Source organism: Blennius ocellaris (assembly GCF_963422515.1).
Source record: "Blennius ocellaris genome assembly, chromosome: 22".
Taxonomy (NCBI): Eukaryota; Metazoa; Chordata; class Actinopteri; order Blenniiformes; family Blenniidae; genus Blennius; species Blennius ocellaris.
This window is the reverse complement of record NC_137671.1, coordinates 7,430,185-7,574,363: the sequence shown is the minus strand read 5'-3', so window position 1 is coordinate 7,574,363 and position 144,179 is coordinate 7,430,185. Positions and strand designations below refer to the sequence as shown.

The following is a 144,179-nucleotide window of genomic DNA, read 5'->3' as shown; positions in this document are numbered from 1 at the left end:
ACTTTACCTCCTCTGACCACTGTGCTTTACTTTAGTCATGACTGGTGCTGCTTTGTTGCTCAGTCTTCTGCAGCCCACTGGCTCCATGCAGCCTGAAGGCAACCTTTCAATCGTCACAAAACTCTGAGAAGTGATTTCTGGCACGAATATGATTAGACTGTCGGTCTAGTCAAGGGAACAGCATGGAGCCACTTGGATAAAGGGCAGCACATACTTACCCACAACAGATTCACACTGAAAGCTCGGGAGTACTTCTCACCTTAATGCATCATGAGTGGAGAAGGTAGAAATGGAGGCTGCTGCTGTCCTTACAATTATTTTAAGCTTCTTGTGTTATCGCCTGACCTGTCGTGACCCTTTGGTAAGATTGTTTTGTCTTTCATGTGCCACTCAAGCAGTCAAAACTTCTTTATTGATGTCAGGTTTTTATGAAAAATAGACAGAATTGTAGATATCAAACAAGCTTTTTTCAGCAAGTAAACAGTAAATATTGGAAGATATGTTTCACAGGATAAACTACTGTTTCAAGGAATGTCTATATTTGCTCAAGAGCAAAACAATTACAACTAAAAAATACTGAATGTTTTAATGATACTTTCTGGTGCAAAATACAATGAATACTAATATAAGATAAGTTGCTTGGTAGTTTAGCAGGATTGGAACCTTCAGCAACCTGTTTTTTGGGCACAGGACTTATTTTTGCCACACCAGGTCTAATGTGAACAATATATTTCCCCGAGTCATCCAAAGAATTGTGTTACCTAAATGTAAGTACTCATCTATGAAAAAGTAGTATTCATGCATCCCTATTCATCGATATTGAGTATGTCATTACCGTAATTTCTGGATTATAATCATTTTTTTTTCTTTTTTTTGCACACTTTGAACCCTGTGGCTTAAACAATCATGCAGTAAATGTATGGATTTTTATGGATTAATGAGCTTCATGGCAGATACATGGATGATGCATTCAGGTGCATCATCCATGTAAATCTGAAAAAAAAAATGTCCTTTTTAAATTTGGTTCTTATGTTCAGGTGCACTTCATAGTCTGTAAATTGCGGTAATTATATTATAATTATTTCCCTTCACTCATTGCCCACCAGTGATATTTATACTACTATGTATACTACTACCGTACTTATAATCAGTAATTGAATAACTCGGTATCACTGCAACACAGTTCTAACGGCACTTAAAAAAACTCCACAAAAACCTAGAATGCGCCTGAAATTCACATTTCCAAGAAAATATCATCTCAGAATTGTTCTTTGCTGTCAACTCATATCCTATGCAAACGTTGTTTATGCAAGCAGGATGTGGTTTTGAATGATAAGTCGCTCCTTTAATCAATCTCTCTGTAAACCATCAGTGAGTTGTTTACCCCGCCTTTTAAACTCTCACTACTAAATCACCAGCTGTTTTTTTTTTTTTTCTTCCCTCTGCGACGCCTGCAAATGCTCCATCTCTGTTCATCAGTCTTGTCACTGCAAACTATAGCCCGAGCGTGCACAGCATCCCTCCATGACTCACATGAGCAAACGGACTCATACATACCTTGAGATAACCTGAACGGTTCAAGCTGCTCAAAATCCTGCTGCCGCCATCATTTTCTCATCGCATATCAAAGCCGATCTTCACAAAGCCCTGACAGCCTTCCTGGAAATTATTACTCGGTCTGTTTACATTGCAGTTTTCTCATTTTCAGCAAATTTCACTGTGTTTTATGCCTGCAGTTATGAGACGACGGTAAAGAATAAAGTGAAAGGGACTGTGAGAAAACAGCAAACATTACATTCAAATAAGTTTTATTTTCTCCCTCATTTCCCCTGCCGTGTCCCGCTGACCCCTGTACTTTTGGCAGGCAGGCTGGTGTTGATTTTAGCCCACAATCAATTCATTTTAATCACAATGGGCAGCGCAGGGAGCGGTGGGAGCGGCGCGCTAATTGATTGGCAGGTATTTGCATATACAGTATGCAACAAAATGTCACGACCGGCCTTGGTGGTGACCTGTGTGGGCTGTTGGCAAAACAAACTGATGAGGGTAATTTATCATGCAGCCCGTGCTCTACTGAGCAGGGCCGGCCGCACCCACCATTGTTAGCGTCGTCAGTCACCTGTCACGTAGCGTCGGGGGGGGGGGCGGGGGTGAGATGGGGGAGGGGGCGAGAGAGACGATGCACAGGCTGAAATGATAGACAGTCACTGGCATTGATCAGTCAATGGTAAGAAAGAGCTGACGGATGGTGAAGTGTCGCGGCATCGTGAACGTTATACCTCAGTCCTCGGCAATATTTTTTTTTTGATCAAGACCAGAGAAAGTACATCATATTCATTAGTTTTTCTATTAATAATCCGTATTTGTGATCACACTGAAAACAATTCTTTCAACAGAGGATGGAGATCGAGCTTTCATTCTATGAATAGCGGGGACGTAATGTATTCATGCATGCAGAACAAGAAAAATCGGCCTATTATGAATAATGTACAGCCAATAATAATCCAGTCAGTGCCTTTTTTTGGTGATATTTTTGTATTTGCTAACTATGTCTAGATATGCAGTTGTCAGATTTGATCAATTTAGAATGAATGCTGAGGTATAAATACTGCTATCTGAAACCTGCTACCTATCAACTGAGTCTTTTGTAAAGTGACTCTCTGTTTCCGAACGAGCTTGGGTGTGAATCCATTAGGTCTTTGTTTTAAAACCTTCTGGATGATGGTAATCAGGATGTGGCCGCCGTCAGAATAGTTGTGTATGCGATAGAGGAATTTGTGGCGTTGGTTTAACACTGTAAGCTCTTGGTGAGCTCCCATCTCCAAGCTTTAACACCAAAGTCATTTAACAAGTCGACACCTTGTCAAACGGATGGCTTCAGTATGAATTTGACCAAAATTATTGTTATTTTTATTTGTTTTTTTTCAGCCAGACCACCTCTTGGACCACTTCTGCTTAAATAACATTTGTCTGTACTTGAATGGGTTATGACGTTTTATCCATCATAAGCAGGTTATTTTTAAGATGTCCTATTTTCTAAATTGACATGTATCAACTGCTTCTGCAGCCTTCAAGCGTCACCTGACGTGCGATGACGTGCCCGTCTTTATCAGGTGACCAGCCTGACAGATCTCTCAGATTCCGTCAGGCAGGCCACGTCCCCCGCCAGATGCAATCCCAGGTGTGTGGGATGATGTAGGCCCCTTCGTCCCGGTTTATGGTCGCCCGCGAGCTTGTTTTCCTCCGATGTAATGACCGTTCCTAATTCCAGTTTATGATATGGTTGTTTCTTTTGCAGTGGTTGGTGATGGATGATTTTGCATTTTGTTGTTCTGCCATGTCTTTTTTTGATCTTGTGAGTCGTCCTGCTGTTTCTTTTTCACATTATGTTTGATGTTCTTTCTTTCTTGTATTAAAGGATCTGCCCGTTACGCCAATGTACATTTTGCTGCATGATTTGCATGGGATTTCATATATTACATTACATTTGTTCTCCGGGTCTATTTTGTCTTTAGGGTGAATGAGTCAGACCTGCTGCTGTGGAATAACCTCGAACAAAACTGTCACTTTAAATGTGCATATACGCATACTATTTAATTTAACTGATCATTTTTGTACACTCTAACCTAAATACTGAAAGTTAACTAACTCATTTAAATTATTCTAACAATTTATTTCTTGACATAGCACTATTTGGACAAAGTGTCCTGTTCACACAATCATCTTGGTTTATTTCTAATTCTGCTTTTCTGACACATTGTTTTCAATTCATTAACAAAGTTTGTATTTCTCAAACATTCCACATGTGTACACTCTTCTCCTCGTTTTTCTTTTTTTTTTTTTTTTTTTTTTTTGTTAACATTACATAATGCTCAGGAAGAAACCGCTCGCTCTTGGTTCAATGTAATGTGGATGTCTGAAAATGCAAACAGATGTTAACACCATTAATTTGTGCACCTCTAATCAGGGTGCGCCACTTTAGCTTGACATGTAAAGCGACACGACAGGGCGGAGGCTGCCACTTGTTTTAAAACACCATGTATTTGATATATCCGTTGTCCCACTGAACTGAAAACCAAAGGGCTGAGGTTATTTCATCTGCTTGGATTTTTTTTTTTTTTAAAACACCTCTATTGGTTCAGGTGGATGTGAATCGATAAAAAATGTTGGATGGTCTGCTGTGAATTAAGTGAGCAGCTGAGGTTGTGTGCCTGCATCATTACTCTCACAGTTATTACCACTGTACGGCGTCTGCAGAAATCCTCCTGTGTACAGACTGTGCTTATAAGGTAAACATTTGGTCATCATCACCATAATTATGCCCAAATACAAGTCCCCGTGCAGCACATGAGCAGAAATATAGTTAGGGGGCTAAAGGGAGCCAATACAACTCATTAATAGTGTGCCAGACTCACTGTGATAACATTGAATCCAATTCCTGAGAGAGGTTTTATTTTTTGACCAATTAGCTGCCTGAACAACCTATTGGCCATGAAGTGATCTCTGCAGGGACTTTATCAGACCATGCTCTATTAAATCAGCTCTCTGGCTGAGCAGCTATGTACCATCACAGTGCTTAGAATGGCTGGCTCTGATTGATGTCACTGCCAAATGCCAAGTAATAACGGCTGTTATTGTACATCTCCATGCTGCCGTTCCCTTGCAGAAACACCCATTGCTTTCGGAATACATTTGCACATTTAGGTGCAGATACATTTATTTTGTCTGTTTTGCTGAAATTTCTGTGCATCCATTGTTGTTTGGGGAGGTCATAATTCTGGAGAGTAATAGTTCTGTTTGAGGTTAGACGACTGACTTTGCAGGAAATGATTGCAAATGCCCAGTATGGGGCTTTGCTCTTTGATACAAGTTGGGATGCAAACCTGATTGCGTACTATCCTGTGGGGAATACTCTTACCAAAACTCTCCAAATAAATGAGCAAAAGCATACATACCCCATATAAATCCAGTAATGGGAATTGATGCATTGATACATTATGTATTTGAAGGTCAAAATATGGTTAGTTTAGAGGAAGTCTGCAAGAAATTAATGGAAATTGATCCAATATTCCCAAAAAGCATAGAAATTGTGAAAAGATGACACCTGAGGGCCCACACCTACTTTGAGAACTAAAATGAAAGGCCTCAAACCGTACATGTGCTTGAGTATTAAGATGCAGTTCTGTAACTCGGGATAAGGTGACACTCAGTTTGCTTTAACAGCTAGGAAATGCATTGCATCAATGGGAAGTTCCCACTGAAATGATGCGGTGTGTGTGTGTGTGTGTGTGTGTGTGTGTGTGTGTGTGTGTGTGTGTGTGTGTGTGTGTGTGTGTGTGTGTGTGTGTGTGTGTGTGTGTGTGTGTGTGTGTGTGTGTGTGTGTGTGTGTGTGTGTGTGTGTGTGTGTGTGTGTGTGTGCGTGTGTGTGTGTGCGTGTCTCAGCAATAGGGTTAGTTGAACAATTATCATAATGCTCAAGGGTGGAAGCTGTTCGGAATCCAAAATACAGTGTTAAAGTATTCACAGTGTGTCTCCTGGCGGGTCAAAAGGCCTGGCAGTAGGTGCTGTATAATTCAGGCATGTGGAAAGTAATCGTAATGACTTTGTAAGCTCACGGTGTGCATGCATTCACCAACATGTTTGAGTAAGTGCAGGTTTGGGGAATTATTTCATGAAGCATAATGATCGTGGAGTGTATGTGAGCGGCCTAGATTCAGGTTGCGTGCACAGCTTTAATTTTCTGTGGAGCTCATTTAGCTCATTCAGTCTTGGTTTGGGTTGGATCATTTGCATTTGGAATGAAAACAGTTATTTTCTTTAAAAAAAAAAAAAAAGCAAAAAATATGATTATTATGTGGCTACCTTTCCACCTGTCTCTAATTCCTATAAAAACAGTGTTTTGGAAACTTTTGGATTTCACTGACAATCCGGTCTGATATGTTGGTCTTATGTATTTTGCATTTTTGGATCAACACGCAGAACAGGTTTGGGATTTCTTTAAGTGTCTTGCACACACATATTCGTGCTCATTCATGGTTCTTGTGATTTGCTCCTGGTGCCGCAAAGTCAAAGGTTAAGACCACTGCCAACTTGTGTTCATTTGATTCTGTGACTCTCAGACCTCAAAAGACCCTCTTCAAATGTATTGCATGATCTAATAATAGGTGACTAAGCATGGTGCTCAAAAATAGTCCAATGTTATCAGAATTTAAGGTATTGTACTGTAATGACTCTAAAGTTACTGTAATTTCACATCACTCAGGGTGAAGTTCTAGAAGTATCACAGTTTTACATTCGTGTTGAGAGTATTTGTTCACATTGACTTTGATTGTTTTCCTTCTTACAATTATGTTGGAATTATAGATGTTGAAACATATCCACTTGTAACCAATAATTACAGAATCATAACATCCTTTTAGTTTAAAAATGCACTTAGTTTCCATTACATTTCATAACAGACATAGCTGCAAAGATCTTTTTTTGTCAGATCCAGCTTTGCTTTTTCATTTATTTTTGTCATGTTTGACTTTTTGTCCAGTCTTGCAATGTCTTTCTCACCACAGTGGCAAAAGCCAACAAATGTAGTTTTAGCCATTCAAAACTCTGTTATGACTCTATTAAAATACCTAATTCAAAGTTTTTGCAGGCTGGTATATATTATGTCATTCATCTTAAGGTAGCTCGATAAGACAATTCACAAATTTGCCCCAAGGATCTATCTGCTCCTCTTGTGAGTCTTTACATATTAAACATAGAGGGCATGGTCTAAGTGAACCAAGCTCCAGGGCAGTGTTCATCATGTCTCTGACACGTTAGTTTAGTTCTTCTGCTTCTTTCATGCACCATGAACTGAGCACCAGGCCGACTGCCACAGGGAAAAGTTATCATCTGAAATCAATGAATTTAGCTTTAAAATAACTGTGTGCACATCTTTTTAATGACAGAATATAAAATGTATACACTTAAATCCATTGAAACATTTATAATGATGTGGCCTTGAAATGTAGTGAAACAGTCTTACTATTTTTTTGGTCCAGATTAGATTTTGCCAGTCAGAGCACATAACATAAGGCTGCCGTCTTCTCATTTTATGTACCTGTTGTGATATTTTGGTCATCCTGGTCCTTTGTGGCATTACTGGGTTTATGTCCCTCTGTCTGACTCACCTCGACTCTTTGGTCAAAAGCCAAATTCAACCACAAAGCCATCCCTTCTGGCTATAAAAGACAAGCCAGCCTTGATCCTTCCATTTGAAACACGATGTGAGGTAGCCAGGAATTGAGCAGGGGGGGGTAGCGGGGTAAACATGTTAACAAGACACCGGAGAGAGTTGCGTCCCTGTGACACGTCTCGACTGTCGTCTGCATTTTCATTACCGGCGGTTCGTGTCATGTCTAAGGTTCGACTTGGCACTCAAAAGGTCCAGACATAGTTCTGAACTGCTGTCATTGTTGTGTTGGCAGTGCGAAGGCACGCTGATCCCTCTGAGCAGGATGATAAAAATCTGTCACAGTTCCCTGCATGGAGGAGCCCATTGTTTTGAGGATTAAGGAGGATTAAGGGCGGATGCTGGCGACCGAGGGGTTTGAGCTGCGTGACCCTTTCACTAATCATTATGAGACAGATACAGAGCACTCAAACTCTTAAAGCTCGCGATCGCATTGGATTATCAATTATTCATGGCTGGCAAGAGCAGAGTTAGCAGTGGTAGAGTAGGGGATAGTATGGGAATGCGGCGACAATTAGAAAAGTCTCAGAACAAAAGGGCAGTGAGTGACCGGAAACACATTGCATGAAATCTATCAATGACTGATAAATGGGGCACTTAGTTTCCTCGTATTAGCAGCCAGTGTGTGTCATCATTTTAAGCTTTTAATCTGATCAACATGCTGAGTTATAAAACAAATTCTCATCGCAGAGACCTCATGAAAGGTCGCCGTGGTTCAGTTGTGAAGCTGAAGAATGGATGAAGTGAATGAGCAGGAAGCATCTTCAAAGTAATAAGGACAACTTATTTTCAAAAGATGTCATGATCAGTGTATCTGGCATGAGGAATGGCGAAAATTATGTATGCATGCTCGAGCCTGAAGAGCATTTTTCGCCATTTTTGGCTTAATTTGGCCATCAACATGAATTGTTTGCTCTCCTGTCAGAACTAATCAACCTTGTACAAAGAACATTGTAATGTACCCACTGCAGCCTGAAACATTTAGAAACTGAAAAATTAAAGTCTTTTGCTGCTTGTATTCTTTAGGGGATCGGAAATATAAATTACTATAATGCATATCTGTTGAATAAATTCAAAAGTTTGCTATCACAAAGTGATGTTGTGATAATGTGCTGCCTCCAGTTGGTTTTACCCGGACATCGATATCGAACAATCTGCTTGACTATTCCTTGTCTTTTCATCGCCAGCGTGACTTTGCAAGGCATGCATTGCAACTTGATTATTTACTACCTTTTAATATGTGGTCGAAAAACATGGATCATGGAGTAAATAAAAAGTCTCTCAGTCAAACACGTCAGCCATGCAGTCTCTAAAAATTGATGTGCTGTACTTCATTTCCTCCCTCAGGGGAAGCAAGGTTACACGCATAACCTCCAAATCTTGCTTTTCCCGGAGAACTGATTATGTGGAATAAACATGCCTCATGCAGAATGGGAGAAAAACATCATAAAATACATGAAATGTTTCCGAACATAAAATATAAATCATGGTTTAAGTTTTTTTTCAACTGTCTATCTGGGGGATGACAGAGATTTATAACTCCCAATATCATTGAAAAAAACCCTCCCAAAACTTGATTTGATGGGCACATGCTGCAGGATTTGAAGGTATTTCTAGAAAAAGAGATGAAACGGACCACGATGGTGGTTAGTATGGTACATTACCAGCTAGCCAAGTGTCTCGGGAGAGCTGTTTCAGAGGTTAGCAGACTTTGAGCTTCACTGGAGTGTTACTTTGTGTGGAGCCAGCAGGGAGTCACAGGGTAGAGGACACATGGCCAATCAAAGCTCCATCTGACTGCTTCCCTCTGAGAAACCCATTAGTAGCTACAAGCTGCAGTACACTTCTTAAAACTGCAACCAGGACAGAAGCTGGATCCCCATCTCTCCGCAGTTTGAGATCCTCTCAAGGTCCAGTTGTTATCACATATTCAATTCTTAATCTTATTGAAAGTTACGGGTCAATATAAAAGTCATCAGGAGATGAGCAGAAGTCAACTCAAAGTCACGGACACAAAAAGAAAAAAAAAAAATCTTGTTTATCCTAAAGGTGTTCGGAAGTGTAATTGCACACATTAGCTAACTTTAGAGTAATAAAATTGAGCTTCATGAAAAAGAAATGACCATTTCATGGAATTGTGGAGTTAAGGCTAGGGCAATATCAGGTTACGCAGCAAACCAAGTAGTCGTTTTTTTTTGTTTTTTTTTTGCAGGCCCTTTCCATTCTTCTGGCTGTAACATGGATTTATGATGGAGAATGGTATGACATGGAGGGCAGGCAATATAGAATTGTAGTGATCTTGTGAAGCTCAGAAACACTTTCAAAAATCATGTTATGAGAACACAAGTCAGGTTTTACAAAAACATCAGCACCCATCCAAAACATCAATTTTTTTTCTTTCATAGAAAAACGTCTATTTCAATCAACCAAAGCTAGACTTATACTGGCTTTTAAAAATGTGAAACTCTGTGAGTCTGATCGTTTTATTAGCCGTATTGTGGATTTTATAAACTTGGGTACGACAGCATTGTCACTCTACAATGTCACTCTCCATTGAATCAGAAGTGACGTCCCTTGTTGTCACCACATTGACTTTTATCATGTATGTATGTCATCCAAGGCCAACAGTGCCTCTAAGAATCAAGGTGATAATATTGTTGACAGAGAATGTGGGTGTGGTCTTGTGCGCCACCCATTCTGGATTCTGTCAATTTTTTATTTTTGTGAAGCACTGGTTTCATTTCCTGATGTACTTCTATTGGTAGAAGGACATTTCTGACAATACAAAAGATTATACAATGCTGGCTGTCGTTGCAGGATCATAACAACAGCTGCCTGTGAACCAATGTCAGATTTTATCGCATGGTCAAAGAAATTGCTGTGATCACTTGTGTTTTGTCTGCATTATGGATTTTTCAGGCTGTACAATTTCATCAGTCTCAGAAGTTAAGTTGACACAATGTGGATTGTAAAAAATATTCTACATCAATATGCACAGATAATATATTATACACTGAAATTATGTGACAATGAGCAAATACTATGGACAGATTTTCACTAAAGTACATGCCACTGTTTAAAAAAAAAAAAAAGTTTCTGGGCTGCTTTAAAAAAAGGCACAACTCAAGAGTACACCCTCTTCTGTAGGGAACAAAACACCGCCGGTCAAACCACAAAAGTAATGCTGTCAATTTGCATGAAAAAGCAAAAAAAAAAAAGCATGTGGGACGGATATTGCCAAAGCACTTGTGGCTTGGCCACAATGTGATGGCAATTCTGCAAAGGGAGTCTTTGATGTAAAATATGACATTGATCATTGTCATATTTTGTTGTATTTCGATTGATTTGGAATTTGCTGTAATTGTAGCTGTGCAGGAACGTTTCTCACTTATACTGCACAAGACCAGAAAATGAAAACATATTGACAGATTTCATCAATATGGCCTTTCATCAATCTGAGAATCTGTGACGGTGAGAGTGTGTAGCATTAAAAAGAATACATGTGAACTTCAGCTAATGAATCCCCAGATGTGGATTTTTGAACTAAAATGTCCCCCCCCCCCAAAAAAAATGGACATTAACCTGCAGTTTGAGGGCACAGAGTCCTTCAATAGGTGTCAGGGTGCTTGTCACTCGCAGCAGTCTTGCTGTAAATTGTGTTTTTGCCCTCCTTTTCATCTCCCAGTGTCATCCCAGAGCGAATCACCTCCACCCCCCCAGACAACGTCTTGTGTGAAGCTGTTAGTGTGCTAATCGCTCCAGCCGCACTCTATTATCAGAGTGCAGTTCGCCTCCAGTGAGTGAAGACCCTCACTTCTCACATGGTCTTTTGGGGACAGTTTAAATAAGTTGATGAAGGCTGGAGGAAAGTATGAAAGAGTTGTTATCACAATAGCACAAAAGACACCGAGTTGCTGAATCACTCCTGCTGTGCATTAAAATGGCAAAAGGCTACCAATCATTTCAATATAAATAAAGACTTTTAAGTCTCTAGGTGCCCAAACATCTGTCAGTAGGAATAATAAATGTGAGTGAGGGAAAACGAGATCTGTTTAGAAAAATAACATCTTAATGTAAGACACAACTCTAGTCTTGGATGAATAAAAATAACTAGTAATATAGTTTTGGATATCTTTTTTGGCTATCAAGTAATAAAACATACTTGTTGTAAAACCTTCCAAATATTTTAAATCTTACATTGTGTTGCTCGAACCGACTTGAGATTTTGAATGTGTATGAAGGCACGTGCCTGGAAATATGACCTCACTTTCTTCACTACGGTTTCTTGAAGAAAACATCAGGCGTTCACCTGGTGATCTTTTTTTTTTTTTTCATTCCAAGGCTTCAGGTATTCAAGGTGATCCATTCAAGTCACTGAAAACATGTTTGAAAGTGTTAATAGAACAGGATCTGAATGAACACAGAATGCAGACTCCTGGAGCTTTATTCCCCCACTACACATAAAAGAGCTGTACTGACCTTCCTGCTTTTGCTGCAATATGAAAACATCAGTGAAACACTCATGCGAAGCTCGTGCTTCATCCCTTTAGATAGTCATGTGACTACAAAAGCAGCATGTGAATTAACTTAAAAGTTAACTTGTGGTTTGTCTGTACTGCTGCCTGTCTCCAGCTGAGATGGATATGATGAGGAGGAGAATTATCATGATAATAATGATGTTGGATGTCTGTGCTCTGATATCAATCAGCATTAGCAGTTAACTGATATACCAAAGGTCCAGAGGTCGGAGAGCTTCTGCTTTTACTCCAACGCTCACGAAAACTGAGTGAATAAGGTCTAATATGAAATCACCCACCCAGAAATGCAATATGAAGAAACATATATGGAATTGCTGAGGCAAAGAGGAACATGATCGTCCTGTCACCCTCGCCAGAAGATCAAAAAACAACCATGAAAGTCTGCTTGATGGACTGTTTCTTTCAATATCCCATTAAAGACACAATGCAGCGATTCATTTCGGAGCGGCGGCGTAACGCCCGCAATGGAAATGATGGGATGACGTGCGTTTGATGTAATTATGGCAGTTTGACAATGGTGAAATAGAGTTGTCAAGCTCCTGACCCCATTATTGCTTCACATTTCTTAACAAACTTTAATCCCCTTCGAAACACTGAAGAATGACAATGTGATTTAAAGTGCTTTGCCCTTGCTCATGGGGACTATTGACAGCGGCGGAAGCTTAAATTTACAGACTTCTATTGAGCCAAAGAGATCATTTTGTAGCTTCAGCCCTGTTTTTATTGAGCAACTCCTTCCATTTTTCCATTCGTGCTGTCCTCTTGTGTAAAGTAACGTTTGATCGTGAAAAACTGTGTGTGTGTGTGTGTGTGCGCGCCAACGTCAGCAGCTATGCATACGATCATCTCCAAGTCTCTATTTGCAAATATATAAAAAGCTTCGTCTCTTATTATGTGCAATTGTACTATTACATATCTAAGGTGTATTACTCAAAGAAAATTAATACGTGTTGCAAGGAAATTAGCTGCAGAGGTGAGACGTACAGCTTGAACTGATTCATGAATGGAGTCATCTCATCAAATCCAATTAGAACAATACTTAATCAGGTCACCTATAAATAAATAAGAATATGTTTATTCAATGATTGCATGAATGATAATACATTTGATTAGGCTTTTCACAATTGCTACAAATGATTTATTGTTGAAAATGTGAAGAATATCGATATATTCTGTGCATGTTGTTGGCATCGATGCATTTTAAGGGTTTTTCCTCATTGCTGGAGATTAGTATAGCATTGAAATAGCTCATTGATCACCAGTACAGAAGCTTTAATAAAGCTATTATGGTGTTGGGATGTACTTATTCAATGAACTAAAAAAAAAAATCAATGAAATGATAGAGGACCTTGAATACAATCGTTAAAGTTTCGGTCTGAAAGTTGCATTCAAGTGCATTTTCTTTATTACTGCAGATCCCAGAAGTCCAAACACTGCTTTTATGATCATTTTCATAACACTGATTCTGTATACAAGCATTTGGAGTGATTTGATTAACAGTATTGTTTTTTTTTTGCAAAGCTAATTATGTCATTGAAGACACAGCACACCTAATTTACAAATTCATGACAAAACTGATTAGCCTGCAAATGAGCTGTTGTTTATTTTTTCCGAGGGAAGGATGTCATCATTGCACAGAGAAACGGCATTGAACATGACAGACCTTTTGTTCCAGAATTAAGTTGAAATGTGTCAACTTTCGGACAAAACGCCAGGACAATGTTTCTGTTGCCGTGTTGATGTTCTCTCCACCGTCGAGTGGAGATTTCTCTCCCACTGCATTTGTCTGCAGAGTGCGCAGACACAATCTTTGCATGTTAATGGCTGAAGTGTCATTAATTCATTGTATAAATGCAGCTTTAAAGGATCAACTGAGGATTCGCTAATTAATACATGTCACATTAATTACAATAATAAAAGCAGTGGTAATAACATTAGTGATGATAATAGGACCGGGCCGTAATTATTCTCTCTTCTGACGGCCACATTCATTCATTATCAAACAAATACAAACCTATGACGAAAAAGAAAAGAAAACATCCCATTTACAATCTACAAGACAATATTCTGGGGATGTTTGCTGACAGTGTGAGGCCTGCTGTCAGAAACTACTTGTTTATTACCCCCACCATGTTTCTGCTCAGGTTTCTTTATCTTCTTCGCCTTTTCAGTCTTCTCTTCCTCTTGTGGGACGTCAACATGAAGCTCGTCGTGACTGGCTTCATTCTCCATTTGTTGTATGTGATGTTATGGAACCTCATTAACAGTGTTGTTCAAGATTCTGACGACTCAGATCAGTTCAACTTTTTGAGCTTGTTCCTGTGCGCACACAATAACAAATAGTTTTTCAAAAATAAACAGTGCCGCTGTGGCGGCAGGACTAACACTTGATTTTTCTTGTAACTTTTCGTTCAGCTATTTACACCTGCGGGCTTGTTCTCAGCAGCACGCAGTAATCCGACACCCACTTCCTATTAAGCATGTTTATTGTGGTACATGTTGTCACAGTAAAATATTAACAACACAACTTCAAGGCTGAAAAAAATGTATAACTCGCAAGTTAAAAACATCTTTGAGATTATACATATGAAAAATGCATATTATTGCTAACATATGTTCATATTATTGTGTGCTGAGTTTGCATGTTGTACACAGACAGAACACAAACATATGCAAACTTGACATTACTTGCACATGCTTTATATTGTATGCATTTGTCTCCATGAATATGGAATATCACATAAAAAGAACATGGTTTTTAATGTATTTGGTGGTTCAAATTGACAGATCATCCTCCATTAAGTGTTTTTCCTTTCTTTATTTTTCTTTTTTTCCCCCAAATGCCTCAGCAGTCTGTAGCGTGCTTGTTGTGATGGTCTCTGGTCTCATATCATATTCAAAGTCATGCTTTCTGAACCTGAAATTTTTCATAATGAAGATGACGAGCGATGCCTTTAGATGCATTACAGACATTTTTTATTTGGTTCTTTAGTGACTTTTTAGGCATTCTGACGGTGTACCGATTCAAATGTAGTTAATTTTGTGATAAACCTGTAACACACCAGCAGTAGAGACTGTGGTGAAGCATTCATGAAAACCTTTAATAAGGAGCGACCAGCAGCTTTACTGACAATATGATCTGCACTAATAGTGTGTATCCTTGAGTGAAGTCGGCAGTGCTGTTTAAGTCAAAATGCTGTTTTCTTTAAGCAAGAAAACGCACTATAAACACACTTTGAATGTATTGGCTGAACTCTACTCACAGTGGCGTCTATGGTTTTAGGCCTGCAGTCTCCTTGGAGAGCTGCCAGGCAGCTTGTATTGCATAACTTTTATATTTATTGTTCTGTTTTCCAAATAGTGTCTTGTATTCCTGATATTTATGCAATGACAGCCCAGCAATGGCTTTTCTGCTACCTCCTCCCATTAGTGAATCTTGCATTTCTATTCTGCGGCAGCATGTATTGTATTGACAATTGATTACAGTTGAAAGATCAAATGAAGAAGCCACACTCATCACAAAATTTAATACTGTGTATATTGAAAAGCTGTAGGTGATTTTACCGAGTTCAAAGTGGTGATAAATCCTCTGCTGGAGCAGAGAAAACAATCCAAATTTGTTTATATCGCTGACTTTGAGTAATAGGGCTTCTATTGGTAGCATTTTTGCAGTGATCAGTTATACAACGAAGGCATTTTCAAAGAATTTTGAGAACAAATGTTTTCTCCCTACAAGAAAAGTGAGACATCTCAACGTTATTTACGATGGAGGTGCACCTCATTGTGCCATGCTCCATGTTTTAAATAACTGGACAACCGAATGACTCTAATAACCAAATAAAAAGCAGAGTGTTATCTTGAGTTATGCTGAAGGATGGGACTCATGCACCTCCACCATTATGCCTGAGCTCTGTGTCATCAATCGTGACTATAGCACTAAATCCTGGGCAGGATCTATGAACCCCTATTGGTATTGGATTTCAGGACAGCTATGAAACCCTCAGTCAAAGCTTTAAAACATCATCTTTGTCTTAATCCACTGATCGATAGGTCTGACAGGTCGAAATAACACAATAAAGTAGATTTAGTGGTCTAGCAATGTGGGGACTTTTCATACTACTGATTAAAGGCTGCTGCATTGTGTTGTGATAGTGGGAGTAAAACACCCTCTGCGATTGAGAGCATCCTCAGTCCACACATTTATTACAAACTCAAACATTGAGCTTTGGAAAAACACAGAGCAGTGTGGTGCTATGTATTTCTTAAGGCAATTATCCACATTTTTAACTCTTCTGAGGTATGATGTAAGACAGGAAAATTGGAATGGTAATAATGGCATCTGATGCAACCCAACTAGTTTTTTTTTTACTTCCAGTAATGCTTCCTTATTAGTTCAGAGTAGTACTTTGTGAATTTATTTATAGAGCAGATGCCTCATCATTCATTAGGGTTCATGTACAATTAAAGATTATGTATTTTAGAAGGAACGTTAAACTTTAATTGCAATTTGTGTGTCTGTATACACACAATAAATTAACTGAAAACTTCTCGAAAACGGCTTCCAAGGTGGAACTTTTTGAAAACACACAGCATCCATGTATACGGTAGGAAAACACAACTTTTGTCTGAGATTTTCATACTATCTCCTTTGAGAGATGAGAATCGCCTATCATAACAATCCCACCCCGTAATTTTTCTATATGAAAGTCTGTGTGCTCGCCATTCCAGGTAAATGGACATCGTTTTCAAAACATTTCTGTGTATACTTTTCTGCAACGTAAAAGCTTTAAACATGATCATGTAAATGAGACCCAAGGCTCTTTTTTTCTTTAGTTAATTAATGTCTGCACAGTTTTAGTAGTCAGCAAACATTGTTCTCTAAAATGTCTCACAACTACCCTCGCCCGAACCCTATCCTCTTTTCCACATGTATAAGAGCTGATCCAGTGGCTGGCTTTGTGCAAGTTTTGTGTGACAGCAGCTCTATTTTTGCCCTGAGGTGGCACCAGAGTGGCACTTGGGCTCATGAGTGGTGAAACTGGACCAACGATTTGTGGGCATTTGGACCATTCAAGAGTCCATCTGGTGTGACATTCAGAAAATGAAGTGTGGAAGTTTTCCATTTGGTTTTGCCGTGCCCCCCCCCCCCCCCACAAAAAAAAAAGAGAGCCATCTTGGCTCTCTGAGTGAAAAGCGACGACCGCTCTGATGTGTCCTTTTGCCTCCTCCACGTAAAGTTGGCGCTGCCCAGGGTCAGTCTCACCGGCAGTGTGACCAACCAGCACAAGACTGGCACAATCAAATGTGATAGAAGCAGCTTCAAGGCAGCACCTTGCAACGCAGCTCATAGGTTACATCACGCCGTGCCGCTGAGGGCAATTGAAGCCTTCTACGAAAGTGCACTTGGCGAAATGATGTTTGATTTCTACCCCAATGCACCTGCTGCTCCCGTGCTGGTGGACATATGAGACACATTTTCAAAAAAATTATAGTCCCATTTCTCACCTTGTGAGTGGAGTCGAAAATATGTGAGCTATTTCTTTCAGTGTCAGTGTAATTTATTTATTTTATTTTTTTATGTGATTCTCTTGTTTTCCATCAGGACTGTTCCATACAGGATAAAAACATCACATCTGAGACTGTTTTTAGCACAGTATTGTTTGGATTTCCACAGGTACCATTTTTTTTTTTTTTTTTTAAGAATGATGAGGCATTCAACTGTAAGGCTGTTTGCTTTGTCATTAAGCAAACAAACGTTGCGTTGGGCAGTACGGTGAGTTCAGAAAATGCCCTAAGTTCACAATGCAGCTTTTAAAAGCAGCACATAGACCGTTGGACTACCATAAGAATAAATTAAGATACTTTTTTTTGTCGCAGTATTGTAGATTGATACATTTCCCCAGCTATTACCAACAGAGAACCTCTATTTTTCCTCCCATTGTAGCGACATTTGAGTGTCTGAATGTCTGTAAAGCCTCAGGAGAATGATAAAGTGTTATCTGTCGGAGCCAGGGGCATACTGCTGCCTCACTCATGATAAGTAAAAAACTAATAATCATTAAAATGATAGAAATCTCTGCATGCTGATATGCGCTACAAACAAAATGATTCCAGTCTTTTCAATGATTTTTATCATTAAACTTGCTTAATTCATAGTCAAATAGCAAGGACACAAACGAGCTGAGCTCTCATTCAGATGGTGCAATCCTGAATAAACTGGCTCTTTGTGATGAGCCTCTTGCTTTATCCAATTTAATGTTAGATCCTTTTATTACATGTCCTGATTTTCCAATGTTAGGTAGCATATTTCATATGTTTATGTCAATAAGATATTTGGTCTCACTGCAATGAAAAAGGCAAACCAGAGAAACAAAAGCCTACATGTGCTTCATTCAATAATATGCACTTTAATTTCTTACTACTCCAGTCCCTTAGTAGTTATACAAAAATAGAATTTAGTCAGAACAATCTTTGGAGGACGAAGTAATACAATTGATTTGATTTTCAAATGTTTCTTTTTTGAAATTTTCAGCAACCAGTTGAATACAAGAATTACTTAAAAAAAATAATTACATGTTATTGAAAACTTTTCTTGCAGATAGAAAAACAAAACCCTGATAGAACTTGATCCGTCAAGTGACATATACTTAGAAATTGACTTTTTCATGACTATAAAATTCATACCATTTAGGTGTTCTTGTGTTATTTGGAGATTGGGATTCTGTGTCTCGTATCAGGACGTTTGGCTTCCTCTCATTGTCTTGCTTGATCATTGATCCTCACCCTGATGTGTTTCATCTGAGCCTGAGCGTGTCATTGTCTTCACCTGGTGGCTTTAGTACATCGTCTGTGTCGTCGTCTGTGTGTTCTGGTTGTTGGCCTAGCTTTGTTTCTGTGTGAATCGGTACTCTTTGTGTTTATATAGAATAGAAAAATGTTATTAATTCCAGAGGGAAATTATTTCATTCTTTACTTTTGTACCTAATATTTTGTATCCAATGTACTTAAATAGTATATATCATATTTTGGAAATGGAAATATTGTTATTAATAATTCCAGAGTTAAAACATTTCACCACAGTATCTTATTGTACCTTTAAAATACAGCAAATCCAGAGTACCAAAAAAAAAAGAAAATGAATTGCCCTGCTTCTTGTATAGCTCACAAAGGGCTCCCATCTCATTGCCATGAAAAGGATTTGTCTCATGTGAACCTGGCAACATTTACATCTGCAACACAAGTGTTTTTTTTTCTTTTTCTTTATCGCTCCTTTCAACATTGTTGCTTAACTCGCTTTAAAGAACATGGGATTTGAGCTGCAGTGCCAGAGAAAAGTCAACTTAATCCTCAGCAATCCCACAAACAATATTGTGGAGTGTCACACTTGACAAAGTCTTTCCCCCTCTGACAGAAAAACCAAAGCGACAATCTGAGCAGCATCTCTGCTGCTATTAGCAACACGCTGCCTGTCGTATGTGTATTTGATCAATTCAACATATACGTCCGTGGCAACATTAGCTTGACACATAATCTCCCATCGATGTGCCACTCAGGAAGACCGATCGAGATCAGAACCCTTTCTTTTGTAAGAATCAGGCTACGTGACAACCTGTCAGGGTTGATAAAAGCCGATCTAAATGTATAGAGGAGCATCGTGTAAGAAACGTGTCACCGGGAGCTTGGTAAACGTACTCTATCACAAGGGTTCCCCTGAGGCCAGGGAGAAGCTGAACCACTGAGCGCTCACTCCATGAAGCCCATTGTTAGTCTAATGAACAGACCGAATTTGATTAAAACATTTCAAACATCATTTGGCCCACAATGCGGTGCCGGGAGGCCCCCCCGCCGAGCACACTTAACACCCTGATGATCTGAGGGGGGACGCCTCTTACCCTCACTCAAAGGTGAGCCCACAAATCACTGTAATGCATTCAGCAGGGGTCTCTCTCACCGTCTCGGCTTCTCGCTTGTCTTCTCTCCGCCGCTCGCGAGGCTCGTCGTTAAAAATTCATTAGACACTGTTTGTATCGCCTCCTTGAGGATGTCACCCCCGATGGCCGACTGTGTCGGAAAAGGCAGCTTCCGTAGGCCGGAGGGGATTGATGGAGCTCCTAGTGTGTGCCGAGGTACTCGCCGTGGCTTTGATGTATGCGTCGGATCACAGTGTTACACACATGCTCGGAGTTTGAATGAGACAAGCGAGAGGTTTATGCGTGCGACCGCAGACTGTGACCCCTGTTAGTTTAACTGAGGTTAGAGCTTTTACACCCAAAGAGCGTTTGTAGAGGCACGAACAGCTGCCGTTTTTGATTTAGACACTTGCTGCTGTTTGTCAGGCTGTATGTATTATTAACATGGGAACAGGGGGAAAAAAGCCAATTGTAATGTTTGATTTTGCACAATGATGGTAGAAGCAAATCAATAAGAGTAGCAGCAAGTAACAAACTGACAACAAATTGAATGAAATAGCTCTCAAAATATTATATTAAACTGCAACAATTATGTAAATTAATCACCTCAAGTAATACTTGAAAAAGCTTATATGATACAAAATATTCATGCTCAATCTATATATTTCTTTTTTTTTTTTTTTTTACTTTTAGATCAATATCTTTGCCAAAAACATGGTAAGGGTAAAAATGTATTTAAATCAAAAAATTGTTTTACACGTGATTAGCTCTGAACTTCATCTCTATATACTTCATTATAGTTTACACGAGACTGTTGTTTCATGTGAACATATTGTTTTTGGCCGATCACTCACATGGCGCAGCGGTGTTGTTGTTTTGTTTAACACTGGTCCCTGAATGGCGGACTACATGCTCCAGGTTGTGCTGTTGGAAGCTGCTGGTACTAGTATATATTTCGAGTATGAAGAGGAGCAGGAGTATTCTCTGTGTCTTCTCCTTTGTTGGTGTATTTGGTGAGTCACAGTGCCCCCTAAATAATCTGGCATATGTACTACATCGTGTTGAGCCTTGCTTATATTGACATGTAGACAGAAGAATTATTTTGAGAATGGCGGGAGAACAAAGATCATTTTGGCTCATGTGGACGCGGCCTAAGAGTCTTACAGACTGAGGTTGTTAATGGATTTTGATTCTTGTCTTACCAGAAGCTGTGTTTTTCCTCCTCATAAGAGGCCCCATGTCAACTTGACATTTGGTGGATGTAAAAAAGTTATCCCACCGAAGATGTCGTTGTTCATCAGCAATCCTCTTCACACTCATGCCACAGCTGTAAAATAAATAAATAAACAGAAATTATGTTCCTTTTAAATCTAACTACTCATATTCTCTGATCCATGGTTTTGCGGGTATAGTTGCTTTTAAGACAGTGTGCTTTGCTATATTTAATTTGCATTTTGGCAAACGTGTGAAAGTAGATTTGTAATCCAGCTGAAACTGACCATGCTCACAGTTGAAGCTGAATTCACTCACTGTGCGCCTTCCTTTCCACATTTTCCTGCTCTCTTTCATTGCTGCCCCCCAGCACATAATTTATTCAAGGCTCAGCATTTAGCAGGCCTAATCCTCTCGACTGATGCTTTTAGGAGCACATACAGTACAGTAATTGTATAAAAGAGCAAAAGTGGGGTTTCAGGCTGTTTGATAATCACCTGCTCTAAGCCAAGACTGCACAAAGGTAAAAATAAATAAATAAATGCATTTTTTTTTTTTTTTTTAAAGGGAAAGATGGAAGAAAGGGAGCGGGGAAGCCAAAAAACCTTGACACAGGAGAATCAGCTGTCTATTGGACCGGTGAGCCGGGTCAGGCTGATAGGAGCTTGGCCTGCACGGTCGGTGCACTTCAAGCTCAGTCCTGTCCTGCAGCTCCGATGCAGGTCCCCGACCATAATGGAATCTGACAGGATGTAAATGAGTTTTTAAAAGAGCTGGTGAAAGCTGGTCATTTTTCTCATTTAGTGGTCCAGTGTGTTGGCCGGCGTCCCCAGCTGTCACCCTGCATCCCTGCCTCTCCGTGGATGCGGAGCGGCGCTCATCGTACACCAGCAACCTTTGATTACTAATGCCACAGAAGCTGGCAAATACGTTTCACCCCCCCCCCCCCCCCCCCCCCCCCCGATCCCTAGCCATTCGTTATTTAATTTATTATTCTCTTCTGTATTGTTAATTGTGCCTTTTATCTTTAACTTTGGTTTTCAAATGTCAATAATGACCCAGGAATGTGTAGTATAATAATAAATGTGATATTCAATAAATCAGCTTTGCGAACAGAAGGTTTAGACTGACAAAGAAACGGTTTACAGCAGGAGAGAAATAAACAATACAGCCAAGCAACAATAAGTCTGATCAAGCTAAATTATAGTTGCAACAAAGATTTTTAGTATTTTTTTTTTAAGAAAAAGGATAATAAATGGAAAGTTAAAACAAAGTTCATGAAATTAAAACTGAAGTAAATGTGAGGAAATTATAAACATAACTCCAATAAACATCTGATGAACTCATTAGAGTCAATAACATTACATAAACCAACTGATAAAATAGGACATCTTAGGAGAAAAGTAAACTATTGACTTTTGTCATGATCCACCTTTATTGTTATTTGTCTTACTTTGAGATTCTAACTATCTTTTATTTTTTGTTTGCTCCTTGACTTCCCCTCCTGATGTCTTTCACCTGTGCCTGAGCGTGTGATTGTGTTCACCTGGTGACAGCGGCGTATATATAGGGCTTGAGTTCTGTTTCTTTCTGGTTGGTCTGTCTTGTGATTCTGGGTTCCTGTGTGGGCAGCGTCTCAGTCTGTGTTCCTGTGTTTTGACTTTCCTCCATCTCGCAGGGATTCTCCCATGATCTCATGGACTTTGTTTTGTTTTTGTTTTTTGGTGTTTTGGATTTTTATTTTGTGTTGTGGGAATAAATATGAGCTTATGTTCCACCTACGGTGGTGTCTGGCTCCTTGAGTCCTCCCCAGAGCCAGACACATTTCATTTCCATCCCCCATATCTCTGCTATCACTTTGAAAGTGGCACCAACGGTCTTGAACACATCAGAGTATGATCCAAACGTATGTCTTTTGTTTTTAATTCAAAACAAATTAACGAACGCTACTTCATTAAAAATTAATAAATTAAAAAAAATTATATATAGTTAAAATGGAAAACTTTTTGTCAAATTTCACCTATAGAAATGACTGTATGAGGGATGCACTGATACAACTATTTTAAGGGACGAGTGCAGATACGAGCACCAACCGTGAGCTACTTCCCGATAGTGTGTACCGGTAGCAGTACTTATTAAGTGCCTAAATGCATAATTCTTACTCCATATGCAACAGATGGGCAAAATATGTAGTGTCTATTTCCGCACCGCTGTATGCATACTGTAGACCGAGCTCGCTGTGTGCTGCCACACGCTCCAGCTCGCTGTTAATTAAGTGTATCAGTCATACTTTAATCACGTTTAACATGTAGCATCGCTGGCATGGGAGCCCTGAAACTCTTTGGCTTGAAGCATGGCTCAGAGTTATCCGCTGCGCAGTTAAACTAATAAACGACATTGGGCAAACTCTGCTGGTCCCAATGTCTCTGGTGATTATGTTGCTGGTGTTGTACAAATTGTCTTTCACCTCCTCTTTGTATTTTGGCAGAATATACTTTACAGTCTGCCTCATGTTTGTCATTTGAATTAATTTTAAAGAATGTCCAAACTGTGGACATGGCTCATGCTTTCTTGCGTTCCTGCGGGCGACATTGCAATGCATGACGTTGTGTAATACTTGTCGGGTTGTATCAGGAATCTTTTTCCAAAAGAGCAGTATTGGACCTGACACTAGTAATGGTATCAGCTGTAAAAATACTTTTATTTTTGCTTAATTTTTTACCTACCTATCTTAAAATTGTATTTGATTTTCTGCTTTTTTTACAATTTCTTTTTAATTCTGACATCTTGTAAAACATCTGTTAAATACAACTGGATTATATTTTCTGTCTTGACAACAGTATTGATATGTAATTTGGAGAAATACAATTTGAAATGACTCGTTTTATTCAGCGAGTAATAGTTCCCAGCAATGCACAAGTCCCCCAGTAGCCCTGGTTAGGAGGCATTAGGGAACTTTGTTGCGAAGCTTCAAAGATTTGTTTATGCCCCATTTAGAAAAAAATTAAGATTAGCTCTTAAGGTGATTACAGGTGTCTGCGATTTAATAAAGGTTTACTTTCGCAAATAGCCTCACAATAACATGCTATTAGGATTATGTTTGTGCCATTCATTGTGTAACAATAAAACTGCCAATTGCAAATGTGCAGCTCGTGCACGGCTTTAACAGTTATATATGGTGCAGTCACCTCACCCAGATGCTCTCAGGGCTGCTCGGCAGCACCACTGCAGCATTAATGAGCAGCCATAATGACTAAAGGCAGTTAGTTAGAGTTAAATGGAGCTTGAACACCCAGCTGACAATGAACCATCCACCACGGAGAGGTTGAGCGGGGGGAGCAAAGGCAGAGCTCAGGCCCGTAGCTCCGGAGCTTAACCTCAGACTTCACATGTCAAACTCCACACAGCATTAAGCCAGTCAATGCAGCAAAAAGGACAGGGTGCTTCTACTGCTTGGATAGTTGCACTAATTAGGGTTGCTGAATATGTCGGTGCTCCTGCTAGTCGGCTATAGGGATGTGCCATGAAATGCCATGTACAATAACAGTGATTAAAAACAACAAAGATGTATCATAATAGCGGGAAGGATCGAACTCGTTGGCATCAGGGCTGAGAGATTGTGACGTCAGCCTCGAGCCTTAAATGCATGCATACATATTATATGAACTAATGCCATCTCGATTATAACTGTTAGAAATTATATTTTGCCCCCTAAAAAATGAACAGATGAGGAGATCTCAATTTGAGGCCTTGGGAAGATATATTAGATGCAAGGCTTTTTGTAGAGGAATTGATTGACTTACTCAAATGCCTTATTCCTTGTACATTTTTTGAGAAGAAAGTGAAAAAAAAAGTGAAAACTTCAGTGTTGAATCATTAATTTCCTAATAGTAGGCATCATATTTAACATGAAACAGGAAATTCACATTCAGCTGATAACTGCAGCCAGATGTTCACAAAGGCATGTGTGGTGTCTGTTTAGAGTCTGTTAATACGCGAGAGTTGGCAGTCCTCGGACTTCACACTGTTTGGCAAAATGTGGTTAAATTGTGCAGATTTTACTCAATTTTACTCAAACATTTTTTATTCCCTAAACTCAATGAACACTTCATTTTTTAACATCAGATGTTATTGCAGAGCAGCCTGTTGGGAAAAAAATGTTTTCGAGGACTTTAGGTACTATTATTTCTTATTACAATGATTGAATTTATTTATTTATTTTTTCAACTATCAATTTACTGAAATGTTCATGTGAACAATCAGACAGACAGTCTTTTGTTTGGAAGGTTTGGAACAATGATCAATGACAAGCACACAGTCTTGTGGTAGTTGGTAGCTCCTTAGTGTCTTTGTCAATAGATCTCAGGTCCTCAAGACTCTTTCAGAGCTCTTTTACGACTATACTTTCTCATGGTCTAACCTATCATCGGTTTAAATCACTCAAAGCGGAATAATTTCCAACGTTGTTTCACCTTCCTGCTCATGATAAGGAGAAACAAAGGCACAGCAAGGGAGAGATTGGCTGTGGGAACAGGTGAATCACCACATACACTAATGAGACAAACAAGAGGATGAATAGATGGCTTAAATGAGAACTGGAGAAGGCGGAGAATGGAGAACCCGTTGCACCCTGTCGTCTGGTCACTTTAAAGTGTGTTCGTCTATGGTCCCAGAACAAAAATTTACATAAAACCTGCAGTTACTGTTGACAGTGGTGCTATTATTACCCAACCCGGCCTAAATCTTCTTATTCTGCAGACATCTAGGATTATTGCCAACAGTTTGGGCTCATCAATCCATGTTGTTTCAATCTTATTAGTTGTTGACAATAAAGAGACTGCACTTTTCTTTTCAGCCAAGCACAATAATGCTTGTATGTTAATATTAGTTTTTCCTGTTTTTATCAGGTCTGGGCTTGTTTTGTTATCACAGGCATTCATTTATTATGGCATTGTAATAATGATGATGTTGAGGAAAAGAATCTAATCTCAATCTGCTGCATTTGTGGTTCTGGTTCATGTCTGATTGTTTGTCCTTTAGTTGCAGGTCCTCTCTCACCTTGTCCAGCTGTTTGTGAAGCATATCTTCTCATCTTATCTTTGTAATTTAATTTAAATGTTTTAATCTCACCTGTTCAAGTCTTGTTTTTGCCTTTTTGTGCAATCACTGACTCACCTGATCAATGTACTTACCTGTTTGTCCTTTGATGAAAAACTGGAAATTATTCAATTCAATTGTTTGACATTTCTAGTTCTAGATCTGTCGCTGTATGTCTCTTGCGTGGCCACCTGGTCACGTGTCATCCGTACACGATGTCGATCAAATCTCTCTGACTGAGATCAGCTGCTTGTTGCCACAGGAAATGAAGCTGATAAAGAGAGACGCAAAAGTAAAAAAAAATAAATAGGTGGAAGCTGAGAAACCAATCGATAATCTAAAAGTGGTTGAAAGACTCTGCAACAAAGTTGGGAAACAATTTTGCGATTGAACGACACTCCCAGACATCACATTGCTCATATTGTTTTTAGTTTGTTAATAAAATATTGATTATAGCAGTTGTTTTAAAGCAGTAACAGCAGTTATTGCTGATTGGCATTCATTCCCTATTAGTAAAGTAATTACAAAAGGAGTGAAATATCCATAAACTGGCAGTGAAAGGAAAAGAAATATCAGATAAAACCACAGGGATTCAGTTTAATCTTTTTTTTTTCTTTCTGCATGTAACAAACATGTCGCCCACTGAGGTAATGTTTTGTCTCTCGTTGCCCTAACCTTGACAGATTATTGGCCCCACCGAGAAAAACCCAAACTGTTTTATAGGTTAAAAATATTGGCAGGAGAAGGCATCCTTGTGAGGTAAGCAGCTGCGCTGGCCATATTGCATATCGATCCACCTTGTGCTGTGATGGCCGCACTTAATTAGATTTATATTGTAAACAAAGACTCACAGTATGAAATCTGAATTAGCGGGTAAATGTTATCCATCAAAGCAAATAATAATATTTTGTGCTGTGTGAGGCAGTATTGGTATTTTCAGAGATTTATCTGTGCTGTAAATGGAAGAGAGAATCTTCTATCCTGGAGGTTTACTGCAGGCTGCAGAACAATGTGCAGCGAGCGCATCCTCCACTCTGCGGGCGACGCTCACTGAGAGACACATTAACCGACAAATTAAGACAGAAAGGTGCAGGATTTCAATGTTCTCCTGTTTCATCTAGAAGAGAGCAAAGTGTCGATACATTAAGCTTTGAAGCTAGGAAATAAGAAGGGGAGCTTGCTTGGTTTATTATATTTGCCTTAATTATTCACCCTCATGGCGCTTCCATGCTCTGCAATGGCTTTTTGTGGCTGCATCTGCCTCACACCACCGTCTCCCAATCAAATTAAAACATGTAGAGGCATGACTCGTAAAGACGTCAGACAAACCTCAAGGATACGGCACGGATTATTGGAATTCAATCTGATGTAATTAAACACCCGTCTCCCACTTAGCAGTCACTTGTGCATTGCCAAAGGAGATCTGTTAGGTCTCATTTCCAGATACTGATATTTCTCCGTAGGCTGGATCCTAGTGGGTGGTACAGAGAGATGATCCAGCTGGATCACTGTGTTAGCTCGCAGAATAAAAGTCAAGTGTGGGGAAGCATAATGGTTCAAACCAGGATTTACCAAGCGAAGCCGGGGTTAAGACCCTGTGCTTCTCTGTGTTTATCTTGGAATCAAAAGACTTTGTTTGCTGCAATGGATCCAGATGGATTTCAGCTGCTTGCATTGCGGGGTTCACACAGATTCCAGATGGTGAAATATAGGATGCAACAGATATTTGGAACAAACATGCACATATATACCTGCAGATAGCGCTTTTTTTCCCCCCCCAGTGTGTTTACTTCCAAGTAAGAGTAGTAGATGTGAATATCTGCCCCTACATCACTCAGTTGTAAGTAATGCAGAGCGCGACATGGCATTCATCTAAGTGCAGTTGATAGTCAGGTCAAAGAGTCATTGTGATTTAAAGTTTAAAGTAACTTCACAAGAGTGTGGCAGACTGAACACCAGTGAAACTTGCATTAAAATGACTTCTGTCATCCGGTCTACTTGTCACAGGAAATCTTCAAATACTGACCTGTGTTTTTGGTGCAGATAATGTATTGGATGGAGTATTAGTGGTCATTTTCATCCGTGTTTTTTTGCACAACGTTTTGTAATGGATGGCCTTGCAATGCCAAATATTTGAAAAGCATAGTAGTGGGCATTTATATTCTAGAGGTAACGCAATAACAAAAGTGCAATACCATTTTTTCAACCCACAAGAATTACAAAAGACATTTGCATTTAATCAGTTTTTTTGACAGTTTTGACTAATCCCAATAATTAATATGAAAATAATGAAAGAATATTAGTAAATGTATTCGCTATTACTGTTTTGTCTTGCAGAAGTTACCCAAGAGTCCAGAACTATGATTATAATGCCATATTTGTCTGAAATTAACATTAGCTGAAAAGAAATATCTGAAAAAGTGAAGTCAGGTATTTCAGGTCTAACAAATTTTCACACTGGAAGCAACATGCTAAGCTGATGTTGTAGGCAGGGTTTGAGTCTGTATGGCGCCAGCGTTCAGGTCATTGGAGAGGCGTCGCTCAGGTGCGCAGGCTGTGACTTCCTCACGTTGGAGAAATGATCCCTGAGTCAACAGACAACGGCGAGGTAAATAAATGTCAAGTCATGACCCAGTAGCTTTCAGACAAAACTCCTCCTCTACAAAGGTCAGCAGAAACTCTCTTGTATGAGTGTCTTACCAGTTCAGTGCCATTTTGTCGTATCCTCAGAAATCAACTCGCTACTTGGTATTGGCCATGTTTCTATCGACAATGTTTGCCAAGCAGATTCCGACCGACTACCAACCGTGGGAATTTTACTGTCATGTAATTAACTGATCAAATAGTGATCATAAAGGGTGGATGACATGTCATCAGCAGTTCAAAATATTTCATCTTTGGCACAGACGTGCATAGTTTGAGAAGAGCCTGTTGACAAACCCAAGCTAGGATGGTTTCCTTTGCAATATTGATCTCAAGTCTGCTTTTCTAACCTCGGGGTGACCACTGCTCAGCAATGGCCAAGAAATAGTATATATATATATATATATATATATAACAATATTAATCAATAATCAATTGAGGCCTTCAATGTAGCTATAATGATAACATGTTAACTTTCTGAGTCCTTGTATTTTCTTCTAACATTGCATCAACTCTTCTCACATGTAATCATTAGATTGCAAATGATCTATACCAGCTATTTATAATGCAGATTCCTATGTGGTTGGCAAGAGCAACCAAGAGACCAATTAGTGACACAGCGGGATGATTATAGACAATTTCTTTAAGTTTAATTCCCTTGCATGAAGGAAACTTTTGTCAAACGCAGACTATTTCCCAGATTAGTGTTAAATGCCCAGTTCCTTACTTCCAGGTGTCACTTTCACTTCTGATTGATTTTTTTTTTAAACTTGTGTCTTGTTTTCTGAGGATTGCATTAAAAAATTCAGCATCAATTCCAACTGTGAAAGGTGTTGGATGAGTGATAGACGGTGATGCATACTTTAAGTTGGCAAAATGTTCATTAAATTGAATATTTGTTTCCTTGAGCTGCAGTGGAAAGGCGTTAGAGCAGTTCAGTACTAAACATTCTCAAGGGCGATTTTACCATTCTACAAATAAGTTCATAAAGCAGGAAGTGAAACCTGATTGGCTGTGCAGGAATCTGGAAGGAAAGATAACACATTCGGACTGAGGCCATATGATCAGAACATTATTGTAATTCTGTCCAGTTAGAACAGTAGATTTAGCTATTATACAGATAATGTATTACCTTTTACCACAGGATACTTTACCTATAAATAGGACAATACATGAAAATCAGAAATTGTGTCATATTACAGCTGAAATAGATATTTGAAACAACATTGTAAACAAAGCTGTAATGAACCTTGCTTAACTGTGGACCGTGATAATTCAGTATTTATTTATTTGTGAAGTCAACTAAGTGCAGTCATTGTTGTATGAATGAAAGGTAAAATTTTACATCATGTGTTTTTGTGCCAATATGACCAAATAATGTGTGGTATTATTTATAGACTGACTGTCAACATGATAGTGGTTGGTAGAAACTTTAGATATTGCAAAAGTAAAATGTGAACAAAAAGCTACTACTCCATAGTTTCTGGTCAGAATTTCATCAGGTTAGCCCAGACTGAGCTCGAAAAGTGAATATGAAAAAAAATAAAAAAATGGAAAAATATATTCATAAGTCCATTTCTCATCCATTATCTATGCCACTTTACCAACAGTGGGGGAGCTGGGGCTAATCCCCAGCAGACTTTTTTGTGAGGTTCAGGTTATATCCTGAGCAAGTCACCAGTCCATGACAGGATAAACACAGACAGGCTCTCTCGAGAAATTTAGAGTCACAGATTTACCTCAATATTTTTTTCAATTGCGGGAGGAAACCAGGTTACCTGGATTACAGATGGAGAGAACTTGCTGAGATATATGCTGCTATGATGAACAGGAAGACGTTTTTTTTCCTCCCTGCTGAAAATACATTTTACTAGATAACTTATGGAAATGATACTTCTGAGCTGGGACCATCTCATGACTCTATGTGGGATAAAGCAGTTTAGAAGATACAGCACATGGATGTCAATGGAATGTTGACCAATAGCTGTAACATACTATTCTTTTTATTATGTTCACGTCCTAAGTTTCCCCCCTATTTTTTTGCTGTAAACCATGGATAAATTGAACTGCTTATGAATCAAAATAGCAATTAAATTTAATCTCCTTGACATCGGACCTTCATTTAAACACTAAATAGAACAAACACATGGTTTGTTTTGGTTCCAGAGTAATCTGACGAGGTCAGAGAAAGACGGGGTTTTCATCCATTCACTCACCTTTAGCGAGTCTCTCATTCTTGACCTTTCACTCCATGGATTGGTAATCTTTGCCACTGTTATACCCAAATATTGACTTGTAACGCATTGTGTGCTTCACAAAAATGTGCAGTGGTGGTATTTTGTTGCTGCCGTGTGTCAGCATGTTCAGGCTCCCACAAGCGGCGCGATTTCCGGCCGCCGGGGTCATTGAAGCCTTCACACTGTTCACGGCTGTACGAGACCAATTTAATCCATCATTTTTAAAGACTGTACGCACTGAATCTGCGCCCACTCTACATGATTACACAAGAATGAATACTCCATTTTGGAAAAATAAAGGCCCTAAACATGGACGGATCTTATGCCCTTGCGGTATTCTTATGTTTGTCTTTCATTTCAGATGGCTGAAAATTGTGCTGTTTGTGAGAGCCTTTAATACATCTTTTTTTCAGTTTGAGATATTTAGCTCAATGCAGATGTACATTTTCTCAGTGGATTTTTTTTTCTATTTTCCCCTCGTTTCATCGTTTCAAAGTGAGAGCTCAATTGTGGGAATGCAAGATATAACATTGATGTATGTACCGTACTATTACTGTTGAATGTATGACTGACGTATTGCGGATTTGCACCAACCCCGAATTCCATGCACTGTGCAGTCTCCCTGTTCAACCTGCAGTTAGTCATTGATGTGCCTTGGAAATAACCTTGACTAAGTGCGGCTTGGTACTTGTGATTGAAGTCTCTTTGATGCGATTCTCCACTTATAATTTCCCACTGAGTACTTCACTCCAGAGCTGATTTGGTCATAAACCCACCTGATTACCTGGGAAAGACAGAAAACTCTCCTTCATGTGGGACACATATGAAAGAAAGACCAGACTGCCATCATTTGAACTTCCCACGTTAAGACCTCGAAGACCATCTAGATTTCCAGGGGACACTTCTTTTCATGAATTTAATTTATTCTTAAAATATTCCATGATAAAAAAAGTATGTAAATGACTTCCAATACTTCTGCAATGCTTTCTCTGATTTATCTTCTCTCTCTCACTCGTCTCTGTCTCTCTTGCTCTCTTGCTGTCTCTCACTTTCTCTCTCCCTCCTCGCTGCATTCGCCGCCATCGGAGAGAGGCCGGATTTGTGCGAACAAACACAAGCACAAAATAAATTAAGAGATCAAAACCCATAGAGAGGAAATGAGTCAGTATTCCACACCGTGTACAATACAATATCATAGCAAATTAGCAGATTTCAATGGCTTCCACTGACTACCATAGATTTACAATGTTCAGTTGGCTGCAGATCAGTCCTCAATAAATTGTCACTTTCCATATTTTTTTTATCCATAAATGGTTCTGATAGACAGTGACTTGTAGATGACCATGAAAAGAAAGCAGCTACTGAGGTGTGTGAACATAAAACCTGGGACTAAGAGCCAGCAGTCATGAGAACAGCATTTGTTCACATTCTACTAAACTGCCATGGTGACCACATTTTAAGTCCAATAAGCTTGTCTACAAAGGTACAACATATAAAACTGTTAAATATATAACTTTGTAGGGCCTTTCAAAATACATTTAATGACATTTCTTTATGCTCTCTTTACAGACTAAACAGTGTCTATACTCTCTGTAGATGTCTCTCATTTCTTTGATATGATTTAAACTCTATCTGTGATCGACCCAACAATTCTTTCCGCCAGCTGTCCCAACCGAAGCTATTGAAAAATGCAAATCAGATTTTTTTTTTCTTTTTTTTTTTTTGGATACACAGTTATACGTATGTAGTACCTATATCTCCAGTTCCAAAATACAGTGGTGGGTTTAGTCTGAGAAAAAAACAAAACAAAACAAACAAACCAAAAAAACATCTGCAAAGGTTTTAAAAGTACTCCTTTGATTGTGTACGGTATGTAACCACCAGTCGCAAAGGTTCAGTTTGCATCTGTCCATCGTGTATGCATCGTGTCTCTGTGGGGGCTTGTGTTGGTATGTGGAGACGCGCGAAGCATTTTCCACAAACTTTCTACGCGTCATTGCCAGATGGTCCACTCTGTCAATAATGATCAGATTTGTTTTGCTCTTTGGTCTATAAAAATATGGGAGGTTTACTCCAGCAGAAGGCCTATTCACAGCAGAGAGCGCTCAGTTCTGTTTTTTTGCATTCTCGTGAGGTGGTCCAAGAAGCAACAGGGTTTGGTCTGTAATGATCCCGTCGAGACTCTGGAACTCCTGCACTAGAGTCTTGAAGAGAGATGAGGGCGGCCCCCGTTATTCAATGCGGTTAGCAGCTCCGGCGGACTTCCGATGAGGCAAACAAAAAAACTGTGGGGTTCTGAAGGCGTCCGATCCTCCGCACGCCGGCAGGTGCTGCTTATTTCACAGAGCAGGCAGATACATTAGAGAGGAGGTGGAGGCGACATGTTGACCCAACAACAGATAGCAGGAGGGAGCGGTCAGGAAACCGGAGGCGCCGGATAGAAGTGTTTTACAGCGAGTTTGTCCAGCGTTCCAGGGGGAGAGCTCACTCCCTCAAACAGTCACTCCCTGGCGTTTCCCATCTCTGGCTGTGTTATGAGACCTGCGAATCAACAAGAACAAAGCAAACATGAGATGGCTGCCTCTGCACACACTCAGTGGAACTTCTATGAGGTGTGCTAGTCCCAAAAAATCACTCCGAATATTAGCAGATTTTTTTAATTCCACAACGATATCAAGTACTTGGGATTTAAAAAAAACAACATTTTGGTTTAGCAATTTAAAAAAAGGTGACGCTGACCTTTTTGTCCAAAGAAATATTGCTTCTCTTTAACTTTGAATGTGTGTGCTTATTTGCTGTAATAGATTAGAAGACTTATAGAGTACCGAGCAACACAATATCATCAGTTTTATTGAGCTTTGGATGTTGCTAAATGTTTATGCTGACTCAAACAGGCTGCTGTCTAGTTATACATGGAGTTCTTTCAAAGTAAGTCTGCAAGTTTGTAAGCAAACGAACAAGTTAGTAAATATATAAACATGAATGAATAAAGAATGCACCAACATTGGAATAAATAAGCTGTTATGTATTTGGGATTTCCAAAGTAAGCATATTAACACAGCGAAGTAAACAAATAAATATGAAAACTATAATTAATACGATAAATATATATGAACAAACTACGAAACAGTTGTGTGTAGTGCTTTTGAGAAAGGTCCAAAAGTGAGTAAATAAATACACAAACAGGCAAGAAAACAATTAAATGAAGGAAACCAACCAACTTAACCATTTATTACAATTTTGTCTAAATTCAGGAACGCATATTTCTAACCCCTCACTATAAATTCACAATTTTCTAAATATAATATTTTTTTAATCGCAACAAACATTTCCACCCATAAAATCTGCATCTTTTTGGATAAAGATATTAAATCAAGGTGGATCGAGCCGGTTGACCTTCACATGATACTCTCAACAAAAACAGCAAATATTGATCTTTCTCCAAATGTCAAATCACTCTTCAGAAGAAACGAAAGCATATTTTCATGGCACACTCACTGCACACACGTTGCATTGCTGTACATGAATTGTGTAAACCTATTATTGCTCAGCTAATGCAGATGTTAATTACGGCATCGTGCAAGTCAAATATTGCGGATTCTTCACTGTGTGTAACCCAATAACAAAGCCAGGCTTACAGTGCAGCGACTGAGCAACAATTAATCTACCACAGAAAGACAAATCTGAAAGCCTCCTCACCATCTGGCCCCCGCCAGCCACACAGCCAAGTTGATAGAGGTGCTGATGCGCTCCAAGACTGTTGCGTTGCCACTGAAGCTTAATCCATAATAATGAAGTCTTGATGATTTCACAGGGTGCAAATTGCCATGAAAGGGGCAGGTGTTGGATGGAGTACTAGCATGTATCACAGACGACAATGTCTTATGCTCTGGGAATAATAAACATCTCAATGTGCTCAGGGTTTATTAGACATAATGTCGCGGTTTTGTTGGAGCCGGGCATGAAATGACCCTGAGGAGTCGCGGCTTAAGGCAGGGCCGTGACTGTGCTAACAGCCCGATTGTGGCCGCTGCCCAAACAGGTGTTAAATCCCAGTGTGAGCACACTCCCTTCTTCTCGCTACGCCCTCTAGTGGGCATGGTGAGATTAGAAAAAGCAGCGATTGATTAAGAAGCCACTGATGAGACAGACGAGAGAAGAATCACAGTGTTGTGAGAGACACGCATGGTTGTGTAAATGAATCGAAGTCGATGCGGGGCAGAGACACGGTCTTGCTTCATCCAAGCTGCCACGTGCCTACCAGGGTAATTTTCTTGTATTCTTTTTTTATGCTCTTTTTCTTCCCACACCCACACTACACCATAAATCTCACACACAGATCTCATCCCAGGGAAATACAAGCCTTCTATTAAAAAGAGGAACGAATGTCAGATGAATATGAGATGAATTTGCCCTATGAATAAAATTCACAGGCCCGAGGTGATTATTACTTCTGGTTTATCAGGAAACTACCATATTACTCTGTTTTATACCTTCATAACAGCAAGAGAATAGTTTACATTTTGGAGCTTGGGGAAATGTAATGCAGAAGAGGCCCGGCTATCGAGCAAACTTCCAGTGAACTGCTCTGGATCCTCAAAATTGGCTTCCAATACAGAGTGACACAGAAGTTGGCTTTGCAAAGAAGGTAGCTGTTGTAGCTGTCATAGTCACGGGGGGCAATGTCATGCACAGAATCAATCTATATTGATGCGAAAACTGCACAGGCTTTTCTTGGTATGAAGCAAGCAGACAATCCACTCAATACATATCGATATGCACACATTGGCACTCGATTGAGGACCAGGAAAACATTTGATTTCAGGGACGTTACGCGGCGCTTCCCTGCCTCTGGGCCGAGATGAAGCACTTTGATGTATTTTCGTGAAGACGCGTGCATTTCTGCTGGCTTTCATATGCATTTTGTATGTGCATTCAAGTGAAGGTGCATGCATCTGTTCAGGCTAAGGGAAAACTACATTCACAATGCATATGGAGTCCAGCTGGGATTCAGAGGCGTGAAAGCGAACAGCTGAACATATGGCCTCGGCTTGACATTTCCTGTCTGTGTGAACTCTTGCTGACTCCATTCAAAATGTCACAATGTGACCCGTGGTGAACGTGTGAATGGGGTCGCATGAGAGGGAATAGGTTCTGTTTTGCCTCCCAAAAACTCTTTATTGAAACAGCAAAGGAGCAAAATAATACAGAACTTCCAGTGCATGCTGTTGATTAAATGAGTTTGTCAATTTGTGGGGAGCCTCTCAGAAGAAGCGAGGTGGAGCAGGAGCTAATCATCTTTTTTCTTTACTCATTTGTCATTCCAAGAAAAGCCTGTGCTCATTGCATCATTTCGTTATACTTTCTAATATATGCCTCACCTCCTCCTGTTTAATGTTAAAACTTGTGCAGTCGTGCACGCGCCCTCCCATGTTGTAATGTACGGGCTGCACAATAGCATGCCGGATGAATATTCATAAGTTAACTTGTAGGTTTGGAATGATCCACAGGTTAATAAGGGACTGGAAATCACTCATTACATGCTGTGAAGTTGGATAATGCCTAAAGCAGATGCTGAGATCAAAATACGTGAACATGTATGCACGGGCCTCCAGACACTAGGCCCCATTCCACATTAGGAAAGAGTTCAAAGCTATCTTGGGTGTTATGTCATTATCAACCCTTTCATACTGCATTTCGTCTGAACATCAAAGCAAACATAGTTCACTATCTGCATTCTACAATATGATCAGAACTTAATGCTCAAGAGGGAACATTAGAACATATTTAACCAATGTGGCGTCAGGCAGTAACACACACACACACACACACACACACACACACACACACACACACACACACACACACACACACACACACACACACACACACACACACACACACACACACACACACACACACACACACAAAATCAGTCTCTGATTTGTTTTTTTCCCCATACAAACAGCATAGCTGAACCGTCTCCAGCTACATCTCTCAAAGCACTGTCATGTAAAGATAATATCTCCACATACTCTATTGCCTTTCGCTGTATGAAAGCAGATGATTGCAGGCGATACCATATTGTCTTCCTTTATACTCCTACATTAGGGGGCCAACTGTTTAAATCCAATCTTGGAGGGTCTTTTCTGTGTGTAAATAGACAGTAATCTTCTTTTTGATACGCTGTGCAGGGCTCCGAGTTCATCACACGCATTCCACCCAGCGTCTATTTATAGTTTCACATCTACTGAAGACTTGCTGTCTGGACTCAAGAGCAGTAAGCTGTGTTTTTTTTTTTTTTTCTTCCCCCCCTCTCAAAAGCAAATTATAACATAGGCTATAAATGCTGACAATATTGACCGACAGTAGAGGCCTGGTTTTTGATAAATGCTACCAGAGTGGGCATTTTTATGACTTTGGCCTCATCCGTTTTATTGCGCTGTACGTTAGGTTTACTACATGGGTACTCTCTATTTCCCTATCACTTGTATTAATATCAGAGCCTGGCTGGCGCCTTGTTTTATTTGAGTGCAAAGACGCCATCTGACACAATGCTTTAAAGACAATGTACAAGGCATGCCAGTAAAACAGGCTGAAAATAAACCAAATAAACCAGTGGGTTTTACTGGTTTTGCTGCACACATGGAGTTTTGGTTTATTTTATTTTTTTTATCCTTAATGCACTTGGGGGGTGGCGAGCTTATGGAAAACCAAGCATGCCAAATAAAGATATCCAACAAGCAGATGGTTGATTCAATTGTGTCTGGATTTATATGCACGTGGGATAGTTCATGCTTTCTATTGTCTGTTGAAGCAGGATGTGTTTTACATGCTTGTAAATCCAGAATATATGGTTGTAATGACTGTCATTACATTGAAAAAAACTGGTGAATAATGAAAGAGTTCGGTGTGTGAGAAGAGTTAAATTCTAAATAACAAGAAATCAACCCAATCATATGCCATATTATTTAATTTCTTAAAAGTTGAAGACATGCATATATGATGTCTGAATTTTGTGACATGACAATAAAAATCTCTACATTTTCCACAATACAATGCGTTATGTTTTCATAATAAGCCTATTTTGATGCACCCATTTTATCTACGGTGTCAAAAGGGCAAATCTCAAAAGCCTTTATGTTAATATGAGAAGTGTGAAGCAGGCACGTGTTCAGTCCCTGGACACCTGCCCTGTTGATTAACTTAGGTTAGAGGAAGAATTGCAGAAGTTATCAATTAATCCCTGATAAACAGTTAACATTTCAATAATATTGTTACAGATATCCTGTTGTTGGTTTTACTCATTACATGTTTCATTTATTGTTAGTGATGTCTTTCAATAAATATTCATAGCAAGAAAGATGTGGGTTCAAATCCAGGCCTGGCCTCTTTGTGAGGAATGTTTTATTATTATTATTATTATTTTTTTAAAGATTCTCTTGTTTCCTCCAACCGTCTAAAAATATGCATGTGAGGTTAATGATGAGTCGAATTGAGTGTGTGACAAGACAGGACTTGAGGGCATTTGTGAACACTCGTGCTGTACACTTTATGTGATTCCACTTGCATTCACTGATTTGTGTCTTGGATAATTCTGGAACAATACGTTTCACGTGAAAGGGCTGGTCGGTAATAAACATTCAAACACTGAGGGGCTTTGTGCTGTACCTTGCTGCCTCCAATGAGGCCCATGGCGCTCTGTAGCTGCTTGTGTCGATTCCTGCCTTTGCGGGACCAGGGTATGGGTAGACCTGTTGTGATGGTGGTGGTTGAGGAGGTGGGACTGATGTTGGTCGTGGTGTTGGTAGGTGGATTTTGGCTGTCTGTCATGGGGGTCATCAAAGCTCTCCATAGTGCAAGAGTGTCGAGGGGGACCCTTGTCGCGTCATAGAGCCTGAGGGGAGAGAGGGAGAGGCGGAAGGTGGCATGGTTATCAAGCTGGAAGGACGATTTCAGTTTTGTTCTTCGTCCAGATTTTGACACAGTCACACCACCAACTCCACCACCACTATTATTGCATTTGTTTAAATAAGGTGTCTTGGAAACGTGCCTGTTTGGATTTGTCCAAACCTGGAGAGCTGTGATGTGTGTGTCCTTGTGAAAAGGAAAACATGCTTTGTTCCCATGTTAAATATAGAAGCGTGGGAGTGAATCAGACTCAGACTGGTTCTGCTTAACAGTAGACCACAAGAAAACTGAATTTAAACAATACTTTCACTCCTACCTAGTACATTCCAATCATCCATTTTTTAAACAGTGATCCTGAACAAAATGAGCAATAATAATAAGAAAGAAAACAATTCACTAATTTCTATTACAGAGTTTTTTTTGATGTTCTTCAGCCTGAACTTTACCTTTACTACAATCATTTTAAAATTGGTCAATCATTGACAAGCACTTTGTTTTGGGCCAGTGGTTTTAGAGAGCGGTGAAATGGCAGGAAAATTCTGGAGTTATCCTTTTAATTCATCGTTTGTTTATCAGTTTAAACAAAGACACATCAAAACAATGAATCAATCCCAATACCTGTGAACAATAAGGTATTATCATGTGAAAAACTACAGAAATTCAACCAAAACAAATTACTTGGTGGGAGACAAACCATATATGGTGTGAAAGTTAAGGGTGCAATGTGGACTCATCCTCCCATACTTTGAAAACCCATGTTTTAGACTAAAATAACCAAGCAACGGTTGGACGGATTACCATATAATGTGATGCCGGCTTTCATGGTCCTGAGAGAATGGAGCTTGTTGACTTGTTGGCTTTTCACTGCAGCAGAGATATGATAAAATTTTGTTCCACCTGCTGTTAGCCCAACACTATGTATATGCCAATTGTCTTGAATTAAACAATATAAATCAATTTGAGATCTCTGCTAACTAACTACAGAGAAGAAGACCTCTGCTTGATTCGTCCATCAGTAGGGAAAACTCCACCACTGTTTCAATGATTACTGGAAAGATTTTGTATGATCTGGCTTCACATTACATTTTTGATATTAAAACGCCCATGAGCCTTTACTTATTATTTCATATAACATTATATTGTTATAATGTAATTGTTATATTATTATATAACAATATTATATCTTCATAATACATGGTTACGCCTACTCATTGAATGAGTTGCACTTTACCATAAAGATAATATGACAAAAATACAACCCAAATATCCCCGGAGGAAAAAAAAAAGAAATGGACAAACAAAAAGCTGGTGTACTCCCTGTGTCCCTATTTTATCAAACTTTAATCTTTGAATCGCAAAAAATACTTAAATTACCCCACAAAAAATGAAAATAAAGGGAAAAAGGAAGCCATTGCTAGTGGACTTGTACAACTGTGAATAGCTATTGTGAGCCCATTTCCCAAGTAGCATCCCAATTACAAAATAATCAAAAAACACCCTACAAAACAAAACTGAACAAAACAAAAATCTTTGTGAGCTTGTTTTTCCAAGTAATATCCACAAAAATTAACTAAAACAGACCACAAAATAAGACAAGACAAATCAATGAGATAGCCAAAGGTAGGCCAACTGCAAATGGCCAAACATCTTTGTGGGGTGAAAAAGCAAGTCAAACTGAATATTATTTTTAAGACAATAACACCTGACAAAATGTCCCATTCCCATATTGACTTCTCAAGTTGTCACAATTCTATCAACTCCATGTTAATGGACATTAACTCAGTTAAAACGTGGCATTTTGATGGTAAACATGTTGATAAATATCCTTTGCGCTTGTGTGACTGTACATGTTGTCGCCACATCATTGTGTATAAAATCCAACACAAAGAGCTTGAAATGTTTCAGGTAAGACTGTGTGGATTGATAAGTGATGGTGAAAATGTTTTTCACCACACCACTTTAGCTGGATAAACTAGTGGAAATCTACTATGCTCTTCAGCAGATGCATTATCAGGACGCATAAAACAGGGCTGCTTTTAATCTTCAGTGCCTGGAAAGCAGACATTTAGGAGAAACATGTTGTTCTGAGAACATTGCATTTAGACGTGTGTGTGTGTGTGTGTGTGTGTGTGTGTGTGTGTGTGTGTGTGTGTGTGCGCGCGCGCATTTGTCCTTGCCTGTGTGTAGTTGCTGTTCCCTGCTTGTTGGAATAAACATGCAGCTCTTGTAACTTGGAGCCACCCACAGTGCAAAAAGAAAGCTGGCCACCAGTCCCTGCATTATGAAATTAATTACCATTTTTGGCCGCATGGAAATTTTGGAGCTGAGCTCTGTGTTGACACTCAGACAGGTAGGGGCCTCCTGCACTGGCTACAGAGGCTTTAAGTTTAGCAAACAACACTCACTTAGCATATAAATCAAACAAGATCTAAGGCTGTTAAAAAGAGCTTTGGAAGACAGCCTCCCTCATCCTTCAAGTCGGTTTCACTCGTCTCCCTCGCCGCAAACAGTCCCAACATCTTTCCACACTTCCCAAAATGGTAGACTTAGTCTTTTCCAAGCCAGGGCAATGTGCTGACTTGGCTCTCTGCAGGAGGAAGTTGGCAGACGTGGCTAATGGTTAGCAGCAACAGGGTTTCTTTCTCTTCCTCCCTTTTCTCTTAGCCTGTTTGGGGTGGCCAAGCAGCTGTCTTCTTAGTGGTGATTCTGTCCAACCCACTGTTGGATGTGCCTGGAGGGCCCAGAGGGATCAATTACCAAGGCCGGTACCGACCCAGAACCACGGGCGGAGGCGTTGGGGGGGGAGGACACAGTGATGGTGTGAGCGCTGGGGGACCCCATCAGGCTCAGGATCCCAAAGACGGCGAGGAGAGGAAGAAAGGGAAAGGAAATGATGGGGGGGGGGGGATGGAGAATGCTGGGGGAGGCCCTCAGCACTCGCTTACAGAGCCCGATCGAAGAAGCTTTTTCATACTCGGCTGAACACATGCTGTCACTGGCAGGAGTATAAACGCGTAAATACTCTGGAAGCTCACAGAGAGACACAGACCGGCCCGGGGATTGTCTGGTGCAAACTGTCCCCCTTGTAGAGAAAGGACATCTATGTGAGGATGAAAACAGGCTCCAGCGCCATGCATGCACACGAGGACATGTCACACCTACACTGTTCCTCAAACATACATGCATGTGAGCTCATTATGTCCCATATTGCCTTTTACTCAGTAGAGAATCTCTTCTCTTCTTCCTCTCCGCTCTCAGCGGTGAAAAGGTCTTGATCACAGTAATCACAGTCTTACCCTCAGTAGGTGCCAATTCTACTCATAGCACTCTATTCACAGTCTAAATACTCCAATCAGGCTCCACCAAATGGAGCATATGATTAAGATCCAGTTTGAGATTTAAGATATATATATTTTTTTTTTTTTGCCATTCAGTTGTTTTTCGAACTATCCTCCAGATATTATATAGCTGTTTTATTCAATGTCTGAACATTTCAGTTTGTTGTGTACAGGTCAAACAAGATTCTTAACACTCTGCATGATTACATAGGTTCTCTTTAGCGGCACACTGTGAGATTATCGCTTGAAAATATGGGCTGTACTTCAGCAACCCAGCTGTACTCGGTTGCTGGGTAAACAGTAAGAAAAAAAAAACCCTTGATGGGTTTGTCTTGGTGTGTAATTATAACTTGGTGAAAGAATGGTGACTTCTGAAACCCTAACCCATTTCTATTAATTTACTGGGCACTCGCCGAACGGCTTGACAAGAGCAACCGCCTGACGTGAAGCAACTGAAAATGACTCGGTGTTTCACCAAGCTTTACATCTAACCGGCTCGATTCTCTTTCCTCTGTCTTTCAGTCACACTCTTCTCTCTCTTTCTCTCCTCTTGTGCAGCGTTTCTCTCCTTGTTTTGAATTGTTCGTCTTATCAGTCTGTCACAAAAGCCGCCAGATAACCCGGGGTGATTTTTGCTTTTCTCCTCTTAACAGCAGCACTTCGCTCTGCCTCTTTCTCACCGAGCTCCCCCGCGTCGACGCACGCAGAGAGAGATGGCTCCTTGGCGCTTTTTCATCTGCCAGTCTAAAATGGTGGAGGGCACAACGCAGAGCATCCTCCTCTCCGGAGAGAGACAGCAGCACGCCTTTTCACTGAGAAAAGGACGTATAGGCGATGACTGCTGAGAAGACACATCGTCTTGCGAAAAGAGAGAACACCGTGCAAAGGCAGTGAAAGCAGCGTTTGACTATGATAAAAATGTAGATAAAGTTATTTAGCGTCATGGAGGGCAGGAAGTGTCGCGGGATCCCACTGCTGCAAAAATGTCTTTATCAGCCAGTTCTTTCAGGTGATCTTCCCAGGAATAACATTATACAGATTTAATCTCTGAGTTAAAGAAACTACTTTCCTGTTTGTTGGCATGAGAAGCTAAATGTAGATGTCTAAGTCACTGTGATATTCTTACACATTCTTATATACAGATTTGGGGGTGAAATCAGTTCATTCAGGTGTAGTTTGTTTTCTTCTAAAATTTAGCTTACAGTAATGGAGCGATTTGATACCCAGCCTACATTTACTCTACATGTATCTGTCAACCTTTCTATTTTAACACATATTCAGGTTACACTGGTAGGAATGTCTGACGCTTAAACAAGCATGATGTTTACAGTGCACAAACGGGGTAAAACTGTCTACTTCTTTCCAGCAGACCATATCTTATGTATATAAAACTAAAAACTGAGCTGTGTGAGAGTTTCGTAGATGCGGATTAGAAGTAGAGGCCTTTAAACATTTCTGGTGTGTTTTACAGGCATATTTCTTCCAATAGAATGATTGTTTCATCCAGAACTTTGCATAGTTTTTGTATAATCTATAGCTGACCTGGAAAACTGCCCATTACTTTAACTTTGAAGCATCATGCTTTTGTGTATTGGATAGAGTGGATGTGTCCACTAATGTTTGACTTCAGGGTGGTGTAGTATTTAAGTGCTCTTGTGTCACAGTGAGAAGGTCCCGGGTTCACATACTGGCTGGGCCTTTCTGTGTGGAGTTTGCATGTTCTCCCTGTATACAACTACTTTGACTCAACTTTCTGCCTTCCATCTGCAATTGTTGATTTGCATAGAGCTCGTAGAGGTTAAAAGTCTCAAAGACTTTAGGCATTCACCACTTCTTCTTCTCATTAGGAGCCCCCAAGAGAGACAATAAAATATGTCAAGACGTGAACAGTTCTGTGAGTAAGAGAGGTCAGATCTGATACTACCTGAGGAGCAAGGCTGATATACTGCTGCAGAAGAGGGTTTGACTGGTCATCCACTTATATTTTAAACATGCCCATTCATCCATCCATCCATATAGTTAATATATAAACCACACTTTGATGACTAATTTCTACCTTTTTAGAGTAACTTTTCATATTTTTTTTCTGTCTGTTTTTTTTTTTTAAATCATAGTCCAAAAGAAAATCAGCTCCAACGTGTTTTTCTATATTTGAATTCAATGTTGATCTTGTGTCAGGGCTGCGTGAGTCTGAGTCAATCCCAGCTGACTGAGGCGACACCCTATAAAAGGAAATCACAACCCAGAAAACAACAACAAATACAAAAGGAGAACATGCAGACTGCACAGAAAACCCCTTGGACCTGGATTCCAACCAACTGTGAAGCAACGACTGTTGCATTGTACTGCCCCTATGCATTTATCATTTACTGTGACAATAATGCAGTCAGAAATATACCCTGGAGGATCATTTAAAAACTTTGGAGATTGATAAGGCTCATTTATGGACTTTAATCTTCTATTTGGTCAATCCTTCAGACGAGAAACTTGTCACTACATCAGAGAGGAGCTTGATGCTGAAATAAATGACGTGCGATCGCTTTACAATCCCACCTCAACTTGATATGTGTACTCTCTAGCTGCAGTTGTTGTACTCTGCTGCTAAAAGTAACCCCACTCATAACGTCACTGTCAACAATAAGCAATGCACATATCAATCTTCATATATTTCTCCTCTGTAGCTGGCCTTGGAGAAATCCATACTGTGTTTTGTTATTGACAGGAACAAGTGCGTACCCTTCAAAGAGAAGGGTCAGACAAAGATAAATAGAGGCCCGGAGAGAGAGTAGGACAAGGAGGAAAGAAGTTGTGGCAAAAAAGGAAGAGAAGGAGAAAGCGATGAGAAAAGTACCTTCAATAGAAATTAAAGGGACGCGAGCGGCGAGAAAACAAGCAGACGAGGAAGACATTTTTACGCAAAAGCGCATCAAACATCAGCCGCGGCGATGAGTGGCATGGTGTGGGTTGGAGGGAGGACACGTAAGAGGCGACTAATCTGTCTTGCAACTCGCAGCGAGCCTTGTTGCCAAGTAAAGGTAGATAGGAGGTCAGCGGTGTCATCCCGAACAACAATCTCTCTCTGTTTGACAGAGAAAACACAAACTCTCAAACATTTGACCAATACACGCAAACTGCCTCCTGACATTTGTCCAAAATAGCTCTTTATGGGGCTACGGGGCTGAGTCAGATTGACTTGGCTTAGTCAAACGCCCCGAGGGATATGTCTGTTTGTCTGCATTGATGTTTTCGCACAAACACCTGACAGACAGGTCGGACATGCTCACTGGACTGTGCATAGCCAGCAGTCATCCTTGGGCAATATTGGGGTGGCTGCAGTTTGGGTTTAACCTTGAAAAGCCTTAGGGAAGGGGCCATTTGTTCAAAGTTAACCAGAGGGAGGCTGGGGAGTAAATTGTTTGTTTTGTTTTTGGAGGGCGATTCTCCCTTGGGCCTGCAGATAACAAGAGATTTATGTCACTTTTACTTGGCAGAATCGGCTTTAACCTTTAACGCCTTCGGGCAATTTTAGGTTATATGCACAAGCTGTGAAGTAATATTCAAAATCTTCCCGAGTTTCCTTGGCCTCATCCCGAAACTGAAGAGAGCACTCACATTAGCCCGGACCATCCATCATGAAAATGAACATTTTGAGAAGAATTTTAGACAATGACCCGAGTCTGCTTGTTGCCAGTTATTAGACTCCTTGATGGCTTAAACACACACGAGTACACGCGTACTGCCACAGACGAGTGCGCATAGCCGTCCAGCCATTTGACGAGCTGTCACCCGCTTTAAAGTAGCCAATGAAGCAGGCAAGAAATACCTGTCACATCCTGCATATTGTCAGCATGAGCTGGCGAGAGCCACTTTTGACTGACGTCAAAGGCGGGATGTGAAATGTAACATGTAGGCTGAGGCGTACCGGACAGGAAATAAGGGACGCACATTCGCAGCGGTGAATATGTGAACACTCACAAACCCACATGTCATGAGTGAAAGGGTGCGCATTTGCGGACACACATTGGATCTATTCTCATTGAAAAACATGGCAGGCACCCTATTTGCATACCTGGCACTTTGCAACGTGCATGCAAGCTCCATATCGTGTCAAATATAATAAATGGTTCCAGCTTCAACATACTGTATGCTCCCTCATGAGCATGTGTGTGGGCTATTTGTCTACCCCGATAACAAATTAGGTCGGAGGTGGCGCATGTAGCCACTGTCAACTCGGGCCTCCACAACCAGGTTAATATTCGGGTTTGTGTCAGAGCACTGAGGGACACGCATGACTCACAAGACAGTGAGAGCACAGGGGGGGGGGGGGGGGGGGCAGGAGCTGAGTGATCGCAGAGCGCATCGCCTCGGCTCAGGATCCAGCGTGTCTTTCCGCACCGTGCTCATGTGTGTGTTTGTCTTTCAGCGGGGACGCATAAACAACTTAGTCAGCTGATGACTAAATCATGACAGATGCATTAATGATGCCCCACCGGTCCTCGGTGCTCACCCATTGACATTCACAGGGCAGCTGTGTTGTGTGTGTGTGCGCGTGTCGTGCATATTGTGTAACATGTTACTCCACGCAAACCTCTTTAATTGCTACAGTATAGACTGTGCATAGAAGTGGGGGAGCAGCGGTGTTTATGTGACTTGTAAAGTGGGCGCGGAGGGGGGAAGCAGCGGGAGGGCGGCGTTGAAGAAGGGGACGGCGTACGTTGAATAGGTTGAAGTGGAGAGGCAGAGGAAGCTGGTGGAGCTGGATATTGAGATGCGAAAGATCGGACAAGTGAATGACTGGGCGGCTTCTTAGCCAATACAATCCATGGCCACCCATCTGCTGCCGTCATTAACATCAGGAGCAGCCCTAATACAAGCTAATTACGGATCGTGGCGAAGTAAACAAAGTGTGTTCAGTTCTGTGGCGATGAGCTGAAAATGAGGAGGGCTGGATTGCGAAGTGAATGTCACTGGTTTTCTGGGGTTGTCGGTGCACTTGTGGCTGGGGCAGAGAGTGCAGAGACTATTTACTTGGAGTGGGTGCTTAAAGGATCACTGGAAATCATGTTTCCACAACATGGCGACCAAAATGGGCACAAATGCCAACAATGTAAGGAAATTATAATAAGTTGCTGGCAGGAATCACGTTGATTTACTGTAAATGGGATGAAAATATGTTTCCTGATTGTAAAATTTATAGACAATTAGAATAAAAAAAGAACAAGATTTACTGTACAAGTAATCAAATTACACTTGAAGAACAACTGTGCACATTAAAAAAACAAAAACAAAAAAAAAAACATTTCAATACGCTACCATAGTTTTGAATCAGAAAGTCAATAATTGCCTCAGAGAAAGAAAAAAAACCAACAACAACACTGAACTCTGTTAATAAATATGGAAAAAGGAAGTCTTGACATTCAACCATGATGGGTGTAACTTGATCACTCTTGAATTATTCAAACATCCGCAGCTTTTGTATTGATCACTGGTATTTTCAGATGCTCGGGTCCTTTCACTGTAACTCAAGATGATGCTCGGGTTTAATACAAGTGACAGTTTGATCAACATAAAAATATGTTTACTTGTAGGGAGTAAGTGTCCGTCAGCAAAATACATACAAGGTACAGATAAATGCAAACTACTTCAGTAGAGTAATCAAGGAATTAACTCGTCACACCTGCAAATATGTTACAACTATATTGTATACTATAACTAATAGTGATCAATTGATAGAGGAAATAATAGGATATCATGATCGTTTTTTATGTACGTTCTTGATCTGTGATATTTGATTGCAGAAACTAGAACTGGAACGATTTCACTGGATAATTATTCAAATGTGGTGACTTGTAGCTGCGTTTATGTGTAAATACGTGGCCCAAATGTAGTGAAATAACTCAGGGTTTGTTTTAATATATGTATTTAATCTATTATTAGCAATTTTTGTGTTCAGTAAAATGAATTCACACGAAAAGAAAAAAAAAACACACACAACTGTGTTTTCACGAGATAATTCCTAAAATAGTTTCTCTAAGATTTAAAATGAATAAATAAAGCTTTAATATTTCATCATAGTTGTTTTTAAATGTTCTAAAATTCTACATTTTAACAAGGTATAAGTAATGTTTCTGATTTTAAGGTCATCCTTTCTTTTTCCTATTTAGGTACATTTATAGAGCTATGTTTCTTATATGTTAGGGATATATGTTTGTTTTTTATTGTTTTTTTTTACAAATTTCTCCTCAGATTTCATCATATTGATGACTAAGTAGTTTGAAGCTACTGAATGCTACATGAAGATACAACTCCTCTGGTGGAGACACAAAGAAATGATTTAGCAAACTTACATCTGACATGTTACCGTATGAAGTCCAAATAACATGTCTGAAATACTTGACGTGCATGTACATCAGTTACACCTCACTGTGTTGCATCCTGAAAAGTCTAAGCGTCAAACATTCTTATGATATTCTATTTACATTTGGGTTGAGTTGCTGCAGGGAGAGTAACCAATCTTGGCAAGGACATGAAATAAAGAATAAAATGTGTGATGCGTCCGGTTTTGCTTTTGTAATGTAATGAGTTTGATTCTTATCCTTGACAAGGCCAAAATGAAATAAAGACTTAGCAGAGTATGTCTAAACTTTTTTTTTTGTTGTTGTTTGTGTTTTATTAAGTTTGACACATTTTAAGGACAATGCTATACAAGGTTGTTGTGGGTTGCTGTTTCACTGTGTGAACCAATGTTTGCTTGCAGCCTCCCACTAAACAGTCTCATCTAACGAGATTTAATGTAAACATCAATCAAATAAACCCAGATTTTAAAAGTTACCGCTTCCACTTTGCATACACCTGCAAATTAAGATATTTCTAATTACTAACAACAATTCAGCTTGTTAAAACACTCTACGAAGAGATTTACTCATTGGCATTTAATTAATACATTGACCAAAATGTAGCCTTGTGTTGTTTGTCAGTGCACACATGCCGGCGTGTGAGTGGTGCATTCATCCCGCAGGGGGCTTGAAGAGAGCCTGAACTCACCGTGGTGGTTTTCACTCGGCCTCCAGGCTGTGTACAAGTCCAGCCAGATTTATTGACTAACAGGTCACAGCCTTCATCCTCCAAACATGGCACCATCTCGCACCACTGCTTTTTCCGAACAATGCCAGCTGCAGGAGAAACAGAAGAGAAAGGGAAAGATTAGAAAGGAATAAGAAAAATGGGAGAAATAACCAGATGAGGAGGAATGGCAGATATAAGAGCAGAGATGTCACGATTAATAAAACAGAGCGGATTGTTTGATGACTGGTGGAGATACATTGAAACATGCCTGAAAAAGACACATGGAGGATAGAAGAGACAATCAGAAATACGTATGAATGGAGTGGAAAAAGATGGAGAGAGGGAAGTTGCAGGTAGATGAAGAGCAATGGAGAAAAAATAGACAATTGAGTGGTGGGAGAACAGAGGGCGACGCTGAGAGATGAGGGGGAATCAGACAGATGGAGAGAAATGAGGAGAGCTGTGATCATTCAGGTAAATATGATCATCAAACATCACAAATGTTATTGAGAAGCTTTTACAGCTTTGTTGTTATCCGCAACATTTCAAGCAGCATGAAGAGTTTTGTACGAGCTGCACATGAGCTCCTCCCAACAGGATGGGAAACCCCCCAAAAAAAGAAGTGGAATACAGTTTGAAAAATATGGGACGTTCAACACAATTTTGTCATAACTAGTGATCTGTACTTTTATGCTCGTCTCAACTATCCATACTGTACTGAAGTTCCACATTTCAGTTGGAGAGTTTCTGCATATCCCAGAAGAAGCGTCTCAGGCTTCAGCATGCCACTCGCACTGGCTGCATTAATAGACAGAGACATGAGGACAATGCCGATAAATATGGCGATGATCAAACGGTTTCCTGTCAAGTCAAAGAAGCCATTTCTGCAGCCGCAGTGTCATTTCTCTGTTTGGGTCATGTTTTCGGCCATTTTGATGCTGGGGAGGGTGAAACCTGCCATTTCAACCACCCCTGCTTCCTTTACTGGGGTTTTTGTCAATAATCTTAATTCTGTAGATGGGTTTCAAGGTGTTGGGTGGGGTGCTGCAGAATTCCAGTAGATGCTCTTTGCTGGTATAACTTGCTCTTTCTTCAGATAAAGTAGAAGCATGAAACATTTTGTGGAGTTTGCATGTTGCGATACATGCTTTTTTTTTTTTTTCCTTCAAAATTCATGAAGATACATGGTCTGTATACTTTGGATGACGTGTGGATTCCCATCCAGCAACTATAATATAGTATAGCACAATATTATACACATAGAAAATATGACTTGGAATGGGGCAGATTTGATGCAACTGGCTATATGTAGGTACTGTGCATATAGCATTAATAAGAGCTCAAAACTATAGCTATCATATTAATAAAGTAGGTGTATTAGCATACATTAAGAGGCACGATTTGACACAAAGATACAACTTTGTTAAAAAAATATTTTTTTCCTGTGCTCAGTGCAACAAATTTCAGTAAAAATGCAAAGTCAGCATCCCCATAGCCACATAGGAGGAAGAAAGGTTAAAAAAAAAAAAACCCAGAAGAATTAAAGTAACAGATAATTGGCTGAAACCTGAGCTTTTTTTACAGTTCATGAAAAATGATCTCTTTTCTATACCTGCTTAGTCATCTCAGGATTGCGGGAAGCTGGAAACTCTTTGGATCAAAGCCAATTACACAGAGATATTTACACCGACTAGCAATTTAAAGACACAGTTTTTTTAGATTGAGAAAAAACTGTTTAGATAGACATTTATTTGGATTGTTGGACGTGTGCAGGTGATTAACAGCAAGTGTCAAAGGATCACAAATTTACATTGAAGCCCAGCCTGTGCACTAGATTACATAATAACAGCAGGAATGAAGGTATTACTCAAACTGTGAAAACAATATTCAAGCCACTTCTGCAACATTAAACACCCCCCAAGGAGATTTCACTGTAAACAAACATAATTTTTGGTAAACAAATATAATTGTGTTCAACAAAAAGTGCAGCGGGGAAGATCGTGGCTGCTGGGGGAAACGACAGCAAACACACACAAAAAAGTGAATTTAAGGCCCATTATAGTATAAATGCGGGAACATGATGTGCTTCTTGGTGTAATACAAAGCCCCTCTAAAGATTAGGTATCTAATCACAGTCTGGTGTCCCAAGTTGACGTGCAATCTTCACAAATCAAAAAGTTTTGTATGAAAAAAAAAAGTATTAAAAGATAAAATCCAAGAAGCCCACATGTCTGCCAGTACATGCAGAGCAGAGAGATGGAGGAAGACAAAGAGGTGAGCTCAGATAGGAGAATGAATGGAAACAAAGTGTAGCTGGATAAGTTTCTTGACCATTACATGATAAACATGATAAACAAAAAAAGGATACATTAAATTATGTTCATATCCGTATGCATTTATGGATGGGAAATAGCATCCTTTAATGGGTATCAGTGAAATCCGGCGTGAATTATGTGGTACACATACATCATATCTTTCACGGCCTTTCTGGCTGTCTTATAAAACATGTCGAAATTGTGCTCACCTCCATATCTACGTATGAATTTGCTCTAAGGGCACCTTCAGTAGCTGTCATAACCTTGCATGTAGATCATCAGTGGGCTCGGCACTCAATGCTAATATCTGCTTGCCATAAACAATATCTATATGGCGATCAATCCATGAAATATGTATACCTTCCCGAGCACTGTATGGCCAAATGCGAGTGTGAAACTGACAACGATGTAAAGCATCATTATTGCTGAGTGCAGTTCCTGCTGACATGCTATTCGAGGTTGAAATACTCAGCGACACTGTACGTTGCCTCAAGGCTGGCGGCAGACAACATAAAGCCTATTTAACTTGTATATTTCCTCACTTTGGGGACAAAGTTACACAAGGGGAGGAAGGCAATTTCAAGCAGCTCAAACATATGAAAACTATTAAAAGTTGTCAGGGCGCGTAAATTACCGCCTTCCCTTGCCATTTTCTGGTAAGATGCATTTCAAAAGTTATCGTTGCAGTTTGCCTATTAAACAGTCCACAAGCTGTTTACTTCGAGACATGCTAAGCACCTTTTTAGGCTCTCTGTGCAGCTTTGAATTGTCTTCTTTGAGGGATGTTGAGATTGTGTGATCAACTCCATTACCCTCTACATTTTTGAAAGATCTGACAATACTACCAAACAATGAGACAGTGTAAAGTATGGGAACTTTAGCCAGTGTAGTAATACCAAAGTATGCAGAATAATAAAAGTATTTAATTATGAAGGACACTTTCATGCATCCTTTATTCATGAACTATCCAAAACCAACGTTTTTGCCACGATATAATTATTCATTAAGTGTAAGTGTTTCACAATATCAACTACCAGAGAGAGTGGTTATTTCCCCGTATGATGTCATGAAGGGAAAATCTCTGATTGGCCTGTATGGGCACACATTTGCTAAAAAAGGTGGAGCAAGCAAGTGAGGGAAATTAAATACTTTCTTTACTTCTGGGGCCTCATATACAGGCTATGGGGACATATATTACTGCTAAATAAAAACCATTATAATATGGAACTTTTCATTTTTGAATTTTCCAGAGATGCACAGATAAACTTTCCTCACTGTTAGGATGCTGCACTGATCATGCTGTTGGGCTGCCTGTCAAATCAGACATTCAAAGTACTTTTAATTTGAATCAGGAAAACAAACCATTAACTTGAAAATGTTGAATAAATGACTTATATCTAAGGACAAATGTTAGCTGTTACAGACACGTCAGAAAAGATTACATTTTTCATAGAAAGAAATTCTGTTTCAATGCTACGACACAGGCTTTTTAAACCTCAAAAACAATTCGGGTAAGCAGTCAATTCAAATCTCCTATCTGTTAAATATAGAGCTACAGGCGGCTGATGTCTCATCATGTATACTGGAATAAAATGGAAACAGCCACCCTGGCTCCGCTCGACTACTGTGTGACTCACAACCGTTTCCAGCCAACAAGTAGTCACATAATCCCACATCAGCAGGGACAAATTGTAATGGTTTTACAGAAAAGGGAAATTATATTAAACCACATATCGCTTTAAGCTTCAGAGGGCACATGTACAATTATGTTCCCCTCGAAACGAGTGCAATTTGCTGCCCACTCCTTTGTTTTTATTGTTTGAGGTTCAATGAGCTGACTTCATATTGGCCACCCTATTTTGTTTTTTACAAATTTACTAAACTCTCTTTAGAATTGAATGGATGGGAATGTCACAGTGAAGCATGACAACAAATCTCTTTCAGCTGTCATGGTTTTCTTCATCTCAAAAGCTAGACTCCTGAAGTTTAAAAAAAAAAGTCTTTATTCCACCTATTGTGACTGTTTTGTTCAGACTCCTCTGGACCTCTTACAGCAGCTTTTTTTTCTGATTTGTACTGAGGCGCTTGTGGGATTTGTTCTCACAAGACATATGAGATAGGCCAGAGCAAAAAGTAAATATAAAATTTTATGGAAATCCAAAGGAAACTGTTCAACTCCAACCAGCACCACCTCAGTAGTATTAAATGTGGTCTAGAGAAAAGGGTGTAAAAGCAGGATTTGTAAATCAAAAAAGGAAGAAAGAAGACAGATAAAAAAAATATACAGGGCATAATGAAAACGTGCTGCTCATTAAAGTGAAAGTAAAAAAAAAATGCTCATCAAGTTGTGATAGCTTGAGATCTGCCAGTGTTTTCAAGAGTATTTCTCTGTTTTCCCCTTTAGTTATTTAATCTGTTACCATAGATTTACCTAATGAATGTTGTCAGCAAGGTCACTTATACAACTCACTAACGGGCTTTGTTTCGCTTCAGAATTACCATCCAGTGGGGTGACCCTCAGCTGATGAAGATGTATCACGATGCCGGGTAAACATCAGTAAGTAGCGACTGAACACTGGTGTGTGTGTGTGTGTGCGCATTTGAATGGTGTTCCCTGCATCTGCCACAAATGTCATTTTTGACAGCAAGAAGTATAAAACAGCTCCATCAGTGATGACATTTGGGAGATAAGCTATCACAATAGTGTCATATGAATGATGTAATGTGATTTAATAATGGAAACACGCAGGCATTTCAGGGCCACAGTGTACAGTTAGGATCAGGGGTGTTAAACACAATTCAATTTGGAAACACAGATTTAGGCAAGTTTGGAGTTGTAACTACAAACTTGTTTGCTTGTTCTTGTAGTTAGAGGGTGGAGGCGAATCCACTCAAGAAGCTGAAACAGCAACAGAAAGCACAAAAGCATCCAAGATGTCAACAACTACTGCCTGAAAATGTCGTATACATCAAAAAAAGCAAGTTATACAGTGTCGTAATTGATGTATTTGATGTAAATGACCGATTTGGTTTAATTCAGCAGTTTCAGCAAAGTTATTGAAACTACCTGGTGTAAAGTGATCACCAGCAAAAGCAGGGGTAGCCAGTAATGCCTCTCCATCAACATGGCTTTCAACAAATTAGGTGAAATTCTTCAGGTCATCGTTTCAATTATTTTTTTTAGAAAGTTATTTGCTTGGGCTATGAGTCAGATGGTGAACAATAACACAAGGTTCCCAGCTGTACAAGACAAATATACAATCAAAGTGAATGAGTTCTTGTTATCCATTTTCACCCTTGACGTATTTAGTGAAGCTTAATTTCATGATTGTAAAACACTAAAACGTGTTTTTACGATTTCAATATTGACACTGGAAAGCCATATTTTGGTGGGTGATATCTGAAGACAGTGGTAAAAAGTTTGATTCCCTCGCTTCCGGAGTTGATTCCATCCGTAGTTAACATGGATTCACAGCCAGAGCAATCCAACAGTGACCCAGTTTCACTGCAAAATACTCAAAGTGTCAGAATTGTGGGGAACATCTCCAACTACTTCGGCAGCATCATTTTCCCCTCAGTGTCCATCTGTGCACACAATTTTCCCCAAACTCTTCCATTTTTTATCATGTTTGAGCTCAATAACATGAGTAAATAACAATTTTACAACAAATGATGCTTGTATGTGTGTCCTAAGCCACAGTTTGAGAAACATGCGGCTTTAATATTCACATTTTAGCAATCCTGAGACATGGAGAGGCGCAGTAGTGGTGTGTAAAATGTTTTCGAAAAAATAAGTGAAGCCATCATCTGCTGCTTGACTGCATTCTGAATTGGATGGACGGCAGGTTTCAGAGCGTGTTGTCATATGACTGATCGGTTTGTTTACATTGCTTGGGACTTCATAGCCGATGGTGTGATGGAAAACACATCTGCATATGCTCCCACTCTGATTGTAAAGAACTGTAATTACTATAAAAGAAGGGTGGACATTATTCCCACGGCTGACTGGTCCAATAGCAGTGATTCATCATTGGGAGTAATAAGAAACCGTGAAGACATGTTAAGACTCAGCCCCGATCCGTCACATTTGGTCTCGCGCCACTAGCTAAACTCATCTCCCAGCAACATCTTGGCTCACAGTGGCACTATCTGTTACTATTTGACCATATCACTGCTGTGCTGCTGGTGTGAGGGCACTGGCTTATGTTGAAACTTATTAGATTTGAGGGTGATATGAAATGGGGGAAAAAAAACATCCCACACATGCAGGCCCGGGAAAGGCAGGAGCCGGCTGGAATCAACTCACACACACATACACACACATTCGCAGGTTGAAAGCTATGTCTGTGTAAGGGAAGGTATCAGCTCTGGTTTCATCAGCGAGAGATAAGGAGCTGAGAAGGAGAGAACATTATTAAACCCTCCATGGGACACTTATCTTCCCACCAAATGGTGGATCACACTCGTGTCAACAGCCAGCATCTTGGCCTAATAAATTCTGTCTAATGCCATGCCAGGCCTGTGATGGCAAGAGAATGATGGGCTGGAGTGCATCTGTGTTTGTGCGAGAGAGAAAAAAAGGAGAGAGAGGAAAAAATGAAGAACAATGGTTAAGAAAACAGAACACCTAAAGGACAGACCAGAAAAGGTGTATAATAGATGCAGTTCAGCACTCTTCCTGATATGGCACCGAGATAAAAAGATAGGGAAAGATAATTACAAAGTGTACAGATCAGATATGGCTCCAGCGGGTCTTAGAATCAGCAGCGTGTCAAGGGCAGCTGATGCTGGGATCCAGATACGGCTGTGGCTGTGCTTCTTTAATAACAGTGGCCTTTTCAAGATATCTGAACTTTTGTGAATAAAACATGTGTGCATATATTGTACAGCCATTGCAGCCGGTGGCGTTGCAATGCAGTCTGGATCATGCACATACACAGCCACAGTGATCCTCAGTATCGTGATGGTAACTCTGCAACATCACTGCTATAAGAGCTATCAAACTGATGTGCCTGATGAAAAAAATCTTGACTCATTTGTGCTTTTATTTTCCTAATTTTCCTAATGTGTAGGTCTTCCACAGTGGACTTTCAGAAGATTAATATGTATTTTTAAATACCAAACAGATAAAAAGGAAAAAAAATGCCCAGATACTGTGTAAAAACTGAAAATCCATAATCGTAATTTGCTCTCAGGTTGAAGATTAGATCAGACAAAACATGATTGATCTCTTTTAAGCCGGTTCACTCAAGTAAAATAAACTTCCATCACCACCATACAGCAGCTTAAAATGTATAAATTGTTAATGCCAATCAACATTGGCATTAAAAATTTATAAAGATGACAATGTGAGATTATTATGGCTACAATGCCAGTGAATATTTACACAATACATAATTATTTCCCTTTCCCTATCAGCTAAATAACATGGTACATGTTAACGGAAGACAAAAGTCTGATAAGCCTATCGCTGGTCCATGGAGAAGGTCCTGAGTAGATACATGCAGTAAGTAGCAGATAAGAGCCACAGCTACAGCTGTCCCATTGTGGTTTGTGTCTTTCATTCCTCTTTTTGTTCCATTTTTATCCTCACAACCAAGACTCAGATTTTATCCAGGTCCATAAGTGATGACTGCATAAGCTGCTAATTTGGAACTGAGTGCAGTCATTAAAAATGAGAACATTTGCTCCCATTAGTTTATTTTAGCTCAATGTTTGACCCTTTCAACACTTCAGCTCATGGCATCCACTAGTCTGTGTGCCACACTGTGTGACTGGCACGCACGCACACACACACACACACTTTGTCTTTGCTCAATTCACTGCCCACGTCTGCTTTCCTAATACTTCAGCACACAACTCAGGCCTTCTCGCGCCCAGTGACGGTGAGTCAAATAGCCTTTTAAGCAAATTCACTGTGTCTTCATTCTGCTTTGAATATGTGATGAATTATCTCCCTGTGTGGCTCTTCTTACTGTGAAAATCTCCCCGCTGCAACATAAGCACGCGTGCATAAGCTCACGTTCGCATGAGTGCTCGCCCCTTTTATGTTATTGGTGATCTGGCACTTTAGGATCACTCTACACTGCATGCGCGCGCACGCACACACACACTAATCTCTTTGCTGACATGTCAGGCAACAAAGTCAAACAAAAGACGACTTGAAAAGGCCCAACTGAGTACCATTAAGACTCCAAGATTTGCTTTCATCATGGAAATCCCCTCCCATGTCTCCTTTTACAGTGGATCTGCTATCTGGATAATTAACTGTACTATCTGACCTGCCGCGGTAGGCAGATGTTCTCTAAACCTGAATCGAGCCGAGCAGGCATTAGGAGGAGGCTCAGTGGAATGTGAGAGAAAAACCCAACGCAAAGAAATAAATCCCTGCGCTTTGTAATTAGGCACCATCTCTCCTCTACCCCCCCTCTCCTCTGCTCACAGCTGATCTCCTCTCGGCTAATTTCCCCTTGTCTTTTTTTTTTTTCTCGTATGTCCCCTCCTCACAGCCATTATTTTCTCTGTTTGAGTTGTGTGCCTTCTATTTCTGCTCCCTCCCCAATCTCATGTCCTCTTCTCTGTTTTCTTTCTCTCCTCACCTCATTTTCCTTCTTAGGCCTTCTTGTTCCTTTCTAGTCTATTGCCTTGCCTGATTTTCATAAGATTATTCCACCCGTTCGGCAGTCTTGATGAGATGAAAAACTGTCAAGCCCTTAAAAAAAAAAAAGAAGAAGCTTGAGTTTTTTCACTTTTTTGTGTGAATTGTGTCCTAAATAGCTCCTCTGCACTCATGGAACTTCAAGAGGCAGAAATAATGAGATAGCATGCTGACTGACATTTTGCAGACTTCGACCATGTGTCTGTGCATGTACAGTATGTGTGCTTGTGTGGGTGTTTTGAGTTTTGTGTGTGTGTGTGTGTGTGTGTGTGTGTGTGTGTGTGTGTGTGTGTGTGTGTGTGTGTGTGTGTGTGTGTGTGTGTGTGTGTGTGTGTGTGTGTGTGTGTGTGTGTGTGTGTGAGAGACAAAGAGTGAAAGAAGAATATTTCCTTACTCTTACTACAATACTGACAGAGACAATATTTGGAAATTTGACATGAAAACAATTATTTTGCCAACTTGAATCAAGACCTTTTCCCGTTTTTTTAATTTGAATGATTAAAAAGAAGAACTCGGATTAATAATAGCAGAATATTTGATTGCAGCATGAATAGTTTCTTATTACTCTCATCTTTTCTGCATTCATTCATCTATCCAACCAGGCAATACAATTCACTATTTTATCAATATTGCCAATTTTTTTCCCTTGGAGGTTACAATACAGACACATGTTCAATATAAAAGCTTTGATGTGATGCAGTGGCTCAAAATCTGAAACAAATCTAATACATTGTGTATTTCATGCATAATATATTTATGAGAAATTGTAAAGAAACAACATATTTTTCATTTCAACTTTCAATTTAAAAGGATTCACATCTACACAGCCTCTTTTATTCGGAAGAATATATATCCGTCGCAAAGCATGTTTGATTGTGTAAAAACTGAAATTGTAGCATGATGAAACTTTCTTTGTTCCCTCATGTCCAAACATCTGAGCTGAATGCTTCTTGCCACATTGTTGCTTGCAGCTACACTCTCCTTTTTCCTGCATACTATTTATGCTAGGTGCCATTGTTGTGTATAACTGGCAGGTTGAGCGGCGTGCCGTTGCTCGGGGCTTGTTTTCTGCAGTGTGCCTGCACGGTTGTGTACGTGAGTGCGCGCTGGCCACCAGGTACCGCTCATATCGTCCTTTCACAGATGTGCTCTGACATTTCCTCACAACTGAACGCCAGCAGCAACCCCGGCTTTTGGGGGCGCACGCGTGTGCACGCGACATACATCCAGCAGACACAAACAAAAAGGAGAGCCCAAAGGCGCTGTGAGCCAGAGGAGGAAATGTCACAGTGAACAGGAGTCTGTGGGAAAGCGATCTTCTAACACTGGTGTCTAGAGAGACGCCAGCATATCGGCTGTAATCCTCGAGCATACACACCTGGAAACAGGTTCTGAACACAAGCAACGTATTCAGTAGCCTATGGAAAATGTGTAAAACGTGGCTTATTTATCACGGGATATGTTGCCCCCTCTGAGAATAGCCCCACTCTGAGCTCTCCAAACACTAAATGTCAGCAAAGTTTGACAGAATTCATTCAAGGACCAGAGCTTGAGTGGCAGTTTTCTTAACGATCGCAACAAGATGCAGTCATCTGCAAATAGCAACACTAAGGGACTCCAAAGACCACCCAGGACTCGGAGGGTCGAGACTCTAGACCAGGGGTGGGCAATCCTGGTCCTCGAGGGCCGCAGTCCTGCACGTTTTAGATGTTTCCCTGCTCAAACACACCTGTTATCATGATGAGGCTCTGCAGAAAGCTTGACAAGGAGCCACTAATTCCTGTCAGCTGTATTGATGTGAGGAGACATCTAAAACGTGCAGGGCTGCGGCCCTCGAGGACCAGCATTGCCCACCCCTGCTCTCGACCTTGATGGAGCAGGAGCAGTAAAATGCACACTTCGTCTAGTTGACGTTGTGTTCTTATGTGCAACTGTGCTCGCAGTGTGACAGGCTGTCACAAGTACATGCACATACGCCTACCCACCAGATACGCATAAAAACCCACATTCGGCATCAACTTCAAGAAGTCATGTGACGATGCGAAGTCCATTTTTCAGAGGTGTTAGTGGAGCTATTAATAGTAAGAGTTCAATGAAAGCCGGTTGCAGCAGCTGTTCAATGAGTGGAGATGTATTAGTCGGGCTTGGTTTCCAAACATTGTAAGTCAATGCAAAAAAAAAAATACTCTTGGTATATGTTTTACCTATAATAACATTATAGGTCAGTTCTCACCATTTGAATTGATGCTTTATCCTTAATCGTTAAATTCCTAGTTATACGTTCTCAAGTGGATGATTTTATCTAATGTTCAGACCATTTAATAAACACTGCCTTACATAGACTTGAATAATTTGTAAAGACATCTTAAAGTAGAACTTGGGAAATAGGAGTATGTAAAGCAGGAAGGCTGCGGCTTTTCTTAAAAGTTTCATGAGTCTCAACATGACTGATTGAATTGGGTGTTATTACTTGATACAGGTGTAGGTGTTTTCTTGCAATTCTGATTTTGGCTGGAATCTGCTGTTTGCGCGTTCCCCTCTTAATGTGCATGCATATCTTTCTAAAGCCCCATTTATACAACAATGTTTCAAGTGAAAAACGCATCATCTTTGTGTTTTCGTTTCACATTGACACAGCAACGTTCTGAACACAATGCCCGTTTACACAGAAAAGGCAGAAATGCTGACGCTGATGTAGTTAACAACAAGTTGACACTGTTGTTTTGGTAATGAAACCAAACACAAATCTGCACGAGAAAGATTGTATAAGAGCATTTAATGACATTTAACGGATGCCCAAAACACAATGAAAGTTTCCCGTTTACACTTGAAAATGTTGTGTAAAGTGAGTAAGTAATCAGGCTTTCTTTCCCAGCCCCAAAAATATGCAACTGAAGGTACATTTGTGACTATTATTCCCCAAAAGGTGTGAAACTGTGGTCTTGTGTGTCTCTATGTTGGCCCTGTGATTGATTGGTGAATAGCTCAAGTCTCCTGGAGTGACTCTGAGTTTCAAAACAAAGTGGATGTATTACCGGGACCATGGCCAGCTTGCAATAGAAATGTTCATTTCAGTGAGACTTCCTTAGTAAAGGATATCAATAGATCAGTAGATGTGTCCAAGCTACAAGGGGCTACATTTTATGGGGAAATATGTTGTTATCTTTTAAGACTCATTGCGTTGTGTCATATGGCTACGCTGTATTAGTGTCTCTCCGAGGCGACATAACGCTGGGGGGAAAAAAAACCCCAAAAGAAAAAAAAAAATCACTGAATGCTTACACTGTCATTAACAACAGTTGAATGAGCAACTCATAAACAATACAAAGCCCAAGGAGGTGTGACAAACCAACACGCAAAGCATTAGAATGGCTGAGCGTAAAAATGACGGCGTTTGATGACAGCCCTGATCGCGATGCGGCAAGTGATGAAGGTGACTACACTGAGGGTGATGATAAATGACACAGTGACATACTTAGACTAAAGTAGAACAATGGCTCGGGGCCGAGCACAGAAATAAACACTCTAAGATAATTAGCAACACACACATATATATATATATATATATATATGGTATGCCTTCTGTCAGTGGTTCATGTGTGTACTCATGAGCAAGGTGTACCTATGTGTGTTAATGTGCACTGATGCATACAATCCCGCCGTAGAGTCTGTTAATAAAGAGTTTGTACAGCTGGTGGAGGCCCAGGCCCTCAAGACTCCCCTTCTCTTTTCCTGGATGTTGATGATTCTTGTCTATTTAGCCTTATTGACCTCTACATCCAAACTAATCCTCCTTAAATTATGCATAACCTTTTACTTGGCAGAGCTCCCCATAAATCTGTTTATTCCCTGTTTGCTCCCTTACAAAGCCCGCTAAACAAATTCCAATTAAGCAAAACAGCAATACTGCTTGAATGATAATTCAACTCAGTAGAGTCCCCAAAGCAGATAAAAGCATAATCATTGCAGCTATGTGTAGGGCAGCTTTTAAAAGACTGTTGGGTTTTCCTCGAAGCTGGTTACTGCACTTCTTGTTATATATTCGTTTAGGTCAGTTTCTTTCTCTTCGTGCATCCATCAACACAAGGGTTTGTATTCAAACCAGCAATCGGATGTAATCAAGTGCTTTTATTCAAGTGCTGCAGTTACACAACATTGTTAAGGATTTAAAATGTTACACAATACAACACAATTGTAATTAAAAATATTGTGACTATAATTAAATCACTTGATTTCCAATGTTCATGTCTTCAGATTGATCACCTTTACATGTTCCACTGATTCTCACTCTGAAATATGCATTGATTGATATCGGTACTGTGTTCAAATGATGAATCGTCTCAAAAAAATGGATATTTAAGAGAAACTCCAAAAACTACAACTAAAAACTACTACTACTTTGACTGCAACACCTCTTGGATGTCTTTCTTCTCTGTTAGTAAAACAAGTACAAATACAAATTCACAAGTAAACAAACTTTCTGCTCATAAAAAAAAGAAAAACATTTTCTTCAATGAGCTCTGGAGTAGGATGAGTGATAAATTAAATGTCTAATGTTTTTCTTCTGTTCCTTATAAACTATACAAAATAGATGATGTATAACCCTTTTAGCCCTTACTCAATCTCTAAGGTGGTCCTCAGAACAACACAAATACTATTAAAATTGTTTGACATAGCAGTCAGACAACAAAATTACCACAATCAAATCATAAACTAGCATAAAATACTGAAAATATGGTTGCATGTAACCCTCTAACCCTGCATGAAAAAGAACCGAACATGGATGCTTACAGAGCAAATTTGCATTAAAAGTTAACAGATGAAAATATGTGAGTTGTAGAAAATAAAACAGTTATTTGAATAATGAGACTTTGATATTCTTAAAAAAAAAAGAGGGGGAAAAAAACACGATAATTTACATGAAGATCCAAGTGGTGCATCAAAAGTGAAACAGAATGCATAGAATGGGGAAATATAAATAAATCATCTAATGACCCCTTTCAGATATTCATAACTTTAATCTCTTCGCTTGTGCATATCAGTCGTATTGTTTCTCAATCTGCAGAGAAGTCCCCTAACTATTCACCCATTCATTTTCGAGCGGGAGCCACTTCCATCACATTGTGTACGGGGGATTGTGGCGCATCACCATCGCATTGCCAACACACCGTCTAGTCATGCATGTGCAGAACAACTGTTTACTACAGCTGTGGTCCGCATGAGTGAAAGCAGCGTTTCAGAAAAGTAGCATCCCCCCCCCCCGTTTCCATGGAGATGGAGTCTGTGTCTGAGTGTTTTTTAAAAAGTTCCACCTTGGGAATTATTTCCAAACAGTTATGTTTTCTGAGCACTGCTGTCGTGTGCATGGAACATCAATACGCAAGGAAAGTTTTCCATTTTCACCAGTATCATGACAATAAACTTTCAAATGTTGTCTTAAAATTGTGCTTATATGCATACAATGACATGCTTAGATAACCCTTAAAGGTTTGAAGCCTCGCTCTGACCCTTGTGGCATCCCCCAGGTGGCTTGCTGGGTGGCAAGAGCTCCAAAAATGCTTTTTTCTTATTTCCATCAGCAACAAACTCATTGTCTATTCGGTTGTGTTCAGCATATGATAATTTAATAATTAGAGCAGGAAAACAAACTGAAATAGTAATGGAATATGAATGTTTGAAGCCAAAACAGCCTCTCAGTGAAGATAAAGGAAGCTCAAAAGGTTCCAGGCAATAATCTTAAGCCTGGTTTTAGGGAAAATAACAGTAGGAGCAATAAATCTCAATATTATCGGGAGAAGAAAAACCAGACTGGAGCTCAGGCTGCAAGAAGAAAAAGCGTATTGCAGTGAGTAATGAAAAGTTTGAAAGCAAAGATATTCCGTTGTTGCACCACTATTAGTCTGTACATCTCTTGAATTAATACTACAGTGTGCTATTGTGTACGCAGTGTTTTCTTTTTTGTAAGACATTTTACTATTTCTTCTAATGAATTGTCAAGGAGTATCTGCTCTGCTGAATAAGTGCACTGATATTTAAATAGTGCATCTACTGCATACAGGTTTGTTTGTTTTTTTTTTTTTTTTCTTTTTCAAAAAATACCTTAAATTAATTTCTAAATGACCTTAATTTTCTCAAGTGTACTTCTTTCTCATGGACTTTTCCATGTTGTTTTTGTGATTAAGAATTTTTTTTTCTTTGAAAAACTGCACTCTTCTTCCATCAGTAACAAGCTCTAATCAGATTTCATTATCTTACTTTTTCGCATTTATTTCCCCCCGCTCCTCTCTCTCACTCATTATCAAAAAAAACAAAAAAAAAACACACTCTGCTTTAATAATTTTCTTTGACAAATTTAAGCTCAGAAAAGGACAAAATAAAGTGTTTGAGAATTTGAGAAAAATATTAGAAAAACTCCCTTATAGCATGTCGCTTAAATAAATAGAAATATTACAACACAAATTCAACTGATTATCCTCCAAAGTTTCCAGGCGCACGTCTTTGACTCCGGCCAGCACCAGGTGCCCTTCACGTGGCCGCATTTGTGCATTTCAAAGGATAAACGGTCCAAATATATCTGTCCTGGTACTCCGAGTTTTCCCTGAGACCTCTCTCCATTAAGTGTGAGCGATAACGGGGCCCCAGCTGTGCTTTTCTGCCACCACCTCTGCTCCAAAGACGAGGAGACAACCAGAGGGAGAGGGAGAGGTTGAACTGATTCTTCACCCTCCACCACCACCCCCACCCCTCCTCTCCGCCCCCACCCCAGCGGTCCTGACCCAGTTAAGACGGTTCTGTGACTGATAACCGATGCAGAGGCCGTCAGACAAGCTTTATTGAGACAATAAATGAGCCGGGACTCCAGTTGCACCGCAAGGAACATTAGTTATGTATTTAGAGTACTGCTTGGCTGAGCCCCGCATCCATCCTCCCCTCTTTTCTGCCCCATCCCTCCTTTCCCCCCCCCCCCTCTGCTCCTCCCTTCTTCCCTCTGCTGACGTCTGATGTCATTTCCTCCCGAACCTGGCGAGGCTGCTCCATCAGGAAGCAATCTACTTCTCACTCCTACACAATCCGTCCACCTCCACACCCCCACGCTCACTCCTTGCCAGAAAAGTGCTGAGTAACAGATCAAAATCTGGCCAATCTGCCTCTAAGCTCGATTCTATCTTTTTTTCACTCTTCTTTTTTTTTCTTCCCCACCCCTATATTAAACTGCCAACTTTAGATTAACACTGGAACTTTCCCATTTTTTGATGCATTTTTACCTCATGTGGCTTCTGTCATTGTCTCCGTGCGGCAGGTGGAATCAGAGAGAAAGTGATAACTGGAAGGCTGCAGAGCTTGGGGGAAAAAAAAAATAATGCAGCATGGGTGTTTTTTCACTCTTCAGGCATGGTTGGATTAAATGTGAGCTTTGTGAAAATGCGGAGCGCACGAGGTAATATCACTTGAAAAGGATGCTTCCAAATGAACGTTGACCTGGTTGGATCAAAGCCTAACAATGAAGTCCAGATCGAACAAACACCAGAACCATGTTTTAACAAAAGAAAAAATACAGTACATACAATATTTATTTATTCATTTATTTAAGATTTTATTCTGAACTCTCACTTTGTGAAACCACCAAGGCATTTGTGGAAGTTGTGTTTTACTGCACAATATAAGTCACAAGCAATATCTAGTATTTAGTGGTTTAATAATTTTATTTTACATGCTTTTGTCAGATCATAGAAAAAGTGGTGTCGATGCAAAGTTACCAGACTAGACTAGTTTTTGTATTTTGGCCTCTTTAGTTTTTTAAACTGTGTTTTAAACTCATGTTTAAAGGTACTGTGGATCAATGTAAAGCAAAAGTGTTGCCCTCATCTCATGCAATTTATAATGTAACATGTACTACATGATTCCATAAAATCACCATCATTATGAGAAAAACTTGAATTTCTTTAACAGTAGTTTTTTTTCTTCTTTATTGCAACATATACATACTGGTAGATGTTTTGTACTAGTTGTAATCAGTTATTGTTCTGGTTTTGCATTAAAATTTAAATAAATAAAATCACATTCATTACATTGTAACATGTTATTACTTCTATCATTTTGCACCTTTTAAATCATTTTAAACCTAAAAACAATTGAAATGCTCATTTGTGTTAATGATTTTGGAAATCAGCAACAAAAGCCATCTTCTTTAGTTTTAGTGTCTGCCTACATTAGAGACACATCAGGAAGTACTCAACACATTTATTTCAACGCTCTTATGTAAAATGGCCAATAAAGCAATCTCCTTTGTAACGAAGAGTGTGAGGAGGGCGAAGAAGAATAGACTGCTGATTACAAGGCTTGTGCATTAATTCAAATCCGTAGACATACAATACACTAATAACCATCCTAATTAGATGCACTTGGCACACAAAGATGTTGTCCTACAATTGTGTTTCACAATGAAACTAGGTTAAAGAATCCCAGACTCGCTGTATGAGCGTGGGCTTCTTCTGCTTTTTGCATCATTTTCTGTAAATGCGTCTGTGTGGGTAGTGGAGTTTTTAACTTGACATTTCCAAGGAGCAGTGAGGATCAATAGCAAAGGTCAGATAAACACCAACCTCCTTGGTCGGTACAGGAAGTCTGCCTGTGGCTGCACAGTCGATTGCCTGATGACTTTACAGTATATTCTCCATCTGAATCGATTCAAGGACTCAGCTGTCTTTGGTGTCAACCATATGGATACACACAAATGTTGTGGCTTCCTTCTTATATCCCCCATAAAAGGACAGACGCATTTGCTCGATGTAACAGTTTGGATGACTCCAAGCAAAAGAAATATGAACTCGCCGTCAGTTTATGAAGGTAATGATAAGCCACTTTATCATATTTAGTCCCTGTAAATGTGAAAACAATTCCAAATTGCCTATATTTTGTATTGTGACATCCGTTTACACAGAAACAGCAGTAACGCTGAAAACAATGTAGTGAGCATGTAGCATGCAAGTTTGTTTTTCTAATGAAACTACACACTCATGCAGGCAGAGAACAATATGTTATACATATGGACAAGCAATGACATTGGATTGCTATTACCGGTGAATCTGGGAGTCATGACACTGGAGGCTGCCGTTGTTGTCATTGTGCAGTGGCATAATTTCTGCTGTTTACATGGAGACAGAGTCCGAGCAATTTTGGAAAGTTTCACCTTGGGAGCCATTTTCAAAAAGTTGCATTTTCAGTGGCTCCGACCACTGTTGTCATGTAAATGGAAAGCCAAAATACAACAAGCATTTTGACTTGACATTTTGGGCCATGCTGTATCTGGCTAAATTACGCTGATGGTACCTGGCTAAGGTAAGCAGTCGCAGGGTAATAATGCCCCAATTGATGAATTCATTCGATGAATCAGTTCACTGATACTTGTGAAATGTGGCTTTGTAGTGATTGGTAATGGCGTATAGTGGAGGAGGCTGATCTACCTTCGTGCCTGTGCCTGCAGTAGATTAAAGCCACAAGTGTCTTTGACTTTACCGTGCGTGTTTGTCATTTTATGTGGAGAGGGGCAAAGCTCGACATAACAGGATAGCATATACAGTATGGTGTTGCAGTGGGTGTTCTGCTGCAAGGAGTGATGCCAGTTAGCGGCACACGGCAACTGTAAACCTCGGAGACCCGGCCATTATGAGGTCCATCATGCACGCTGCTGGAGGGGGGGGGGGGGGCATTGTTCACCCCCAGATTGTAAACAACAAATCGATACCTCATTTGTCATTTGGTCTGGAAGGAAACAAGTTTTTTTGGGGGGTAGAGATCCACTTTTCCAATCCAAATGAACCAATCAATCTCAGCGCTCCTGGGGCCTCCTCTGCGAGCGAACGCGGTGGTGAAGAAGCGGGTCTCTGTTTCCTCACTCATTTCTTTCCCCCACGTCTTATCTCCTTTCTTTGCTCATCTCTCTTCCACTCTGGATAATACTCGCTCAGCCTCTAAAAGCGTCTTTCTGTCTGTTTTTCCCTTTCTGAGTGCGTCGTCTTCTCCTGTCTTCCTACACCACCACCCACGTTGCTTTTCTCGCACTGCATTTGTAATCCAGAGAAAGGAGGAGGAGGAGGAGGAGGAGGAGGAGGAGGAGGAGGAGGAGAAAAAGTGAAGAGTAGAATGGGTTCTACTGTTCCGCACTGATGGTATTTTGTGTTTAAGTGGGGGGCAGAATGTTCCTGCCAGAGTGTTGCTGATGCTGAACGGGACTGGCAGGTGGATTATACCTTGTGCTGCTTTGTCCCCGGACAAATTTAAAGGCAGCCCAACAACCAGGCACCGAGGGAGAACGTAGGTAGAAGCCAGGTTTGGTCTGTGTCTCTCTTCCCTCCCTCTCTTCTCTTACTCTTTCCCTCAGGCCATTCAACTTTTATTACAAGTTCTGTTGTGGATATCTTTTCCTTCACATTTTGTATTTGTTATAATACCCTCCCACACACACACACACACACACACACACACACACACACACACACACACACACACACACACACACACACACACACACACACACACACAATCACACACACAATCACACACACACTCAACAGGGTTTAGTTTCACCTTCACTAATTCCATTTCTGCCCAACACATAAAAACTAAATGAGTTTTCCTATTTTGCTCTGGGTGCACGAGACTGCGCGGGGCCCAAGATCAAGAGGCAGTGTGCGATCATGATAGTGACGTGCGAAAATAAGCTGAAAAGGCTCTCAGTGCTCTTCAGACAAAACAACTGCGATGCATCAAGTGTTAAATATGACCGACACCCAAAGACACTCATGGATGGAGGCCATTGCAGTGAAATTAAACAGCTTCTGTAATTTAACTGGGCTTCATTTGGCAAGCAAGTGCAACTGGCTTTTCTGATTTAAAGCTCCGGTACTCAATTTAACGCCCCCTAAAAAACAATATATTTTGAAGGGGGCATGTTTAGACTCCACCATTTCATTCATTTAGCCGTAACATTATGGCCGTCTGTATAATATTGTGGTGGGCTCCACATTACTTATGAAACTGTGATATGTGTCCTGTAAACTGCAAATTGGGGTCTTCTTGGGCCAGACTTTTGTCCTATAAACCCCATACGATATGCTCCCATGGGACACGTCAAACTCCACATGAATGGAAGGACCTAAAGTTTCCCCTTTTACACCGGCTTGACTTCTCACCATATAGTGCATCCACCGTCTAGTAACGTCTGATGCTCACATGCCCATTGTGTGTGTTTTCAGTGCTGGATAAGGGTCTTCCAACATCTCAACTTTGCATCATTGGCAACTCAATAATCATTTCTAAAAATGTAGGTTCCCTACAATATACAAATACATTGGTTTCCTGCTATATGTAGCTACTTGGGGAGCTACACATGGGTAGCTTTACGTACTGCTGTATTTATCATACTCGTTACCATGGCAACCACAAGGGTCCGCAAAGCTAAACATCTCCAGCATTGGGACTTCACTGGGCACATCCTGTACATGAGCTGTAAATAAACGGCTGCTCCACTTCTATTACACTGACCACTGCTTCATCCATACTGATTGTGGTCACTCGCATGTATTATCGCATGATAATATTATATTCAAATGATTTGACGAATGACGTATATATTCATTCTTATCTGGTGATATGATTATTATTGTGTATATATTTAGAAGATGTAAGTACTGTAATTAAAGATCTATTTTGTGCTTGTATTTGTCCCTAATTAGGTTTTTACATATTTGTAAAACATATCAATCAAATCAATTAACTGCAAAATAAAGGAAACTCACACCTGAGTTTACAGTTATATTGCTTATCTGTTTCTTTTTTGTGTTTGTGTGTGTTGAAGGATTGTTTTGCAACACAACTTCTTTAATACTTTCCAAGGTAGCGACTGATTAATGCTGATTAACTGCAGATTTATTCACAAATTACAACGCTACTATGCCATGGAAGCTCTGGCATAACATATAATATAATTTATTGCAAATAATCAAGCACTCCAATAATCATACACAAGCTCCAGTAATGAAAATCGCTCCTATTATTGCAATTAATACTGTTAAAATTGCACACAGACCTGGATTACTTTCAAGTCGCTTAAAATGCAAGAAAATCACGAGCCGACTGCACATAAATAATATCTACCACTTTGTAAAAACCTGACTTAATTAGACAAATGCAGCATTTCAAATGCTATTTCGCAGACAATAGCAGTAAAGTTATGAATACATTCTCGTTAACTTTTTTTTAGAAAATAAATTAGATAAATTACAGTACAAGTACTGAAACTTTATTGTGGAACTCTAGCTGCACTCTCATTGTTACCAGTCCTCACTTTCAACGTGCACACACGCAACAGTACTCCCACAGACGGAAATGAAATCCCTCTAAAAAAGTCAGTTCCCGGTGGGAAAGAGAATTCTTTGGAGAAAAAAAAAGAAGAAGAAGAGACAGCTTCAAATGTTTGATTAAATACATGACAAGTGAACACCGAAGGACAATTTATCACTTCCGTACCTGTGTATGCGTGAGGCTTTATGCAAACCAGCAGCTGCATTCACTGGATATACAGTCAACAAAACACATTCTGTCCTGCTCTGCTTTACTTTCAGTCTCTCTCTCCTGCCATGCCCTTGCTCTCACTCTTTCTGTCGCACACACATGCACACACACGCACGCACGCACGCACACACACACACACACACACACACACACACACTCTGTCTTTATCAGTCGGTATAAGTCTGGCCTCTGGTGGCTTGCTCCCTGTGGGCTCAGTGTTACTCCCCATATTGACTTTGTCCTGTCTCGGGAGATGATCTCGTCTCCCACAGGAATCACACTTCTTATGCAAGTGCACCCTTTCACTCATTTCAAAACAGACGCCCACACGCATAGGAGGGAGATACTGTAAATGCTGCTGAAATCACTACGTCAGCTTGCAGGAGGATCGTGAATGTGGAGGGTGGGATTTGAAGATGATACTCACACATATAAACATTTATGTTAATAACATACATAAAAGATAGAAGACATAAAAATAGACACACACACACACGAGCTGTGTCGAGCTGATTGACCAATCGACTGATGAACTTTATAAAATCCCTCAAAACTGTCCGTTCGCAAAGGTTTATAATTTCTAAGAGCACAGCCTTTTTATCTATTTTTACCCACTATTTTTCAAACTAAATTGTTCATTATTCATTGTCTCCTTTTCTTCTTCTTGTGGTCACTATAATTACACTTTTTGTTGTTGTTGACTTCTTTTACTAGTGTATGCAATTATTTAAGTTGTTTTCATTGTGTAAAGATCAAATGAGGCATCTTGGCAATAATGTTTTGATTTGGATTTTTTGGGTGGGATATTTCATGAGCTGAACGACACTGAAAGGAATATTATTGCTGTCAACATTGATTCATAAGTGCAAAATTAGGGGAGACATTCAAAGTGCAGCAAAAGCTACATTTATCTTTGGAAATATAACATTTACCATGTTACAATGTAAAATAGTGACAAGAAGATGTGTTTTCTACACAAATTCAGAAAGTATCACTATGACCACATATTCACAAAACATTGACAATCACACTGGTTAAGTTAATTTATCATTCTAAAAACTTGATTCACTATATTTTAGTGAATATTTACATGGTATTGCCATGGCAGGGAAAGCTGTTTTACTAAACAGCCAATTGTACCAATATCCACAGGGCATGTTGATGACTTTTAAGCAAACTAATTTGCGAGATATGAGTCAGGCTAACGCGTCGCTGTCAGTGACAGTTACCCTTAAGTATATGTTAGCTGTTACAGGAACGTCCCGCGTATGGCTTTTGACTGCTCACTGAACCCTGTTGTAAAAGGAAAGATTCATAAAAAGAGAAAATTAATCTTTCTGAGCAATCAAGCTTGGTAAGCATCAGACAGTAAAATGTTTATTCTGACCAAGGAGGTTAAATCCAAGTGAAAGTTTTGCTTATTAAGGTTTTTCAAAGTAGATTATTGTTCTTTATTTTCTCTAATATGATAAACCATAGAAAGAGCTAAACACAGTAACACTATGTTGAAGTCTATATACAGTATAGGGGCCTCAAAACAAAGTTAGAATAACAATAAGTATCATTTCAATGTGTAATTTAGATGTTTTACACATTAACTCATATATTCCAAGCCTTTATTTTTAATTATCATTTTTGCTCAAAGGTTATGAAAATAAAAGAATAACTCCAAATATTATAATTTGACATTAAAACAGAATTTTTTTATTTTTAACCATCATATAAATATCACACTTAAAACTCAAAACATTACAGTTTATATGTTATAAGTGGAGAAATGAATAATAAAACACGTTAACTGATGTGTTTTGTGGTTCATATTTATCCCAACAAATATGTTAAAATGAGTGTTTTCTCACGTTCCAGCTGATTTCTTCTCTATTTTAATAGCAATACAATGACATTGTTATTAAGAATGATTCAGATAAATAACAGCCAAAGCAAGAGTGGGTATTGTAAGAGATCGATGTCCGTAAAATGTGAAAAAAAACACAAAGACATGGGAAAACTTTAGGGGTTGACCTCTTTCTGATACTCTCTCTCTCCACCACCTCCAACATTCGCACACGGCTTATAAATAGCAGATATTCTGTCACTGTGCAAATGAGCTCATTAATATTGATGAATTTAATCAGAGCTAATTATGAGTGGGTGGGGCCATTGGCACATTCATTAGCTCCATCCCACACAGCTGGACTCCATGCAATAATGTAAGACCTGTTTACTCCCACACCTTTTGTTTACTTGTAAATGTGCACAGGTTCTGTAAGCCTTGTGTCTCGGTGACATTATTTCCTCGTGAGGCTATTCTTACTTTTTTTTTTTTTTTTTTTTTTGCCATCCACAACCAATAACTATTGGATAGTGATTCAGTATTTTTAGATATCCGACAGATTAATTATGTAGCGGTGATGGAAAAGTTAGATGAAAAAGGTATTGACACGGTTTGAGATGTGTGAATCGTTTTACAAACATATATTTTGCTAAAATGTTATGAATTTGAATAGAATTTAACATGAAGAAATCATATTTTGGATTCATTAGATGTGGTTTAAGAGAAAACGTTACAATATGGCTCACGCATGTGCAACGAAAGTTTCACGTTTTGACATGAATATGTGGCGTTAATGGAGCCTTACTTGTGATGCTGTGCTTTTTTGTTTCATGCTCTGTTGTAGAAACTGCGCCAATGAAATACAGTAAAATGATGGGATATCGAATGTCGGATTACACGTCATCAAAATTAAGATAAACTGAAGATTTCGGGTGCTTTCACGCTATCAGTACCGACCACAGACATGACAATGTATTCATTGTTGTTCACGTTCAAAACTACTTTTGCTTATCTGCTCAAAACAACATACCAAATAGCAGAGCAGTGTGTTTTCATGGCCTTCCCTTTCTTCTTTTTTTTTTTTTTAATCTATTTAAACCACTATTTCATTCAATATTTAAAAAAAACAATGATATATCTTACACAATGTTTTCAGGCTTTTAGAGGTTTTGTTCCACAGCGTGATTGACATTCATGTGAGACGTTCACTACTAACAGCATATCCTGTACAGCACTTTTCCAGCGTGTATGAAGTTAGTGGCCCGGAAGTCATGGCTTGTTGGCATTTTCCTTCTGCATGTTTGATCATATGTGATTTGCTCCTTGAATAAGCCACAACATATTCTTTATAGTACTACATGAGACATTTCAGCACCCAGGTGCAGTCACACTGGAATACATCAGGGTACAACTGGGACTAGCTCCTCAGGCAGGTCTCCGTGTGGCATCGTCTTCATCAAACCGAATGAATCCTTTAAAACCCGGTTTATAAAACTTTAATTTGCGCCTTTTTCCTAAACCATATTTGGCACTGACCTGTGTGTATTTAGACTTTTAATTGGGTGATGTCACTTCTAGTTCCCGAATAAAAAAACAGTTTGAAAAGGCGCGCAAGACTATGGAAGAGTTATTGATCGATTTTCTGATTGCACGGTGCTCAGTAGACACTCAGCGCTGTCTTGAAGCTGCTGAGGCTGAAAGCTGATCTGTGGATTTTTCTCATAGAAAACACACGACTGAGATGGGGCGGTCTGAACGTAGTGTTGGTTTTGTCCTCCTTTGGAAAAAAAAAACACAACAAAAACCCTGGGCATATTTCTGTGACAAGTTAAGTTAATTAACTCCTTGAAAAGCTTGCCTCGCTCCCTCATAACAGGTACAGAAAACAGGTGGGCTGCCCTGCTCCCAATCTATCTGGAATAGCATTTCCTCAAATGATTTGTTGGGTTAACCTTCATTTTTAAATGCTGGCTTTAATAAATAACTGTTACCACTTAACTTTTTCATAAACCCATGTAATTACAGAAGCCTTTTGTTATATTTGGGTGCCAGTTAATATTCCAAGGAGAATCTGTCCACTTAATAGCAATAGTGGCCTTCGGTGCTCACCTCCATGATGTATGCTGTTGATTTTCCAGTCTATGATAATTCACCGGACAATCCCAGGTGTAACACGGTCACCGAAAACGTGGCTTGAATTGAAACCGGTGGGACTCTGTGTCCCCAGGCCTGCAATTTTATTGTGATTGGTCTTCAGAAAATTGTTTTATTCCACTAAACAAAAAAACGAGTGCAGTTCATTTCAAGCACAATTCGAGCACCAGCACTTAGAAATCTCAGACTGGCTGCAGCCAAAAGGTTTACGAGAAGACAATTTTCATTCTGCCAGGTCTCCTGAGTGAAATGCATGCGGCGTAAAAGCGTGTGAGGGCTTAGAACTCAGACTACATATTTATACACAATAAAGCCGCTAAAGAACTACATTAAAGCACAACTATATCATGTCCTTCTTCAAGGAAACGCTGAAGTGTGCAAGTTAACATTATAATTAGTCTCAAAACACAGGTCTGTTGGTAGCCTGAGAACATGAAGCGAGTGTTTGGCGAAAACCCCATTTTGGGTACTCAATACACTTCAACAGCTTTGGCCTTTAAAGTGCTATATCCATGGTAAGTGCTCATACAAAGTGTTGTGCCCCTTGGGACCAAACCTCTGGCCTCAGTTTAGCCTCTGAGAGATTTGCGGGGAGCAAGGTTTTGCTTGCCCTCGGGCGCACGCGCAGCACACAATCACCGGTTGTGAGGCTTTACCTCTTCCTCCACCATCTATCAATCGGGACGTGGCCTCTGCTCCTTCAAATCAGTCGAGCTTGGTCCCATTACACTGCAGTTTATCCTTATTTTTTTTTAACTGAGGAGAAGGGGGGAAAAAAAAAGTTGCAGTTCTTTTGTTGCCGGTGAGAAAATGTTCTTAATGTTCTGTTTGTAATAAACTGCACATTCGCATAGAGTGACAAATATGCATTGATTATTTCATGCATATCAAACAAAAACAACCAGCAAGCAACATTTTTTTTTTTCCCCAATGTGAAATTTCATATAAAATTCTGATTATCGACAGAAAATTGTGAAACAGTCTAAAGCACAAAGTTTGAGGTTGGCCTGACTTGCGGCCGACGTCATCCCAGTTATTACAAGTTGTAAGCTTGTCCATCCAGTTGCCATGATGCACTCGCATGCCCTCACATACACCCAATTATGTGTTATCCATCCAGTCTGCTCCTCCCTACAGCCGCCTCTCCACTGCCTGTCATTTGGCAAAGTGGTCAATCCGTCCTTGGATAGCCTCTCAACTGTTCCCTCTCCAGTTTGGGCGCGCTGGCTCGGCTCCACGTTTCTGTGTTCGGAGTGGTGTCGGGAGATTTTTAATCCGCGCTAACATCAGGATGGAGAACTGAACAGAATTAATGGAATTAATCAAACACATGCAGATGGACACGGAGAATCATGTGGATTACTACATGAATTACAGCGCCAAAAAAGCAGAGACCCGAATCTGCAGGCACGCAGCAAGTTACACACCTGCAAAAAAAATTAAACCTAAATAAAATACAAGCCACCAAAGCAGCTCAATTTAAAAAAAATAATAATCATAATTTTGGAATCCTGGCTACAAAGTTACCCTGCACTTAAAACACAGATTTTTTTGGTGGAGATGAGCTCAAACATTAGCAGAGGATCAGCTAAGAAGTCCAACTTTATGAAGATCATGTTACGTCTCACTAAAGGCTGTCGGTGTATCTGTTTGCTTTAGTCTGTCTTTCTATTAAAACTAATTACCTTTTCACTCAACAAGCCTATCGAGCTGAGAGCAGAAAAACATGGTGAAGGACATTACCTGCAACTCTTAATAATGTGAAAGGATTATTCAGCTTTATCAGGCAAATTGAATCCATTGACACTTTGAAGGGCTTAGCGACGACACTTGTTAGTCTCATAACGTATTCGCTCTCTGGAAACATACAAAAACAGAGTCGAAATAAAAGCACGCGGGTTAAGATAGCACCTCCGTTGTTCACATAGAAACTGCTGTTTCAATATCTGGGGGGGAAAAAAAAGGCACTATTTGTGCCGGCATAAAGAGAGCGAAAGAGCACTTCAGCAGACGCGGGCGATTCGAGCGCTTTGCTTGTGCGTTAAACACAGAAATGTAGCAATTACCATTTCACATCAAAACACCAGACGTCCCTCTTCAGTAAAGATGACAAAGCCCGGCGCGTTTTATCCACCGTGACTCTCTGACACCAACATACAGTGAATTCCTCCGCGTTCGCCCTCACCTCTCGCCGAGCGGATTATTAATAACGAAGGACACTTTGCGGCTAACTCAATCAGACGAAGTGAGCCGGGGAGGGAGGAAAGGTAAAGAGAAGGGGAGAATTGAACGAGTGTCCGGGCAAGATGGCGAAAGAGCGACAAAAGAGAGCGGGAGGGAGAACACACCACATTAGTCCATGTATGATTTATTCCCCCCTCTAGGTGAAGGAGACACCATTTGTATTCATTTGCCTTTATTTTTATCCTAGATTCATCTTGCCTTCACATGCCTGTCACCACCACACTAATATTATTTTGGCCATGTGATGTCCCATAACTGGCTCTTATAAAAATTGCCCCCATGCGACAGCAAAGGGTGATGCATAAGGAGCGGAGGGGGAGGGGAGTGTTTCTATTTTACCTCATTCATCTGATTTTACAATTCTCTTTTTTTTATTATTTACCAGGAGATGAAAACATTTTCCTGGATAGGGAAGTGTAGGAATCACTATGTCTGTTCTGTTGAGACAGTAACATCTACACACACTTTTTTTTTTAATGTGCATATGCACTTAACAGAAGGCCCAGTGTTTTTTTCCTTTTTTTTAATTTTTTTTTATTGCTGGCAAGGTGAGCCAGTGATGCTCGAAACCAAGGACAAAGACAACTGTGACCATCATCCTCCTCGCGGGGCTTTGCAGAACAATTAGATGAGAGAGTGACTGCAGTTGTGTTTCAGGACACACACGCACACACACACACACACACACACACACACACACACACACACACACACACACACACACACACACACACACACACACACACACACACACACACACACACACACACTACACACCACAAACCTGGCAACATATACCAGAATTTGCATAGAAACACAATAAGGAAAACATTTATGAGCTCTCTGCTAACTCCGGTTAGCATAAAAATTGAATGAAGGCTTGGCTTATTTCAAAGCGTGCAGCACAAACAAAGTATATTTTTCAGTTTTACAGTAGTGTGTCAGAGTATTTCTTGGCTTGGACCAGCCAGAAAACTCCCCCAGCAGAGACAAAATGAAGGTTCCCACTAAGAAGTAGTCAGGTATGTAGCTCCCCTCTGATACAACATATTGTAATTTTTATGCTTTGGTTTGTGTACAAATGAAACCAACAAGATATAATGTCTTAATTAGAGAGCTGGGGATATTGTAAAATATTCAGATTATATTTACTTGTATTAAATTATATTACATTTCTCCACTGTGAGATCAATAAAGGCTTATCTTATCTTATCTTATCTTATTTCAATACATTTGGACTGAGCAGACTGTTTTCCTTCTTGTTGAGATGTTGTTTAAGTTAAGCAAACTGGCTAATATGCATAGAGTGACTGGTGAAATATATATCATCAATACTAAACAATAAAATTTAAAAAATGTTTTTTCATCATTCAAGGTCACAATCATGTTTGGGTTATTTTAAAATATTAATTTAGTTATTGATTTACACTTCCAAACACAAAACATTTAAACTAGATGTTTGATATGTTTTTCTATGTATGTGTATCGCAAGTATGTATTTCTCAATATGTCTGTGCACATTGAGTATAGATTTATTTATTTTATACATGCATACATATGTATGTTCATAAAATTAATTAATTAATTTATAGAGAATTGTTTACAAGGGTTTTATTTACGTGTGTGTGTGTGTGTGTGTGTGTGTGTGTGTGTGTGTGTGTGTATAGATATAGATAGATTCATATCAGTGCAGATTTATCAATTTTTTTTAAGTATATCTGATTTGTGTATATTTGAGATGTCTGGAATGAATTCATACATTACAAAATTACAAGTAAAAGCATGATTAGTTTTGTTGAGAAAATGTAAATACATAAGGGTTTTTTTAATGTTGATTTATTATGCTAGGAAACTTGCATATATTTACAGAAATGCATATGGTTATGAAGCATTATAGTGAGTGACAAACAAATATTTCACGAGAAAAAAGTTGAAACTATTTTAATTGTGATATCTGGTCTTTGTGAAAAAAAACAAACAAAAAAAACTATCAACTAAATTGGATGAATATTGCCACTTATTGAAAATGTCAGTTCCATTTATATTTGCTGCTCCATAAATTTCAGTGACTTTTTTTGTTCTTTATTGTCCCCACTGACAGTAAAAATAAATTGTACTACCTTGAGAAGGGTATGTAACCATAGCAACGTAAATGTTTGCCTGTTAACTGCTTTAATCTTGCCGGTGTGTCTGTTTGTTTTGCATAACAAACCTGTTGGTTAGGTTGGTATCATCTTTACTGAAACTTTTCATTGGCATTTTCATTATTAAACATAAACCAAATAAATAGAAAATATATTTCAAAATATATCTTTTTTTTATTTCTTATATATATAATTACTTAATTTGATAAAATAATGATGCCTCTTTTTTCATAACAGTAACATTATGTCATGATTCATGTTTAGTGTTTTTGTGTTATTTTTAGACACATTTTTGTGTTATTTTTAGACACATTCTTTTGGCTTCCCCTCCTCGTGTCTGATTGCTGCTCTGATGTCTTTCACCTGTGCCTGAATGTGCGATTGACTTCACCTGGTGACAGAAGACTTTATAAAGGGGGAGGAGTTCTGTTTGCTCTACTTAAGCCTGGTTCACATGGCAGGATTTTAAAATTGTCTGCAGATTTCCCTAAACTGAGAGACCACACACACACACGGCGATAATCACAGATTTAACAGTTTTGGTCGGACCATATGTGGTGTGCAGCCAGTCGGCAACATCAACACGCCACACACGAACCGATTTCATGCCAAAATCAGCCTGATTATCCTGCTGTGTGAACCGGGCTTTAGTCGACCTGTGTTTCTTGCGTGAGCCGCTTCTCAGTCCGGGTTAAGACATTCCTGTGTGTCTCGGTTATTCTCCCATGATCTCATGGACTTTTATTTCCTAATTGTGGTCACCCTAGCTTTGCATTGTAACCTAAAAAGTACCTTTCTATGGTTAGAAGACTAGGTCTTTTCTTTCCCCTGTTAAAAGGAACATTTGAAATGCCTGTAACATAAGTAGATGACAATACAATACCTATATATGAGAGGATATGTCTTTGTTGTACATCTGGTGATTATTTGTTTATTGTACTCTTGACTTTCCAGTTAATTGTACAGAATTTAAATGTCTGTTTACAAATGGTACCCTGGCCTGATTTACTCCACTGGGGATCGGAGTCATTTTAAATACCATTTTAGATGTCATGTTAGGATTTTGGGATTTGAGGACATTTAGTCATGAGGTTTGTCATATACACAATAAGACATCCCAGCCACACCAGGCAATACAGTTCTCACTTTGCGAGTTCCCCATGAACACAATTCAAGCTCCAAACAAATTAATCCTAATCCCCCTTTTTTTTTTTGTCAACACTGAAAAAAATCAAAAACCAGATGATCACAGTGAAGACGGACTGGATTCTACTGCAAACCAACTGCCTGAATTTTACATATTGTGCAGTTTGAACCAACATGACTTCTTTGTTTTGTTGCCTTCCGCGCCGAGCGCTGGCTTTCAGCTGGTGCATCCATCCAGCCGAGTGCACCCAGCTGCACAGCAATTACAGGTGGGGTTTGGAACGGTACACAACAACGAGACGCATACATTATTAAATGAACCCATGTTCAGATGAAATTGCTAAGCCAGCCAATAAAGGTAAATTACCAAAGACAAAACGCGGCGGCAGGGAAGAGGGGGCCCCGTCTGAAATTGCATTGCTTTAATGAACAACATCATTTCTGAAAATGGAGAGGAAACACAGAGTTGCACCTATCAGTGCAAGACAGAGCGGGGGGAAGAGAGAGTGAGATGGAACACAACATTGACTACCTAATTATGCATTTTATCATTTCAGTCACAATAGAGTGCCTCCCTTCTTTAGTTGCCCAGTGTACCCGTGCAGCTGTTCCTCCGCTGCTTTAACGAGGAAGATAAAGAACAATCACAGCCGTGTTCTATTTACATCTGCTGACCACCAAATTGCTCCGTGCTATGACGCTTGCTGCTTCTAATTCATGCAAAAGAACCCCCCCCCCCCCCCCCTTGAGCAACCACATCCAAAATACATAAAGACTAATCAGTTCATCAGCTGAAACATTGTCAGACGTAGCAAACATTGTGGAATGATGTACATTACAGTTGCGGTGTATGTTTGAGCTTGTGTTTTGACCTCTCCTTTTGCTTCTTTTCGATCGACTTTCACCTCACGTCTCGAGCAGTCGAGGGGAGCACAGATCCCCGACTCCCACCAGAGCTGTAAGAACGTGTCGCTGGTCCGTCACATTGTGTTCCCTGAATCCAGCCATTCATCCAACAATCCATCCACACATTCGGCTGGGATCACAAGCAAATGATTCTCTCTGGCCCTCGGGGTGAGGGTGGGGTGGGGTGGGGGGGCAAAAAAACAAAACAAAAACAAGACACTATAAAGTAACTGAAATCACAAAGTGGAGGAGAAAGGAAGATGAGTGGGTGCTGGAGAATGGAGGAGATGTACACTGCAGGGTTTTGAAGCCCATCATATGCAATCACCACCTCGTGAGTAATGGGGGTTAAAAAGGGAGAAGTGCCTTCCCTCTCGGTCCCAGATGGACTCCTGCGTGTTGGATTAGAGCCGTGTGCGAGCTCACGAGTGAATGAGTGCGTGAACACTTGCAGCCCCTCTTGGCATTCTGCTCCAACAGCAAAAAAACAACAAAATTACTTCAGAGATGATTGGCCCACCCCATCAGAAGCTGGCAGTAAAAATCTGCTTTGCAATACAAGCGAGCATGTTTCACAGAGGTTGTCACAGGCTGACGATTAGACAAATATAGCAAATTGCTGAAGAACAAGCTGTCGTCTTCTTTTTTTTTCATTTTACATATATCGCAGTGTTTTTTTGCCGGAAGCAAGGAAAAAAATTTACATCTGTGTATGGTCCTACGAGATTGCAGAATTTTCTTTCCTTATGTCTGCAAAGCTTGTAGATGAGTGAGTTCATTATATTTCCTGAGGTGATTTGTAGGGAATATTTGTAAAATGATGTACCGAACACCAAATGTTGGAACACTTAGAAGTATAAAACGTTTCCATGTGTCGTTTCATTTTGTGTGTCATCATTGAAATATTTGTCTCTTTGCTTTAAACAGTTCATCCAACATTTGAATGCAACATGATGGTTGAGCAGCGGTTTGCGTTGCTCCCTCACAACAAGACATTTGCCCGCTTTCAGTGTCACTTTACTTCAAAGTGACGCAATCAAGACATGTTTGTTGACCCTCTTCTTTTCACCCCGGTGTCAGTTACAAATGGCCCTAATCCCCACCAACCGACATTAAACATAAAGAACATAAAGTGAATGGATTACTATGAAAGCTATCTGTCTCATGACCTAGGTTTACTAGTCACAATTGAAAGTAAAGCATTTAATTAGTCTTTTCTTCAAACTTCAGTGCCCTTGCTCAGTTTGTTAAAGTTGTGAATGACTTCAGGTTGAAACGCATGCGCTGGGTACCTGATTGAATGCAACAGCGACGTCAAAATAACCAGATTGGTGAATGAAAACTGTGTTTTCGAGGCTCAAATGAAGTCTTTGTGGAATTAACAGTAAGATTGAGTCTATGTAAATGTTGTATTTGTGCTGCAATAAAGGCTTCATTCAAAGTAGTTTTCAGTAAAAACAACTATGGCAACTGACGCTGAAAAATGATGCTTGTGTTTTAGCATGTTATGTTGTTATGCTATGTGTTTAGCACTTTGTGTTCAAAGATAAACTTACTCTATAAGCCAAACAACTGCTTTGTTTTATGAACAATTAAATGCATATTAAACTCCACAATGTAAAGTTAGATTTAATTGCATTACTAACCCTACCTTGTCAGTTCCTTAACATTATTCCTGATTATAGACACAATAGAAGTATTAATTAACACATCACATAATTATTTCAGGGATGGCAATATGACAATATTTATTGCACAATGTACACAGTTTGTCCACAACCATTATGTTTGATGAGTGTTAATAATAATGTTATTAAAGGATCAGATTATTAATTTGTTGTCCGTATTTGTTTAATAGGATTTCTATATATATTTACACATTTACTTGAAAATGCATTAAACTGACACTGACATTAACTGCGACAAAGATTTATTTATTTTTTTAAATTATTGAGACATACTTTTCATACTGCTTCAATTATAAATACTCGTGATGCCTAAGAAACAAGCATTATGCAATTCAAAGCTGTGAAAACATGTGTCTCAGTACCACCATAACAGAGAAATGTCACAGATGGACACATTCAGTTATGTTTCAGTAGAAGATACAATGCCCTCCTCATGCTACAGTTTGTGCAGTGGGTCCAGAGAAGGTCCTTTTGAAGCAGTAATTATTCATTAATTGTTCATAGCCTGTAGACACTCACACACAGGCCTGCTGGATGGGCATTCACAGCGAGGGAGGGGGACTTTTCTCTTCCAATTAGACCAGTGAGGTGGAGATGGCGAGAGCACGGACCATCAAACACGACAGAGCCTGTGAGCGGACTCGTGGGAGACATGGAGGACATGCAGCAGGTGTTTTCGGAGCGCACGATACTGTATGTTCAACTAATACGCTGCATTCATGTCCTCCACTGCTAATAGAGTCGATGAAGGTATAACAAGGAAAAAAATAGAATGACAGCAGAAAATGTGTCAAATAGATGACATTGCTCTTTTTACGTATTCATCTATGCTGATTTATGTGTCTACTTTTGTGTATAATATATTGCATGTGATGTTACTCTGTGTTAAGTGCGTGTTCCAAGGCACGGTAAAACACAAGGTAGGAGTGAGTGACAGTGTAAACCAAGCCATGTGAGCTCTCGAAGATTTATAAGGCCGAGATGTTGGGATGACTGTGATGGGCTTAGCGAGTGATTGGTGCGCTGGCCTTGCAGAGAATCTCGCTTTATGAAGAGCTCGGTAATACTTCAACACGAGAGTCCAATGGCTCATTTGAAAGCCAGACAGAGCACATGAAGCCAATCTACCGAGCCAACATCCCTCTTCATGAACACTTAGTGCAGAGTTGATCTTCAGCTGAGCGATCAGTGCAGAACTTGACAGAAAATAATTCTTTTTTTTTTTTTCCTTCTTCTTCTTCCCTCCTCCACCAAATTGAGCTTGATTACCGGTGACTCACTGTTGCTTGTGTCCTGGCATATTTACGCATCTGAGCAAAAGGAGATGATGAGAAGAGAAGGGGGACAAAAAGTTTGAGAAACCATGAGTGGTATATTCAACCCTTTAAAATTATCCACAACCATTTGGAAAATATAATTTTTGGATTGCTGTTTTGCTGAATCCTATGTGGAATTCACTGGAAAAGTATCCCAAGGCTCTCAGTTCAATTTAAAAGGCCCAAATAGTCTCATTCCAATTTTTAGAGTACCAGTCTGATGTGGGGAATTTGCAGTTATGTGAAGGAGTCTTGACTAAAAAACCCAGTGTATCCAAAAGATGTCAAGTACAAACACACACAAAAAAATAGATTTGATGAATTCATGGGTTTTGAAAAACTCCAGAATTGGATATTGACATTAAAGCGTTAATATGGCTGTTTTTCCATTATATCTTTATATGCTTATTACACACATTCCAATGCTACTTTAGTGGCCTTTTTCTCATTCGACCTGGATTAATTATAACAAACACCAGATGCACAACAATAGGACATCAATAACGCCCTGACGTTATCAACATCTCAGAAACTTGGAACACCTGGGCCCACTTCATCACATTGCGCCTGTTGATTTATGAATGGGATTGCAGCGGGTTGTGGGCAGGAGGGATACGTGGATAATGTAGCTTCATTAGCAGAGAGAGCACAAAAGCGTGCGTGAATGCATTACGGCAGCTGAATGAATTATATCATCTGGGATATTAAATATTTGCAGTCAATGTATGCATCCAGTGGACTACTTATGCACGTTTGACTGTGTTGAGATCCATCATTTGGAAGGGGAGCAGGGCTACAAAGAGACATGATGGCAATCTGGTTTTGCTAAAATGATTGCGGGCATCAACATAAGATATGACGAAATAGTCATTTGGAGTCCTTGCTGGGAAGGTGGGAGCAATTTTGTGTCTTGTGTAACTTAAATTTCAACTATGTTACTGGGGTTTTTCAAAATGTAGGGGGATGACCCCGTTTACAAAGCTCCACCCACAATGGCCACTAAAAAAGCTTTTTGATAATGGCTCCTCAGGTAGAACTTTTTGAAAACATTCCGACTCCATCTTCATGTCGACGGTGGAAACGGTGCAACTGCACATGCACACCATGGCCGTATTAAATAGTCCTTCTGCACATGTGTGACGAGATGGACACTAACAACAATGGCGGCATCCAGAGTGTCATGAGTGTCATGTCATGATTCTCCTGGGACTTGGTAAATTCTAGAGTGAGAGTTACACATAATAGCTATCCAAATAGCGTATTATTCTCTGTGCGCACATGTTTTATCACAAACATTCTCAATAAATTGTTTTTTATAGTTTCTGCCATTTCTGTCTAACCAAACATTGTTTTCAAAACATTGCTTCGTAAACCCAAAACGTTTCTGAAACGAAAATGCAAAAACCATAGTTTTCATTTCGTGTTGGCATGTGAAAAGGGTCTGTCACTGTCATAACTGTGACATTTTTGATTTTGCAATAAAGCTAACCTTTCTATTTGTCTCATTAAACCCGCAAAAAAATATTGTTATGAAAATGTGTCTTTCAATAAGTAAAAACGTCCACTTTGTTCTTTTTCATCATTATTTATAAAACTATAGTTGATAAAATGTCCCCTGAGTTTTTCGTTCTTCTCCTGATGCTACCTGGGACCCTCAGAATCACTGAATCGCACATTGAAAACCACTAGTGTATACCGGTACCTTCCTGTTTGTTATATTAAACATCAGAAATTGTAAACTAACAAAATGTAATATTGTTAGAAAGACTCTTAATTGAGGAATTCAATAGGGAAGAACCAACAAAGAAGCACGATACAAGGTTAATGGACGGAGAACTTACTGTAACCCTCACACAGAATAAAAAGCCAGTGCACCACACTCTGCATTTATTTTCATGCTAATGTGCGCCACTCGTCAGCCTTTCCACCCTCTGGGAAAAACACAAGCATTCTTTGTATTATATTCCTGCTTTGTCATTGCAGCAAAAAACACGAAGCAGCTCAGGATTAGTGTGTGTGTAAACTCACAAAGACGTTGTTTTGATACCAGTCGCTCTGGAGGGAGAGCTCCTCAGTCATGTTTTCCCCCAAAACTCAGAAAGATGGGGAGGGGGATGGAAAAGGAAGAATGTTAAAAAAAACAAACAAAGACTGCTCATTTGGGACTTTTCATTCTCATACCCTGAAAAACCGATGGCTTGACAGTTGGAGCATGTTTGGGAAGAGTGTGTGGAGGGAAAAAAAAGTCACTTTTTCTAACCCTTCTCCAAGATCCTGTCCTTTTGAAATGCAGTGAAGAAGAATATACTAAAATACTTGTTTATGCCCCCAACAATCCAACATCTCATTATTTTCATTTAGCACACCTCCTTCCTAAGTTTATGCAACTGAACGTAACTGAGCAAAAACGTGACTTTAAGGAGGGAGGGATTCCAGCTTCCAAACAATGCATCATAACTCCAGTTCTAGATTTTATAAATTTGGATTAAAAACTAGGATGTTATAATGATACGTCTGTCCATCACTGCCCGGGAGCTTGGTGGGGCCTGCCTTCAATTCATTGTAACATTTTAATCTAAAATCGAATTCACAAAGGGAACATGAAATAGATTTCCTCCAATCGTACACAATAATGTTTAGTAACAAAGTGCCCCATCAGCACAGTATATAGAACTGTAGCAGCAGATGGAACGTTTTTGCTTTTGCGTTCAGTACAAACCTGAAATCAATCACCAAGCAGCTATATTTTTGTGTGTTTGTCTTATTTTTCTTGCGTGTGATTGTGTCTTTTGTGTTGTGCTTTATCCATCTTTCACCATATAAGTGCAGTCATTTCGGCTGAGGCTGTTTGGTGAACGCATTACTCAAAATTACAGGCCCCGAAATGCTGATGGATGCTTCAAAATGGACTCGCACCTCAAGTAATACAACGCAGATAATGGCTCTATATACAGCGAAACCACTGGCAAAATGAAAAAATTATACTATTTCAATGCAGCAACCCAAACACACAGACACACACACACAATAGCAACTTTTTGAGGAAAGGGATCATGGATGAGATACATTTATTATTATATTTCAACAACACTGAACAATGAATGGGTAATCCATGAAAAGCATGCATACTTAGTTATGTCAATTTAGATCAGGGACGTCAAACTCATTTCAGTTCAGGAGGCACATACAGCCCAATTTCACCTTGAGTGGGCCGTACGGGTAAAATGGTGCCATAATACCTTTTAAATTCAGAATTTAACAGCAAAGTTTTTATTTGCTGTGGTGTGGCATATATGTGTGAACTATGTCTTGTATTTATGCAGAACCAAACAACTGTAACCACAAATTACTACCATCGCAACATGAATGTAATTTTAATGAAACCTTTTGGTGCAAAATACAGTAAAATGTCAAAAAAAACGTGCTGTTGCATTATGGCATGCCTTTGAATCTCATGATAGCTTTCATTGTAGCGTCATGGATCTCTCAGCTTGGGTTTCATTGTTGTGTTGTATCCTCTGATCTTAAGACATTTGTTTAAAAGAATAATAAATTCAATGAAATAAATGTGTATCATTTGTTTGGTGGTTTGGAGGGCTGGATTGGAGCTTCTCATGGGCCCACACCTTCGCTTTTAGATTAAAAAGAAGACATGATAAAAACAAGAGAAGAAGATGAGAACAACTATGTGTATTGGGTGGGATTGATATGTGAAAAAAAATGGAAAAACAAACAAAAAACATTGTCATTTGAGTTCTGCTTCAGGAGATCTTTTTTGAGGAGATCACAGCCTCAAATCCAGCAAACCCTTAAAGAAGCATCCCACCCCAGGCATGTTGTCCCCATCTGCCTCCTCCATCATCTCCTCCCCTCCCCTTCCACAGCCTGTGGTCAACAGTCCTCATTCCGTGTAACACTTGTGTATATGTGTGATGGAAAGAAAAAGAGACAACAGACAAAGGCTGTAACATTGCATATTCTCCACTGGACCAGCTTTTTCTCGCCCCGGTCCCCCTGGACGGAGCCGCGGTAGCAGCTAGCTTGCTAACTGGAGACCGGAGAAGACATGACATGTTTTCCCAACAGACTGCATGGATCAAATCAAACCAGTGGGCTGATGCAGTATGATTGGAGCTCCGGTACTGTCAAATAGCCCAGAGACTGGGCACTGACGCAGACTGTTGTTTCTATCGCTGCCTGATTCACGAGAACAATTCCTCATACGCAAGCTACCCAGGGACGAGCGTGTAGTACAGAGAGTCATTTTTATAGTTTACAATGGGACCCAATAGAAATGACAAAGCAAGTTATGTCAAAGGGATCTTGAATAATTGTTACATTTTCTCATCCATGAGCTTGTAAAAGTAAAATTTCTTTCCGGACCAAAAAAATAAATAAATACTGATAGTGTTTGTGTACAAGTTTCATTTAAATTCAAACTATAGTTTGAATATTGCCTCCACCCAAAAAAAAAAAAAATAATAATAATAATAAAATCTACAAAGAAATGTAGCCACATCTTAGCAACTTAACCCTCTGGGGCCTGAAGCATTTTGTGCCGTTTTTCACTACAATTGATTTTTCCTTAATATCTCAGATATAAAATCCTTAAACCTTGCGCCTTTTTTGGTGTCATTTTGTTCAGGACAACCTCATAAATGCATTTCTGAAGTATTTTCATCACTTTGGCATACTGTATTAAAACAGTGGATCTAAAAACACCATAAAATTACAAATTCGGGTGGTAAAAACATAGATTTATTGACTATAAAATTCACAGACATGGTTAACGAATCATTTAGTTTACTTGTAAAGTAAATCTAAACTATAATTAACTAAAATGTATCAAAACAGGACTGAAAAAACAATTATATTCAGATATTTACAGTGAAATAGAAGCACTGCCTCAGGCGTTTTTGTAAAACTATTTACAAAAGGTCACACATATAATGTCAGGTGAAGACAAATGATTTGTGCCACTCAAAAAAACAGACTCTGTCCAACACAACACAGAGGGACACATCACACATCGCATTTCCATGAAGTGTTTTTCCTTTTCTTGTGTTCCTGCAGGCAATTTTTACATTTTAGCCTTTGGCTGTTGTGGTGGAGCTGGAATGATGGGGACAGGGGTGGGGGACACGTCTCCTGGTCTGGGGGACACCTGTCTCCTCTCTAACAAAAATAAGCTGAGGTCTTCAATATTGCCATCAGAATCACTCTCAAACTCAGTGTCAGACTCGATGCTCTTCTTCAAAAAAAAAAAAAAAGTCGGAGCGCCTGATTGACGTTCATAAGGCGCGTCATTGTTTTGATAGAAAAAAAAAAAGAGTTCACTTGAAACTAAAAAACACTCTAATCTCACTAACTACACACTCACTACACACTCACTACACACTCACTACACACTCACTACACACTAACTACACACTCACTAAAAGGTCAAATCATGATAATAGTCGCTTTTTCTCTGATATAAATCTCACCTCACTCTCTCTGTCTCTCTCTGTTTACTTTTTCACGGGTGAACTAAACAAAATGACACCTCCCACTATGGAAACTTTTGATTGGACATGGGCTCTTCTTCTCAACCAATGAGTGAAAGGTATACTGGCTCATTACAAGTGTTGTTTTTTTTGCTGCTCAGTTACTTTCACTTTCACTCCTGACCGGTCTTCTGCACCTGACGCACTAAAATATCGCGGAAAAACACGGACACAGTTTTCCTCATATCTCCGCTTTTACTTGGGCTATCAACATCATTTAAAAACGAGCTTGTAGTTTTATATCTGCACTTTCGACACGGGTTGAAACACTGGACCAGATGACGCTGTGCTGTGACACTACTGCCTTTTCAAACGGTCATGTGATTTTGACGCTGCAGAGCGTCAATCGGCCCCAGAGGGTTAAGGTTTTAAAAGATTTTAAGAGAAATAAGCTAATAAACAACAATACTCACAATGTTATTTGACAGTTTATGTTGTAGGATCAGATGTGGAAACAAGCATGTTAACAAACTTTATTTATTCTTATTAATCCAAATGTTGCGGGACCTCTTCCAATCTGACAAACATAACTCACTACTGCCACCTAAAGCACAAACGTAGGGTCAATTGAATTTTCCATACTGCATCTATTTAGTGATTCTGTAGCATAAGAATCCCAGTGACTGAAACTCAGTTGAGCTTGTGTTTAGCTTCAAACCAGAAACTCATTTCGTGAAATCCCTTCTGACTTCAGTCATATCGAGATTTCACAACTTAATCCTGCAACACTAAAACTCTCAAAGAAAACTTGAGGATGTTTAGCCCACTGAAGATTGTATTACATTTTCGTGGCATATCATTTTGTGTCTAAGATGCAATATTTCAAAACTACTCGAATGAAGAATGGAATACTTTGTTCTTGACTTGGCTACTTCAATCAATTTTTGCAAACATCTCTAAATTCCAGTCAGACACTCAAGTCAATGTATAGTATGTCCCTGGAAACTGGTGGCCTATGAGGCGATGGCGGTATCTTAGCAGAAGAAGACCAAGGAGAAAGATATTCACCTCAGGCGGAGACTCCCAGCTGAGCCAACGCAGCCACTGCTACTCTTACACACAACAGGCTTCTTCAAGTCTCTGATGCCGGCTTCTTTCTGGAGCTCTGCCACTGCTCCAGCCAGCACCAGTTTTTCTCTCTAATAGCCTCTTTTTGGCCTTCTAATGAGACTCCAGATCAGGTCTCTTAAAAGTCATCAAGCACAAATGTGAAAGACGCTCAAGAGCATGAAATTGCAGAGACAGGAGGGTGTACTTATGTTATACAGGGGAGTGAGGCTGGCCTTATGTAGATAGAGCCGTCAGACATACAGCAGATAAAAGGGAGCAGCAAGGAAATGGTATCAAATGTCTTGAGTGGAAAGGCCAAAAAAAAAGACAGCATTTGATGCAAGAGATGCAATTCAGAAGGGTTTTGTTGTTCTCTTTTCCAATCTAGTCCACTTTTGGATTCTTGCAAACGTTATCATGTTGACGGCTTATCTCTCTCTTTCACCTCCTCCAAAAGAAGCACAAAAAGCACCTGGAGGATGGGGAAAAGCGCGGCGGCAGACGAAGGTGGCTCTTGGAGATCAACGCCGCTACAGCACTTCGTCTGTTTCTATTACCAGGTACAGTCCCGGCAGCAATGTGACGCTGTTGACGGAGCGACAGATTATCCTGTATGCACAGGATGACCGATGAGAACGGCGCCTGAAGCATGAAGGACGCACACCGTGTCAGCCAAGGCAAAGGCATATTACAACAGAGAGCAGACCTCAAGGACTCTAGTAGATTAAAACTGATTGAAATCCCATTTGTGGCATTTGAGGTCTTTTTCTGTCGGCTCTACCCAGCCTCCTCTCCACCTCCCTCTCCCTTTCTTTCGCTCGCTCTTCTTTCAATGTTCCCAGAGTGTGCAATGTCAGAGTCTGAATAAACAAATAAAATTGCATTCGTAGAGACAAGGATCTCAAATTTGCCTGTCAATAATATCAAGTTGTGGAATTCTGTAATAAGCGCAGCAATAAAGGCATGCAAGGATTTGTGTTACTTTCTTTTTTTTAAATATATTCCTTTTTTTTATATATATATATATATATATATATATATATATATATATATATATATAGATGAAGGAACTCGACAGTGTGGAAGGAAATGGTGAAGTCTGCCAAATAAAATGTGTTTACAGAAATGTGCCTGCAGATGTACGTGCATGGTAAAAGTTTGATATTGTTAATTTACTTGCTTGAGGTAGAGAGAAAAATGTAATATGACCATATGAAAGCAATCAATCATCTGTAAATACATACAATCAAGACATCTTATTATAAACAATCTGAATCTCAAGTCAAAATCTGCAGTTGCATTTAACACAAGATGAAGCGGAACAATTTGAAGCACATTTGTGAATGATAAAATGCCACCATAATAACCTTAAAATTAACACTTTAAAGTTTTTTCTTTGAAGAGCTGGTTTTAATGTCTGACACCCCATGACATAGAAGATTCAACATCAAATGTTAATTATTTTGCATTGTGCAGTCTCAAGCATCAGGGTAAAAGCTGCATAATGATGCAGTCTGAGAGGCGGAAGCTTATTACAGATGAAAATTATTCCCTATGAACTCAAAGTCCTGCATTTTATATGTTAAGTTATCATATCTGTTGAAAAACATCTATCTAAATAAATATGAGATTCTTGCAGAATAGCCCACAGAGCTAAATTCAGAGTCTCCTCAAGCAGGCAACTCACTATATGCATACCGTACATCTTGACATTTCCATGATTAAGATTTATATTTGGATATGAGCATATAAGTTATACACAGCGACGTGTGACGCTCACAGTATCAAACATAGGACTTCATTGGCCAGTAAGTTGGAAATGAACTCCTACTTACAGTGTCTTCTTAGACAAAACCACCTTGCACTACACCTTTGCTTATCTAATATTTATGCCTCTGTTTTTTTATTTTCTTGCCTCTTTTTGACCTCAGTGTATACTGTATTTATTTTTAATGCACTCGGTACACAATTTGCTCAGCATCCTTGACTCACCTGAAAGAAATGCCATTTTATTGTGTGAGTGTGTCCTTTTTCCCTTTCTTTCTCTGGGCTCAATGTTTGCACTGGGAACCTCTACGTTTGGCTTCCTGCGCTGGTCTCTTAAAGCCGGCTGATAAGATTAAGCTCTCTTCAAAACCGAGGAGTATCCAGCCTACACAAAATGCCACAGTGCACAGCAGAGTCCACTTGGTGACAAATGCCTCCTGATATCATCTAGATGCTGTGGATTTATGAAACATGCAAACCACTTTATTCACAAGGTGAGGCGACGTCGGAGTGACTGCGCGGTGCATGCGGTCATGTCTCCAAGATCAGATTTCCCTTTAAAGGACTCGATAGTTCCCCGGGTGAATCAGTTTAACATCACGGAGAAAATTATTTTGGAGAAAAGGTCAAATCTCCAATGTCACATTCACCTCCAGCCACCCACACAAACTCATAGAAGTCTGGCTGCATTGATACCAAGCACAAAAAGCCTTCCCCTCAGCACGGTCAGCAGGTGAATGCAGTCAAACCGAGCACTGAGGATACACCGACCCTCCAAATCAGAGTTGCAACTGTGAAGACACAGCTGAATAAGAGGCAAAACAAGACATCCAAAAAGTTCCAGTTCACTGCAGGCTTTTTCTGGGGGTTTTTGATAATAGAGTCTTGTGTTCTGTCTTCACCTGTGTGCAGACCCTTTCCTGCCTCCGTGGGTGGAGGCCACATCATGGGAGAGAGAGAGACTTCTGATGAAGATGTTGCAAAGATAAGAGGGGCTACTTGTGAGTCCTTGTCGGATTTCTGGGAGTTATTTGATCTGTCTAAGGGTCAAAGACGTAACTATAGAAATAACTTGGATAAGACCAAGTTTCCTTTGAAATGGATGTTTTGGAGGACATAGAAGTAAAAAGTAATGACTTTATTTCACGTACAACTGCCTGATTGTTTCCCCTCATATCAATAAACCATGAATTTGTATGAACACCATCGGTGATGTGGGCTTTTCAAATAAACTTGGATAATTAGTGAAGTTGTTAGGGTTCTTTGAGACATGAAATTATTATTGGTTTATTGGTGCAGCCACCAGACTTGTATTGACTTTGTATTTACACGTACACTTGTGGTCACACTTTGCACGTGGGTACCGTACATGGATTCTCTCGTGGAACTTGGGTGACCTTACACAGTCCAACAAAATTTGTATTTGGGCCTAATTGCTGACAGATTTGCCAAGGGTATATGTGCGACCGGTGACCTCTCCTCACTCTTTGTTAATTCAGAACAGATCCAAGAACATGGATGGAGTGACGATGATCATCAAAGTTGGCTGTATCTACAAACCACATTTTAGTACTTTGCGGAGTGATTCATTAGAAATGGGTTCATGCAGAAAACAAATGTATCTGATGTCACTGTATTACTGTGGAAATATTTGTGCTTGTATTTAGAGATGCATTTGTAATCTCATAGAAAAATCAGGAATCAGCTTGGATATCGAAAGTTAGTGTTTAGTATATTATTCATACTGTATTTTTACAATATGCATGTAAACATAAACCCTTTGGTTGTTTAATAAGCTTGATCATGTATTTGTCTTTTATGTCTGATGACCTGAAACTAATTGAAAATATTCCATGGCAAAAAAAAACTTTATTTAAAAAAACCCGATATAAATCAATATATAAATTTAGCTTTCTCTGCATTTATTCAGAATTTTCTTCTTTACTTTATAATTATAGGTTAGTGTTGATCACAATGATATTATTCCCAGTCTCGATCAGCTAATAAATTGTCTGAGTTCACAATGTATGGTAACTCAGAGTAAAAAAAATGCATCAAGAATAAGATAAGCAATGATAGCCATAATAATTGTACAAAATAAAAATGACCAACTGAAGCCATATCCGTATTATAAGTTTATGTTAATTCAAAGCCCTGTAACCACTCCAAAACATGCCCTATTACACAAATAGTCTCACTATTCCATGATATATAAGCCTATTTTTAAGAGGGGGATTTACAACCCCCCCTGTGGCTGCTTTTATAAAATGATTCCCCGGTAAATAGATTTGGTGCAGGTTTTACTAGCATAAAGACAGCTCAGTGATCCACTTTGCTCCACATTGTATGTTTATCCACCTTAAGCCTTGACTACAAAAAAAAGAGGGTGAAACCCGAGCTGCCCTGAGAGTGTGGATGCTGTTTCACGCTTGGCTATGGCTTAATTTTCCATTAATGTTTTAAAACACGCTGCAAGGCCAACACCGTCAAAGAAAGTCAAGCAGGCCTCGGGAACAAAACGTTCATGTCGGAAGAGTTTTCACTGAAGTGGCTCCTTAAAGAAAAGCAACGCTAATCCAGGATCTCCCGTGACCCTCCTCCTCCTCCTCCTCCTCCTCCTCCTCCTCCTCCTCCTCCTCCTCCTCCTCCTCTTACCGTCCACACAGGCGGGCCTGGCTCTTGTAGTTCCAGCGATCTGGCCCTTCTTACAGGCGCAGCGGGCCGTCTGCCTGGCGATGGTCCGCCGTGGTTGGCTGCTGTCCCTGTCCAGCGTCACAATCTCACATGTCCCCGCTGCCAGCTGGCCTGGAGATGACATTGCACCACAGGATGCGAGGTCAGACGGATGAAATCATAAACAGGGCAAAATAAAGTAGTCTGTCTCATCTGTTCAATCTGTGCTCCATCATATGTTTAGTTGTATAGCACTTCTATCCCTCCCCCCAAACCCCCCCAGAGTTGAGTGGGCATGGCTTTGGCATTAGCAAGATTGAAACATTCACTTTACATAGGTTATGCATTTATCTAAACAACATGATGTATACATAAACAGACATGGTGAGGTCATTTATTCCGATAGCGAACGTAGAAAACTGCAGTGTTTTGAGAGATGCTGTATATTTGTTCTCTACCATAATCAGGTTAAAGATGTTGAATGGACACGAAAAAGGTAATTTTGACTACCGGTAAGTCTAACTAAATTGGTTATCCACAGAAAATTGAATTTTGGCAGTCACTTTATAGCACTAGAAAAAGCAAGTAAATGAAAATTAGCAAATCGTGAGCTCCTTTGTCCGGACTGGCTCCAGCAGAAGACAAGAGGAGACACAATTCAACTGCAGAGGTGACGACATGAGTCAAGAGTCTTTAAAAGCAATAGCGAAGGAATTACTTTTAAATTTCAGCTACCTAAAGACTACCCACCAGCTATTTCCCATTAAGCTCCACATCCAATCAGCACACCTCTTTGAATGTAATGTACCCATTACCCATGAATGAAATGCATGAATACTGATGAACTTTGTAATTGCTGCCAAGTCTCACCATCACACACACGGAGGGACACACGCACGTTCCTCCATGTATTCAATCAGGTGACCTTTGCCCTTGTTGCTGGGCCCTTGCTGCTCGCAAATTAACCTTTGTCTGTGTGTGGAGGCCCTCGGGGGCCATCCTGGAGAGGCTTATCAGGAACTAATTGTGATTGGCAAGAGGATGGAAGTTGTGATTAAATCTGGACTGGAGTCCCGAACACTTGGGTGGCCAGCTTAATGAACTGAGCTGTGAGGGGTCACACCTGGGGTAATGGGGATCTATCAGGATTCATCCACAGGCGGGTATCTGGCGGGTGGCGGTGGGTAAAGACAGATAAAATATCTGGCTGCAATAATGTGTTTGGTTGGAAGGATTTTGGCCTTGTTAGCTTCTCACTCATTTATTCCACTTGTATGCATCTTCTCTGTAGTTATGCATATCTGTATTACCACTGTGCAAGAGACTGAAGTTTAGTTCTTGATTACAGTTGCTGTTTCAAAGAGTAGTAGGGTTATTTGACTCCGAGCCATAAAAAGTTAAATTATATAGGAAAATAATGCTGTCAATGAAGATATCTGCTGTATTATTTGTGGCCGTGTTGCTGTGAAACATTAGCTGAGGGCTCAGTCTGATGAGTGATACATCCATGTATTCATTAATTCCAACCAAGGAAATGCTAATGTTCATATATTACTGCTTATACATCACAAGCACAGGCTTGTGTTTATGTTACTTGAGCATCTTTTACATTGCAGTTCTGAGAATAGATTGAGGCCCAGTTTATGACAACACAGTTCAAGTGAAAAGGCATAATTTTTGCGTTTTCGTTTCAGATGTTTTCAGGCAACGTTTTCAGGCAACATTTTGAAAACAATGTCTGTTTCTAAACGGAAATGGCAGAAATACTGAAAACGGTGTATTTTCCACGTAAGGCCACTAGTGGCTGCTGTTGGTCTTTTTTTTTTGTAATGAAACCATATAGACATTTGAAGAAAACCATAGTACAGCGGCAGCGTTTAATAAAAGCTACGTTTTGTCCACATTTCAACAGACACCGAGCATTTCCCCAAAAATTCCACCTTGAGAGCATTTTCCAGAAAGTTTCCGTGGTTCCGACCACCATTGTCATCTAAATGGACACCTAAAACGCTATGCTAACACTGTGTTTTCACTTGAAAACGCCACATAAATGGGGCTCTAGTTTGGAGTAATCAGTTGCATCTCCTCCATTAAACAGGAGTTATTTTTAGATAACTATTATGACAATGGCCTCAGCTATGACTAAATGTTAACAGAAAATGAAGTGTAATAACTGGTTCATAGTTTTAACTGCACATTACTGGCAATACTGTAACGCACATAATTACCAACAATGTTTGTTAAAAATCACATTGTAAAGTTTTGGCATTTAATAAATCAACAAGCCGACAGATCTGTTACCGAAACTCAACATTTGATATTGACAATTGAGCTTGCAGTAACCTGTGAAGATTCTCAATCAGTATCTCCTGACACCTTTATTGCGAGCAATCGACCACAAAGTATTCTGTCCATCACAAAATGCATTGACTATGTGTTCAATGGAACTGCTGTAACCACCTCAAACGGAGCCGTGAAAAATATCAGTAAATAAACAGAACATGAGGAATCGACTGCAACTGGAGAACCTGCTTGGACAAGCCAACATAAGCCAAAGGATTCACCTGATCGGATGTGCTGTATTTGATGGTTTGTTTATCCTGAGAGATGTGAGCTCAGCAGCCGTACAGTTTAAAAGTGAATCCATACAGGCAGATATCACACAATAAGGGGCATGCGGGTTTTGTGCACCCACAAATACAGCTCTCCTTGGAAAAGCAGTGAAGTGATTACAGATTTGCAGATGGATGATTTCAAGGAGGATGCTCAAAAATGCATGCCAACAAAATCCAATCTCTCATATCTTTTGCACTCGAGATCAGGAATTGTTCTCCCACACACACACACACACACACACCCTCTTTCTTTTCTTTTCTCCTTTATGTCTTTTCATTCAACTCCCTCCTCCCTCTCGCAACTCTTCTGTCTTCTGTGGGTGATGCTGGATAATGACTTGTCATGTAAGCTCCCGCATGTGTATCTGACTCCTTCTGCATTCCGTCGCTCGCCGCCTTCTTCCTGCTTCCTCTTTTGGAACTCTTCCATTGCAAGAAGCCGGACAGACTGTTTGGATGTCTTATGTAATCTCGCAAGGCGCTGAGGTACTGCGAGTGAAGTCAACAAGTTCAAAGAGTATGGCTGATTTGACGCTGCGATTCTCTGTTGTTCTTGTCGCCGGAGTCGATGGAGCTCATTAACAGACGACATTTCATCAAACAGGGCCACTGCTTTTACTTTCACTGCTGCAGCTGCCAGGAAACTGAATTCTTTTCTTCATCATGTTGGCTTACAATGTAAAGTATCCTGCCTTGTATATACCATGCTGATTTTTACCCACAAGATATAGAATCCTCTAATTTTACAACCCGTATAAAAGAATAATAAATCAATGGTTATGGACTGGCATTGTCTACATATAAGTCAGCCCTGGGAACTTAGAAAAGATTGAGAAGAAAAATATCTCCACAACCAAATAAATAATATGCATTTAATCTTAATTATGTCAATTGAAAAACAAACAGAAATGCGGGTCAATTTTCATTTAAAAATATTCTTTTAGATATCTGGTTAACCATAAAAAGGAGTTCACCTTGAGGGTTTCTTATTTTTGCATGACTGGCAGGATATTTTTGTATGGAGTTTGCATGGTTTTTCCAGAAATGTCTGGTACTTTCTCAAACCAAATGATCCCTGCTGTTTTAACTGACGACTCTAAACTAAATGTAGATGTGTGTGTGCGTGCGTGTGTTTTTCTTTGTGTATGATTTTCTGTGATTATATATATACCCAAATGCCAACGCGTACTGTCTACATCATTAAACCCAAGATCCTCTAGTTTCTGGTGATGTGTATAGGAAGTGTGTGAGTAAAACTCAACATATTGCAGAGGATGGTCTTCAAGAGGTCAAACGAAAATATATGTTTGTGTTATGTGTTTCCAATATAAGCAATGAGCCACGAGCCATGCTTTTCATTGTCTACAGATTCCAAACAGCCATTAATAATAACGTACAATAACATGAGAATTATTCAGAAGTCAACCAAAACTTGAAATGAAGGGCATGTGAGTGAGAGTAGGAGGGGAACAATATAATTGAATTGAAAAAGATGATCCAGACATGAAGTCAATGTGTTTATACCTTTAGTAGATTGGCAGAAATGCTCTAGAGCTTCCTATCTGATAGATTGCTAAAGCTTGTTCCACGTATTCGTCATGGTAAATATCCTCAGCAATGACTTATCTTGTCTTCAACTTTCGCTCAGATTTTTCTGTTTAGTTATTATTCAGACAAGAAGAACATGTTGTGCCCTTACAATGTTTAATATTCAGGGTATGAATCTTGAGTATCTAAGAAATCAGTGTGAGGGGGAATGCCCTCCCCAAAAAATAGTTATTCTAAATGAGACGGTTACAGCTCGTAGCATTTTATGTGTTTGCAGTTTTGTCAAATAAACAAAAGAACTTGAGGACAAGCTGGTGTCGGTCCCCCAATAATGTGGGAGTTCACTTCATTGCTTCTTTACTAAAACAAATTGCTGCGAGCTTCCCTGTGGCTCAGCCTCCAGAGCATCGTGCCAAGGATAGCGTGTACATTGGCACTGTGAAACGCAGAAAAAACTAAACAAACAGCCCAAAAAGAAAAAAAAAAAAGCTTGAATTGAACCACATCTCTTCAACACAAGAAAGTCTTCTTGCTTCTATTGGCCTGGAGGGATCAGCAGAAAAAAAAAAAACAACTAAAGCTCCAATAAGGCAGTTTTCAGACAGAACTATAGAATTTGGTTCAACTCGCATCTGAATTCTCGCCCTGCAATTACAAATGTGTGGTATCTGTCATTAATGATTTTTAACACGTGCAAAGATGCAAGCCCAATCTCTCCACAGTCATCCCGTGAAGATATTGGACCGTGAAGAGAAGAAACGGTAATCCCGCTTTCTGGAATAGCCTTGTGAATAGTGGGGGAAAATCCAAAACTGGCAGGAGTCTTCAGAAACCAACCCAAAGCTTGTACCAGTGGTGCTATGATTTATTATCGCCCTTATCGGCTTCTGTTGTTGAGCAGTTGTCAGCTTGGCCAGCCAAATGGCTGATTAAAATGTATGTGTGGCCACCCTAGAGTGAAATGAAAGCTCTGACTGTGGCAGAAGATGGATTCATGTGGCAGAATGTATGGCGTAACACAACGTAATGTTATTGACATGCTCCCGTGCCTTATTATTTCTCCTCCCGCTCCTCAGCACATTACGATTGCTCTGCTACACATGGCTTTATGACAAATGTCCATCACAGCTACAAAACAAGCAGACAAGACTTTTTTTTTTTATTATTCTTTACTATCATCATTATTATTATTAATAGAATGTTTCATATGATCTAAATGTGACTAAATAATGCCTCAATTTGGTCAAATGCTTGCTTAGGTATTTATAAATATGTGGTTTTTGTGAGTGGGTGATAGGCACCTTATTTCATTTTATTATTTTTGGTCCTTTGGAAATAGCTACTTCTTGCACAGTATGCATCCCCAGCATGACTCAAACACAACAGATTTTCAAAGTATTTTCTGAGCATCCTCCAAAATCGTCCGGCACAAGAACGCAGCCTGGCTTAAAATTTAAAGATACAGTATCTGAAGAGAACATTTTATTAGTCTCCATTTAACAGTTATGGTGATCTGCTTCCTGATAGTAAATCAACACCTCAGCACACAGGTATCATGCACTAAATTAAAGTATTTTTACTTGAGCAAGAGTAATATACCTGCCGTCATTTGATATTGACGATGTAACTAATAATTTATTAGCAGAGCTATAAATCTTATCAGAGGATTAAAGATAGACCCGGCAGTCCATCTCACACAGCTCAAGTGTTGGATTGTGGGAAATGTAGAAATGCACTACATCAATTAGGGCAGACGTGACATGAAAATACAGTATTATGGTCTATATGGAAGCAATACATGCAGAGATTGTCAACGAAAAACACCAATAGGGAGCCAATTATCAATGCCCTCAAGGTGTAAAATATACTGTTGGTCAGAGGGTGAGTTGCATAAAAGATATTTCAGAGTTTGTGATGCGCTAATACACATCAAACCTCCACTACAGTTCATGACAGGGGAATGTCTCCTGATGGAGGAAAAGCCGTATCGCACTCTAATATAAAAATGATTCCACAGTGGACTGATAATGGACAGTTTGGCAGAAACACTACAGTTTCAAAAACTGTACGAGCAACCGTCAGGAGGCCCGGTCCTTCTCGCATGCCAAGTGAGCGACTGACATTGGCATCCTTACAGCACCGTGATCTCTGTGGCAGGGCTAAAAATATGCTGTGTAAGGTGAGAAACCTTAAGTGCTGAAATATAACGTATTGATTTGTGAATTAAGCAAACAATGTTGTTGCGGTGTCGCAGAGGAGCCAAACGACCTGAGTGAGTGAGAGTGTGGCGATGAAGCGCGAGGAGACGTGCTCTTTTTTCTAAATATCACAGTGGTGCATGTAACGGCTGAAGGCATGCAAACCAAAAATCCCCTTTTGCACATATTCTCCACTCAACCCAGAAAGACTGCATGGCAGCATGATGTAAACAAGCATCACATCTGTTCTGCTGGGGAGGAGAGTGTGTGTGTGTGTAGGCCCGAGTGTGTGTGTGTGTGTGTGTTTGTGTATACGTGGTAGACATTGCCAAGCTAAAATGCTATATCACTCCAGCACGCTACAGCTGTTCAGAACGAGAGAGGGGAGTGCGGGTGCCAAGACTGCAAGTCTGAAATCCCATTTTGGATCCAAACGCTGCATTAGTGGAACCTTGATGTCATCCCTCTACCCCGAGGCCTGGCGGGCTAGTTTTTAAATGAATCCTTTTAACAAGCCCTAATCAGAGGCTGGAAGAGCCAACCGAACAGCATGTGGTGTAGTGGGAAGGAGAGCGGCACAGATGAAATTACAGCTTTAGGTAAAAGAGCAAGAGGATGACGATGTAAGGTCTGAATGAAAAGCTCTGAACCGAAGCACATCTGAACAGGACAGCGAGGTGCAGAAACAATGACAGTGCCCACTTAACATCGGACTCAATTATATGGAGTCAGGACCCTGCCAATCATTTAAAACCATTTGCGGAAGAAACGGTATGTCCTTGATGTCTCAAGCCGAAAAAAAACATGATGAGATGAGCAAGAATAATGAAGAAATCCTGATTAGGGTCACAACAGGGTTGTCAGATAGTTGCAGATGGGATGTGAGACTTGTTTGCAAGCTACATTCATTCAGGTTTTTCTTTTTCTTTTTCATAAAAGGAGTTCATTTCCTTTCTTGCCTGAGAGTTTGATGAAAAAGACTGATACGACTCTTACTGATGCGGTCTCTTCAAATTAAAGTCAGTAGCTGTTTTGTTAAACTTAGCAAAACAAGTGAACACAGAGATACGGGTTGCTGGATTCTGTCAAAATCCACACAGCTGGAAAGCTCGCAACCAATATTGTATTTACAAAACAGGTGGAAAGGCTGTTAAAAATGACCGGGGAGTGTTTCATGCCCGATGAATGGTCGCTGACTACACAGACACATTAGAATAAAAGAAAACTCTGGCAAGCAACACAATATGACAAATGAAAACACAAAAAAGCATCATCGCTGCCATTTAAGAGAATCTTCGAGCAGCAACTTCTTTTTCTGATTCCTGCTATGTCTCTGATTGATAAATTTTACATAGTGGACCTATGGAAAAAAAAAAGCTGTTATATTTTACAATAAAATGGTCTAGTGCACCCAAAAACACAACAATAAAAACACTGTTTAATAAAAACACCAGTCAGATTGAATGGCACTTACAGAATGGGACTAACTCATTATCACCGCCAAATAAAATCACTTTTAGCAGCTATTATATGCTGGGTTCAGTGTAAATGTTCATGAAAAGACAGAGATTGTAAATACATTGTGATTGTATTAATTTGACCCCCCAAAAAACGAAACACCAGCATTAAAATGTACCTTTCATTTCAAATTAATCTGTAATATCTACTCTATGGCTACTCTAATTGATTTGCCTGAACCATTCATGCTGGTCCTCTAAAGGAATGACCTGTAACATGTTAATTGGTGAAATTTTTTAGTATATTCAGTCATTATCACCAGGTTCACAAGCTGCCTCAAGCACTATAGTATATGGACACATACGAGTATTTTTAATCCTCTCATTTAACTGCAAAATGACTTCTTAATTCCGGCCTCAGGGCTGCAGATGTCTTGAACTTCTTGACTCAGCTGAAACTCCTGATTTGAAATAAACTGGAAACATTTGGATTGTATACATAGATACAGATAACTGTCCACTTTTGCTTGGACTCGCTACAAAAAATTCATTTTTGGCCCTTCACACTGATGAAGTGACCAAGTGACCGGATGATCTATTTTGGGTGAAACAAGCTTGGATGAGTGCTTGTCTTGGTTTGTGGGAAAGTGTTTTCTTTTGCTGTGTTTTGACTTGGAATGCAACACACACACACACACACACACACACACACACACACACACACACACACACACACACACACACACACACACACACACACACACACACACACACACACACACACACACACACACACACACACTCAGTTAAGTGAATGTTGCTATGCAACCACTGCTACAACTTAACTCAGTTGCCTCTCCGTGCACATTTTATGAAGACAATTTCCTACTTAAAACTGCCATTTTTTTAACACAAGACCCAAAGCCTGAAGCTGAAACCAAAGCTGATTTAAACTGCACTAATGACAAAATACCAGCCTGAGTTATATTGTACATTATACTTGTTAAACATCTGTATTTAGCATGCTCTCATCCCTATATACCAGTGGTTGCTAACATAGACCCTCAGATTTCTTCTAAGACAGACTGTGGTCTGCCAAAGCTAAACACTTAACTCAGTTGCCTCTCCGTGCACATGAAATTTTTCATGAAAAACTGATATATGGCTATCCCTTAAAATGTATTTTTTGTCGTGTAAACATGCATAAATACAGTACAGTGAAAACATACTGTATAGTCATTGCCTGATGCTGTAATAGATATAAAAAGATCATTAATTTATATGTAAGAGAGCCTAAAATATAACAAATGGGAGATGATTGATTAGTTATGAAGAGAAACGAGTTTGCTCGTCAAAAACTTTTTGTATAAATAAATTGAGTTAATGTAAAGTAACCTGTGTCAGCAATGAATGAATGAATGGATGAATGTTATTGAAACTGGAACAGTTTGTGATGAGTAAATAAAGCCAAACAAAACTAAAACAACTCCATACATTGCATTTAGCATTGTCCATTATTCATTTAATTGCTTAAAAATGAAAAATGAAGAACTCAATGTCACAGTGGCCCCATGATACCAATTCACAATGCACTGCATTTTCTCCTCCTGCTTCGGCTGATTAAAAAATCATACATTCAGTACCCACGTAGCTAAACGAGCTTTTCATAATAAAGCAACCCCCTCCCCCCTTCTTTTCCCTTCTGTGACCTTGTGTAAAGCACGTCGAGAATAGTGTTTTCCCATGAGAAGCCTCTTTTCCTCGGTGTTAGTGTTTTAGAATAATGAAGTCGGCTTAATAACAGGGTGTTGGCGTGAAACAATGAATGATCATCAATTAAAACGGCGGGAGAAAAAGGAAAACAAATGACCTCCGTAACCCTTGGTAACACAGAAAAGTGCGCACATTCACATAGCAGTGCCACTTCAGTCTCGCAATTAAGCACATTTCTCTCTCTCTCTCTCTCTCTCTCTCTCTCCCCTGAGGATACATCACAACGGGGCAATGATGATAAGGTAAGGTCCCTTAAATGTTGCTATGGTTTCGCAGACTAAAGACCCCTGGGTGAACACGAGAAAGTCCAATCATTTCTCCCTTTCTGCACCCTCGGGGGACAGAGGAATGGTATGTCAGACAGCGTTAAGATCCTGATCTGGGCTGGCCGGGCATGAATGTGTGAAACGCTATACGAAAGCATCTAAAAGTGCCTATGTGTGTTTGGTGTGAGGACTTACGGGCATATAATGTATGCATGGTTTCTTTGAGGCGCACGTGGGAGTGCAAGCCTGCAGTTGGTATGTAGTTATTTCTACAGGAAATGTGTTTCCCTTTGTATGTACACAATATTTTTCCTCTTTCTATTTTCCCCCCGGTCTCTTCAGCTCCTCACTATTGTCTATTCCTTCTTTCACCGAGGCAAACACACACAAGCGTTCACCACGGGGCGGGACATTCACAATTTTCAACTTCTCCGGCTTTTTGCCAGCAAAATATCAATTGAACAAAGCTTCTTTTTTCCACCCTGTTTTGTGAAGGAAGAGCTTTTTTTCTTTCGCCTGAAAAAGTCCACTTATTGCTGTGTGGATTTGGTGGATTCTGAAAAAAAAAAGAAGGAAAAAACCAACAAAAAAAACAAGGGCTGATATCTTCTCGAACGTGATGTGAAGAAGAATACGGAGCTACAGTGATGGCCTCAAGGAAACACAAACTAACCTGGCAAGTCACGGTCACCAACACAGAGTAATGGATTCATGTTTGTGCATCGGGGTGTCACAGAAGCAGCGAGAGCTCTGCTGGAGGCGCTTCGAAGGGAACGAGGTGCAGCTCTTCAAAATGTTCCTGCAGCGTTTGTCTACAGGAGCGACCACAGGAAGGCCATATGAAGTGTCGCTGGTCAGCTTCTCCTCGTTTCCTCATGCAAGGCAGAGATTTCTGCTGAAATCTCAAATAATTATGTATTATTGCATTTTTTTTTTAAAATACAATTATAATTTGTGACCTCCTCATGGAATAATTAAAGGTAAATGGTACTTTTTTATGGTGGGCTTTTTTTTTTGCATGCATGTATTAGGATTTGTTAGTGTCTCCATGTGAGAGTTTGTGTACATACTGAATAAAACAAAGAGATAACAACTAATTAACACAAGCACTCAACTGCTGCGCTCATGTCTCAGTAAATGGAATAATATGACTGTTAGGAAATTAATTCGGATAAAAACATTATCCAGATTGCAGGGAATATGCAAGAATGGCAGCTGAAAGAATAAACCCAACAAATGTAAATCAAACTGTTTTTTGTGGGGTTTTTTTGTTTACACAAGCCATTCAAAAAGAGATGGGGCTGGCTGAGAAATATGAAACATGAACAACTTTTTGAAATTAGAGCAACATTTGATCCGTGATGTAATGGACTTGGACTTGGACTTTCTTTATTGTCATTGCAGTACATCACACAGTGAGGAACTGGCAACGAAATGTCGTTGCTTAGCAACCGGTTAAAAAAAAGGCATTAAAAAAACGTAATATTAGATTTGGAACAAATGTGATTTATATATTTATTTTCAAGATTAAATATGTAAACATGTGGATTGATGGATGTATTCTGCACAAAACAATATAAGGGAGTGTTACTCCATGGTGGGCTACAAAACATTACAGCTCGGTCCAGTTCTTTACTTAATGTACTCTTTTTCCGATCCCTCTTTAAAAAAAGACAAAATCATACATGATGCATATCTTTATTTTATATTCAGTTTCTTGCGCTGTGCATCTGCAATTCAACATATTGTTGATTACGACAAAACAGAAGGATCAATCAACTGCATCGGTCTATCTAAAAAATAATTTTTTTATTTTTTTATTTTTTTAAAGAATCTGATACTATGACTGCACAAGTGTGTAGTGTGCACGGTTGTGTCTGGGAGTGGCAGGGAGCATGGCTCCTTTCACTGCAGCTTGATCAGCATGCAGGCTGGGGTGTGTGGGGGAAAGCGGTGATTGAATACAGAGGCTGCAGGCCCCGGCACTGCCTTTAATCTCCCCTCCCCATTTAGCTTGGCCTCTGTGTCGCTGCTCCGCCGAGGCTCAGCTGGGGAATAAAGGCACCCACACACATATGCACGCACACAAACACACACACAGTCTGTCTGTCTGTCTGTCTGTCTGTCGTCTTGTTGATATATGTCCCACATTTCCGTCTGTCTTTGATTTGCTATTTCTCTCATCTTTTTTTTTTTATCTGCTTTTGGTACTTTTATTGTCTGTTTGTCTTCTATCCATCTGTACTACAGCATAGTTTTAACCTTGATATACCTTTAAGACAAAAATAAATAAATAAATAATGAACAAACAGTGAATCTTTATTCAATCTTTTATTCTTAAAGACGAAAGAGACTATCTGCAGGTCAAAATTCAGAAGCATGATCCATCCATGTAGCAGACTTTGTCATAAGTGATGTAATCATTGACCGGGTTTAGGGGGTTGAGCCGTTATCTTTAGCATAATAAAGCCGTCTTTTACAGGATTTTGCGATCATTTTCTGCACCCCCTCCACTCATCACTTTCAGGATTAACCTACTGAAAAGGATATGACAGGAGTCACCTTGTTTTCAGGATCAGCGTGACACTTTTCAAGTGACATGAAGAAGGCAGGATAAGCACGTTATCGTCACGCCAGCCGGCTCGCGCTCACATCCAGCATCGGTGATGCGGTCAGATAGAAGGCACCTCGTGTGTCTCTGCGGGTGACCACTTGAATTATAAGTTAAATTAAATAATAACGTAAGCTCTAAAAGAGGCACATAAGAGAGAAGACGAAGCCTGCTTATAAGTATTGTTTGGTTATGAATGACGAATCTCTCCATTGTACAACTGTCAGCAAGAAAAAGTCAACTCCATTCTGCTAGACGCATTTTGTCTCCCCTTAGAAAATAGTGAAATGTCGCTCCTCAAGTCAAGATTTGAGGAAAATATATGATTAGACTATTTATGAAGCAATCAGAGTGAAACTGTGCCAAAAATTGTCATGAAAAGGGACATGACAAGGGAAATAAGGGACATGTCATTCTATTTTTAATGAAATGACCTTTATTAAGTGTGAAGATAAACATCACAATAACTCGAGTCTTACATTTTCCATACATTGTTCCATATATGAGGTACCTGTGCATGTGTGAATGTATGTTTATAAGCGTGCAGGTATATTCAAAAATAGATCATCTATTTTGTCTGAATATATTTTCATAAGCTATAATTTATTTATGTTAGCAAGGGATGTAAACATATATGGATTTGTATATGTGTGCATACATATATATGATATGGATATCGGTTTATGTATGTGATTGCACACGTTTGACATTAAATTAAAAAAAAATAAAAAATTATTATACGCTTGGTCCATCCAATCACTCCATGGCAAGCTGAGGCAGAAATGATGCTAATGCACGTGCAAACCTTGGCCGTAGTAAATAGTTCTTCTATACATGCATGAGTAGATGGATGATAACAACAAAGGCAGCCTCCAGATTGCCATGACTCCCAGTCCATGTTCTCCTGAGAATTGGTAGTTTTAGAGTTGAGTCAGCTGGAATAACAATCCAATTTTGTCGTCTGTCCATACAAATATCTGTGTACTCCCACCATAAATGTTTATAGCCTATTGTTGTCTGCATGCATGTGTGTGTTTGTGGTTTCATAACAAAAACAAACAGCACCCACTTCAACAATAGCATAACATAAAAAGACATAGTTGTCAACATTGTTGTGTAAAACCTTTCTGAAACTGAAAAGCAAAAATGACGTGTTTTTCGCTTGAAGTGTTGTTTAAATGGGGTCTTAAACATTTGCACAACAAGAATCATAATTTAAACAGTTGATGCAAGACATGGGTACTATCACCCCTATTACACTGGCTCATGTTGACATGTTATTCTAACAAATATTAAGGGGTCATTGGTGTGCCATGGTAGGATGCACTACAACTTGCTTCTGGAATTAATCAATTGTTTTGATGATGTTCTATTGAACTTCCAGTTGAATAAAAATGTAAAAGCAGGCAGGGACTCCCCTACAGCTGTGGGTCTGACAAGTGTCAGAAATTACAGACGAGGTAAACAAACCAGACCCAGGGGAGGTTTTGGGTGTAACAAAGTGTCCATCACCTCGACAGCCTATATTTTTTATTTACCAAATAGCTGCTACGTGTGGGCCGCAGCTCGGTTTACATTTGACACGGTTCATTCGCACTCAGCAGATTCACACAATTTTATATGCTCTTTGGTCGTATTCTTATTGCTTTAACATAAGTCGAGTAGCCGATTCAGGGTTATCATTCTGGTCACACTTGTAATTACACTGCTGAAATAAGGCAGACATACAAAGTCCACATGGCCTCAGCAATCAAACATGAATGTGTCCTTACGGCATTCACACCTTTACTTAGAGCAACCCGTGTTTGATGGAACGACTAAAGCTACAGTTCAATGCTTCAGTGCTCTTACTCTGCTGTAAAAGTGTCCTCAGTCATAATGAGAATCCTAATAAGTAGTTAGAACTGAGAGAGGACAGCTTTAGTAAAAAGCCCATTCCGTGTGTTCTTACTGCTGCTGTCCTTGTATTTTACAGCTTGTAAAGAACATGAAAAAGTCTTCAGGTTTCCTCTCATCTATTTAATTTCTCCCCAACCTTCGTGTAACTCCTTTTTTTTGCAGCATTGTGTGAACAAGTTTCCGTGTGCCATTTACATTTAACTACAATTTGTTCCGTAACAAAATGTGCCAGGGACCCGATGAGTTGTAGTTCACATTTTTCTGGCATAACTGGCATATTAAATTTACAAAATGCTTTTTTAAAAATACAAATAAAGAGGCAAACAGAAGGCTCACAGTGAAGTGGTTTCTCAGTGTGTGAAGGTATTGGTGAAGGCATCGCTGGAGTGAAGAAAAATGGTTCAACAGGTCATAGAAAATATTCTTCTCAAACCCCTTGAAAGACAACCATCCAAATATTGTATTTCTCTTGCAATGCTTTTTTTTTCAGAAGGCATCCAGATGGTTGTAGATGGTGACTCAACCAAGTGAGAACAAAGGACAACTGCTCTTTAGCATTCAATTACTGAGATACAGGTGAAGAGGTGAATCCATATCCCCCACCACGTGTGTGTTGAATCTTTTTCCCTCTCCTAACATCCTTCACTGAAATGAATTAATGCCGTTAAGGACTGATAACAATGCGTCATTTGGCTGAAGTAGAAGTAGAGTGACATATAAATCATGCAAGCCAGTAGCACTCAGAGTTTGAGTGCATTGCTCCATTGCAGAGGTGGGCGATTAGTTTTAGTTTTTTTTTTTCCAGAAGGGGACCACATGAAAACAATGATTACTGTGAAGGACAGAGCCATAAGTTCAACTTCATTCTTCTCAATGGAAACATACATACCTATTATTAAAAAGCAATAAGTTTCATGGTTATTACAATGTAGTGTTCCTGTTCTGCATCAGTCTTTTCTTTTTTTAATTATTTATATCAGGAATGTCAAACAAAGTTTTTTTTTGTTTTTTTGTGGCACAGATTATCTGTTGGAAATGTCAACAAAACCAAAAAAAACTCTCAACCTTCTGGCACACAATTCAGTGAAATGTCCAAAAATATTGCCCTACAACTGTTGCATTATGCTTGTTTTTACAAACTCACCCTGACAGCATGGCTTTGAGGCTATCTATCATCTATACTGTATCTCAGCTCAGGTATCAGTGTTAGACTGTCTGCAACTCTTAAGAAATTAGTTAAAAAAATATGTGTTTTCTTTGAAACTTTCACAATTTGCTTGGTGGTTTGGCGAGCTGGTTTGGAGCCGTGTTTCAATCCAGTGGCCTTATGTTTTACACCCTTGCTTTAGATGTTTTCTCTGGTAATAGTGATTAAAATGTCTTCTCCTCACTACCAAAAATATATATTAAAAAAATATATGACATGCATTATGCAAAATAATCTCAAAACTCTCAATAATTCACATAGACAATGCCCAAGTCAGTTTTTTTATGTTTAGGTCATAATCAATGAAAAAAAAAACTGGACCAAGCTTTCAAATCTTCCAGGCAAAATATTTGAAATAAAATATGGTGAGAGGAGCATTTCAAAAACAACATATGCAAAAAGTCTAATGCTGCCAGAACCTCGAAGCTACGTGTCTAAAGCAGTCCCATGATGGACAGAATGTTAGGTGCGGGAAGTTGGCAGCCGCACGAGGTTGAAAGTTAATATTTCTGTGTCCCAGCGGGGGAAAAAAAGAGGCAGTAAGCACAACGTGGGATAAAGGAGATGAAAACAGAGAGACGAAAACCATCAGTGCCCCCACTCTTGCTGATGGGTCTCGGCTTTTGGCTGCTTTTCAGGTGAGCTGTTCCAGCAATGAGCCGGCATTGATATGCAATGAAACCGAAGCTGACTGATGCATGAAAATTTCAGGACTGCCTCCTGTTTTAAAGTGCTTGGAATATGCTGCGTGCTCAATCAATATGAAAAGCAATAAAATCAAAAAATACTACACATTAAAACAAACAAACAATAAGTTGGTGTGGAAATTTTAATGCCTTTCAAAACCAAAATGTGAGCAATAGATTCAATGAGGTGTTTATCTGCTAAGATATAGCCTGAATTGTCAGTAATACTTCAGAAGATGACATTAACTTTTTTTGTGATTTGTTCTTCAAAACAACAGTACTCCTTCTCTTGCCCCTGGTTTACAACTGTTGCAACAAGTGTAATTTAGGCTGTGGTTATAGCTGTCAAATAATTCAAATTTCAAAAGTGGTATGTTATATATGCTACATGTTGATTGCACTGAATGAATCTCCAAGGTTTCCACCTCTAGAAACACTGGTATTGTAGGTGTTGCATGTGGCCATTGGACTGTTTTTGGTTTCTACTTGGAATATTTCCATATCAGATGTTTTTTCATCAGTGGAAGCGATGGGCTCATTGATCAACTGTGCCAATTTTGTGTTCACCATGTGGAGCGGCTATTTGCTAGCTGAATAGTCCTAATAACAGTGGTTTATTAAGTCAGTAGTTCCCAAACTATTTAATTTAAGACATTTTATGGACCCAACATGCAAATGAGGAATAGCTTCAAAATTTAAAGCATTAAGCAGTTTCTGAGAACTGATCAACATTCCAGAAAGGATCTTTGTTTTCTTCAAAGGTTTTTATAAGTTTAGATGTTTTTTCAAGGTTAACAGACTCAACAAAGTGTCTCCCATCCCGTGACTCCCATGGAAATACTATAAAATGTGAATACACATTTACAATGGTATCATCAGATTGAGAACTGAGGAGTTTGATGACCAGATGTTTTTAGTTGTTTCATGAAAGAAACTTATTTTTATTAGTCAAAGAAAAAACAACAACAACAAAAAAAAAAAACACTGTGTGCTGTGCCTGATTAGCAGCTCATCCAATTACCATCATGCAATGCTCGGACACCAATAAAAGGCTGCAGATACCAAGGAAGCATGCGACTGTCAGTACATTCACACTTCAAAGTTTGCAATTTGTGTCTCTGTGTGTAGATGTCACCACATCTTAGAATATGAGTCTGGAAAAAAAAAAAAGAGTTGATGGACACAGAAAGAAAGGATGTAATAGATGGAGAGAACCGGATCAAGTAAAAAGACAAATGAGCGACAGAAGAGTGAAAAATAGCAGAGGGCTTTGTGACCGTGACCTTAGTTTCCAAGTAAGATTCATCAGTCGCCTCCTCAGCGGCCCTCCACCCCCACCTCCCCACCCCCACCCGGCCTCCAAGATGAGCTGAATTGAAATGATTCCCACATCTGAACAAAAGGCCTCTTCCTAATCATCGCAATGATGCCACTGACAGCTGACTGACTGACAATGAGACAACGACACAGAACTCGGCGCACTCGGCGCAGCTCATGTCGGACCATTGTTAAGGGGGTGCTTTCATTTATGTGCACACACAACGCGTTTTCCCGGCGCAGCGTGTCACTGACTCAAACAGTTTTTGACTGGTTGGAAAGGGAAATACCCACAATCAGGAACGCCATCTGATTGAAGGATGTGCAAAAAAACCCAAACTAAACAAAACAAAAAAACAGCGAGAAAAGAATAGATTGTTGTATGATTTCTCATCTTTTTTTTTTCTTTTTCAAATGAATAATTTGGTGTCATTATGATGCCTGAGGGGAATGAGGTCTGATGGATCTTAAACTGTCATTTTGTTACTGTTATGCAACAGTTTTAAATACATATTTTCAAAACAGGAGCTCCAGTTTTGTGGTTACTCCTGGCCGGAACTGTATTTTTGCAATAAATCAAAACAATGAAAATCTCTGAGCTCAAGTTATAGAGAATGTACAAAAAAAACATGGTGGTTTTTGCAATTCAAAGGATTATTCAAGTTTCTGACAGATTGCAGTTATCAATCTACTGGAGGAACTATATCTGTTGTTGTGAATAAGAAGTAACAATTAGGAAGAGTTGTTACTTTTGTAGTATCCTTCAATGAAATGTGTCGTAATAATGTGCATGAGTTATTCAAAGCCACAGTTAATTAGTAGGAGGAAGATACTCTGTAATCTGGACGATACCAGTTCTAAGGGGAAATATATCTGATAATGACAATAAGATATGAGCTGACATGTATTTTATATGCTAATACAGCACAGGGACTTTGTATATTAATGTTTGTTCAGGATCAGTGGTCGTCCCCCAGTCAACTGGAGTTTATTAAAATAGAAACAGAGCTCCCATTTGGGTTTGTTAGCAGGATAGGGATGAACAACGGTTCTATTACATATACCTACAATTAAAAGTTGATTAATTCCCTATTCTCCAAACATCATTGCTTTGGCACGTTTGACAAGGGATTGATAATAACATGCCATCTTTTGCGAAATGAAATAAGTATTTCTCACTCTTTAATCATAGGCTAAAACAGAACGCCATTACTCCTTCATATGGCAAACTTTCACCATGTGAATTTACATTCCCTTTACAGGTGGTTCAGGGAAAGGACTGGCTCAATATTACCAAACAGGTACACAAATTAATAAGTATTTTAGTCCGATGAGCTAGGAGATGATATTTGGCCACAGTTTCTTTCCAAATGCATTCCACATGCATTCTAAATATGAAACATTTTGCACAAACACACACACTCATCATATATACTCTGCACCACAACAAACAGAAACTTTAAAGTAAAAATTTTAAGAATTTGAGAGCCACTATTTTACCCACTCAAGATTATATTGATCTGTCTGTGGTCCCTGAATTAAACTGTTTGCCACCCCTGCTTTAGAGCCACTTGAGATTTAAAGTTGTACAGGTTTAACTCATCCAGGCTGCACGTTTGAAAAGAAACATTGACTTGACAAGTGACCACATTTCCTTACTTGTAGTTGGGCGGTTGTACTATTTCAGTTTGGATAGAATGTTGTGATTCCATACTGCGATCCAGAACTGAACCGCAGATGGCAATAATATTTGTAGCCGAGAAATCATTGACACTGCAGTGAAAGAAGTAGAGTTGTTGATATTTACAAGTTATGTCATCCTTTTATGAATGCGGCAGAGAAAAGATTATATTTGGCACATATAGCATCAGAACTAAATTTACTTTGACATTGCTGACCTTTATGAATATTTCTATCTTGTAATTCAGGGTTGAGTAGATCCAACTTAGTTGTGGCACATATTTAAACACATTCCAGAGGGTTTAAAAAGTTGCAACAAATTATTCTACACACTATTAATTGTTTGCAGTAACACGGTGAGGATGAAGCTGCTACCTGTAGTGCACTTGTGCACTGAAAATCCCGTGTGCATCGATTTAATTGGTAACTAATAATAGCAAGCATATTTCTCTTGAAATGTACCACAATAATGCAATTACACTTTATGATTCATAAACACAGTAAATGCCTGTGTTAGTACATGGAATTCTCTGTTGGAGGCTGAGGTAAAATGAAAAAGCAGGAAATAGAAGTCTCACAGCATATTAACCATCAGTAGGGAAGAGGCCATTAATAGAGGAATTCCCCCAAGGCTCACCTTTTTTTTTGGTACAGCCTATATAATTAGGTTACTTAGCAGTTAGCCTAATCTTATGAGCAGAGGCATTTTGTTCTGCTAAGCTTGAATCATCAGGTTTGCTAAAAGCTGCTCATTTATCAATATCTAGGATGTGAGTCTCCCTTGTGTTGTAAGCGGTGGAGGGATATGAAATTAAGAAAAGAAGTTTGACGGTAAAAGAAAGGCAATAAACGAAGTGTGCTGTAATTAAAGTTTCTGATGTCTGCATAACTATCGGCAACACGCCGTACAGCATGCACTGATCATCACTCAGAATGTCAAAAATAAAGGTAAAACAGCCCAAAGAAAAGGTTTCAAATGATTTCCTGTTGTGCAAATCAACCAAAAAAAATGGATGAATTTATAGTTGACTTTTTTTGCAAATATGCTCCAGTAAACATTCACAACTAATGATAAAGTGACAAGATTGTGACAACCTCCTCTTGTGGCTGACAACCTAACCTCCCCCACCTACCTTTCTCCGCCACTGTCATCAGTCCGCTTTCAGACTATCCATCCAAAGAATAACTGAAGTGAATAAATCAAGGAATAAAAAGACCTTTCACACATTCCTTTTTTTTTCTTTCTTTCTTTTTTTTTTTTTAAATCAGGTGACGCATCAAAGCATAGCTTGTTCCTTGGCCTAATCTCCATGACAATCAAAGGGTCATGATTGGGTCAACACCATTGTTACTTTTTGATTGCGTAGGTTTGATAATGCGAAAGGCAGACGTGAGAGAGACTCGGAAGGCGACAAAAAGCTTCAGGAGTAGTAGTGATGACTGACTGTCGTGAGCTTTCAATAAAAACAAGGAGAGTTATCACAGACGACCTTGATTTTACCTGATAAAAAAGCATTACGTTTATGGTTTTGTTTTGGTTGTTGCGAGGAAAAAATAAATTAAAAAAGAAGCTCTGATGCTGCATCTCTAATTTGCATGGTAATATGTCATTTATTGTTCTGTAAACGTGATATATGCGCACCATCTCTGGAAAATAAACCTATCAAAAGTTGTTACTATGCTCATTTTTCATTTTCAGCTATAAGCCCCTCAACAATTATTTGAATTTTTAAAAAAAATACGACAACAACTCAAGCTGGGAACGACCTCAGTGAAGACTTCCACGTAGTTGGAGGAAGGAAAAAAAAACCAACAACAAACCAACAACTTCTGTACCCATAACTCTTCTTGAGACAAGCAGATACATCATCTCGTCCAAAGCTTCCCCACCCTTTGCCACAAACTGCAGCACAAACAAGCACATAAAAAGGCAAACTGTGTCTTATATTTCACTATTCTGGCGGGGGAAGCTGTTTGGCCAGACATTTGTTCATGAATATTTAGGTGGTAATGTTATGAATATGCATCAGGATGCCGAAGCAGCGCTATCAGCTCACAGATTTATGAGCAAGTGTAGGAGATAATGATAAAGGAGATAACCTAGCTACTATGATGAACATAATGCATGCAGAAAAGCAGGGAAAACACTATAATAATACTTTTTTTTTTACTTAAAAATCCACAAACTGCCCTAAAACATACAGAAACTCTCAGTAATGTATTTAATTTGAATCTTGCAATAAATTTTACTTTGATATATGAGTCGTAGGGCTGCACAATATTAGGATAATGTGGTATGATGTATTATTGTTGAGCATTGCAGCAAATACAAAAACTTCAGAAGGCATGAAACAACATGACTATAGAAATTAATAAAGAATAATAAAGAAAAGGGAAAAAAAAGTATATTGAATCTGCAGAGCATGAATTCACAGTGCACGGAAACATACTTTATCGCAATGCAGTTGGGTTTTTGTACACATTGATGTGTTGGTGATACATTTTCAATATATGGCATTGTTAAAAGGTGGTGCAAATAAATTTTTTTTTTTTTTTTTTTATAGAAAATCTTCACATGTAGTATCTAAAGTATTTCACGTTTAAGTTTATTTGAGAATTTTTATATGTATATTACACTTAAAATAATTTATTGTCTAAAATTTGTCTTTTTTTTATAATAATTTCTGCTTCGATTTACTTTGATATAAAATGATATATTAAGAAATTAAAGGAGAAAATAATACCACCATGGGACTTTTCTAGTTTCTGCACTAACCCCCCCCCACACACACACGCACACACACACACACACACTCCGAAAACTCTGCCAGCACAAAGAGGACGCCCACCCCACTGCTCCAAAAGTTACCTAGAGCACTTTGAATTAGGATAAACAGAAAAAACAGGCAGAGCGGAACTGTCACAGCAAAATAATCTGAAATGACATTTCTGTCATTTTCAGGGTGTGACTATGAGATTTGTTTTTGCTCTGCCCCTGAGGTACGACGAGAACCGGAGTGTCACAATCTTCTTTTTTTTTCTATCGGTGCAATGCAGTACCTTCATGGGTGTATCATATTTGTTGTGCATGTGTGGCACCTCCTAAAGTGTGTCAGTGGCGATAAGACGCTATACTGCCCACCACATATCACAATCTCCTGCCTCGGGCGAAGGAATGCCCAGGAGAAGAAGACGAAGAAGAAGGAGGAGAAGAAGAAGGAAAATGAGGAGACGCATAGAGAAAAGTACACTTTGGAACATCCCCTGCAGGGATGGAGGTGAAGATTGGCACGGACACCATGCTGGATCCTTCGGGATACAATTTCACTTGAAAGAGAAGCTTTTGTTGTGTACAGTCATAATTTTCTCAGGGATGTCAAAGCATCGCTGATACTGGCAAATATATTAAATGCATGACAGCTGAGCAAGGTAGGTCACCTCAAAATAAACAAAATGCTAATTTAATAAATGTTTGAAAGGCGAATCTTTGGCTGCCTTATCAACTCTCCTAATATTATATGCTACATCCTATTGAGGTTATGCATTTGGATACCCTCCATGGTGCACCATTAAAAAAAAAAAAAATCACAGGAAAATATGCGACAGAGCTAATTAAACTCCTACCATTGCTGAGCAGGAGAGGGGGAAAAAACGAAACTTCATTTATCATGCATGTGAGTCACTGTGAAATGATTTTACTTAGCTTATGCAACCTTGTTAGAGGCAGCTGATGTGACCCCCCTCAAAAATGTCAGAGGAATTAAGATTTGACTTTCAACCCCCCCCCCCCCGATCATTCCAAAGAATGCTGATCAAACATGACGGGCATGCAAAATAACTTCTGCTGTGGAGGCATGACAAGGAATTGGCTGAAGCGCCGAGTTCTCTATCCGTTCCGATGCGTTTTTCATTATCACGGTCTTGTTTCATATCAAGGGTGCTTGGGGTTGGACTTGTCTATATCCAAGACCCCAGTGTTGATAATTAGGCTTCTACACATCCCCTCTACGATCTCCTACTCATCCCACTCTTACTTGCTGTAAAAGGTATCCAGCACTGTCACCAGAAACTTGTAAATCTTTAAATGTGCCAATTGTACCAACAGTTCTACATGCAGATATTGTTACTTCAAAAGCACTCTTGAATATAATTACATAAGCTATAAATAGTTTTGTTCACAAGGACATGCAATAGTTTTGCATCGTCGACAATAATAGATGACTAGCAGTCTGTTGCCGCATTCATCCCAAAAACTGATTATAGCAAGGATATTCAATGTTTAGCAGGTTTCCTGCCTGCAAGGCCTTATTAGAAACAATGAAAATGGAAAAGTTAAATCATTCTCGTGGAAACAATACACTTAAACTCATAATTCCGACTGTTAATGAAGGATGTGTCGTAGCGCTTCATAGAGAGGCTATTGTGACAGTGCTTAATGTGTCTACATCTGTATTTAGCATGTCTTTAATACGTCTTCCATCCAAGGCTATTATTTGAGTGACATTGTTTAGGATCCTACACACTGTACGATTTAAATCATTTTCTAAGTTCACAGCTAGCCACACTGTAAGACAAAATCTAATAACCTTGATTGAAGTTTACTGCAGGTTGTCTTTGGTCACAAGACTATGACAACAGCAGTCCTTGAACCGGTCTCACAGTGTAATGTAAGACCACCGATTTAGACCTGAGACCAAATATTTTGCAATGATTTTTCCACGATTGCCATCTTTCGTCTGCATCAGCCTTAAGTAGCACAGTGTGTAATCGCTTTTTGTAAGCTATGATAGGGAGCATTTATGTAGAAGTGACGTCAATCCATAATATCGACTTCAAACACATCATTTAATCTGCATTTGGTCCTTATGGGTGAAGACAATGTTGTTTGTGAGGTTGATTGGTTGATTTTGTTTAATCTTAACCATTGACCGCCCTTGTTCTCAACATGAATACACTAATTCATTCCTCATGGCACTGTTGACGTAATCCCAGCCCCAGCCCCTGGCCTCAACTCAAACTCAACCCTTCACAGCTTCAGTGACGACTCGACCTTGAAGCTGCTTGAACTTGGCCCCGAGAGCTAACTTGGGTTAGGGATCTTGAATCCGTTCCACCCCGAACAGAAATTACACCTCATTACCATTTCACCTTTGTTGAAGTAGGTTGATGATAAATGAGATATTGTGATGGCTCTGTTATGGTGTGGTAGTCATATTTGCTGGCAGAGACTCAATGGGTAAGGGCCACTGCAAATCAGTGTAGTGCTATTTAAAACTTTCACCTTGATGGAACGGCTCTGTTTTGTTGAGATTTTCTTGAATGATGGTGCTTCCATCAATAGGACGTGAGGAGTTACAGAACAGTTTAATGACACTGTAAATTACCTGAATGGGCATTAACACACAAACCCAATCTCAACTTGGACACCCGTGGCACAATCTGGACCAGTAAATCTGAAAACACTCTTCACCTTTAAAGTCAAAACATCAAACGAGGACATAACTTACAGAAGTAAGGCATCAATTGTTTTGCTTAAGTGCATCCCGATGTGTATGCAGGTAGGAAAGGGTAAAATAGCTTATTGACTTCAAAATAGTTCCAGAAGATCGCCTCTTCATGCATCTTAGCCCGCTTCAATCGACAAACGCAGACATACCTTTATGTCCATGGGCAATAATCCATCTAACCAAACACATAGGTCTTTAATTTATGCAAGGGGGCTTGAATTCATGGTAAAACCATGCGCACACAGGTAGAACATGCAAACTCTGTACAGAAAGGCCATGAGCTCTGAATCAGATCTTCTCACATTGAGGTGTCAGTGCCAGCCACTACACCATTATGACCCCAATTGTTCATCCTGAGGATTATATAAAGTGTAATTATGTCAACTCAATACAAAGAAAAATGATAGGCTTAAGGTTGAATATTTTAATTACCACATCAGTTTCATACAGCAACAGATATGTTAAGTCATCATCAAAATTCTTGATGCAGACCCACACGCTGAAATGAAGTTACCGTGTAAACATCTTCAAATCAGTTAGGCACATTTTTTGTGTGAAAGAAATTAAGAGTGCTAAATACACAGCTAAATAGACATGAAGGAGGAGAAGACTTTCCAAGTGCAGTAATATATATATATATATATATATAGTTATTTTTACAGTAGCATGAATTAGAATTTTCTTTAAAAAAAGAGAAATAGGAATTAAAGAGATGCATGCAGGAACATATCAGTGAGCGGTGACACATTGTTGCCGCTTTCGGAGGTGGAGTGCACCCTGCCTCAACGTCCATTTTTGTTTCCTTGTCCAAGTTCATCACAAACCTGAATGCTCATCTCGCACTCTCACTTTTGGCAACACAGTCGGCTCCCATTGAAGAATCAGCAGCGCTTACTACAGCGACAGCATTTTGCATAACAAAAGAGGAGAAAATGGGGAAGCAGGAAGATGGGAGAGGAGATGGGAGCGTGTCAAGGATGTAGGGGAAGTTTTCCTTTTTAATTTAGATGTGTGTGCATTCAAGTATGCATGTCCAAATGTGTGTACATTAGTAATAAAGCTTGGGGCGAGAGCTGGAGTGCAGACCGTCAATGTGCTTTAATGGAGAGTATGTGCTCACTGCGGCACGGCATGAATGATAAATTATTCATTGGCTACAACACCACAACTATCATCAGGCCTTCACTATCATCATCAGCCGGCGGTCAGCTGTTGCTTTAAGAAAAACGATAAAAAGCTAAATGGTAAATCATCCATGAAAGGGGGGGGGGGTACACCCTGTCATGCTGCAGTGACCACCTCAGGGAGTAAAAAAAAAAAGAAAGTTGTGAACACAGGATGTGTTTGGAGTTAAAAATCAGTTGTTTACAGCTCCCCAAACTCTTACACACAAGCCACGTGTCCCACTTGTTATCCCTCTCTTTTCACACATTCTCACGCACGCACGCACGCACGCACACACACACACACACACACACACACACACACCCTCCTGTGTCTGTCTGCTCCTGTTTCATTTTATGTGGTCAGCTGTATCCACTCTGTCCCTCTGTCTTTGCATTCATTCCTCCATTTCTCAGTCCCGCTGTATGTCCCACCGCTTCTGCCCCCACAGTCGCTCTTTCTTGCCCCCCACAACCCTTAGTTCTGTCTCTATCTTCCAGTGGAGGAGGTGCCAGGGCTGCGTAATTGGTATTCAAGCTCTGTCAGAGCCAATGCAGAGCCCTGTTAGCAGAATAAGAGAGGAAACATCCTTATCTGGATTTCCACGGTAAGCAGAGGGTTGGGAGGCTGGCTGGCTGGGGGTTTCAGCTGCACTTCCTGTTCTTCTTCGTCTTATTTTTTTATCTTCTGTGTGTGTGTGCACTGTTTTCCCATCGTGTTGTCTCTCATCTTCTTCCTGCTATCTGTGCTAATTATTGACTGGTTGTGTTGCAAGGCTCCACATTGAAGGGATGCGCACACACACGCACGCACGCAGACGCATGCACGCACGTACAACAGAACCGAACACAATGACAACTTAAGAATCATACACAGCCTGCACACATGCACACAAGGGCTAAAGCCCGGAGGAACACCTGCCTGCATGCACACTCACAGAAACATCATACAAACTCACTCGGCCCCCTGGCGCACAGCTTCCCCCACATCTGCATCATCAACCACATGTATTACACACACACACACACACACACTCTGTCCTCTCTATCTCCTCTCGGTTCCAGAGGGCTACACTAAAAGACACATGTACTTGCGTAGCACCATTATGGGGCTATTTTGAGGACATTGAATAAGTGCGCCCAGCTCCAACTACTGTCTCCTTGCACACTGTAAAATGTGACAGTGGCTTGAATGAGAGTTAATTAATGGAGCTATGTGCGAATTAAATTTTAAAGCAAGGAAGAAGAATAAGCCTAAGTTGGGGGAAAAAATAAGAACACAAAACCAGATAAACAGCCAGAGATGATTTCAAAGCAATTTGACATTAAGCTGGCAAGAAAATCAGTATTGACAAGTTAAAAATGTAACCTTAACTTAAAGTGGTTTCTTTTTTGATTATGATATTAAATAACACTCAGATGAAAATACAGGCAGCTACCATTATTATTGCATTGTTCAATTCAGCCTTGACTCAAGTCTAATGTTTTGTTTTTTGTTTTTTTCTCTCATTGTAATAAGCCCTACCAACATTTAGCAATCCAGACAATGAGAAACACACAAGCAGAGGATTTATTTGAATTGATTTTTCTTTTTACACTGTATAGAGTACAAGATGCCCTTCAAGTTTTATAATTAAAAAAATGACATATTTTATAATTAGGCATTGCTTCATTTTGGGAGTGCATTGGATTTTATTTTGCAAAAAGCGTATTGTTTTTTGTACAAACCCCTAAATTATGTTGATTTCTCAGAGGGTGTAATTTAAGAACTGAAGTATGAGCGTCAACAGAAATATGGAAAATTCCCAAGAGAGTACATTTCCCTAACAACCCACAGTACCTGTGACAAGAACAGAAAGGGCACGCACAAAGGTGCTGAAACTACATTTTCTGATAAAAATATAAAACCTGCACTGCATACTCATCAGTTCTAAGTTTGTATTGACAGCAGTCAAATGTATTATAAAGTATTTTGATTTGTTTTGTGCTTTTGAGTGCATTTTATGATAGCTGTTCCAGATCTGTTAAGATTTGCATGTTTTTTTCCTTATTTGATTATAAATTGGGTTTGGCTGCTGTAAGTACACTGCAGTAGCATATAGACGAGAACTCCAAATCAGCAACCGTGTCTCCAAACCGAATGCTTGCATGTCACTTCGGAATGCAACAATGGTGTGTATTTTTTAAATTTATCAGTAAAATGGTAATTAAGTAAAGAATATTGTTAGCTGTCACATGGAAATTTTGCTGGGTTTTTTTTAGCAAGCTATATAGGCTTGTCTAGATATGCTGTAATTAATTAAAAATAGCATTTTTAAGAAATACTACTTCTCAAGTGTGTGCACTAATGCTGATGACTTGTTCCTAGTTTGAGAGAGCATGCAGATTTTCCTTTTAGTGATTTATTTTCCACATGTGAATGCACCGTCAGCTCCAACCAGCCAACAACTCTGTTACCAAGTTAGCAAGCTGTTGTCTGTAGAAAACTTCTGATTGGGTGGAAAGTGCGTCATTCACATATGAATCAGCTGTTTAGATGAAATGATCAATTATATAAAAGAGCAGGAACACAGAGCAGCTGGTGGCAGAAATAGTACTGCACTGACATGGGTTCCTGTCGGTAACAGGACTGCATATTGAGGATTTAACACCATGCAAGTGTAGAATATTAGATATTTAAAATGTTACGTTTAGAACACATCCTAACATCAACATGTAATTGTGTTTGGATGAAAAGATACTGTACACCAGAGCATTTAGCCAATTCAATATACAAAAAAAGCACAATAACTGAAGTGGCAATTTTCAACTGCTTCCATGACTACCTTTATTTTTTCACTGACAGAATTGGCACAATTTAATAGGGAGGTAATATTTTCCTATTTTAAGATTTTGCTGCAATCATTTGGCTTATTCAGCATGCTTACTATCTCTAATAATATCATCAAAATAAGCAGAACCATTTCCATATTTTTATTTACAGCTTCATAAATGCTGATTGAATCTGAGCACAAACAAGAAGAGAAATGAGATAATCAAAGCAATGAAGGGAAAGCCAAATCCGTCTAGGATGAATCGCGTGGTTGAAACAAACTGCAGAAAGATTGGAACTACAGACCAATTTAGATGATATCCTTATTCTTTCTCTTTAGCGCTGGCGCAGGTTACTCGCACAGCCAATCGCTGTCTGCCGTTACCTGAGTTGCCATGGTAACCCTCCCCCAAAAAGAATTTATTTCAGGAAGCAACCCATCGGCAACAACCTGTGACTCTCTCTCTCTTTCTCTGTCTGTCTCTCTCCCTCTCTCTCCAATTTTCCTCCTCCGTCAATCTGCTCTTTCACTCCTTTATGCATTCTCTCTTTCAGTTTTATCGGCGTCCCTCCCTCCATCTACTTCATCCATCAACAAATGGTGTCCTTCCTTTCATTTCCCTCACCTTCCTATAGTCTCTACACTTTTATCTGTCTGTCCCTTTTCTGCCTCATTTGCTGTCACATATTCAGTCACTGGGTTACTTCACTTGCAGCTACAACCGGAGGAAATGGCGCACCGGGCTCCTTCACTATGCTTTTATCTGCACTCATGGCTGCTGCTGAATGTGTGTGTAGGTCTGTGTGTGTGTGTGTGTGTGTGTATGTGTCTACTTTTTATATGCATCAGAAAGTGTTTGAGTGTGTTGTGCATGAAGAAGAGCCTGCATACGTAACTATTTCTGCCAATTATTTCATTAGGGACTGATAGATTTCTCTTTCCACTATTACTGCTATGGCTATAGGCACAAGCAGAAACCCCAGCAGTTGTGTACACACACACACACACACACACACACACACAGAAGTCACAAGTCCATCAATTAGGGAGGCAATTTGCTCAAGTGGTTCCACCTGGGTCAAAAGGCAGGTGGGCGGCTCTCCTCTGTTTACCTATCAGACACTGTTAGGGCTGAGATGTCACCGGTTTTACTTCTGCCCTTCGTTCATGATGTCAGCTCCGCTTGTTTTTGTCCGTCTGCCTGTCAGAAAGGCTGCATTACAAGGGGTTTGTGCGTCTGTCTGTGTGTGTGTGTGTGTGTGTGTGTGTGTGTGTGTGTGTGTGTGTGTGTGTGTGTGTGTGTGTGTGTGTGTGTGTGTGTGTGTGTGTGTGTGTGTGTGTGTGTGTGTGTGTCTGAGTGAGAGGTTATGTCAAGCCGTTAGATGATAACTGGAATGTACAGTATCTGTCATTGTCTGGCAACCAAATGACAGATGATGGTAACGTTTCACAGAAGTGGCGTGTGTATGTATATATATATATATATATCTGTGTACATGTTATGTGTCACTTTATCAAGCTGCTGACTTGTGGAAGAAGTAGCAGATGCTTTTTTTTTCTGTTCACACTCCTCTTGGTCTTGGACAAGATTGCGTGTGTGTGTGTGTTGCTACTTTTGAGAGTTGTTTGTTGTGGCCTGCGTGTGGCCTTTGCTGTTATATTTCATCTCCTCTTTCAAGTGTGTGTGTGTGTGTGTGTGTGTGTTTGTGTATGTGCGCAGGTGACCCTTTTTGATGGTGTGTGCGTACGTGCTTGTGTGTGCGTCCATCTATACATGCTTGCAGCATCTACTGACTATCTTGAAGAATGGCATGTGTTCAGAATGTATGATGACACACACACACACGGTCTGTTTGATAAATTAGACTTGGAGCTACAGGAATTTGCTTTGCAATGTGCAAAAGCAAACAGGAGATAGTACATACAGTCTGTCAGGCTCTGGCATATATTTGCAGGGGTGTATGTGAGTGCGTGCGCTTGTGTGCAAATTCATATGCCCGCATTTGTATTTGTTGCTACGCCTCTGAGCTTTAACTTAACATGCGCAGATGCCCGTGGCCCCGACGTTTATCTGCAAGAAATAGAGTTTGTGTGTTTACATGCCAGCCTCATTGTGCAGATGTGCTCCGAGGCACGGCAGCGAGCGTACGCAGTAGGTAAATCGTACCAACAGGACCTCCATGTCAATGCTTCCTCTCCCCGCCGTTTGATTTAGGCAAGGGCATTCTGTTTCCTGCATCCCACAAGCCCTATTTCCTTTCTCATTGGATGTGGTATTATCCTTGGGCTTATGTGGTACAGCACAAGATATAATTTATTGTCTGTTCAGCAAGGCAAATGTGCAAACCTGGCATATTTCATTTGCTGAACATATCATTATTAAAATATTGTTTCTTTTTTTCCGCCTTTTTTTGTGCTGTTTCACGCTGTATCCTGAAATGCTATTTGAGGTACATCTGATTCATGCTCACTGTGAATTTCTGGGCGATAATAACCTCTGAAATAAAGAATATTGAAGGCCATGCACACTCCACCTTGGAGGAGGCCAGCCAAGTCGGCGTTATGAAAGGAAAAAGATGAGTGGTTAAGTCCGACACATCAATGCACATCAATGCATACCAAATAGAAAAATGTGCACTGCCTCTCCGATGATGAAACATTTGGTTTGGGAAAGCAGTGACCCTCCCGCCCCACTATGCATACTTCCATTTGAGCTCTGATGCGTGGCTACCACAGGCAGACTGCTATAGCAGCGAATTTCACTTCTTACCGTGTGAATTATTGTACACATAGCATATACGTATTATTCTAAATAAAGAATGTGGTTTTGAAAATTTTAAAGTGGTGGCACTGTAAAGAAACAAAATACCATGGAAGAAAGCTTTCTGTATTCATGAGTTTGGTTTTAACAGTCCCTGCAGGTACAATAATGAAGTTCCTATCCCCCATGTGGAATGGACCACAATGATTATGATGAAGCAGAATCGCTCAGTGTTTCTTTTCTTTTTTCTTTTCCTTTCTTTTCACCCACCCTGCTGTTGTATCGACAAAGCTGTAAACATAAGCATAAAACTATATGTGCTAACAATGCAATTGTAAAAACAGGAGCTATTAGCAGCTGCAGAGAAATAAAGGACATAACCCCTCTGCAATATTCTAAGTCTGTGGCAGGAAGAGATGTAGACATTTAAATGCTATGGTTATGACCCTATGTCATGTTTATTATATCCTTGTGAATAAGTGTGCTCATCCTCTCCACACCTGGATCAGATACTGTCTACTTCAGAGTGTCAAACAGAAGACCTGTGGGTGAAAACTGGTCCTAAAGAGGCTGAAATCTGGTCTGCCAAACAACCAAGTAAATGGTTAGAAATTAAAAGACAATTTTTTTTAAACCAATGTCTTAACAGCAGACACAACACAACACTGAGGCCCGAGCCAAGATATCAGTGAGGCTGCCATGAAAGACAGCTCCTTCAATGCAAGCAAATTCACCCCAAAGGCATACTGTCCTCCTAAAGCTGTTGCATTATATGTTTTTACAAACTCGTCCAAAGTATTTTGGAGATTTCACTGTATTTTGCACTAGAAAGTATCATGAGAATTGGCTTCATGGTATTGACTGCCATAAATACCTGGAAAGAAGCCAACATTATTGTGTGAGTAAAGGTAAGACAATCGTTTAGTAGTTGTTTTCTTTTATGACCAGGTAAAATTATTTGCTTGTTATTCTGGGTAGCGCTCACCCTGCAACCTTTTTTCACCCCTTTCCCCCGCAATAAATAAATAAAATAAATACAATTGTTTTCATTGTGCGACTCGTACTGTGTAATGCACAAGCCATCACATCTGTTTGGCAGCGATAGCAAGCATCTTCGGCATTCGAGCTACTTTACAACTTCGCACAAGACAAAAGGGTTTCCAATGAGTAAACAAGCTCAAACATGCCATCATTTGAATAATGTTATTCAAGCAACCTGTTGGATTACAATTTGACAGTGTAATGCTTGCCAGCTACATCAATTATGTCAATGATGATCACCATAAGAGCAGCGAACCTGATGAGTTATCTTGCTCTGTTGCATGACTAACACCCATGTCAGCACCTTTCCCCTCTGCACGCCGTAATAGCATCAGCAGATAAATGAGTGGTGCTGCTTGTTATGACCATAATGATATGGCCCGTCCTTTACAGTGAACTAAGCCCATTTTCTTTTTATGGCATTAGATCGAGAATAGGAATTGGAACACCACAAGCAATCTATTCAAGGGTGCAAAAAGCTAAGGGGATGTGACGTGCCAATGTTTTTTAGTGATTTTCATTATGTGTCATTCTATTCTAATTCATTTTCAATTGGACCATAAGAGCTGCCACCATAAGCGGTACAAAAGGCAGGAACGAACGAAGGAGGATCTTGTTTAGCTGCAAGACATCCCGAGAAAGAAAATAATGATCTTTATGAAATTGCTTTAGACACAATCTGACAGCCGAGACAAAGCAAGTGGCTGGCCTTGTTCAAATCGATAAAGCCTCCATTAGTTTTCTAAAGAGTAACACGCAATTTGTTTTGGTGGAACAGCATAGCATCGGTAATATTCTGGCTCTCTGACACGAAAAGCTAATGCACTATAGCCAAGCCAGCATCAGATTAAACTACATTTTGCTCGGGTGGAAAGAGAAGGAGCGGTTCGAACGCACCGGATCCATAAAGCATGACCAAGCCTGTTATCACATACACCACATTTGTGTCACAATGGCCTCAAGGACCATGCTTTGGTGAAGAGAGAAAAACCTTGTTTCTAAATCTATTCAAATGACTGTGGTCTCATGCAAACAGAAGATCAAACTTCTTAAGTAGGTATCGATCGGCGAGATGAACAGAGACACAAAGATTGATTGAACGTCGGAATGACCTCATCTCCACCTTTGACACAGCGGGAAAGCACAAATTGAAAGAGCGGAAGGGTAAGCACACTTCTCACCCATCATTTCCTCAAGAATGTGTGGATGTATCGCACTCAAGCACCCTGGTGGTCACAGAATCAATAGTCTAAAGAGTCAGCCTATGAATAAAATGAACCGAGAGCTCGGCCCAGTTCCCTAAATCAGCACTCTTTGAGCTTGTATTTCTTGATGAATCCACTATGAGCTTGGTTTGGACATCCAAGGGGAGGTACAAGCTTCTCTTTGAGAGATGGTCATGATGGACATGTTGCCAGTGTTGCAAGAATGGGCCCAAAGGAATCCGCCCTTCCTTGGAGAAAAATGCTGATCTGAGAGGATCTTTCTTCCACCAGCTGACAGGCCGATAGACAAATGGCTCTGCTAGTTTCTAACCTCTCAAACTACTGGCCCTCCTTCTTCTTGTCCTGCTAGTCAGAGCACAAGTCTTCTGCCAACTGCTCCTCCTTCTTTATTCAGTCTTGTATATGTGTGCGCACACGCTCCCGCATGACTAATTCATAGAGCAGAGTTTTATCAGATCTCGGTGACCAGAACACATTCCCTGGCAACTGGATGAGGTTTTAATTAAAGATACAGCTGCAGTCTCCCCTACCAAAAAAAAAAAAAAAAAAAAAAAGCACTCCGCTCTTTCTGTAGATTCCCATGTCTTAGATTCAGGAAGCGCACAATCTAGTAATCTGTGCTAGCTTGCTGATCTGTGCCACAATTTACTGCATGTATTACAGATTTTATCACCGGCATCTGTATTACATGAAGGTGCCTGAGGATGTAAGACGTAGCACTGCATGTCCTTGGTGATCCAAGGTTTTTTACGAAGTAGCTCAAATCTATGTCTTCAAGCTTGGATTGGTAGGGCCTGGGGGAGTTTTACACGGCCCGTCATGGGTGGAAGGGCAGGAATGAAGTGTGTAAGGCCGGTGTCTTTCTGACATCACTATTTCTAAGGCCAGCCACTGAGTCTCTCCACTAAAAGCTGGAACCCAGAGAGAATCCTCACAGCCAGCGTTTCATTAGAGTCCAACTCCAACTACTGCTTTTTTTTTATTGTCCCACAGCACTGCCAAAGCCCAATCAATAGGACTTTAGGAAAACTGGGTGCAATAGTGCACAGTTTTTACTGTCCAACAATCAATAGGAACTGTGAAAAACAGTGCTATGGGCAAATATTGAAGATTTCTCTCCCTCTCTCGCTCTCTCTTTCTCTCTCTCTTTCTCTCTCTCTCTCTCTCTCTCTCTCTCTCTCTCTCTCTCTCACTCACACTCTCTCTCTCACACACACACCCACAGGACACAAGGGGGTTGTTTAGACCTGCCTTAGATTACCTTGAATAACCATTGCAGGTTTCAACTGCAACTGTGATTGATTCATCGAAGTGAATTAATTAACAACCCCTTTAACTAATGAATCAATTAAGCAACTGATTAATGTGCATTGCCCCTATGGATTACAGCTGATACTGACCATTAAAGATAAATTGTGCTCAATTTAAAACACTTTACAGCAGATTACATGCAGGGGAATGCTCTGCCTACCAACATACCGTCAGTATGAAGGATTTGAAATCACTGAGATTTGCAGAGTAAAACATGGTGATTGTGACATTGCTTCTGTATGCTAAAGGAGTATTACTGCAGCATTAGATACATGCATATTTCCTTTATCTTTCTTGAGCCTACAGCTATGCTTGAGGGCTAAGTTCTCTAAAATCCCTCCTTTCTGGAGATTAATAATAGATGCTCCAAGATGAAGAAAAACTTAATGCCTACACCTCAGCTGCTGCATATTCAAGTCAGAACTCAAGCTGCAGTTCACTCTGACCCTGACTATAATTAAACAATCCACATGTTTTAGATGCAGGTGATGGCTGGCAAACAAATAGACCTTTTAAAGACAGCCCCTGAAGTGCATTCAGCATTCTGCAAATGTAGCACAAACCAAATTAATATTCTGATGGAAAAATGAAACACGGCATTCGCAGATGGCACAATGAAATTGAATAGTTGTTCCGAAATCACTGCAGCCATATTGCAGCAAAAGAAAAAAGAAAGAAATACAGGAAAACAAAATTGTATACCATAAGCAAGTGTCATTACAAACAACAGTTGTGAAGCAGTTCTTTAGCATCCCAGAGACCAATCATCTATTTGACAGCTCTGGTGCACAAAACTAATTATTGTGTGAAATATCAGTCGTATGCAGAGGAAGATTTGTGATCATTGTGAATCGCATCCAAATGCTGCAATCAAAGGCGTTTTTGATTTGTTTTGTACTCAGTGACCAGAGCTTTGAGCTTAGGGACCTTTTAAAGGAGAGTTGCCCCCGATGACCTCTTCGGTGAGTGGCATGCCGGGAGTTCTCGCTCCCACACGAGCTGCACAGCAGCTGTGACTGCAGGGTATGAAATAACTGACAAACTCCAGGAAAGGCACACAACCTTTGCCACTGCGGATACATTTTGCTCATTTTTGACAAATGTTTTTGTTTTCTTTTTTAACAAAAACAATAGATAAATCAGCACTGAGAGCCTTTAAGAATCTCAAGCCAAAAATGCAGTGTCAGAGTAACATAATTTGCCAAATTAGCTGACTGAACATGGAGGTTATATCAGGCTTGCGTGTGTGCTTCCAAACCCCTTTTGTCTGAGACCATGCCGCCACACCTCCCTTGATTTCTTGTTTGTGCCATTTGTCTGAAGAATTGTTTGTCAGCTCTCCAGTGAGCAAGTTTACCTCGGAGAAAAAGCTGGATTCGGCTCTCATATACAAGACATTTAGACCTTTATGATTGTTATGGTTGCTCTTTATTTGGCTATAATTTTGATTCTTGTCCGGGTTTGTTCGACATAAACTTTGCATTTATGAAAACAATGTGCAAGTTACCGGAAGGGGATCTGTCTACTCCTATGCTCCCCTCTTGTGCCAACTCTATTTTTACTGCAGGGGGAATAAAATATATCTCCCTCTTGCAGGGATTAACACAACTTCACCAGCAGAATGCAGTCTTCTGAGGCCACATGTATACTCTCACAAGAAGTAGATCATTTTGGTGAATGTTGGATTTCCTAAAGAATTTAACATTAAAACATTTTGGGGCAAAAAAGGAACGTGATCATATAAGTGAAGCACTGGTTAAACGTATGTTTGTTTATCATTTCAATTTGTTTTTCTTATGTAGTGATTTCGAACCAAAAAAATGTCACTGAAACTTCTACAAAAGAAACTCCAATTGCATTCTTTTCAGTGTCCAGGGTGATTTTTAATCATAAGGCAGAAAAGAAGGGTGTAGAGAGTGTAGGAACCAATTGGGGGTTGTCGGTATACCCATTAGGTGGTGCAGTGTATAAAAAGGAAGATTATCTGTAATGGGTAGGTGAATGCTGACCCGAAAGTGCATACAGGTTTTGGACTGGCTCCATTCAACTGGTAGGACAAAACATAATCTTTCTAATTATGGTCTAAATCACGCTCTAAATTACAATAATATGGTCAACAAAAATGCACAATCCAAAACTTCCCCTCTCCTCATCTGCAACACAGGAGAATATAAACCCATTCCGTCAATCTACTCTGGCAACATCCACGTGAAAACCCATAAGTGACACCAGCAAAAAAAAATATATAAACACAAACATTGCAGGACACAAAACCTACACCTTGCATTTACTTTACATTCAGTTGAAAAAAAATGTATATGAATATATTATTATATTTTTAAAGTATATATATTGTTATTATTTATTGTAACAACATACATTCAATAAAACTGGGAAAAATATAGTTCATGTGCATTCAAGACAATCAGATAGTCAGTAAATGGTGTAACATAGCAGATCCATTACAAATTAACATAATGTGCAGGTTTATTTAGGTTTGTGTTACTGTGAATATCTTTTTTTTTTTTTCTGGCGCACTCACATGAGGTGCCCGCCTTTTTTCCAGTTGATGTCTTCAGACTTGACGGGGCTTCCCTTTCTCCACAGGCCACGAACGTGCATGACACCAAGCGTCTGCCACTGCTTGACCCTAATCTGCCCCGAAGCTCCTCTGAGCGGAGCTTCTACACCACAGAATGTCATTCTGATCCATGTCTTTTTTCTAAAGGGGATCCCCCTGACCCTGCCTCTGTCTGTGGTTAAAAAAAAGAAAAACAATGATTCTGGTGGTCTGATGTCAGGCGCCTCACATGTATGCACATATATGTCACGTTGGCCCATTATGGCTCACCCTGTGGTTTTACCTGGAGATCGATAACTGCAGTTGTTAAGCAGACTGGTGGTCTGTTTCAGGGAAGGTGAGGGGGGCCACTTGGGTAAAAAGACAGGGGTTTTGTAAACAGCATAGCAATTTTGCTCACCATTATAATGGCGAAACTGAAACCTTTGTGTTATCAAGCTGTTTTTTTATCACGCAAATACAAAAATATGTCTCTCATTGTGAGAATTGTGGCAATCGTATGCTGTTTAAAGCCCAGACTCTTAGATTCTTTGATGGCTTAGCACCCTGAAAAACACAGAACAGGGACAAATCAATCATTCAAGATTATTCAATTAATCTGTTTTATTGCTGTGAGTCTTCAGTTTCCTCAGGATTTGTATTTTTAGCTGACAATGTGCTCATTAAGAGGGAAGTACTGGACTATTTTAAAATGTTGATTGTAAATCTGGCTTGATGCTGATTTTCATTACGTTATTGCTGCACTAATTGGGATCTACACACCAGTGATAATTTAAACTGATGCTCTTTTTAGCCATATATCTAACCCATAACATGGCTCCAATTCACACCTCATGTTGGGCACTACATTATGACCACTGAAATAAATAAGAGGAATATGTTAAGATGCAAGTGTCCACAAGGTTAATGGGATAGCGGCAGAAAGATTTAGATAACAACGACCAAATTGGGATCTTTATACAACTATCTTACCACATCATAAAACAACAATGTAAGTTTATGTCAGAAGTGGTCCAAGAGAGGAAAAAGTGTAAACTGGTCAAAGACCTGTGTGGCCTGATAAAACAGATTCTGGTTCTGATAGAAAGATGTCAGACACCATCATGCATTGCACATTGAAGCACACGTGGAAGCTGATCGAAGACCTGCACAATATCAGGCAAGGGGTTTTTAATTGTATAGCTGATTGGGGAATCTCACTTCTTGAATGGCTGTGTTTTGCTTTTTTTAACCTACAGTAAATTGGCCATAGAGTGAAAGTTGGGATTTCATACCAAGCACTATTCCATGAACCTGTCAGGCTCTCTATTGCCATGTGACAAATATCTCGGCCAATGAAGAGCAAAATGGGATTTGCTCCATTGCCTGAATTATTGAAGTGGACAGTGTGAGAAATTTATGGCACAGAATCCATCCACATTCTCAATGCATAATGTTTAAATAGGTTTCCTTTCCCAATCCACCCTTTCGGCATCCTCATTTCTCAGCGCACACAAACCCCATGTCACATTATCCAAGAGGGCTGATGCAATGTGGTGTACAACACCACCCCCTTCCCCAAAAAGAGCACTTTCGTATTTCACGCTTTTGTATGTTCCTCGAGTGTGCCGTTGTCTAATGGGCTGCCAGAGGGGTGACATTTTGTTTCTCCATGAGCATTCCCATCACCACAATCACCATCCTAGATCTGCAGCGAGCTGCTACTCCCGCATTCACCGGTGTGGAAATAACTCTACCTTTGACAGGCCTACCTTCAGATAACATACCACCTGCATACGCATCTGTACCACCAGCTGTAACACACACACACACACACACACACACACACACACACACACACACACACACACACACACACACACACACACACACACACACACACACACACACACACACACACACACACACACACACACGGAAACCGCTCAGGCAATCAGTCTCTGATATGATAAAGAAAAAACTGATTTCTTGTCTATCCATTTTTTATTCAGTGCAAATTTGCACTTTTGCACATTCTTGTTGGTTCTGCCGGACATCTCTGAAGTTCTTAATGTTTGTGAAAGAAGATGCGAGACAAGACTAAAAGGAGTGCTCTTTTTTAGGCCCCCTAGTGAATGCCTTTCATTATCCTCACTCCCAAAAGGCTGCTACTAATGCAGTCCTTTGAATTCATTTTATCAATTCTCATTATTCGGCCTTACAGCCGGCTTTGACCTTGGCCATTCTAGTAGACTGAAGTAAGGATATTATCAACCATCCCTTGTGGGACTCAATCTTCTTCCATCACTTTTTTAGCAGATTTCAATATGTATCATATGAACTGTAATCACCATCAATTGGACTGACCAGTAATCCCATCTCACAAAATGTGAAAAGCTATTCAGTGTCAAGTTAGAAGGCAACAAAAAAAATGCTGGCTTAGGAGAAAATCACATCAGTGTAACAGCACAACATGATACAGACAAACAACTCAGCGGTGAAGGTCAAAAATATTGCCTTGCCAGTCAACAAGCTCCACAATGCTGATCTAATGACTGTCTCTCGCATTAACACAGCCGTGAGCAGCGCTTTTTTCCTCCTGTTAGGTGACCATACAATCCTCTTTTTGACCTCTGTGAAAAAAAAGCTAGTATGCCACAGTAAATTAACACTCCAAAGGAAGGCTCCAGGACAAATGCCAGTACAAAGTTCTCAACTCTCCTTGTCTCAAATTTTGGCTGATTGACCAGGGTTCCTTCTTACTTTCAGCATGGTCCGGGCATCGTCCTTCCCTGTGGTCGCCGTGGACTCACCGCAGTGAGGAGACTGTTTGCCACTACTTGACCTGAATATCTGGCCAGTGCTGGAGGCACAGAAAGGGGATGGCAAACCAGTCCAAGCCATGCCTTTCAAAAATGTCCACAAAGGGAGCCCATGACAGTTTCTAAGTGCCAAACAGACTGCACTCGCTGCAGGGCATACATGTATAAAGAGGATATTAAGCACATTTTTTTGTGTGCCAGCTTCATGCAGTACAGTAAATCCCTTGTGATACATATTTTGACTTAAATAAGGAATCTTGAGCAGTAAGTGTACTGAAGCTCTGCGTGGCTTGTGAATTGTATATATGACGCTTGCTGCACTGGAGGTGGAATTAACTGGTTATGAGAAATAATCCCCTGCACTGAAACATCAAGTTAAGTTATGACTCATTAATCCACCTGACACACGCAATTGAACGTCTGCAAATGAAACTCAATTAATTATCTCTCGCAAAAAAAAAAAAAAAAAAAGCTTGGCGCGCGTGACAGACACAGCCACGGTGTCCGCGGGGCTGCGTCGCGCACAGACGGCCACGACGCAGCGCACAGACAGCGGAATAAAAGCGACTGGGGGTGCGTGGAGGGTGGTCGGCGTTTGAAATATAACTCTGCTCGAACACGAAAGGGTCATGCAAACACAATAGAGGGCGAACTGAGCGGTATTAGAGCCGCTTGACCTCGTTACCCTAAAGCAAGACTCTAGTGCCATCTATTGAAAAACGTTTACAACAAATCAGCTTCCCTACACAAACACAGAGGTGCTGCTTTTAGTGGTACTTTTCCCCCCCCTGGATTCATTGTACATCATGTCTCTTTCATGATATTGACATAATGTCGATTATTCGATCATCAAGCAGGGGACTTGTTGATGTGGAGAAATGTAGGTGTGGAAAATTAAAGATGGGCTGCGTTGCTTAATATAAATACATTATTTAATTCCGATTTGGTGTCGCTTGGGTCTGTATTATTTATATTTGTTTGCTTCAGCTACACTCCGCATTGGAGTTATTGCTGCGGGGAAACTTCATCCAAACTACATGTCAGGCGGTGGCGCATTAAAAAACATGAAGGTTAGGAGGGGTGGGGGGATAATCGGTGGAGTTTCGGACTGATTTACCTTCTTTGAGCAGGCGGGAGTGAATGAGGAGAATGAGAAAGCAGCAGATCGCCGCTCCGGTCAGTGCCCACGCAACTCTAAGTAGCTGCATCCTGGCGTAGGAAGGTTCGTGGCGGACCGAGACAGCCGTGCAGGGAGAGGGAGAGACACTCCACCTCAGCTCACAGACACGCACTGACTCATATTCTGTCGGCCACGTAATGCAACATTCATCCGATTCACGTAAAAAAAAAAAAAAAAATCCCCACTTGTTAGTCCGATAAAAACGAATCCGTAGGAAATAACAAAATGTGCGCGCTCGCTTGGTGCGTCAGAGTGGCTCCAAAAAAATTAAATAAATAAAGAGGGGCGATTAACCCCCAATAATAGTCTGAAAGGCTGGCATGCTTCCTTAAAACACTTTTTCTTTTTCTTCTGGAGTCGCTTGTCGGCTTCACCGGAGCCTCGCTGGCGACAGGTTCTGCAAAGCGGGCTGCGCCCCTCGGCGGGTCTCCGTCCTCCGGTGCGCACGGCTGGCTATCCAACTGCGATGCGGCGCGCAGACGATGATCACCGCTCTCCGCTGCATGTTACGCACATCTCTCTCCCACTGCTGGAGAGGCTGAGGCGAGCACTGCCAGCCAAGTCGCCTTTGCAGACTCTCTCTCTCTCTCTCTCTCTCTCTCTCTCTCTCTCTCTCTCTCTCTCTCTCTCTCTCTCTCTCCACCGTGGCTTCCCTCCCTCTTGTGTTTCACTCTCTATTCAGTCCAATGTAACTCTGTCATTTACGCACGACAAACAGTAGTGCACTTCATAAACTATGCATCCATGAGAATACGTGTCTCCTTCTCTTCATCTGCGCTCAGCCTCTGGAACTACCGCCCCCCCTCCCCAAATAAATAAATAAATTAAAAATAAAAAACATAAATAAATAAAATAAGAGAACCAGAGAAGCACGCCGTGCTCGACAATTTCCCTCCCCCATTCAAGGCAAAATCAGCAAAAGTCGAGCTGCGGGGATTCTGTTATTACCATTTTATTCTCCATTTATAGATCTGATCATCTATAAAAAAAAAAAAAGTGTGGCAGACAGGATTTCACACTTCGTGTGTGTGTGTGCGCGCGCGCGTGTGTTCCCCAGTCCCCCTTCTGCTTAGCTTCAGGTTACGTCACAATTCCCCCAAATATTCTCCTCCAGCTACACAGCACCAGATCGAGCTGCTGCAAAAGAATGTTTCCACTTGTGCATGGAAGTGAGTCAAGCGTGGGCTGCAGGTGATCATCATATGGCCAACTAAAAGAAATTAGCTTTTGAAATGTCTTTTTTGTTCTTCTTTTTCTGCTATAAAAATTTTTAATGACATCATAAAAATGTTGAAGAAGTGCTGAATTTAGGTGAATGTGCTTTGACTTTAACTTACATATGGATGAGAGAGAGAGCGAGAGCGAGAGAGAGAGAGAATAAATTCTACACCTCTATATTAGCCAAGCCTCTTGGTTATTGAAACAAGCAATAGGCTTTTGGTTAGCCTAGCCCACGGCTCTACTCCACGAATATTCAACACCCTCTGAAACCTATTACAACTGTGGTCTAAAATTTCATCACATTATGAATATAAAGAATTGATGCCGCTGCAAATTCTTTAAAAGCCTTTTCTCCTCTGGATGTTTAAAAGGATATCAGACTCCTGTCAGTGAATGCAATCCAACTGAGAGAGGAACACGATTGAATGTGTGAAACAATAGGCCATGTAATCCTCTACAAACCCCCATACACGAGCACAGCCATTGTCTTTGTTTCATGTGTTTCATATGCAGTGACACTCATTTGAGTGTGACTTTGCCGGGGATAGAAATTTAGATGATTTTTTCTTTGTTATGTCAAAAACTTGGGGAAAAATAAAGAACAAAGTCTTGTGTTTTAGGTTGATTGGTGAAACTAAATTGATCATACGTGTTAATCAGGATGGATGAATGGGCCAGTTGGCACACAATAATCCATATGGCAGCTCAAGTTATCGTGACATCTGAATGCTGCATTGGCTCCTTGGGGCTCTTGTGAGCGTTATTTCTGCTTCTGCGTATTCCTAATTGAATCACAATGACATGGCTGGACGGCTGACGGTGCCACTCAAACCAGAAAATTGTCATTGTCAGTGTCAATAGTTGGCCCCTGCAGCTATAAGGACTAATTAGCTGATAACCGTCTCCGTTGGGTGGATAGTACGCCAAACCCTGTGTGCGCGCGCGCATGTGTGATACCTCCCAGCTACTCCTCTGTAGCTGTGATCCACCCATGAATTGCATGGAAAGCAATTAGCAGAGGCCTGACCTCTACAAGGATTTAGGCTCAGAAGATTGCACATGTGTGACTGTGTGGTTGGGTAAGTCTTAACGTTATCACTTGCTGAGCCTATAGGAGTCTGCACTCTCTGGAGAACAAAAGACCCATATACAGTACAACGTCTATACGCATTTGTGCGAAGCTTGATTGAGAGTGGAAAACACTTAGAGAAAATGATACAGTCAGATCTGCCACAGGAACCAATTACAGCGTTCACAAGGCTGCACACACACCTGCGCCGTACTTCTCACCTGACATACCATGAGTCTGTAATATAGTCTCAAAGCACCAACAGCATATGTACAAGTGTAAAGAACATAAGCTTTTCCTACCAATTTAAGGTGGTAACAGTCATTTGTGTGTAGCTGTGAGTAAATAGTTACCACACCAACTGAATTCAGCTTCTCTGCTTCTACACCTACTGATAATTTGACTTTTGTGTGAAGTTATTTTAAAAGCAGAAAAGAGTGAATCGCAACAAAGGCGGCCGATTCCAGAGCTTGACTTCGGGTTAAAAGGGCTCCGGATGAATGAACTTCCGTTTCTTTCAAAGGCCGTTGCTTCTATATGATCATCAATTTTCAGCGACCCAACAGAAAAGCATACGGGAGTTTTGGGCAGTAGAATGTTTGGCTACCTACAAAAACCATGTGACCATGTGGTGGGGATTTGAAATGTGTTTTTTTTTTTTTTTTTTAAAGACTCAATTTCATTAAAGGGCAACAACTAGCGACTGGTTGGTGACGCATAAATGCGAGAATATGCAAATTAGCAAAAATCTTCACTTGGTGTCACACCAAATTGGTACTCGCATCATTGTTGCAAGAAGATCGACCGAACGACAAGAGAAATCTGGGTTAAAATTTGGAGTTCACATGCATGGCAGGAGAATGAGTTAACAATTGTCAGATGAAATGACATTTTTGTTGCCCATGACTGTATTGCAACAGATTCAACTGTCTTGCAACAGATTCGCCAAGGTCGTTCAACAGTCACGGGACAAATGAGAATTCTTGAACATCTGAAAACAAGGTGTCTGTCTGTCTGTCCGTCTGTCTGTCTGGCTGTCTGTCTGTCTGTCTGTCTGTCTGTCTGTCTCTCTCTCTCTCTCAGCATTTACGAAGCCTTGCAAATCACATGAGGAAATTGCGAGCCCCAAATGTTTTGAGATATTTTCAATATCCCTTAGAAAATTTGTGGCAGTTCAGTCAGATAGGTTTATTCAACACAAAGTTTATTATCATGGATTTACTCATGGCACATCTGTGTGACTGATCACAGTCATGCTCCACTACAAAGATTTATCTGAAGAGAGATGAGGAAAGATTGGAGAAAAAAAAGGATTACATCTTATTTTTTTTACACTTTATAAATGCTGGGTTGCGTAATCCCATTCAAACTCGCATGTATTGCATTTATTAATTATTCTTCAATCTTAATTAAGTATTGCACACATAAATGTAATAAAAAATTTAAATGATCGTAAAGCTTTTCGTAATGGGGGTATTTCTTTTTTTTCTTTTTATTTTAAGTGGGCAATATATTAAAAGATAACAAGACATGTAGCATGTCGTCCTGCATAACAATGTTTGATAGCTTTGTTAATTATGAACATTACCATTAAAGGTCATTTGGGCCTCAGAGATTATTTCCCAATTATACTCATCAACAATTCTCTTCCAATTAAGAAAATTAACTGGGCATTGTTTTCACAAATATTGGTCAAATTTAATTATGCTTCTGGTGTAATGACAGCAACTGAATATAGTCTCACTTTATCAACAGTTTGCCACTATGGCTAAAAGTCATTGTTGGAGAGGACAATGAATTAAAGAAAAAGTCTTCACAACCAATGGTTTGGCTATTAGATCACTATATTTAGTTGTTTTTATCTAAAGCTTTATAGATATGTTGCTTTCGGAATGCATCACTTTATGTATAGAATTGTTTCCTCAAATGATATGCTGCAGGGGGCAATAATCTGTTTTGTCCTGCCTTTGACCATTTTGAAATCTCTCTCACTAAACTTTAATGTTTTTCAGCCAGTACTAAGAGTTTCAGTTTGTACACTGCCGCTCGGGGACCAACTGTTCCGTCTAGACTCTATTAAAAATCCCTTTTAGATGTTTAGATGCTTGCATTCTGTGTGACCCTTTTATTTGTACATTACAAAGAGGTGGCAGAAATGTCTCAAGATAACTTTTGGAGGAATGCTTTTTTTTTTTCTAAATTATTAAACAATTCCCTTCCTTGCTATCCTCACACCACCCACATACAACTGCTGCCTCGTCTCCTCTCTCACTTTCTCCTGCTCTCTACTGCCACCCCCTCACCGCTATGCTTTTTTTTCTTGCCAGGAGCCAGGAGAAGCGTTACTTGCTTTGTCCTCTGTGCAGGTCACTGGCTGGGTGCCAGACAGAGCCCATGCCAATAAAAGCCATGAGTAATGGCCTAAAACTTCTACATTCACTGTGTTTCCCATTATTTCCATGGCCGATAAATCTGAAGGAAGGCTTAATCAGAGAGAAAAGCCGGAACATACGGCCGATGTCCAGTAGGATGTCCAACAAAAACATTCCTACAGTTTAATCTGAGATAAAAGTTGCGGTGGCAGCCACCGGCGTGTGACCCACTTTGTCATGTGACAGGTGGGGCCGTTATTGTTCAGGCTGATGAACACACTGCCACTGTCATAAAACAAAGCTCCTTCTGGGCCCCCGGGATGAGGTTAGACTCTAAATAAAGCCGCTTCAGAACCTAATAGAAGACTAATTGAATCAACATTTCAAAATCCATGAGTTACTCAGAGACGGATCCAAGCTTCAGCGGCAGTACTGAAGAGATGAACGTGTTAGAGTTTCAAACAGCTACACAAGCAGATCTGGAAAGACAAGAAAACAGCGTCTTTATGGTGGGATTGGATGAGTACTGTCTCAGAAGGCCTGTGATTTCCGGATGTTACCCTATGTTCTTGTGTCACTGAATGTGGCCTTGATTGTTGTAAATCAACCACTGAACTCTTTATAACTATTCCTGTTGTTTGCCCTGTTAGAAATACACAACAAATATTCTCGTATTTATGCCTCTCTCTCAGACTCTATAATTTTGTTCTTCAGACCCGGCGGATAATAAAACCGTCAAAAGGCGGTTTGAGTTGGATTATTGTAATTGACACTTACAACAATAAAAAAAAAAAAATATATATATACATATGATATTCATAGTTTGAAAGAAAACCGCTATTTCTTTCACAGTAGTACTACACAGCTTTAAATATCACTGGGATCATATCGCAATGAATCTGGGGGGTGTTTTCAACTGAGTCGGAGGAGAATTGTCTTACCTTTCAAATAAAATGAGAAGAAGGAAAAACTGCAGGGCAAAGCAAATATCTGGTGCAATAGAAAGCTGTAGACAATTTAATTCAGGCTGATTTATATAATACAATAATAACACGATACAAGACCATTAGAATCACCGGCGCAACACTTGTTGGTTGGGTATACAGGGTTAACCCGGGGGTGTCCAACATAAAGCTCGTCGGCCAAAGTTAAATGCAGGAGACTCCAATCTAACCCAAGAAACAGTTAAGCAAATTGTAAGAAATGCAATGAAACTGTCAACTTTTTAACAGTTTTTTTTTAAGAGTAGTGGACGTAACACAAGCTTGAGACTCAAGCTCGCCACCTCATTGCTGGTAGACGAGTGTTTGCAAAAACATGCATGCAAAAGGCTGAAAAATGCAGCAGTTAAAGGAGTTTTCTGGACATTTCACTGAACCTTTGACCAGGAAGTATCATCGAAAGTGACCTTCTGTTGGGATTGTTGTCATTTTTGGTACTAATTGCAAAACCTTTTGGAAAGAAAGACTTTTTGAAAAATGTACATGTCAGAGTAAAATATTTAGGTTAAAAATGAAAGGTTATGATTCCCACTATTTTACCAGTCCGGCTCTCTCAAGGTGACATTGGGCTGCATGTGGCCTCTAACCGAAGATGTGTTTGACACCAAAATAAAAGCTTCAAACTGGCACCTGCCAGCTAATCCAACTTACTGTCCATGAATCCAGCGCTGACTACAGGAAACCAAGCACTCATCCAAACAAGAGACAACTCTGCCTTGACTACTTTTAAAAATACACCTATTATATGTTTTTGATCCGCTCTGCTGTTGAAGTGACTTTGATCCCTACACGGGGAGCAAAACATTTTTTCACCTCTCTCAGCGATAAAAGTACTTACGTAATAAGGAAATACGCACACCAGCAAATCACTCCCTGCCTATTCCCATTTGAAGACGTTTTCAAGCTTATCAAAGGTACAGCATGCAAGATTTAATTAATGCTGTGTTGGTGAATCAGATGGTGGTGAGTCAGCTTCACCTCCAGTCTGTCCTCAGTCTGGCTTAGCCAGTTACTATTACTCTCTCGTTGCCAATGATTCAGTCATTGTTGTTTCTGCATATTCAACAACCAATGTAATCACCTGCTGCTCCTTCTTGCTCATTTGTTGTACTTAAGACATACCAGACATGAATATTTTACCGGTTCCAATGTGGTTGAGATGTTTTTTTTTCTTTTTTGGAAAATTGAACCATTAAAAAAACCTCACACAAAGAACACACGCCAAAACCATTTTTGAATAGACCCATCTTCTGTTTAAGTGGGCAATTTGCCCAAGTCAGCACCAAAACTAAATCACCCAAAGATTGAAGATATGATCTCAGTGTGATAATGCATCATAATCAACACAAAGCACCAATTTGGCTTTGTAAATCTTTCTTTCATCAATAAATCCTTTTGCGCAGGTTATCTTGGGGGAGGCATTGTGTTTCCTTTTGTTTACTGTCAATCACCTGACAAACACAAGATAGAAAATGAGCATCTGCCAGGAAATAATCCATCAAAAGCGCATCACTTTAGACATCTGTCACATTTGCGTCTTTGTTTCTGGAAAACATTTGTTAGTAGGGACGTCAGTTAATCTTCCACGCCAAAATGTTGTCTGTTTTCAGTCAATGTGCTCAATTTCAAACGCTATGCAATGTAAAGCAACCAAGGAAACTCTAACGATAGAAATATGAGT

At 39.9% G+C, this 144,179-nt stretch overlaps 1 protein-coding gene across 1 annotated transcript; it reads right to left on the bottom strand.

The window, feature by feature from the left end:
- Positions 1 to 46,294: 46,294 nt before the first annotated feature.
- Positions 46,295 to 136,886, bottom strand: tafa5a (TAFA chemokine like family member 5a; the record flags this gene model as incomplete). Its single annotated transcript, XM_080518584.1, has 4 exons — positions 136,773 to 136,886; positions 95,177 to 95,326; positions 49,100 to 49,287; positions 46,295 to 46,390 (listed from the first exon to the last, which is right to left on the bottom strand). Exons 1-4 carry the CDS (start codon positions 136,861 to 136,863, stop codon positions 46,295 to 46,297), a joined length of 525 nt encoding a protein of 174 aa, XP_080374710.1. The 5' UTR covers positions 136,864 to 136,886.
- Between the last annotated feature and the right edge of the window lie 7,293 nt (positions 136,887 to 144,179).